This window comes from Cupressus sempervirens, chromosome 7, assembly GCF_028749045.1.
Source record: "Cupressus sempervirens isolate cs-2001-9-10 chromosome 7, ASM2874904v1, whole genome shotgun sequence".
NCBI classification, from domain to species: domain Eukaryota; kingdom Viridiplantae; phylum Streptophyta; class Pinopsida; order Cupressales; family Cupressaceae; genus Cupressus; species Cupressus sempervirens.
Genome location: NC_143124.1, coordinates 869,913,354 through 870,057,532, shown reverse-complemented (window position 1 = coordinate 870,057,532; position 144,179 = coordinate 869,913,354). Strand labels below are relative to the sequence as shown.

At 34.9% G+C, this 144,179-nt stretch overlaps 2 pseudogenes; both read left to right on the top strand.

The window, feature by feature from the left end:
- The first annotated feature begins 32,542 nt into the window (after positions 1–32,542).
- Positions 32,543–93,177, top strand: LOC149550225 (glucan endo-1,3-beta-glucosidase 2-like; annotated as a pseudogene).
- Positions 93,178–120,116: 26,939 nt separating this feature from the next.
- Positions 120,117–122,440, top strand: LOC149550224 (uncharacterized; annotated as a pseudogene).
- Positions 122,441–144,179: the final 21,739 nt, after the last annotated feature.

The window sequence follows — 144,179 nt, the reverse complement described above, 5'->3', positions numbered from 1 at the left end:
GTCTCCCCCTATGATAATGTTGAACTACATTAATCAACAATGCTACAAGCATCAAGAAGCTATACTCCTAAAATCTTCAATTGCTCCATAACTAGACCTCTCTTCACACATGCCCTTGCTCCATCATGTTCCCTTTTCCCATGGTTGGACTCAAAAAAATTCTAAATATGAGGCACCCCCCTATCTATGTGCAGCCTACACAACCAATAAAACATGCGATCATTCTTAAATTGACCTATGCAATTATCTAACCAAATGATATGTCTATCCATAGCAATGGCATGCTCCTATAAGAAATCAAAATAATTCTCAAAACAATGTTGCACAAACTTGTGAAAGTGAGATCTATCATCATTTATATAAAAATTATACTGTCTAATAATCTTTTGATTATCTTCCACACAATCAAGGGCATGCCTATATGTTATGTGGACAAAAATATCAATATGAATGGAGTTGTAATACTAAGATTGTGTCTCATTTTGAGGTTGCAATGTGTAGTTCTCAGCAAAGTCAGCAACTAATATAATATTGCCAATGGGAAAAGTCTCCTTATACATTCTATATCGTTGATCCAACCACTGAGACCTGTGACTATGTCTTGCATACTTGTAAAAAAGATTTGTCTTGATATCTGAAATAAAACTAGCCACACTAATTCTTTTTGCAACCAATTCACATCTAGAGCCCTCACCCCCACTCTTCAATGTGTATTTCACCAATTTCATATACCATGTTTTTAACTATTTTCCTCCCAAGATCTTGTTTGCCCCCCTCATGGAAACATGTGTCAAAATTCAATAAGCCACCACATTCTAAACACTTCTCATTTAAGCAAGCATTTTTATTAAAGAAACAACCATCAACTCTACAACATAAAAATTGATCTAGCAAGTCTCTTGATGATTTTGGAAGCCCACTAGCACCAAAATTCTCCAACATTTCTTTACTATGCAAATTAGAATAGATGGAGCATAATAGTTCATGGTGCATAGAAAACTTGACATGATATTTGAAACAACATGAATTTCAAATTTTAAGTGGCACATGATAAAATGGCTTCAAAGATTCAAAAGCCCTTTGTAATATATGTAATCGTGGATGACTCTCTCTAAATTCTTTGAACAACATGGTTTGACTTACCTCTAAATAATGTTTAGGATGTGGTGTGCCGTCTTTGATGCCCATTCTCAACTTTAACACATCTTTAGCATTGGGTGACACTCTTGAGCTAGAGTGCCAAAACTATGTAATTTCTTCCTTGACATCATTGGATAGCTTCTTATCAAAATGTGGAAGCCTCCGACCAAAAGCTCATGTTTCATTTTGAAGAGGATAATCAATTCTCTCTTATCTACTAAGTGCTCTTCTCAAAGTAGTAAGATTTAGGTTCAAGTCAATACAAGATTGTCTTGTATATCTACCCTTTCTCAAATGATGACTTACCAAAGAGGTTGTAATAACCCTTTCAAATAGCTCTCTTATCCTTCTCCCTACTATTTTTCTCATTGCTATTGAGATCACTGAAATGATTCTTCACAATAATGGCATTTCTTTCCAATTTTTTATTAACATGAATCTTCAATTAGGAAAGCATAGGTCTCATATTTTGCATCTTTAATAAGTGCATAAAAAGTTGACATTTCTCCACCAATGTCTTGTTGTCAAAAAAAATCTTATATAGTCTTGAAGCCCATAACCAAATGGTTCCTTTTGATTTTTTCCCTCCGAAATTGGTAATAATCATTTCATCAATTTCAATTATCCATTTTGGTGTTCTAGAACCTTCATGTTGATTATAATTAAGATATTTGTAACATTCCTATGCATTGTCATGTTTGACATGGTCAATCATGCAATTTTCATTATGAACTGGTGAAATTTCATTTTCAAAATTTTCATTCACCAAATTTTCATTCTCTAAATTTTCAATCTTGGCATTATCATTATCAATTGGTATATTTTCATTCCCCAACTATACATATTCATTATCTGACTCTATAATTTCACCGTCGATCAATGCATCGCTAACTTGAATTTTATTTTACATACCTTATCTCTTCCTTCATTGATTTACCTTGTCCCTTTCCCTGTATGCTGTTATGTCTTCATTCAATACCTTCCTTTTGTGTTTAGCCTTTCGACAACTACTACTTCCCATTCAAAAAATAATATCAGACACCTAATCATACATTATAGAACCCTTTGCAATCATATGGGCCCCAAGAAATCATTTCTTATCCAAATCCATGAAAATCACCTCAAAAAAGCATTATTGTTGGGTCTATAGTGATAGAGAATATTTTGGAAAAAGCATGCCAAAATTTTAGGTACCTGATCCCATATCCAGTACCCGAAATGGATGCACAAATTTTGGAGGGAAATCAAAATTTGTAAAGTTTGGGCAATGTGAAAAAATTTGTAAAAACATTATTATCATTGTTATGATTATTATTATTATTATTATTTTTTACTATTATCATTTATATTATTATTGATATTATTATTATTATTCAATATAATATAGTTATATATTACTATTATTATAAACTATAAATATAATATATTAATATATATGATTATTATTATTATATTTAAAAGGATATTATATATGATTATTATATTATATTTTTTGGAATTTACAAGTGGGAATAATACTTGTGGGAGTGGGGGTGAATCAGAAGTACCAAACTTTATCCTCTAAAACTTATTTAACTGAAATCAATCACATGCATCTAACACATCTAATTTAGATGAAAGTAAAGATACACATGAAAATAGATAACACAAGATTTGATCACCTAGAAACCCTCCAAAATGAGAAGGTAAAACTAGGGTGGGGATGACACCCACAACTTATCAATACACCAATATGTAACTAGTTAAGGTTACAAAGTTTGACCATCATGAATGGTCTACCCTACGAAAGGCCTACCCTGTTAAAGGCTCTACACCCTATTAAAAGTGACATGTCTAAAGTATTTACAAACACTTACTTTGAATGTCACCCTGTTAAAGGTTCTATGAAATGGCTATTAAACCAACCTATCATCATATGATTTTCATTCTACTAATAAAATGGTTAGAAATTATTATAGAATGTGTTGACTTGATTACTTACAATATTCAATTACTAATTCTAGATCCTTGTTTGGTCCAATCTGATCTAATCCTTCTTGATCTGATATAACTTTGTTTGTAGTGTTGATACTTTGTTCTTGACCAATTGATTTTGTAATGTTGCTCTTCCACTAGGTCATCATACCCCTTTCCTTTCCTTCAAAACTTTTCTAACATTCACTCATGCATTCCTTACCATCCACATGACATTGAATTATGGGGTTTTCATCCTCCTTAAAAAAGGTTTTGAGACTTAGGGTTAGGTATGAATATATGATTGAGATTCATCCATCTTTCCTACTCAGTTCTTTCATTTTTCTAATTGGTTGCATGTTCTCTCCATTTTCTTGATTGGTTGAATGCTGATTACATAGGGAATGTAATTGATTCAATCTAATCTTTTAGATCCTTTGAGATTCACCTTGAGTTAGCTCAAAAATAGTTTACATCTGAGTTTGTGAAGGCACAAACACTTATGTTGATTCTATGTTACTCGACACTTACTAATTGTTGATGCTCAACACATATAGGGATTTTGTCTTGCTCGGCCCCTATAGTAACTCTGTCTTGCTCGACATCTATACTTTACTTGGCACATATATTGACTTGGCACCTATTATCAATCAGCATATGAAACTTGCGTGACACCTGAATAACTTGGCACCTATTGAATTTTCGGCTCAACACATACTATAGCTCAACATCTATATTATACTTGGCATCAACTTAGAAATTTCTTAAGTATATTGACACTTGATTGTCAAAACCATTCTGAGACCAACAATCTCCCTGTTTGGCATGACTATCAAAAACACTTAACTAAGCATTCTGAATTTAATCTCTATAAGTACAATATACATCTTGTTCAGCATATGTACAAAACTTCAAAAACATGTTCAAAAAATTTTGTAGAAGACTATATACCTCAAAAATCATAACACCCCCTGAGTTGATGTGCCATTTTTGTATTCAAAACTCCTTATACTAGATTTGACTCATGTTGTTTCCATTCTTTGCCTTATCATTCTACTCTTCTCTATTTCTGCTCCCCCTTTCACACATCTTCCCTTGCAATTTTTGTATCCTTTTGGTTTTATCTCCTTACATCCTTAAAACTCAAAATTTTATTATCTCCCCCAATTTATCATATCACCCCCTTTGGGTATCTCCCCCTTTTTGGGTCTCCTTATTTATTATCTCCCCCTTTTTGATACTTATGTCGAAGGGTTCTATGAATTAATTGAATACTTAGCTAAAAAGGATTTGTTTACATCCATTGTGATCTTCAAAGCAGCATCCCAATTGTCTAATGCAATTTCCAATTCTTTAAGCTAGATGGTTGTCTCTACTGCAAGGTGTACTAGGCATTCCAATGTAGAAAGATTGAGATCTTTCTGCAAGAAATTCTCTACATAGGCTAGTTCTTTGTTCAAAACTTCCATGTGAGGGCTTAGAGCAGATTGAATTTGTATTAGCTTGGCCTTGGTGTTTCTCTCATCTATTATGAGTATAGCTGATTCCTCTTGTGTCTGAAGCATTGTAGAAAAATGCTTCTCACTTTGAGTTGGATCCTTTAGTAGCTGCATGCTAGATACTTTAAGGTTCCTCTCCAAGCTCATAATCCTTTGGTTGGCCTCTTGTGTGAAAATTGATGGATCACACAGTTTGGAGTACAGTGAGAATATATTCTCAAGTACTACTTTTACCTTCTCTATCTTCTTTGCTATCTCTACTTGAGAAAGTGCTATCTCACCAGATATTTTCTCATTTACCTTCATCTAGAATTTCTTTTTAGACCATTCAAGAAATTTAGCATTTGTTTCTAGGTCTACATTCTATACCTAGTCCACTATGTTGGATAATTGCTCCATTATGAGCTTTGTCACATTAGGTACTTGCAAGCTAAATGCATCTAGAAAGATGTCCTTAATTTCTATCAATGCTTGCCTTTTCTTATACTCATTTTTGAGTATCTCTTATTTCTTCTTCTTTTCTACTGCCTCTTGCACTTTATTAATCTGATCAATACTCATAGTTTTATAGTCATATCTTGGAATGACTATCTCCTCATCAAGTGTAGGGTCTCCATAATGAAGTACCCTTGTAACCTTAGTAGAGCTTGAGCATGGTGCTGATATTTGCAGTGGTACTGCATTAGTGCTCAAATTTTGTGATGTTCCAGTGGGAGTCCCTGTAGTAGGAAAATTTATCAATGTTTGAATTGCCTCTTGTTCCTTTTCCTTAGGGCTCTCTTCCTTGTCCTCTTCAGTTCTGCCTTGATCAATTATAGTGATCTAAGGGAGTGCACCTTGACTTTGTGTTGTAGGAATAGAGATATCCTTCTATCCTATTTTCTCCTTTTCTTGTTCCCTAATAGTTGAAGTCACTGTAATTGTGAAATCAACCCTAGTTGATGCATCTTGTGCTATTTGCTCTTGTGGTTGTCCACTTGTAGCTGCTAGAGTATGTAAAGGTCACTCTTGTGGATTCACCTTCTCCTTTGTAATCTTAGCTACTACCTTTTGAAGTTCCTCCACACTCACCAAGACTAGATTGGTACATAGCTATGATTGTAAATTAGTCTAGTGAAGGATCTTTTTAAGATCCTCTATAGTCAATGGGTTGTTGCTCTAACCAGAGGTGTCAGGAACATCCTTCACAATTGCTATCTTTGCAGGTGTGGGTGTTATATGTGGAGGACTTGGTGCTGGCATTTGTGTGTCTTGCACACCATATTCTTGTTGTTGCTCCTCAACAGTTGCCTTTTCACTTTCTTGTCTATTTTTCTTCATTGTAACATTTTCTTTGTCTTTCTATGTTTCCTCCTCCTTATCATTTTCCTCTTCTTCATCATCATTTTTCCTTCCCTCAAAGGGATCTTCCTATCCTTCCTTTATAGTTGCATGCCCATAAATTACTTTCCACATTATAGTGGACTTCTTCACAACATCTTCAATTTTATTTTGCAATATGTTGAAGGCTTTATATTTGGGTGTAAATTTTCTCCCATGCTTCTTATTAGCCTTTCTTATTTGGCCTTTTGTGAGGTCAGGCATCACATGAACCAATGTTGACTCTCTTATTTCCTTTTCTATGTTTAGGCAATAATGCCATTTATTTTCTACAATAGATTATAACACCTTAGGCATAGTATTATCTAGTTCAAGTGGAGTATTCTTGAACTTTTCCATCATAGTTTATACTGATTCTTCCACTATGTTTTTTTCTTCTCTCCTTAATTTCTTAAAGTCAATACTTTTCAATCTAGACAAGTCTATATTATCTCTTATATTGTCACATATATTCTCTAGATCAAACTTCATGGTGTGACTTACCACTCTGAATTGTCCATTATCACTGACTCTTTCCTCTCCTCATTTGACTTTAGAGGTGCCACATACTTTCTTCTTTGCTTCTTCTCTATTGGTCCTCCCTACTCTGTGGCTTTCTTATTTTGTTGTTCTTTGGCCACCTTTTTTGTAGCCCTTGTATCTATCCTAGTGGTAGATTTTGTTGCACTGGGTTTAGCTTTCTTCTTGCCTTTAGGCTATGTAGTAGGTTGTTTCTAGAATTTCCTCTTCTTGAGCTCTGGCTTAGGTGCTTCCTCTTCTTCTTCAGCACCTTATTGTTCCTTAGCATCTTCACCCATGCCTTGGGTTAGTGCTAGTGGCTCCTGGCCCTATTTCTCTTCATCCTCACCTTCCTCTTCATCATCTTCTTCTTTCTCTACTTCTGTTATGCCTTCTCCAAATTTTTTCTTAAGATTCTTCACTAATTTGTCTTTTTTCTTAAGTGTAGAAGCAATATTCAATTCCATATCAACTTTGATCTTACAACATCATATGTACCAAACTATTGGGCACTTTTGTCTACTTCTTCAGCAAGAAGTGATATTATTGCTACAGATGCCTCATCAATATTTATCTCATAACCAAGTGGCCTAACACATCTTACCCTTAGTATGGCTTCTTAGATGTAGGTGTAATCAATATCAACAAGAAAACAAATATCATTTATATGCTGCTCCACAAGTGAGACTAGAATCCTAAGTCTTTGTTTAATTGATTTCTTGAAATCTTCAAAATAACTAGTCATAATAGTCTAAAAATTTGGCTCCCATTTGTTCAATGTATTCATTTACTTGGGCTACTATAGACCTATTAGTTTTCTAGCTTATCTCTCCATAAGAAGGGAATTCATTATGTACATAAAATAATATAGATATCAAAATTGCTCCAAATTTGCATTAGGCTCCCTTTGTTCTTTTTATAGCTCCTAAATTTTCCATTATCTATTGTAATTGTAGTTTAGCTAGATCATAAGTAATTTCCTTTTTAACAAGTTTGTAACCAACACCCACTACAATATAGGGAAAACTGTTGAGTCTGCTACATTGGTAGAATTTATGGGAAATGAATCTAACAACAAAATCAACAAGAGGATCCTTAATGTTATCAATGGTCATGCCTCTCTTGTTCCACTTAGCTCTACTATTCTTCTCAATTGCTTCTTTGGAGTCACTCCTTAGTGTTTTGGGTCGTTCTAGGGTTGGATACCTTGTTACCATATGAATAATCCTTTTTGATATTTTAACTGGCCCATCTGATGGCTGCATCTGAATGGAATGGAGCTGAGCGATGACACCATGTGAATTCTTCTTAAGAAGTTTTTCCATACGGTGTGAACTGATGATGCTGAGAGACCCTGGTTGTAAGCCTTTCAAAGTGTGTTGGTGCCCCTCGGCTGAAAACTGCATCCAAAGTTCAGCAAAATCCCAGAGAATGGGGCCAAGAGTGCGTAACCATTGGGCACCCAAAACCACATCACAGCCACCTAAGGGTAAGGCAAACATGTCAGAGCGCATGTTATAATCTCCAATAGAGAGACGCACATTGTGACATTTCCCTTTACAAGGTAAAGTGCCCCCATTGGCAATCATGACTTCAAAGCTAGAGCAGGGATGGATAAAGCAATCAACCTGTTTGGCTATTCGTGGATCAATGAAGTTATGAGTGCTACCAGAATCAATGAGTATAGTAAGAGGGATCTTCTTGAAGAAACCCTAGACCCGCATGGTTTGTGGAGTAGTGACTCCTGCCAAAGCATGGACAGATATCTCTGGTGGAGCTTCTGGTGAAGGAGGTTCAGGCTGGTGAGGCTCAACCTCATCATCCACTGTTTCCTGAGCATCTACATATTCTTCCAGTTCTGGTGGAGAATCCACATCCAAGAGATAGAGCTTTTGCTGAACACATCTATGGCCCCGAGACCATTTCTCATCACAATTATAACAAAGCCCTTTGTCTCGCCTGACTTGCATCTCTGTTTCAGACAAGTGCTTGATCGGAGTAGTTCTGGGAGCTGGTATGACTGGAGGGTTGTGAGAACCTGTATTTCTGAATGGAACAAAATTAGATCTGGAGCGTTGTAGAGCACTAATCTTGTCTTCCGCTAACTTAGCCAACCCAAGGGCTTCCATCATTGTAGTAGGTCGAAACATTTTGACTTCTGAGCAAAGTGCATCCTTCAGACCACTGACAAAACAACTACGGAAGAATTCATCAGACAAGCCCTTTGTGTAATTAGCTAATTTTTCAAACTCTATCTGGTATTCTCTTACAGTGCCTGTTTGACGTAGTTTAGTGAGTGCTCCTATGAAATCATCAAAGGAACTAGGGCCAAAGCGCTCCAAAATGAGGGTGCACAATTCTCTCCACGTTGGGCCTACATTAGCCTTGATGTACCAACGGAACCATTGAAGAGCTTCATGTTCCAAATGAAAAGATGCAAGGGGGACTTTGTGGTTATCCAAAGTATTATGCAAGCTGAAATACTGCTCTGCCCTATAGATCCATCCAGTCGGATCAGAACCATCGAAGCGTGGAAAATCAAGCTTTGGTCCACAGAAATTGCCAGAAGAGGACCCAGTATCTCCTGAATGGTTTCGGCTCATGGCTGACTGCTGAAAATTAAGACCCAGAATTTTGTCATCCAGATCTTGATGTTTGGTTTTGAGGGATGCAATTTTCTCTTCCATGATTTTTTCTCCTGTACGCGTAACAACCATAAAGCAAGGTTTTTTTTTTAGTTACGAAAAACTTGGATTTGGGTAAAACTTGGATTTGGGTAAAACTCATATAGGAAATGGGTGTTCGACGGGTGGTGGGAGACTATCTGGGGACAAGGGAAAAAGAAAAATGAGGGTTTCAAGGGTAGGGAGGCGAAATGAGGCGAACAGTCCAAGAGGGATAAGGGAGCAAAATGAGGAATTGAATCTTGTGGCTCAGTTTGGTGGCGATTGGATGAGAGGTGAAAAAGATAGGGCAAACTCTAAAATTAGATAAATGAGGGATTTAGGGCTTTGATATGTAAAATTTGGGGTTGGGTCGCCAAGGAAGGAAGTATGCGAAATGATATTGTAGATAGAACAACTGAAAAGAGTTATTGCAATAACAAGAGATATTAGAAGTGAGAGGAACCTGAAGGCCACGACAGAAAAAAAAAATTTGATGTAATTTCCACCCAGCGAGCCCAAGAGAGTGCTCTGATACCAGATGAGAAGAACCTCCTTATAGCAATATCATGAGAATGCTCGAAATAACAGAATACAAAGTGATAGCAGAACTCAGAATGAATCTACTGATCGCAGGCCACTTCGAGGGGGTAACCTCCTTTGAGCAAGCTCAATACAATAAATTCATCCGTGCCCATCAAGGGCCTCAACCTATTCTTATATACTGAGTACGATCTAGAAAAGTAATACTACCTATGCATGTGGGATAATAAAATATACTCACAGGACGACTTACAAAGCATATGCGTCCAACAACACTACTCTAACAAAATAAACAGAAGGAACACACAGGTTCCTAACAATTGCACTTGTGATAGTGACCCATGTTTTTAGGATTCTCATGCTGATTGGCATTCTTGCTCCTGCATGCATTAGAAGCATGTCCCTTTTTACCAAAAAAATGACAAGTGGGCTTAGTATTCTTACCTTTGTCACTTCTTTCTTATGCAATCTTGGATGACTCATTTTTCAGTGCTGGTGTATCCCAATCCTGAAGTGTCATTACTAGATCTTGGTGATTTCAGTAGCTATTCAAAATACTTGATGGCTTCATTAGGTTTGTTGAAGCTTTCTACAATTTCCTTTTCTCTTCTCAAGTCATTTTGTAGTTGTTCATTTTGCATCTTCAGTGCGGAGATCTCAATGTCCTTGACATTCAGCTCATGATGTGCATTCATCATCTAGCTTAGGGTGTCTACCTACATGTTGGAAATTCTTGCAAGCTCAATTGACTTTTCCTCCAATCTATTGGCAAGGTTTCTCTTGTCATCTTCTATCATAGCCTTATCTTCAATACCTCTTTTCTTTTTTTCAATCACTTTTTTTTTTCTTTTTTTTTGAAAAAAGGAGGGGTAAAAATTTATTCAATCAAAATCAAGATACAGAGCAAAGGCCAAAGGCCCAAAATAGCACTACAAACTCCTATCCTCTAGAAGCATCTGATCAATAATCTCACAATACTTAGAAGGTAACTCATCCCTACCATGAATATCCCATCTACCCAAGTTCTCTAAAGCACACTTAGCTAGAGAATTTTCCACTTTGTTCCATTCACGAGGGATATGATGAAAGGAGACAAAGTCTAAGGACCTACAGAGACTAAGAATGTGTTTGGATAGAGAGCAAGTTGCTAGCTAACATCTTCCAACCTTTGATTGTTCAACATATCCACAACAATTTGTGAGTGAGACTCACAGATGAACTTTTGCCACCCTAATGAGAAGCCAAACTCAATATCAGCCTTAATAGCCAGGGCCTCCATCAGATTATTAAAATGTTGACCCTTATATATAGAGAGGAGAAAAATGACACCACCATCATTGCCTCTACCAATAGCCCCAATACTGACATGTCCAAGATTCCCTCGAGAAGACCCATCCATATTGATCTTCAAAAACCCAATCAATGGAGGGGACCATCTCCCATCTCTACACTCTTGCTACTTACCATGGCTTGGTCTTTTTCTGGGAATGCCTCCCCAATAGTTATCATCCATGTTTAGATTCCTCACAATAACTTGATCCCTAGGGTCAATATTAATAGACATATCACACTTTGCATAAATCATCTCCTGGAACCTATTAAGAATCAACTTCCACAATTAGGAGCTGCCAATTTTGACATCACAAAAAATTTTATGATTTCTTTCTAGCCAAAGGTTCCAAAGAATGAAGACTAGACCAACCAACCAGGCAACCTATAAGAAATAAGTTTTCTTTAGAGGTCTACCCAAGCTCTCCTAGAAATCAATAAGAGAATTAGCATGAATACAACCATGACCCCAAGCCTCCCACCATCTATGCCATATCTCTCTCGAAAAGGGGCAAAGAAAAAAAACGTGGGAGACACACTCCTCATTGTGCAAGCAAAGAACGCAAATTGAGGGGCCTTGAAACCCTCATTTGCATAGATTCTTCCAAGTGAGGCATTTCTTCTGAGCCAACAACCATAAGAAAAGTTTACACTTGGGCCATGAAAAGCTGCTCCAAACCTTCTTCCACCAGTATACTTCAGCCAGACTATGAAGGTTCCTGTCAAGAATAGCATAGCCTTGAGACACTATAAATTTACCTTTTGGACTTGGACTCCAAGCCAAGCTATCCCTCCCACTAAGAGAGTTGCAAATCCTATCCTCCAGAACATGAGAGAGGAGAGCACGATCCTCAAAAGAGCCACCCATCGGCCACTTCAAAGAATCCTTCCAACAAGTCATCTCAACCTACCCTAAGAACTTAATAGTCTTAAAATGTTCCACCTTAAGCCACCTAGAATTAGTAAAGGTTTGGGAGAGGGGGAGAAGTTTGGGAAATCTAGAAAGAATAGGAGGATTTCCATCCCATGAGTCTTGCCAAAATAGAGTATCTGAGCCTCTATTACAAATCCAAAAGAGCATCTCCTTAACAAGTTGAGCTCCCCTCTTAAGAGTATACCAAGTACAGGATCCTTTATCCATTAAAGGAAGGCATGGCACCTTAGAGAAATTTGCACTAGTAAAGTACTTATGGGTGAGAATCTTGGCCCACTCTTGATCATGACTATTACACCATCACCAGTACAATTTGGTAGCCAACGTTGTGACACCAAGAGCCATCGAATGAAGACCAAAGCCATCCACATACTTTGGCCTAGACACATACTCCCACTTGACTAGGCTCCACTTTGAGGAGAGAAGACTACCAGACCAAAGGAATTTTCAAGACAAAGCATCAAAGTCTCTCACAAAATTAGAAGGGGGGATCTGGACACAACACCTATAAATGGGAAGAGACTGCACCACGGTCTTTAGCAAAACCAATCTCCTAGTAGAAGATAACCATCTACATGTCTAGTGACTAACCTTACTCTTGAATTTATCTAAAATCCCTTGCCAGTAACCCTTTTGCTAAGCACCCAAGGACAAAGGTACCCTTAGATACATCAGGGGGAGAGAGCTTATTTGGAACCTAAGAATTCTAGCAATCCTAATTTGAATAAGATGAGGAGTGTTAAAGAAATAAATAGAAGACTTATCATCATTAATTTTCTGACCTAAGGCTTTTAGATAGATATCCAAGGCTTTCTTGATATTTACTACCTCACTAATTCTAGCCATGCCCATCAATCCAGTATCATCCACAAACTAAAGATGAGAATATGAAGGAAGGTTATTACCCCAACTCCAACCTTGGATAATCCCCTGCCGCACCTGAGCTTTTAAAAATCTACCAAGACCATTTGCCATGATAATGAATAAGTAGGGAGATAGAGGGTCACCTTTCCGAAGTCTCTAAGAGGCACCAAAAAACTTAGAAGGTTCTCCATTAATGAGAATAGAGAAAGAGGACAAGGTCACAAAGCTTAGAACCCAATCGACCCAATCCACTGCAAACCCAAAAGTCAAAATAATTTTCTGTAAGAACTCCCAACTCACCCGATCATAAGCCTTGGCCATGTCAAGTTTTATAAACATAGATTTCTCCTTAGAAGTGGCCATAGAATGGACAGCCTCTGTTGCTATCACAACTCCATCCAAAATTTGTCTACCATCGACAAAGCCACCCTGTTCAGTAGAGATCAAAGAATTGAGGAATGGCTTGAGCTTCTCGGCAACTAGTTTGGTGATGATCTTATAGACAACATTACATAAAGCTATGGGTATAAATTGATCCAATATATTATCTCCTTCCTTCTTAGGTATGAGAGCCAAGAAGGTAGAGTTCAGAGACTTCAACATCTATTTATTCTTGAATGATTCCTGGACCACATCTAGGAGATCATACTTCACTATCTCCCAGAATTCTTGGAAAAAATCAATCGGAAACCCATCTAGACTAGGGGCCTTAACTTTCTTCATATTAAACAAAATTTTCTCCAATTCTAGAAGTAGGATAGGATTTAAGAGGGCTTTGTTCATTTTTGTAGAGACAAGGTGAGGGATGCAATCTAAGATGTCTCTCTCCTCAAGCCCAGCTGCATGATCCTCCCTAGAAAAGAGATTAAGGAAGTAATTGACTGCTTCCCTAGAGATATCTTCACAAGAAAAGATCTTAGTTCCATCTATTAAGATAAGAGAGGGGAGAGAGTTCCCATGCCATCATGCCTTAACGGAGTTGTGGAAGAAGGTAGTGTTCCTATCCCCCTCTTGAAGCCAATCAATACGAGATTTTTGCTTCCAAAAAATCTCCTCTTGAAGCTCCCATTCATCCAGCTCCTTAAGAGCTGGAGACTCATCTTTACTCATCTCAAAGCTCAATCCATGGTCATGAATTTAGTTTGTAATGTTATCTAGCTTGGTTTGAGCAGTAGTCTTCTGAACATGTAGATAACTAAAACATTGTTTATTCCATCTCTTAAGCCTATGCTTCACTTGTTAAAGCCTCTTACTAAAAGTATACATGGCGGTACCATGATCTGGCATCCCCTCATACCACCAATCCACCATAAGGTCAGGTAAAGACAAGTCTCTAAGCCACATCAACTAGAATTTGAAAGAGGGATTCTTTGTGACCCTGTAAGAAGTGATGGAAAGCTTGATAGGCCAGTGATCCGATCCCCTCTAGTCAAGAATTTTAGAACTGGTAATCCACCTGTTGTCCATCCAATAGCATGAAACCAAAAATCTATCAAGCCTTTCTGAGATAGCCTCACCACCACATCTCTGATTATTCCATGTAAAGACACCATATTTGACTTCACATCAATGAGAAATAATAAGCCAATCATATCTCTAAGCAGATTAGATGATTGATTCAGCCTAGCTAGCCCACCTCTTTTTCCCTCCAAGCTAATGATAGCATTAAAATCTCCTGCCATAATCCATGGAAGAAAGGGTTCTAGGGAAAAAATGATTCTAATATGGGCCCATAACTGAACTTTACCTACAAGTCTATAGGAGCATAAATGTTGGATAAGAAGCACCTTTCTCCATTCTCCAAGCTAGTGCCAATCAGAGAAATGGATGACCAATTGGTGATCCACCATAATGGAGAGACTGTCCTTGGGTCCCAAAAGCAAGCCACCCCTCCAGAACTATTCAAGGAACCCACCCCCTGCCAATAGCCATGGGGCCAAATATACGTAGCACACTTAGCCAAACTATCCAATGAAAGCTTAGTTTCTTGAATAAAGACCATATCAAGAGACTGAGACTCAATTAATCTATGAACAGCTTTTTTTTCTGGGGATGTTGTTCAACCCCCTTACATTCCATGATAGCACAATCATTTATGGGGGTGAGAGAAATGAGAATCAATGGGTCGCATAGACCCAAACTCTACCATATTTTCACCCATTATCTTCAATTTCTCCTGATCAGTCTTCCTACCACTTTTAATGGTTTATCTAAAGGCCCCTTTTTGAAGGACTTCTGTTGAATGCCTAAAGCAAGAGGAGCCTTATTACACTTAATAGAAGTAGATGTCCCCTTAGGCCTATAGGGGTCATTGGACATCATAGCTGGTCCTTGTGAATCCTTTGCTCTACAAAGATCCTTGATATCCTGAACAGGAGGGGACACATCAATTACCAATTGCTAAGCCTGTAGGTCCCCTGTACTAGGAATTTGATCCTCTCTTTGCATATCCCCTGCATGAATCTCTTTCTAAATATTGGTCTCAAAAGAGAGCTCAACTAGGATACCTTCCTCTTGGACCATGTTTCCAAGAGCATCAAATCTATTAAAGGTGCTATCAGTCTGCCTATCCATCCAGGTTCTCTTCTTACCTTTGCCCTTGTTATGAGATTTAACTTGAGTAAATCCCTCACTATCAACAAGTCCATTAGATGTTGTAGCCTTTCCCTTGTCCTCCCTAGGGGGACCAAGAGCATCCAAGGAGGGATTCTTATATCTGGGACATCAACTCAGAAGGTGTCCATACTCATGGTAGATTCTACATCTAAATGGGAAGGTCTCATAATCCAACTGTTGGATCTAGGAAACAAAGCCCATACAAATCTCTATAGAATCTGGCAATGGATTATTCAAATCAACTTCAACACAAATATGGGCAAAGGAAATTACCTTATGATCTTGGGTCTATGTAGTCGATCTCGTAGGTTTTCCCAGAAGCATTGAAATTGAATGAAGGAATATCCTCCCTCCAGAATTTGAAAGGAAGTCTCGGTGAGAAAACCTAGACCGAAACCCAAGAGGGGATTTCCTCAACAGAGTTAAAGCCCATCTGCTAGGGCTTGATGAATAGCTCTGCCTGGTTAAAGAAATAAGGGCCACCTTCAAAGGCCTTGTTCCTATCTGACATGTAAGAGAATATAACCATAAAATAATTATTAGCTGCTAATAAAATCTCCATATCTCCTTGTAGGTTCCACACCCGACACTCCCTAAAATCCAACACCAGCAATTAAAGGCAAAGGCCCAAAAATTTGCATATAAGAGCATGATTACTCCAATACTTGACATCCTTCAAAACCTATTTAGGTTGAATGACTAGAATAGGCCAAATCTCAAATTTCTATAAACACCCATTAACTATGTTAGCTTGAGATTCTAATTCAATCTTGAGAGTTCTAATCTCTTATGCTTGGGCTCTATTCTTCTCCATTAGGTCTACTATTGCTGCATCAAAATCCTTAGAATCTCTATTGGAAAACACTTTTGAAGTGTCAATCTCCTTGTACTATATATCATTCTCAGCTATGGCAATCTCTCTTCTTCTCTTTAAGGATTTCCTTAATTCTTCCCTAGCTTCTTCCAGAGAATGTAGAATTAGATTTATGTCAATCTCCTAGTTTTCTATGATCTTCCCAAGTTTGTAGACTTCCATTTCTAGATCTTTTTCTCCAAACTATAAGGCTTCTCCTTATGAGGACTCAGCTCTAATACCAATTGTTCAAATCTACAAGTGGGAAGAGAACACTTCTGAGCTAGTGGGGGGGGGGGTGAATTAGAAGTACCAAACTTTATCCTTTAAAACTTATGATCACCTAGAAACCCTCCAAAATGAGAAGGTAAAACTAGGGTGGGGATGACACCCACAACTTATCACTATACCAATATGTAACTGGTTAAGGTTATAAAGTTTGACCATCATCAATGGTCTACCATGTGAAAGGCCTACCCTATTAAATGCTCTACACCCTATTAATAGTGACTTGTCTAAAGGATTTACAAACACTCACTTGGAATGTCACCCTATTAAAGGTTCTAAAAGATGGTTGTTAAACCAACCTATCATCATAGGATTTTCATTCTCCTAATATGATAGTTAGAAAGTATTATAGAAAGTGTTGACCTGATGACTTAGAATCTTCAATTACTGATTCTAGATCTGATCCTTCTTGATCTGATATAAGTTTGTTCATAGTGATGATACTCTATTCTTGACTAACTAATTTTGTAATGCTACTCTTTCACTAAGTCTTCATACCCCTTTCCTTTCCTTCAAAACTTTGCTAGCATTCACTCATGCATTCCATAAAATCCACATGACATTGAACTATGGGGTTTTCATCCTTCTTAAAAAAGGTTTCGAGACTTAGCGTTAGGTATGAATCTATGATCGAGATCCATCCATCTTTCCTACTCAATTATTTAATTTTTCTAATCAGTTGCATGTTCTCTCCATTTTCTTGATTGGTTGAATGCTAATTACATAGGGAATGTAATAGATACGATCTTATCTTTTAGATCCTTCAAGATTCATCTTGAGTTAGCTCAAAAATGGTTTACATCTAAGTTTGTGAAGGCACAAATACTTATGTTGATTATGTGTTACTCAACACTTACTGATTGCTAACACATATAGGATTTTTATCTTGGTCAGCTCCTACAGTAACTTTTTCTTACTCAACACCTATTAAATTTCTAGCTTAGCACATACTATAGCTCAGCATCTATATTATACTCAGCATCAACTTAGAAATTTCTTAAGTGTGTTAACACTCAATTGTCAAAATTATTCTGAGACCAACAATATTATTATGATTTTTACTATTATTAATAAATATAATATAGTAATATATATTATTATTTTTATTATTATTAATAATATTATTATTATTATGACCTATAAATATAACATATTAATATATATATGATTATTATTTTTATATTTGGTAGTTTTGAATGTATCGAAAGGGGTTCTAGGATAACCTACGACCCCTTTTGACACATTGCATGACAACATATGTCCCTAGGGGCCCTAGGATCCCTAGGGACCCATTTTCTTGGTTCGAATGCATCAAAAGGGGTCACAAGTTAACCTATGACCCCTTTCGATGCATTTCATGACAAAATATGTGCCTAGGGGCCCTATGACCCCTAGGGATCCATTTTCTTGGTTCAAATGCGTCGAAAGGGGCCATAGGTTAACCTATGATCCCCTTTGACAAATTTCATGACAACATATGTCCCTAGGGTCCCTAGGACCCCTAGGGACCCATTTGGTTGGTTTGAATGCATCAAAAGGGGTCATAGGTTAACCTATGATCTCATCCAATGAATTCAATGACAACATAGGTCCTTAGGGGCCCTAGGACCCCTAGGGACCCATTTTCTTGGTTCGAATGGGTTGAAAGGGATCATCAGTTAACATATGACCCCTTTCACAGTATTTAATGACAACATATGTCCCTAGGTCTAGGGACCCATTTGGTTGGTTCAAATGCATCAAAAGGGGTCATACATTAACCTATGATCACTTTCGATGCATTTAATGACAACATATATCCCTATAGGCCCTAGGATGCCTAGAGACCCATTTGGTTGGTTTGAATGCATTGTAAGGGGTCATATGTTAACCTATGATCCCTTTTGACCCATTTCATGAGAACATATGTCCCTAGGAGCCCTAGGACCCCTAAGGACCGATTTGGTTGGTTTGAATGCCTCAAAAGGGGCCATACGTTAACCCATGGCCCCTTTCAACACATTTCATGACAACTTATGCACCCAAGGGCCCTAGGACCCTTAGGGACCCATTTGGTTGTTTTGAATGCCTCAAAAGTGGTCATAGGTTAATTTATGACCCCTTTTGATGCATTTCATGACAACATATGTCCCTAGGGACCCTAGGACCCCTAGGGACCTATTTGGTTTGTTTGAATGCATTGAAAGGGGTCATATGCAACCCATGACCCCTTTCGATGCATTTTATAACAACATATCTCCCTAGGGGCCCTAGGACCCCTAGGGACCCATTTGGTTGGTTTGAATGTGTTGAAAGGTGTCATAGGCTAACCTATGACCACATTTGATGCATTTCATGACAACATATGTCCCTAGGGGCCCTAGGACCCCTAGGGACCCATTTGGTTGGTACAAATGTGTCAGAAGGGCTCATAGGTTAACATATTACCCCTTTCGATGCATTTCATGACAACATATGTCCCTAGGGGCCCTAAGACCCCTAGAGGCCCATTTGGTTGGCAACATATGTCCCTAGGCGCCTTAGGACCCCTAGGGACCCATTTGGTTGGATTGAATGCATTGAAAGTGGTCATAGGTTAACCTATGACCCCCTTTCGATGCATTTCATGACAACATATTTTCCTAGGGGCCCTAGGACCACTAGGGACCCATTTGGTTGGTTTGAATGTGTCGAAATGGCTCATAGGTTAACCTATGACCCCTTTTGATGCATTTCATGACAACATATGTCCTTAGGGGCCCTAGGACCCATATAGACCCATTTGGTTGTTTGGAATGCATCGAAAGGAGTCATAGGTTAACCTATGAAACCTTTCAATGCATTTCATGACAATATTATTTTTAATAATAATATAATACTAGATTATATAACAATAATAATCATATATATTACCATATTAAATTTAATTACACTAATAATCATAATAATCATAATCATATATATTAATAATAGTTAATAATAATAATGCCCACAACACTAGAATTTTGATTACCCTCCAAAATTTGGGTGGTTTCCCTTCAAAATTAAAAATTTCAATATTTGGTCAGCACTTTTTGGATACTCGATTTCATATTGTGTATCCAATCTCGAATCGGATACCTGCTATGAAGTTGGGTACTTGATTAGGCTTGGTATTTACCAAACCTATTTGGTCAACTCAAAAAATGTGTTTGGAAAAAGTTTCGCTGACATTCAGATTTCAAGTAGCCAATTGACAATATTATTTTCATGGAAATTCAAAGAAAAAAAAAGGGTTTTTTTTATAACACTCTCAAGATTCTATTGATATAATTGTTGTCAAATTCTGAGTTTGATAAGTATTTATTAGTTAATTTTTAATGAAGATTTATGTAAAGTGTTGATTGACATACTGATTGAAAAATAGCTTAAACATTCAAATGGTATAACATTTTTGAAATCCAAAAGTTGCATCACATTCTATGCTTCACCTAGTATAAGGGGAAAATAATTGGTAAAGTTTTCAATTAGTTAAGATGGTCAAACAAGAGAGCTTTTTTATTTTGGAAAACTTATAGTATAAAATTCATATTTAAATATTTATTTGGAATAAAAATACCAAAAAATATGCATCACATCTGGGCACGAGTCTACTTTTTATATTTATAATTATATTAAAAATTATTATCATTTCATTTTGATTAAGGATGGTTAGACATACACCTACCTTTTATTTTCACCCTAAATTTTTTGTAGTAATGAATTAAAATCCAAAATTTAGACCAATCAAATAATTTTTTTCTCTAGATAAGGCCTAGTAGTTTAGATACTACATTCAATTTCCTATAGATTTTTTTTTACAACTTTTTGATATAAAGTCCAAAACAACTTTTAAAATTATGTGTCAAGTTTGCATAATCTTGATTTGCTGGTTTTTCACCGCCACTTAAGGCCATAGTTTGGTTGACCATGATCTTGCACATACCCAACACTGAAATAAATAATGAACAATAGATCCAAACACATTATAGAGCATACCGGACACATTACCATGGTTGAGTTTAAAAGATCATGATCTAAGCATCATCATAATATCACAAAAATAAAACTCCCAAGCCTCTAGTAAACATCCTAAGACTGGTCAATGCTCTAGTCAACCCAAACCCAAAACATAAGACAACATACAATTAACAGTGTAGTTTCATAGTTTGGTTTGATTTTGAAAACATATAGTCTATGTTAACAATAAGGTTTAAGTTTTCATTTCAATGTAAGCTTTTGAGTAGATGAGATTTACATTTCTACCCTTACCAATTAACCCATTTCTCACGATAGAACAAATTACACAGTTACCCTTAACTTATGAAATTCCAAAGTTCACAATTAAATATCATAAGATGACTTTAAAATAATTATCTCCAATAAAATATAATAATAATAATTGATCATTAATTAAAATTTCTATGACTTTATTGACAATCAAGATTATTAAATAATATATCAAAAAAGTAACTTAAACATTATTAAATTATTATTAATTTAAAGCTTGATTAAACTAAATTAATTTAATTAATTAATGATTATTTAAAATAAATTATATTAAGAATTTGTTAATCCTTAATTAAATTAATAAATAATAAAAACTATTAATAAAAATGATTAATAAATAATAATTAAATTTAATAAAATTTATAATTAATAAAATAATTTTAAAAAATTCTATATGAAAAATGCATTTTAGGTCTGTCGGTCGACCTTCAAAGGTTGTTTCCATAGGGAGCTCAATTGTTATAGCAATCTTGTTGTTGTTGACTATAGTACTTCATATTGTTGCTACATACAACAACACTATCTGTTGTCAGCAATATGAAAGGATGGTGGGTGGGAGGTTGGTGACCCTGCCCACCAAAAACATATATTCTAAACTAAATAGGCAATGGCAGGCCATGTAGATCTTGACTAGTAGGTGACTATGACTCCCTTCCTTAGCCACATAGAGAAAACATACATGTAGACCATACACATGTAGTACGGGGTTAGTATTCATAGAAAACACTTATAAATAATCCATCTAGCTAATCATCATCAAATAATTGGAATCACTGTAAATAATTATCATTAAGGTATAATCATGCATATATGAATTAACTAGCACCAAAGTAGTCTCATCATATAATCAATAGAGTATAAAAATAATATCCAATAATCTAGAAGATAAACTAGCCTAAAAGAATTTGACAATAATAACTAAATGTAAACTAGGGGCAGGCACTACATACTTAGGCTTACTCCTGGAAGCCTATAAACAAGTAGGGGTACAATTAATATAAACCATATGAATCCTTCTATGTAGCTAATGACTCATTAGTAGGGTCCCATTGGACCCTTATCTGCTCTATGGTTTGACCCCTGAGGGTCAACTCCCACTGCTATAGAATAAAAACTAGTTCCAAAGCTAGTTTCTTGTGCTATACCTATAATACATTCCAATGAATAACATGTATCACATTAGGAATATAACATTAGGAATATAATGTCTAAGTATAGAAACATGGAAAACATCATGAGCACAAGCTAGGCTAGGCAGTAATGCAAGACGGTAGGCAACTGGACCTATCCTCTCAAGAATCTCAAATAATCCCACAAAGTAAGGTGCTAACTTTGAACCCTTTCCATAATAGATTGTACTCTTCTGAAAATGCACTCTCAAGATAACTTTCTCCCCCATTGCAAACTGCTTATTCATCCTATGAGCATCAACATATTTCTTTTGTCTATCCTATGTTGTAGACATGTGCTCACATATGTGAACTACAATTTACTCCATATCATGAAGCATCTTAGGACCCAATAGGATGTGATCCTCAAGACTATCCCAACTCAAAGGTGTATAGAAAGGATGACCATACAACATCTGGAAAGGTGTCATCCCAATAGAACTATGATACCCGTTGTTATAAGAAAACTCCACTAGGTAAAGATAATCCTCCAAAAGAGTCTATCTATCCATCACATACATCCTCAACATATCCTCCAGAACCTAATTCACACTCTCAATCTAACCATCTGTCTATAGATGATGAAATGAAGTTCAACTATGCTCAAAGATCATGTTGTAGTGATGTCCAAATTGTAGAATTGAATACAAGATCCCTATCTGAAATTATCTTTTGGGGAATACCATGTAATCTCATGATATCATGCATGAAGACATTAGCTATAGAAGTTGCAATGTAGGATGACCTCATTGGTGAAAAATGTGCCACCTTAGTCAACTAATCAATGGTAACCATGATAGCATCATGTTGATGAGTAGTCATAGGAAATCCTATAATGAAATCCCTTAGAGATGATATCTCTCTTCCATGAAGTAATGAGGTTAGGTTGTAAAAGCCCTGTTAGATGTTGGTGATCTTGCCTAACTCTTTGGCACTCAAGACACCTAGCCACAAAATTAGTGATATCACGCTTCATCTCTATTCAATAGTATAGATGTCGCAAATCTGCATGCATCTTCTTGAGACCTTGATGAGTCAAGTAAATTACATGATGAGCCTTTGATAGGATCAATGTATGAAGCTCATCTAGTAGTGGTACATAGATCCTTCCTAAATTTCACAAAAGGTCATCTGACTCCAAAACATAACCCAAGAACCTACCCTTCAATGGTCTTCCTGAATCTATCTCGCTGCTCATCTCTTGATACCAAATATTTGTAGGAAGTGCTTGAAGTATATAAATCCTCAAATCCACACTAAGAGTCAAAGATAGCATGTCACATGTCTCCTACAACTCAAAGCATCAGCTACCACATTCTCCTTTCCCTAAATATACTCACCCTCAAATTCATACTCACAAAGGAACTCCATCCAACATGTTTTCTTATCATTTAGATTAGTCTATGTGAATATGTATTATAGATTGTGATGATCACAATGAAGTTCAAATTTGTGTCCTAGCAAGAAATGTCTCCATCTCACTAGGGCATGAACTACCGCAGCTAACTGAAGATCATGCATAGGGTAATTTAGCTCATGATCCTTGAGTTTGTGTGATTCATATGCAATCACCCATCCATCCTACATCAATATTGCTCTGATCCCCTCAATGGAAGCATCTATACACACTATGAAGTCACTTTCTGAATTAGGTACTAAGAAGATAGGTGCACTGGTCAAAAGCTCCTTGAGCTTCTGAAATGCTTCCTTGCATTTTTCTATCCATAAAAACTTCTTTCCTTTCATCTAAAGGGAAGTGATAGGATGTGTTATTTTGGAGAATTTTTGGATGAACCTACAATAATAACCAACTAGACCCATCAAGATACAAATTTTTAACATGGTATTGGGTGTGGACCAATCTAACATTTTCCTAAATTTTTGCAAGGTCTACAGAGATACCCTCACCTAATATTATATGCCCTAAATACCTTATCTCTTATTGAAAGAAATCACACTTCCCTAAATTGGCATAAAATTGATTATCTCTCAAGCACTACAAAACCAAATATAGATGTACCTCATGCTCATTCTAGGATCTTGAATATATTAATATATCATCAAAGAATGCAAGTACAAATTGATCAAGATAGGAATGGAACACTCCATTCATTAGACAGCTAAAAATTGATGGTGCATTCATTAGACCAAATGAGACTACTATGAACTTGTAGTATCCATAGCAAGTTCATAAGGTAATCTTATGAATGTCAACATCTCGAATGTGAAGCTGATGGTATTTGACTTAAGATTGATTTTGGAGAACACTATAACTCCCTTAATTTGATAAAATAAATCATCAATCCTTGGTAAAGGATACCTATTCTTTATTGTCACCTTGTTTAGCTATATATGATTAATACTTACATGCAATGAACCATCCTTCTTCTTTATAAAGAGCACTAGAGTTTCCTATGAAGATACACTCGATCATATACTACCCTTGGCTAGAAGGTCCTCAAGCTATAGGTGCAACTCACTTAATTCTTGATTGGTCATATGATAAGGAGCTATAGAAATAGGCTCCACTCTGGGAATGAGACTGATGCTGAAATCAATATCTCTCTTTGGGGGCATGCCTGAAATCTCACTAGGAAATAAATCTGCATATTCTTGTAGAATAGGGTTATCTATAGTCTTTCTTCTAGGGTATTCTTCTTCTAGCTCACTTATCATAATAGAAAATACCTGACATCCCTTATGAAAGCTATGCTTTAATTACATAATAGATATCATTCATAGAGATATAGGTCTTTGGATACCCTCAATCTTTGCATCCTTCCCCTGATCATCCTAACACACAATGGTCTTTTCCTATAGTTTATACTATCTCTATGAGAGCCAAGCCAATCCATACCTAAGACCACATCATAAGATCCAAGAGGAATGACCCAAAGGACAACTAATGTCACAAAACCTCTTAAGCTTAGTTTACACTTATGTACTACAAAATCTATGGAAACCCTAGCACCCAAGGCTAGTTCCACTCGCCAACCCAAATCTTGCTTAACCGCTTCTAGCTTACATTTAGCAACTAAGGATGGTGAAATAAAAGAGTTTTTTGCACCTAAATCAAACAAGATGGAGAGAGGTGTTGTGTTGCATAAAAATGTAACTAAGGATATAACACTAAGAAACTAATGCACATTCCTACATTATCATGCAAAACCTCAAAATATGAAAGAAGACATGTAAATGAACAACATGAAATACAAAAGAGTATAAACTATAAAAATACCACTATGCAAACCTCATGAAACCATCAAGTGTAGATGATTTCACATTGTTGTGGAATGTGGTTGCTCACAAGTCTAGCAGCATAACAATAAGGTAGATAGTAGATTCATTAAAAATGAGGAGAGGGCTCTCCTTTTATAGGAAAATGGATGCAATGGATGGCTAAGATTGAATGCAAGATGGAGGGCTAGGATCTCTCAAGATCAATGAGGTGTCCATGAGGTGGAGGCCAAGTAGACTCCATGTGGATTAGGGTTTTGACCATTCAAAGGGGGCAATATGCTCACACATGTGTGAGAAACCTTTGATGGTGACATAATAAATGAGGTGTGAAAAGCATGGCTTCTCACATGTGTGTGAGACAACTTGATTCTCATGCAAGAGGACAAGTGTGCAAGAGGTGTGAGAAGGCATGGCTTCTCACACATGTGTGAGACACCTTGACTCTCACGCTAGAGGACAAGTGTGCAAGAGACATGCAAGACATGAGGGATGAGGGAAGTGTGAACATCTCTCACACATGTGTGAGGATTCCTCACACATGTGTGAGAACACACTTAGGATTAAGAGGTGATTAGCTAGGATGATTAGGAAAATAAAGCATGATTAGGAAGTGGGTAGGTTTAGCATGATGGGTTAGGTAGGCTAGTGAGGTTAGGTGAGGGTTAAATGTAGGAGCCATGTGCTCAAATAGGATTAAAAGCAATATTTAATTCTTAGTGGGATTAGGAGGGAATTAATTAAGTAAATGACATACTTAATTAAAGTGAAAGGGGTTAGATGCAAGTGGGAATAGGTTACGATTTAAATAAACTTTAGTTTTTTTAAATTAAGAAAAGGTGAACATAATTAAATAAATGTAAATTTATTTAATTAAAGGCAAGGGAATTAAATAAATAATAAATATTTATTTAATTGGTCAAGAAACATGATTTGGACAAATTTAAGTGTCTACATTTTGCCCCTCTTTGATATAGCATTAGTAATGTTATATCAAAGAAGAATAAAATATAGTGGCTAGGAGAATACAACTAGTAGCGTGATGCCCCAGTCATGGAAGGATGAGGAAGGATGATGAGGGGAAAAGGGTATGCCCCCTTGAGAGGACATGTGGGTTAGGAGAACACAGATGTTCTCTCGAAATGCAAGGAAGATGGAAGGAAGTTATGCTGCAATGGTATGAACAACCTAAGTTTGATATTGTACTCAACACTATGCACCAAGGTATGAGGAACCAAGATGACCATGTATCAAGTACGTGATAAAAAGGGGTCTAATACAACCATAAGCCTTATGAAACCATGATATGGAAGATCATGATTCCTGGGACAATAGGATGCAAAGACCATGATACATACAAAAAATGCTAATGCATACAAGTAATCAAGCAACCATGCACAAAAGAAAAAAAGAAAACCACCATTTTGCCCCTAGTCAAGCTGAAAACCCAGTAATGGATCGATTGTTGATGATTGATTAAGGATGGAAAAGCTAATGCTAAGCGTAATGCACATCCAAGGATTGGGAAGGATTCATCCCATGATAATGATGTTTGAATATAATAAATGGATTATCAGCTGATAGGGTCAAATTGATGAATTGATTAAAGATTGATGTACAAGATTACAAGATTAGATTGATTGGATTAGTTTTGATTGCATAGTTGATATGTTTTTTGATTTTTGATTTTATGGTAGATAGAAGAATGAACATTGATGAGATTGGAAGAATGATGTTGATAGGATGAAGAATGATGATAGTAGAATTGAAAGTGATTTGAAAGAATTAGAAGAATTGAAAATTGATTAAAGTAGAGGATGAATGAATGTGATTGAAGTGAGCTGGAAGAATTAGATTGAATGGGATATGTATGAATGCATATAATGGATAGAAATGAATTGATTAGATGAATGTGTGAGAGAATGGATAAAATGAATGGATTGAATGAATGTGAGATAGAATGAATAAAATGGAACTAGGAGAGTCAAGGTATGGGAAATGGAGGAAAAGCAATGTGATGTTTGTGGATGACAGGAATAGTGAAAGGATATGAGGGGCCAAATGATATGGTAGCAGAAAATGTGGAGCCAAGGGCCATGTTTCGAAGGAGCCCAAATGCCCCATACCAAGGATAGGAATATGGTGGAAAATGTGGTGGGAAAGGAGGCATGAAAATGGGAAAATGGCACAAGGGCTGAGCATATGGAGGAAGAGAAGGCATATCCTATGCCAAAGCATGTATGAAACTTTTGGTATTGTGCCTCTAGTATGGATCATGAGCATGGGGATGAAAGCAACTGAATAAGGGATATGGGAGGGAGGGTATGAAAAAGGGAATGATGATATGTAGGATATGGATGAAGTGTGCAATATGAAGTGGATAAAATGAAGGGGATAACCAAGATCAAGGACATAGGAAAGAAGGATGGAAATATGTAGCAGGATGGATGGAAAATGGATGAAATGAACATGATAGGAACTATGGGATGCTAGATATGGAAAGTATGTCAAGATCAAATATATGGAAGAATTATGGAAGTATGTAGGAAAATGTGTGGATAATGCAGAAGGGATATGGAAAGTGCATAGATGGATGGAAGGAATAGGAGAGTCAAGATCAAAGATGGAAGCAGAATATGAATGGTAGATGGAAGGATGGAAGATATGTAAGGTAGAGCGGTATGGATGGAGCTTGCCCCTAGTGTAGAGTGCAAGTGGAAGAGGAAAAGTGGATAGATGGAAGGATAAGTGGAAGTGGAAGGCAATGGATATAGGATAGGAGAATGAAGGAAGGACTTGAGCATCTATATACATGGATGGTATCCCTTGATATATTTCTTTTTTAATTTTCAAGGAATTTTTAATATTTTCTCATAAATGTTGGTAGGATGGTAGTGAATGGAGGAAAATGGCTTATGAAAAAGGTTGGATTAAGGGGGTGGAGTGAGTGGGAGGAAGACATGGTTGATCGATGCTAGGTGGGAAGACTTGTGGATGGAAGCGGAAAGATCTTCATTGGCACACACCTTGAAGGGTGATGGAAAGGAGGAAATTGCGGAGGATAGGTAGGAGAAAGTTTGAATTTTGGGATATAGGGACCCAAAATGGATGAAGGAGATGACGGATTTGGAAAGGTGGTTTTGGTTACATAAGGACCCAAAATGAAGATGGAAGATGGAAGTGTGGATGGATTATGAATGCGAGAAGCCTTTGGATTAGAAGAATTGGATGCCTTTGTGAATCTTTCTTTGAGATTCATTGCTACATTAAGTAACTTTGGTATCCACAAAAATTTTGTATTTTTTATTTTGAGCCTTTGTGGCTTTCTGATTTTGCTTTGGATCAAATTTTTCTTTTCTTGAACATGTCGTTTAGAAGGGACATGTTGATCCTTGGGCTTTTGTGGATTTTTTGCTTTATGCTCTTTTTCTTTAGCATCCAATGTGTTTCCATTGGCTATGGTAGGGGTGCATGAAGGAGAGTGTATGGATGGTGAACATTGGAAGGAATTCAAGGAAGTGTGCCTTTGTTGATCTATAATAGGGGATGAAGGGGAAAACATGGATATGGTGGATGGCTGTATGTAAGGACCCAAAATGGATTGAAGGGATGAAGGGTTTGAATGTGGAACATAAGGACCTAGAATGGATGGAAGATAAGGACCTAGAATGGATTTGGAAGATGAATGATGGGAGTGTTTAGGTTTGGAAGGAGGAATTGTGGAAGGTGTACCAACATCTTGAGATGTTATTTCTTCAATGGGATACTTAGCATTTTTAATACAAGATGTGAGTCTAGGTGTATGGCGTTCATGATTGGAAGGATCATGTGGGGGATTAGGATCATGAAGGGAATTATGAAGGCTAATAGGATCATCAGATGGAGTGGGGTCATGAAAGGAAATTGAAGGGGTACTTTGATCTTGACTTAGAAGAGGATCATGGAGCAGAATGAGTGGATCATGAGATGGAATAGGATCACATAATGGAGGGGAGGGAATGAAACCATGAGATGGATTGAGTTGATCTTGACATGGAGGAATATGAGTGGATGGAGTAGAAGGAGAATCTTCATGAAGTGGAGGATTGATGGATGCTAAGTCTAGAGATGGAATGGAATCGGTGGTACATGGAATGTCTTGATCTTGATTAGGAAGGGGATCATGAGATGGACTAGGATTGATAAATGGATCTTGAGGGATAGGGGAAGGATGGGATGGAGAAATGCTCAGATCTAGAGCAGAAGAGGCATCTATAATGTCATGCTTTGGAGGAAGGGCTTGAGATGGCACTAGGGATATGACTTTGGGTGATTGGCTCTCTTCATTTTGTATTTTACACTTAGCCAAGAATGATGAGAAATACCCCTTACGAGGTGGGGATGATGTTTTTTGAGGATTAGGATTGTGTGAAGGTGGAACTATGGGGAGGGGATTACATGGAGGGTTGGGGATGGATGGGACATAAGGACTATGATCTTCAAAACATGGGAGAAGAGGACACATGGCATGGAAGGTGGCCTCTTGTTGTTGGCTTGCCAATATATAATTCTTTAATTGTTCAATTTCCATGACAAGGGTATTTGTGTTGGAGGAATTGTGTGAGCTAGGAATGGAATCGTATGTAGTGGAAGGGTAATGAGGTGGATTTCCCTTGTCAAAGGTAGAAGAATAATGAGCATGAGATGGATTAGAGTTGGATATGAAGTGTGAAGGATGGATTTGATATGTAGGTTGAACAGGAGGTATAACTCCATATTGTCTTTGAAGATTGTCAACCATTTGATTAAGCAAATTCAAATCCATAGATGTTAGAGGAAGAGTGATGAAAGATTTGATGATGAAGGAAATATGAACTCAGGACTAAGAGCAAATGTTGGACTTTGCATTGATTTGATTTGAATTAGATTTGATATTGATGTGATTGAATTTGATTTGATTTGATAAGGGTTTGATTTGATGTGATAAAAAATCCTAAACAAGTGAATATGAAATTTGAATGAAAGTCCAATGTTAATGATAATGCTCCTATGACCAAAGTAGAAGATTGGTGAAAAGTTGAATTAGAGAAAGACGAATGAAATTAGGAAGATTGATTGTGGAGGAATATGTAAATGGATTAAATTAGAAATTGATTAGAAATGAATGAATTTGAAAAGGGATTGGATTAGAAGAATGATGATGTGGAGGAAGGATTTAAGAATGGATTATGAGATTGGTGGAGGAAATTGGATCTAGATGATGATGAAACATGACTAGGATGAAGATTATGGAATTAGATTGAATGACAAGGAAATGATGTGGACAAATGGAGATGATTAAGACGTCAAGGAAATGGTTTGAATGATGAAGACAAGAGATGGATGAGGGTGATGAATTTGATGGAGAGAAGATGTGACGTGGAAGTGATGTGGACAACTTGACTAAGAGGACCTAGACCAAGATGTGCTTTTTTTATTTTTGAATTTTTTTGAATTTTTATGTTTTATGATTTTTTTGGATTGTTATGTTTTATGATGTTTTTTTGGATTTTATGTTTTATGATGTTTTTTTGGATTTTATGTTTTATGATGCAAAATATATACAATGAAATATGTACAAGGCAAGTGTGTTTCAAACACTCAAGAACGTCAAACACACTAACAATCCTATAAGGTTTCAACTAGGATGTACAAGGATCAACTAGAGGGCGTCCTTGATATACACAAGGTACGTGAGGCCCAAATCTGTAGATGGAAGAAAATACTACCACATAGTCTGGGGGAGACGGTAACCCAAATCTCCTCCTTCACTTCCCAAAGGTATAAAGTTCTTTGGGGCTTAGCCAAGAGTGACAATATTTTGCTTCCAAGAGAGGTGTCTTTCGATTCACCTCCCGATTTTTATACTCTGCCAAAACACGAGAGTTGAGGTCATCCCAAGGGGTGATGAAATCTCCAAGCAGGCCTCCTAAAAAAGAAAAAAAAGACCACTTATTTCTTGTGCACCCAAGATCACCCAAAGGCGCGAGGGGAGAGAATATGCCTTGGGGTTAAAAAAGACACGCGTTCATTCCCAATGAAACTTTAGGTTATGTAATCTACTTGAAGACACACGTGTTTAAAGAATGCAAGTTTCTTTCCAATCTTAAAATAGCGCCAACGTGAATGAAAAGTGCAGATTTTTCAACAAGAAAGTAAAGCAAGCGTGTGCATAAGCAAAATTGTTGAAAATGAAATTGATTTCCCTTAAGGCATTCAAGATTGTGTGAGTTCATTTTAAGCACCAATTCAAAATGTTTGCTAACCTAAGCATACATGTCCATTCCCTTAAGGCATTCAAGATTGCATTTGATTGTTTGATCATTTAACCATGCATTCAAAGATGAGTTTTTAGGCATACAAGTTCATTCCCAAAATAAAATTAAGGCAAAATTTGCAAGAAATATGATTAGTAATAAGATATCTCTGCAAAAACATAAGTTAGTTTATAAAAAATGTAGAGCAAACATGAAACAACCCTGCAATGAGAAGGCTAGCAAAAAGTTTGGACTTTGATAGAAAAAATAGAGATCTAAGCTGCATCAAAATTTCATAAAACCAGCACCATGACGATGGGCTCAGAATCAGCTTTTCGGTAATATTTCAATTTTCAAAAATGGAGCTCGTATGCTCAAGTTATGAGTAAAAATGTGAAGGCTGCTCCTTATGACTTAGAAAGGCATGTAGACTGCTGATGTAGTGCTGACATCAGCGACCTGCAAGCAAAAATTTGATGGTTAAGAGAAAGTCAAGCAATTTTTTTTTTGTTTTTTGAACATTTTTGCCTAAAAAATAAAATCCTATTTTATTGAAATATGAAAATTTAAAAACAAATAACAAATAACAAAAAATAAAAATTTAAAAACAAAAAAAAAATGAGCAGAGGGAGAGGGTTTGGTTGCAGAGTCACTGCGGGCGAAGCGGCGGTGGAGGAAGCAGAGGGTCAGTGGCGGCAGAAGTGCAGTGGGGGAGGCCGCGAGTTTCGTTGGCAAGAGCTGCTCGGCCGGCGGGGGCGATGAGCGGCGGTGCGGGGGCAGAGAAGCCACGGGATGGGCGGCACTGGGGGAGCGGGGGCCACAGCAGTGGTTGCGATCCACGCGGTGACAAGGGCAGAGGTGGCAAGGGTAGGGGAAGGCAAAAGAGGAGAGGGCCATTGGAGGATGAGAGTTGCAGGGAGGCAGCAGTCACGGGGAGCTGAGCGAGGAGATAGGCCGCGGTTCAGCTAGGGGTAGGCCATGGCGGCAGTTGCAGTTTATAGGTTATGATTGCGGATGCAGTGGGGGAGCGGCCGTAGGCAGCAGCGCCGCGGGCAGCGGTGGCCGTGGGAGTTGGTGGGTGGACGAGAGAAGGCAAAGGGGAGCCGCCGGGAAAGAGTGGTGGCATGGGGGTGGTGCTCGCGGGCGCCACCGGTGGAGGCGCCTGCGGGTGCCAAACCTGCAAAACAAAAAAAATGGGTTTAAATTTTTTTTTTATAAAAATAATAATAAAAGAAACCAAAATTTGTTTTTTTAATTTTTTTAATTTTTATGTTTTGAATTCTTTTCCCACTTAGACTAGTATGCCCCTCCTCCACCCTTTTTTTTTTCAAATGATTTATATATATATATGTTATATAAACATATATGATAATATATATGTTTATATTGTTAACCTATATATATAAATGATTTTTTTAAAACAAAAAGGAATAAAGAAGATAAAATAAGAGAAAATGAACCCTCCATTTTTTTTTCTTTTTAAAATTTTCCTAGTAATGAATATTTAATGCCTATGTGCCCTAGAACTTGGAAATAAAGCCATAAGAAATGAAACATAGAGTGTTGTATGTCAAAAAACTTCCCTTAGGTCCTCCAAATGCAATGATGGGCTCGTTGACTTGATTAGAGGCTCCCCATGAAATTTGATTTCCAAATGCAAGCTTTCAACCTACAAACTTGAAAACTCACAAAACACTCAAAAACACATTAGATGGTTAGTTTGAACCCGTGAAGTGGGTCCCATCGGGTGTGCCAAAATGTGTTGCATAAAAATGTAACTAAGGAAATAACACTAAGAAACTAATGCACATTCCTACATTATCATGCAAAACCTCAAAATATGAAAGAAGACATGTAAATGAACAACATGAAATACAAAAGAGTATAAACTATCAAAATACCACTATGCAAACCTCGTGAAACCATCAAATGTAGATGATTTCACATTGTTGTGGAATGTGGTTGCTCACAAGTCTAGCAGCATAACAATAAGGTAGATAGTAGATTTATTAAAAATGAGGAGAGGGTTCTCCTTTTATAGGAAAATGGATGCAATGGAGGGCTAAGATTGAATGCAAGATGGAGGGCTAGGATCTCTCAGGATAAATGAGGTGTCCATGAGGTGGAGGCCAAGTAGACTCCATGTGGATTAGGGTTTTGACCATTCAAAGGGGGAAATATGCTCACACATGTGTGAGCAACCTTTGATGGTGACATGATCAATGAGGTGTGAAAAGCATGGCTTCTCACATGTGTGTGAGACAACTTGATTCTCATGCAAGAGGACAAGTGTGCAAGAGGTGTGAGAAGGCATGGCTTCTCACACATGTGTGAGACACCTTGACTCTCATGCAAGAGGACAAGTGTGCAAGAGACATGCAAGACATGAGGGATGAGGGAGTGTGAACATCTCTCACACATGTGTGAGGATTCTTCACACATGTGTGAGAACACACTTAGGATTAAGAGGTGATTAGCTAGGATGATTAGGAAAAGAAAGCATGATTAGGAAGTGGGTAGGTTTAGCATGATGGGTTAGGTAGGCTAGTGAGGTTAGGTGAGGGTTAAATGTAGGAGCCATGTGCTCAAATAGGATTAAAAACAATATTTAATTCCTAGTGGAATTAGGAGGGAATTAATTAAGTAAATGACATACTTAATTAAAGTGAAAGGGGTTAGATGCAAGTGGGAATAGGTTAGGATTTAAATAAACTTTAGTTTGTTTAAATCAAGAAAAGGTGAACATAATTAAATAAATGTAAATTTATTTAATTAAAGGCAAGGGAATTAAATAAATAATAAATATTTATTTAATTGGTCAAGACATGTGATTTGGACAAATTTAAGTATCTACAGGTGTACCTTAGATAGCTCCTATAGTCTCAACCATAATCCCTCGATGGTTTTCTTGGTGGTGATCCAACACCACAAATACCTTGTGAGCTCTACTTGCATCCCCAACTATAGGCTCAGATGCTGCTAGCCTAAAAGCTAAAAAGTAAGATGTACATTGTGGGTAGTCTGCTATAATGTGGCCAAATTGTCCATGAGAATAACATCCTATGCCTCTGCTAGATCCCCTCCCTATTGGAGGTGTTCTCGACTGTTGGTGGCTATCCCTACTAGAAAAATATTGGTTTCTCTGTGTAGGTTGAGTGTTTTCATTTTGCCTATTACGTTGTGCATTGTGATAGTTCTTAGAGTTAGAACCACTACCACCACTCTGTGGTTGGGCTTATGATTCCTTTTGTTGATGTTATTGTTTCTAAGTTTTCTATTGGTTTTGATTCCCCTTAGGAAAGGAGGTTTCCTATTCCCACTTGAGTTGTGGTTGTCATTAGATCCTAATACTATAGGTGCTCCCAAAAAAACCCCATGTCCTAGGTTAACACTCAGCTCTACAAGTATGGCTTGATGTACCACATCTTTGAGCATTTTAGGTTCAAATACCTTAATATCCCCAAATACATGGTTGTTTAAGCCCCTAATAAAATGTTGTTCCAACTATGCTAGGTTATCACTAATTTCCACATAGGGCATGAGCTCATAGAATTTGCACTCATACTTTCCTATAGTCATTGTGAACTATCTAAGGTTGTGGAATTCATCTACTCTCTACTAGTTCCATTTCTCTAGTAGGAATTGCTCATGGAAGTTTTCTAGGAATAACTCCCATATGACATTGTTCATGTTTATACCCAGTTTCTTCTGATTGCTAGTCCACCATGTGGCTCCAAAGAGTTCCAAGTTGGTAATAAAAAACCTTACTTTGACTTTAGTGTCAAATTCATGTATAGAAAAAACCCTATCAAGAGCAATAAGACATTGCTCGGCTACATAACCTAAACCCATCCCATTAAAGGCTTTGACCTTGGACCTCTGAAGGTCCTTCATCTAAGTAGCTACAACTAATCTCTAGGAATCCCTCTAAGGGCTCCTAGACCTAGGTCTATTCTCATTCCTTGTCTATTGTGGTCCATCCTGACCAACACCCTAAAGAGGAAGTGGGCGATCCATGATGGTCTTCTTCATTTGCCTTATGTCAGCCTCCTTAGAGTCGGCCTATTGCTCTCTATGGTTCTCTTCCTGATGCTCACTGACATGCTCGTCCTTACCCTCTTCCTAATTAAGGCCTTCATAGATAGACTCATGTACACTAATGTCTCTACCTCGTCCATGGCTTCTACCATGGCCTAGGTTATGGCCTCAAAGTAAAGATCTCATCCAAGATACCATCCTACAATAATATCCAAGATACACGATGCTATAATAACCATAAAACATACTTCTATAAGGCACACCCTAGCCCCAATCTCATCCCATCCCAATGAGCGCTCAAACATTCTTGGGCATGCCAAACTGAATTGACCCTAAGAGTCACTAAATGCCATAGGGAAACAATCTTTGATAGGGTATATCTCAAATCTTGTATAAGGTATGGATGCAATTCTAGGTGCTATAGGACCATGTTGTTGAAACCTACAATAACCTCCCTCTCTATTTGGAGATTGGATTTCATTTTGATTTTATGGCCCTATCTTGAATGATGCTAAAACTTGTAGTGTTGGCCAGTACAAAGTCACCAACTAGTGAATCTCTCTAACCATTCATCATGGGATCAAACTATCTATTCTTCTAGCTTCACATTTTTAGGTAAACCCTAGTCCCAAGCTCATCCTATCCAATTGAGCACTTGCACATTTTTGGACATGACAAACTGAATTGATCCTAAGAGTCACTAAATGCCATAGGGCAACGATCATTGGTGGGGCATATTTCAAAGCTCATGCAAGGTATGGATGTAATTCTAATAGCTACTAGACCATGTTGCCAATACCTACAATAACCTCTCTCTCCTTTTGTAGATCAGATTTTGTTTTGATTTTGCGGCCCCATCTCGGGTGATGCTGAAACTTATAGTGTTGGCCAGTACAAAGTCACCAACTATTGAATCTCTCTAACCATCTATCATGGGATCCAAATTTCTATTCTTCTAGCTCTACATGGTTAGATAAACCCTAGTCCCAATAATGTCCCATCCCATTGAGCACTCACATATTCTTGGGCATGCCAAACTGAATTAACCCTAAGACTCATTAAATGGCATAGGGAAGTGATCTTTTATGGGGCATATCTTAGAGCTCATGTGAGGTATGGATGCAATTCAAAGTGCTACAAGACTATTTTATTGACACCTACAATAACCTCTCACACTTTTAGAGATCAAATTCCATTTTGATTTTGTAGCCCCATCTCAGGTGATGTTAAAACTTGTAGTGTTATCCAGTACAAAGTCAACAACTACTAAATCTCTCTAACCATTTGTTGTATAGTTGAGCTATCTATTTAGATATCTCTAAGTGGTTAGGTGAACCCTAGTACCAAGATCATCCCATCTCATTAAGCAATCAAATATTCTTGGGCATGCCAAACTAAATTAACCCTAAGAGTCACTAAATGCCATAGTGCAGTGATCTTTGATGGGGCATATCTCAAAGCTTGTACAATGTATGGATTCAATTCTAGGTGCTACAAGACCATGTTTTTGACATCTATAATAGCCTCTCTCTCTTTTTGGAGATTATATTTCATTCTAATTTTGTGGTCGCAGCTAGGGTGATCTTGAAACTTGTAGTGTTGGCTAGTACAAAGTCACCAACTATTAAATTTGTATAATCATTCATCATGGGATCAAACTATCTATTTTGTTAACTTTGAGTGGTTAGGTAAAGCCTATTCCCAATCTCATCCCATCTTGTTGAGCCCTTGAACATTCTCAGGCATGCCAAAGCAAATTGACCCTAAGAGTGACTAAATATCATAGGACAACAATCTTTGATGGGGCATATCTCAAAGCTCGTGCGAGGTATGGATTCAATTATAAGTGCTATAGAACTATGTTACTGACACCTACAATAGTCTCTCTCTCTTCTTGGAAATTAGATTCCATTTTGATTTAGTAGCCCCATCTCGAGTGATGCTAAAACTTGTAGTGTTGGCTAGTATAATGTTGCCAATTGCTAAATCTCTCTAATTATTCATCATGGGATTAAACTGTCTATTATGTTAGCTCTAAGTGGCTAGGTAAACCCTAGTCCCAAGCTTTTCTTGTCTTATTAAGTGATCAAATATTCTTGCACATGCCAAACCAAATTGACCCTAAGAGTCACTAAATGCCATAGGGTAGCAATCATTGATAGGGCATATCTCAGAGCTCATGCAAGGTATGGATGCAATTCTAGGTACTACAGGACTATGTTTCCAACACCTATAGTCACTCTCTCTCTTTCTAGAGATTAGATTTAATTTTGATTATGTGGCCCCATCTTGGGTGATGCTTAAACTTGTAGTGTTGGCTAGTACAAAGTTGCCAACTATTGAATCTATCTAACTATTTGTCATGCAATCAAACTATCTATTATGTTAACTCCAAGTGGCTAGGTAGACCTTATTCCCAAGCTCATCCCATCCCCTTTGAGAACTCAAATGTTCTTGAGCATGCCAAACAAAATTGACCCTAAAATTCAATAAATTTCATAGGGAAACAATATTTTATAAGGCATATCTTAGAGCTCGTGTGAGGAATGAATGAAATTCTAGGTGCTATAGGACTATGTTGCTAACACCTATAATAACCTCTTTTTTTTTAGAGATCAGATTTTATTTTGATTTTTTGGCCCCATCTTGGGTGATGCTAAAACTTGTAGTGTTTTCCAATACAAAGTCACCAATTGTTGAATCTCTCTAACCATTCATCATGGGATCAAACTATATGTTCCATTAGCTTCAAATGGCTAGCTAAACCCTAGTCCCAAGCTCATCTTGTCCTATTGAGCACTCAAATATTCTCGAGCATGCCAAACCAAATTAACCCTAAGAGTCATTAAATGCCATAGGAAAGCAATCTTTGATGGGGCATATCTTAGATCTTGTGTAAGGTATGGATGAAATTGTGGGTGCTATAGGACCATTTTGTCAACACCTACAATAATCTCTCTTTTTTTTGGAGATCAGATTTCATTTTGATTTTGTAGCCCCATCTTGGGTGATGCTGAAACTTGTAGTTTTGGCCAGTACAAAGTGACCAACTATTGAATCTCTCTAGCTATTTATCATGGGATTAGATTGTCTATTTTTTTAGCTCTAATTGGCCAATTAAACCCTAATTCCAAGATTTTCCTATCCTGTTAACCACTTGAATGTTCTCAAACACGCCAAACCAAATTGACCCTAAGAGCCATTAAATGCCATAAGGAAATGATCTTTGATAGGGAATATCTCAAAACTCATACAAGGTATAGATGAAATTATAAGTGCTAGAATATCATGTTTCCAACACCTACAATAACCTCTCTCTCATTTTGGAGATTGGATTCTATTTTGATTTTGTGACCCCATCTCAACTGATGCTTAAACTTGTGGTGCAGGGCACCTAGGTGGCAATTGGATATGTCATCTCATCTAATGATGGAGACTCATGATAGGAGGTAAAGGGGTGATCATACACCTCATTTTTATCATGTTATTTTTTATGATAATAAGGCAATCCTTGTTTGTAAGGTCTAGGAACTTGAGGTCACCTATAAAGTGAAGTTGCTTTAGTCCTAAGGAATTTTTCTTTTTGTTGTTTTTGTTAATAAGTTGACTAAAGAAGTTTTTTGAGAGTCATTACATATTATATAGATCCCATGTGCTACCAAAAACCACTCAATTAAGTTCTAGGAAGAGATAGTGCAAAAATTACATTTTGCAATAAAAGTTGCTAACAACTTTTTGGCAATTTTAGCAATTTTTTGGAAAACATTGAAATTAACCTTGTAACCAATCAAAACAACTAGTAATTGTTTGGAATGGATGTAAAATTATGAAAATACCCTCGATGAAGTTAGATTATGCATAAGGTGTTGGTGATTATTAAGTTCTATTTATATGGCAAGGAATCACTGCTAATATTAAACTTGTATATAAGATCATTGAGTTATTGTCAACTATCATTACTCCCTATTTTAGAATAGAAAACCCATACTCTTTTGGAATGAAAAACCACTTTAGATGCATGTTATCACTGAATGGAGTTAGTGGAATATGGTAAGGATCTTCTTGGTTCTCTTAATAGCCATTTCATTGGTTTGAAACATAATCACTTCCCTTTGTGAAGAGTTGGTCAAAAATTAAAAAAATTACATGTTGTTACAAAGACAATACAGTCATAGGATGTTGGAAGATTTTTTTCACTCATAGGATGTTTAAGAATCTCTTGGAAAGATGGAATAGATGAAAGACTAAATTTTGTGAGATAGTTATCAGGTGTTCCTGTAAGTGTATAAGGTTTTCATTTGAAGCAAGACATTGATTATGATCCATTTCTCAAATTTTCTCATTTTTCCCTTATTGCTTCCCAAGTCTTGAATAGGAATGTGATCAAGTAGTTTTTTGAAGTTTGGTATTTGTTTAGTTCTATAGCCAAGTTGGAAAGATTCTTTGAAGACACTTAGGAAGGTGGGAAAGGTAGTTTTCATTAAAAGTGTTCTTGGTGGGAATCCACTAGCTTTTGGTGTGAGCACTCTATATCATTTTTGATGCAAATTACATTAAAATGAAATTCATAAAATGTACTTAAAATGTAAACAAGAAAAACAAGATATATATTATGATAACCAATAATTACATAAGTCTAATAATGTCATGCATCAAATATGTCATACATCAAATATAAAATGTCATATATACATCAAATGTATGTTGAATATGTTCACTAACATAAATTCCAAGATATATGTCCACTTATTCCTATGCATGTGTGTCTATCCCTATATCTTATCCTTACTACAAGGGGAGAGAAAAAATCCCTTAAGGTCTTCAATCATTTTGTAGAGGGAGATGATGAGGATGATGGGGTCTTCCTCACATGCTCACTCGTCCTCTTGTTGAGGTTCCTCTCTAACTGGAGCTGATACAAACAAAGTAGATATGAATCAATAATTATTATACATTGAAATCAAATATATGTACACACAATTATTTTTTTTCTTACCACCATCATCTGGTCACTCTATACATCCACCTCAAAGGCTTGTGGATGATCAGGAGTAACAAGGCCCTAAAACAATTCAATCAATATAATCATCCTACCATACTTATAAATACCATTGAAATTTCAATAGTAACTATTATAAATAATAACTAAAACTATTAAAACTCTTTCATACCTAAGTCAATAGCTTTGAACTAGCCATCACAAGAACAACTCCACAATCAATGGACTAGCCAAGATGAGAAGGAGTATTAGACATCAACAACTAAAAATCATATAATATAATTTACATGTAACATGAAACATGAGACAAATATAATAAAATTAATTAAATTAACATGAAACAAATGTACCTCTATGAATCTCATGTCATGACTAGGCTCAAAGTTCTTTGTGAATGTCAATGGTCTAGTAGAGAACTTATGAACATGGATTAAAAAAAATGTCAATCCTTCATATGATTACTTAATAAATATATTTATTAATTTAAATGAGTAAATTGATACATACCTCTCAACTCGTTGATGAGACATAAAGTGGGGTCAGAGAATCTGTACTAGGGTCATCAACACTCTTACCCTAAATTTTGAACAATGTCAAGACATGCTAACTAATTAGTCATTCACTATAAATATGAAATGTGATCAAATTAGTTTATTATAATTGTAATTTACTTGTTTATCAATTCCAAATGTGTCACTTAGGAACTCATTAGTGACTAGCCCATCATCCATAGCGTCTCCAACATGACTTCCAAATATACATAAGGATCCACATGATGTGCACATGTGACCATGATAAAAGAAGGCTCCTCATCAACTAATGGACTAGCACAATGAATGAGGGTCAGTGTCAAAGAATTGATAGTCCATAAAGTTCTATTCTCTACATGTTCCTTCACTACTGAAGGAATAATCACATGCTCCCCCTATGGCTTAACAATAGGCACCCTATTTGTGATAGGGTCATGACATGCTCCTAGCCTCTCAAATGATGATGCCCCACCTCTACCCTGAGAATCTAACATATAAAATAATTGGAGATCTCCCCAAGGAAAAATTCACAATCCAATTTCTTTATGAAATACATTGAAACCTCGTGATTATTGTAGGGAGGGGCATCAAGGACCATCAACCATATATCTATAAAGTTATTTTTAATAACATCATGTCTGCACCAATGGATGATGAGCCTTTTAGTTGTATATTTAATGGTGTCTTGTTCTCTAGGTTTTTTTAAAAATGCACATATGCTACCTTTTTCTATTTCCTTTTGTCTTACATCATTATAGGATAATTTTTTTGCATAATATCTTCTTTGTTCTTCTCTCTTAACATGCCAAATATCAAATTGACCACTCATAGAAGCTACATGGATCATAATGGATTCACAAGAGGATGTCAATTGTGCTCTAATAGGATTAGTATTCCTACAAGATTTCAACCTACCAATGATTGCTTCTAATTCATTTTTTCCTCTTTCTATTTCATTCATTATATTGTCTCGGGTGCCAGGGGGGTGTCTTTGAATTCATGGAGGCTACAAAAGATTTAGATTAAGGTAAACAAAAGTTTTAAAGGGACCTAAAACCCTTTAAAGAAAACTATAGATAAACATTAAGCACCACCAGGTTTTACAAGGACCTAAAACCTGAAGGTTTAAATAAAGAAACTAGGTTTTACAAGGACCTAAAACCAAAATTTTAAACCATAAAAAAGTAACCAAGTTTTATAAGGACCTAAAATCTAGAGTTTTAAACAAGATGGAAAACAAAAAAGAGAAACTAGTAAAACCACGCAGATCGGCAACCAGTACACCAACACTTATAGAATATCTTTGATGATGTTCACCACCTCTTTACCTACTTTTGTAGTACTCTAGATAATTTTAGCTAAAGCTAAAATATGAGCCTCAAGAGCCTCTATGACCATTTTCATCATGTTCTACCTATTTCTCTTACTAGGTCCTCCTAGACTCCCCATGCCAACATTACTTGGAGACATTATCTCCTCATTTCTTTTCCTTCTCAGACTCACCGCCACTGCACATAGACTAGAAGTGACCTGTTCCATTATTTGACCACTTTCCTTAATTAAGTAATGGAGCTCCTACATATATTCCTTAAGCTTTTCAAGGATGTTACTAATTTTTATTTCCATATGCTCTCATGGTACGTTCATAGTCCATCTCTTTTTGCATAACCCGTCTTCTTAAGTACCATGATTTCATTGTAAAGCCAATAATTTCCTTGAAGGGAAGCCTCTACTTTAAGCTTAGCAGTGTGAAGAAATGATAATTTTTCTTTGTGGCATTCTTCCCTACCATCTACAATAGCCCTAATCTCAAAATCAATAGCAATAGTAACTCTATTGATCTAGATATCAGAATTGATATCTTACTTCTCTATCCTCTCCTCTTTTACCTCTTTACTCATGTTGTTTTCATTAGCAACAAGGTCTTTACCCTCAATTTCGTTACTAGTATCTTGCATTTTCTCATTGCTAATATTCCTTTTTAGATGGGAAGGGGGAACACTCCATTTCTCTTTTTCATCCCCAAGGATTCAAACCCAACATTTGAGTTAGTAATTCTGTCCTTGAAACCCTCCATGTTATATTTACCAATCGACGCCCCTTTTCTCCTAGAATATGCATCTAGGTTGGAACTAAGTTCCCCCATTTTTGTCTTGTCATTATTGTCATAATTCTCAAATTTAGTGATTTTCCCCACATTTTTCTTATTCCTTTCCCATTTGAAAATGTTTTTATACTCTTTCTATCACTAGTGCCCTTCTCACTTTTAACCTTAATTCTCTTAGAATAAGGATCATTTCCAGAGACTTTTCTCTTTCCCAAAACTGGAGAGGGCTTAATGGCCTTGATTTTACAAAAAAAATCAATAAGTAATAATAAACCTTCATGAAGCACACAACATAAATATTTCTTCCTATGAGCATCAAGGCTTTGATGCAAACAATACTTTAGTTAAAATAGAAAGGAGATCTTATCTTTATGCCTAAAATGATTTAGGAAAACCAAGTTAAATTTATGGACTCTCTTTTCCCTACCATCAACAATAAAATACTCATGGATACATGACAACATGTCTCTCCAGATGATCTTTATTTGTTTTAGGTATAGAAGTCACCATTTTTCTCCAAATTTTTCTCTTCAACTTCCATCTTTGGGAATTTTTTAAAAGTCATGTTCAAGATACTAGTCTCCCTATTAAATTTTTTCCCGTCCATGGGAAGCCCCATAAGCTCAAAAATGAATTCTTCAGTCAAGTTCACTATGACCCCATAAAAAGTGACCCTTTCTTCAAACCAAATTTTGAGAATCTTTGTAATGTGAGGTTTGTACCCTTCTACAGATCCTCCCACATAGAACCATTTTCCTTCCATTCCCTATAATTTCTCAATTCTTTCTTTCTAGGTTCCCCTCCCATCATGAAATCTTGTTTTCCCCTATGATTCACATGAAAAATAGAAACCTGTTGGTAAACAGATTTGTTTTTTTACCTTTCCTAAAGTTATGACTCTTAATGCCTAGATTATGAACAATATCTATTCACAATAGTTGAAAAGCCATTTTATGGTTATCGGCTTTTCTCTAAATTGGTAGGTACAGCTCCCTATATGAATAATCTTCAATGAATTATGTTTGTTTCTACTTATCTAAATTAGGGTATGCTCTTAACCCGAGAGCAGGAGACGCAAATTAAATTAAGCCTAACTAGAACTTAATTTAGGCAAGAAAATTTCTCAATACCAAAACAAATTTATGTATCCACACTTTTTATGAATTCATAAATCCATCTATGCAAGAGTAAAATAAGTTGAAATCTAAATCTAAAATACAACTAATGAATTAGGAAACTAACAGAATCCTTTCATCAAATGAAACATAACAATACTTATTACATCCATTTGAATTGCAGAAAATAGGGGAAATGAAACTCTATTCTTTCTTAGTTCTCTGTAATGCAGAAAGGAAATACTAACAAATTACAGTACCTCCTGGAACAAAAATTGATTGAAACGAAGTGCCATTCAATTGTCTCTACAATAGATAGTACTTCACACCAAAATTTTTTGACCTTTGATTAATCATTACATTTCATACATATAGGTTTTGAGAGATGACCATTACAATGGGAATTTCAATCGGTTCATCTTCTGAAAATGACAAATGGATAGATGCCAGTTTGTCAGATTTTAGAATTTACAAAAATTTGAAACATTTACATCAGATAATAGAAAAGGAATATTAAATAAGTCATTTAGACTTCTTTTCCTTTTCAATTTTTTCCCTATATGTTTTGGCAGCCACTATAATTTGGATCATCTCCTCGTGACTAGGCATATGTACATTGGTGAATCTTAAGAGCCACTTTGAATGCTCTCAAGCCAATTTCCTTTACTGCACCCAACTAACTTGTCAACTCTCTAGCTACCACATGTACACATCCACCAAGTGTTTGCAACTCTACCACACTTTTTTGACTGCTTGAAGTTATCCCAGATAGATTATTCAAGTATGTGGAGAAGCTATTCTTCATTACCTCTATCCCAATGAGAGCCTTTCCTTGCCCACTATTTTTTGGATCTATGTGTAACCCTTGCATGAGCTCAAATGCTTTATCTTGGATCTTCTTCACCTTTTCCTTTGTTTCTTTGAGTCCTTCCTTTGCATCTTGAATCATTTCCTTCTTGAATTGCATGTTCTAAAGCCATTCGAATAGAGGCTTAGTCCCCTTCTTCAAAATGTTCACTTCAATTGCCTCTTTTTCCTTCATTTGAATGACCATATTTAGAAGGGAAACACATTCATCACACCTTGCCTTTTCTGTAGCCAAAATGTTGTGATTAGAAGTAATATTATCCTTCTCAATTTCTAACCAAAGGATAACATTTCCAATTTGATCACTCAGAACAACTCCATCTATACTAAGCTTCTCAATCCATTCTTTTTTGATCTGGCCAAAATGTCTATCCTTTTGGAGTTGTGATATGAAGGCTTACACTTCTTTTGTAGTAGAGTTATCAATAATAGGCACACCATTAATGGTTGCCAATGGAACAACTAGTTGCTTGATGAATCTTTTCAATTCCTCAATCTCTGCTTTCATTCTAATTTTTGACAGTTTGAGGTCCTCTAATTGTTCCTCTATCACCTTGTTACTTGATCTCCATAGGCCCACTTTTGTATCATGCCTAGCTTCCCTGAAATCAATTGAATGCAGAGTGAAGTCTTCTGGTGTCATATCTTCAATTTGCCTTGCCTTGTTTGGCTTCACTACCTCCAGAGTTAAGTGTCCTGTTTCTAGATCTTATCCCAAAATTGACAAGGTCTTCTGCTTTTTAGCCTTCACCATGGTAGATCCTGAGTGAACCACTTGGGATACAAAATATTTCAAAGGAACACCTTCATCTTTCCTTTTTCTCTTCTTTTCCAAAGTATCCTCGAGCCAAGATTCTGTACTAATCGCTTTGGAGGCTGTTCCAAGTGATTCAATGCTAAAGATCTTCTTCTTCACTGGAGTCATTATTGTTGTAGTTGCATAAAAGGGAGATTTTGGATTTTGAGCAAGAAGCCAAGATGAAACTGGAGCCTTCTCTTCTTTTTGGGCTTTCTTTGCAACTTCATTAGAATCAATGGATTCACTACTACTACTTTTATCATCTCTGATCTCTACTATTTGAATAGGAGAACCAGTGGGCTTTAGAAGAGGAGGACTTACAGATGGTGTAGGGCTATGATGAGGGGATAAGCCAGGGGCAACATGAGGAGATGGAGTTGGAGAAGCTTGAGGAGATGGGGGTAAAGTGGCCTGTGGAGGTGAGACTGGAGCAGGGGATCCATCTTTCTGCTCTTTCATTCCCTTCTCAACTCCAACTTGAGCTCCAATAACTGGTAGTGATCCACCTTCTTAGGTTGGGGCTATTGGAACATGCTTCTCTGGGGGCTAGTAAGCTCCTCCCATAGATTGGGTTGGTCTTTGAGCTGCTATGGTAGTAGCACTGGGAGTGGCACTTTGAGATGAAGTAGGAGTAGTTGCAATTGGAGAAGCCTAAGTAGCTTTGCTCTTCCTTTGACCTTTCTTAGCTATCCATTCAATCCACTTCCCAGTTCTTTTGATAATTCTTTCCATCATGACATCAAAATTTTCTTCTATGTCAACATATGGTTCAAAGCTAATAGGAGTATTCTTCAATTTTGTCAAATATGTATTACTGTACATATTTTGACCGTCATCCTCTGGCCCTTCCACATCTAAATTTATTCCATAAGTCTTTATCTGATTAGCTGTAAATCTGGCAAAGGAATGATCTCAACTCTCCAGCTCATCCTTACAATCTTCCCAATAATCCTCCATGGTTGTTACATGTTTGATCATGCTTCCAATCTAGAGCACATCCCTGGCATATCCATTAGGATCAAACAGGGGCAACTGTATGCTCCAACTTTTATAGGGAATTCATACCCTTTCTTCCTCAAGCTGGCACTCAACACGTTCACTTATATTGCTTTCCTCACAATCTCCACGAGCATGATCATATCATCTAGATACCTGGGCAGCTTCAGTGGGAATTTTTTGAACACTGCAAGATGTAAATAAGAAAAGGATGAGAACTGGATGAAGTAACTACCAAATTGGGTAATGATCACCATCGGTTCTAGACTAAATCTCTACTCTAGGTGCCCTTGTATTTCCCTACAAATCCTCATGGTGAATGCATCATTTACCCAGATGTATTCTGCATAACTATTCTGTAATTGCAAGCATGGATAAAACTCATAACTTTTTACATTATCAAGGAAATCCTCAATTCTAGGGAGTCCCAGCCACAATTGAAGAGAAGCCAACATGTATATCAAGAATGAGGACATATAAAAAGAATTATAAAATTTAGCTGCACTGAGAGCCCTAGAAAGTTGTTCACTGACCTCATGCGCCCAGTCAATATACTGTATGTTTGACCAAATAACATGCACCAAAAAGAAGTACTACTCTAAAAAATTGAAATATTCTACCTTACCTTTGAGTCGATTCAACAAAACCAAAATATCAACAATTTCTTGTTTGAGGTCCATGCTGAAGAGAGTTTTAGGGACTTTACTCTTAGCTCCCCTTGGCTTCTGAAACCAAGACTGCATGATCTCTTTCATCCAAACCATCTTTTTCAACAAGTACTCAGACATGGCTCCACTCATTGTCAAATCAGAGAACTCCTCCCATTCTAGAATCTACAAACAATTCACCACTGATTATCGATCGATTGAAATCAACACTATCTGATCAGGCAATAGAATTTGCCTTATATCTGGGTTGTAATGATTGATGCATTCCAAAATCAACTTTGGAACTTGTACTGCTATAGGGAACCCAACTGCTTCTACTGATCTACTTCCCCAAAGTTTCTCTATTATGGGGTGGATTGGCTCTACTCTTAATCTCCTTTGAAAATCATGCATATCATAGAAACGAAGTGAAGTATCTGTGAAAGTTGACCACTCCGACCTAATTCCACCCAATCCATCAAAACCTGCAAATCTTGTTGCCATTTTATTTGATGTATTATAGAAAAAACTCAAATAGTTATAGCTAACACAAGATGCAAATTCTGTATTTGAAAAATACTTGAAAACACTATCCAATGCAATAGTATAATAGTAAGACAGTAGTTTGAAAGTCTGTTACTTCACTCTTTATAGAATAACCCAGATTTGCCCATTGAATTTCATAAATTGTGCCACACGAGTGCAATTAAGGTTAAATCTATTGGATTGGTGAATATAAAGGTTATAACAGATTTATCTTTGTCTTTTCACTATTTTTTTTGGCTTCAACGGTAACTTTCATTAATTACTGGTTTACTTTCCGTTTCACCTATCTTTTGAAAAAACAAGAATGGAGTACTTCCTAGGGCAAAATCCACTTATCTGAATTTTTCTTACAAACACCCCATCAATTCACTAATATGCTTCTATTTCTTTGCCCAAAACAATCTACAATCAATTCACATGCTTACCATGCTTTTAGGAATGATTTTTCCTCAAATGTGGAAAATGGTCCTCGAGGGTAGAATACCTGCAGTGGAGAAGCAGATTTATGATTTTCCCCTTTAACTTTAGCTTTCATCTTTCAACCCAAAGCATTTTAATAAAACTTTTGTGAAATATAAAAGAGGCTTCATGGGAAAAAAATGGGGTCCACTTAGTAACTCTATTTTTCCATTTGAGCCGTTGTCGAAATTTTAACTCTTGCTTCAAAATTTGCTAAAGGAGAAGCCACTTCTAAATTTTTTGCCAATGCTTATCTCACTCATCTTAATGAGCTCTGAGCATTTTCCACTATGCAAACTCGATGATATTTGAATGATCTAACTATTATGCAACTTATGTACCCTTGTTTCAGCCTACCAATAGCAGCTATGGGTCTCTGCGAAGTTTTACCTTCTAGGTGCAAAAACCCGCAATAGAGAAGAAGAAACCTATTTTTCTACCAATACTCATTGTTTCACTTCCTCCGCCTTATTTTCTTTATTTTAAGCCTCCGAAAAACACAAAACTGACTTCGAAAGTGAGGGGTGGGGCCCATTGGCTTTCTCACTCCTTTACATAGACCTTTTCAAAAATTGATTACTAACTTCGAAGTCCGTCACGGAGAAGCTCTTTTCTAGTTTTTCGTTGATGCTTATCCCGATCATTTTCCAAGATTTAAAAAGGTTCTCATTGTGAGATTATAATATCACTCAAACGATCTTTTCTTAACATGATTCACTTTTCTTCAAGGAAGCTTATAAATAGCATTTGCTAGTCTTTGCAAAAATTTGCCTTTGGGGTGCGAAAACCCACCAAGGAGAAGCTGGAACTTGATTTTTTGCCAATCCAATTTTCTTTAACTCTAGATCAAATGAGCTATATGGAAATCAAAATATGTAGAACAAATCAAGAATCTCCATCAAGGATGGCTCTAAAATATCCCTAAGACTCATGATAACCAAGAAATACCCACCCAGGCTAAAAGATGATACGGGAGAAGGGAAAAGATAAAAACTCGATGGAGAAACTCAGCACCTAAAGAAGAAAGACCTAGTGACCCAACTTGATAGAACGTAACATTAGTTTACTCTCCACTTTGTAAAATTTGTATATGGTGAAAAGTGGGGCAACAACTTTCTCTGACTGGGGACTTGGGTAGAGTATGCCCAAGCAAAGGAACTTATAATCTCTGGTTGGTGAAGAAGAAAAATAAAGGGTGGAAACGCAGCAAAAACAAAACAAAACAAGAAAGGAAAGGAAAAGAAAAATTGGAAAGGGAAGGCTAACTAAGACACAAACGACACTAAGTCTAAGTATGGTACATTACAGGGGTTACCTGTTTTCAATTTGAAACTTGGTAGACCTTGAGATCCTAACCATTATAGGTCAGGGGTAGTTCTTCACATTCTTCATATGCTAATTTGAAAGAAATATTTTCAAGTGCCTTTTGAATTATGAAAGGGCCTTCCATAGAGTATCAAACTTCTTATGCATTCCTTTTGGAGCCTTGCTTTTGTCCCAGAGTAACACCATATCTCCTGCCATAAATTTTTGAGGTCTTGTTTTCTTGTCAAAAAGTTCTTTTACTCACATTTGGTGCTGTGTGATATGATCAACAATTTCCATCCTTTCCTCTTCTCGTTTATTTAGACACAAGATTCTCTTTTCTAGACCATCCTTATAGACATCATCTTCAATTACTGTTCTGAGCTTGCTTGTAGCCAATTCCAATGGTAGATGTAGATTAGCTTCAATTCCATAAACCAATTCAAAAGGGGATATACCAATTGCTCTCTTGGGTGTCACTCTTTCTGCGTAGAGTGCCTCATGAATCTTTTTGTACCAATTCTTTTGGTTATCTGACACCAGTTTCTTTACAATATTGATCAAGTTCTTATTGCTAGATTCTGCCTGGCCATTCCCTTGAGGGAAATAATCAGATGAATGGCTGACAGTGATCCCATACTCAAAACAAAAATTATTAATTTCAATTGAAGAAAAATAGGTTGCATTATCCATCACTAACTTAATGGAAATGCCAAATTTGACCAAAATGTTTTCTTTAATGAATTCACATACCATCTCAGAAGTAGTCTTCTTTGTAGCCTTAGCTTCTACCCACTTGGTGAAGTAGTCAGTTGCAGTTATGATATATTGATGACAACAGTGGATGTAGGAGTAATTGGACCAATGAAATCAAGACCCCATTTTTGAAAAGGTCCTTCAATGATAACAAGTCTCAGTGGCAGTGCGGCTAATTGAGGGTGTCCAGAAAACATTTTACACTTTTCACAATTTGCTACCCATGCATATGCATCTTTGAACATCCTAGGCTAGTAATAGCATTTCCTTAGTATTTTGAAAGCTATAACTAAAGAAGATAAGTGTCCTCCATAGGCCTCATCATGGAATGCTTTCAACATCTTTTCTTGTTGCGGTTTATCTACACATCTTAGGAATGTACCATCAATAGCCCTTTTGAAAAGCTTGCCATCCCAAATCACATACTTGGATACTTTTAATCTAAGATATCTTCTTTTTTTTGTATTCAAACCTTCTAGAAATTCACCATATGTTAAAAGGTAAGAAATGTTCTCAAACCATGAATCATAGAGACCTATTGCCAGCACCAGTTGTTTCTCATTCGATTCTCCTAATTCATTAGTGGTTTTGTTTTCTGCAATTTCTCTACATAGAGAATTTCCTCTTATCAGCTTGGTAGGTTTAATCTCAATATCATATTCCTATATCTTTGCCACCCATGCTCCTTTGACATTGCAACCTAATTCTTGTTGTGTTAGTACACTTTTTACTACTATGTCTAGAACGAAGAAAACAAAGTGTAAATGTAGAAAATAGAAACAAAAATTCTTAAGTGCTCTGACTAATGCATAAGCATGCTTTTCAATTTGTGAATATTTTAGTTCATGATTTTTCAAAGGTACGCTCATAAAAGAAATGGGATCTTGTATTCCTTCACCATTCTCCTGCACAAGAATAGTTGATAATGTATGTTCTGAAGCATAGCAATAAATAATAAAATCTTGCTTGTAATTTGGATGACATAGCACTGGGGCATTAGCAACAATAGTTTTTATATCTTGGAAAGCTCTCTTTCCTTCCTCACTCCATTTGAAACTTGAATTTCCCTTCATCATATCGATTATATGCTTAGTAGTTTCTACAAAATTGGGAACAAACCTTTTAAGGAAATTCACCTGGCCAAAGAAAGATTTAACCCCTGTTATGTTTATAGGCAAACTTAGTCTCTAGATGGCCTCTACTCTATCAAGATCAATTTTAATGCCTTCCTGTGACACTATATGTCCAAGTAATTTTCCTTCGGTTACACAGAACACTGACTTTTTTGGATTGAGAGAAATCCCATGCTCCTTGCATCTTTGTAACACTCTTCTTAGATCTTCCATATGGTCTTTTCTTTTCTTTGAGAACACCATAAGATCATCTAAGCATATGACTATTATTCGATCTTTCATATCAACGAAGGTCTCACTCATACATCTTTGGAACGTAGCCCCAGTGTTGATTAGTCTAAAAGGCATCCTGTGATATGCAAATGTGCCCCAAGGAGTTGTGAATGTTGTTTTATGTTGATCTTTCTTTTCTACTTCGACCTAGTTATATCACAAAAGGCCATCAAGCATAGACATCATCTCAAATCTTGCAACTATTTGTAACAAATGGTCCATGTTTGGGAGAGAAAAATTATCTTTGAGAGATGCCTGATTCAAATTATAGAAATCTACACAAATCCTTATCTCTCTATTCTTCTTCCTGATAGGCACTATGTTGGCTATCCAGGTAGAGTGATGGATAGGATAAATGATTCTTGCTTTTAACATTTTATCAACTTCTTAGAAAATGGCATCTATAACCTTTGGATTATAATTTCTTTGCTTTTGCCGAAAAGGTACTGCATCTGGTTTGAGAGGAATCTGACATTTCACCTCTCCTCCTCTATAGCTCTTCAGGTCTTCATAACTCCAAGCAAAGACATCTCTATATTCTTCAAATGATTTCTTTGTAGTTTCTTTCTCTTCGGGAGTACAACATTTTCCAATATTAATCATTTTGGGACTATGGACATCTCCAATGTTCAATCCTTCATATTCACCCATGGTAGGTCCCTTTTCTGTTCTTTTCTACTTAGCATAAGCATCATGTCTATTAAACAACTTTTCCAGAGCTACAAAATAAGGGGGAATAATATTACTTTTCAGTTGGACCTCACCACTTTTGTTATGTTCATCATCCTCATGAGACTCAAGCTCAAAGCTTGCTTTATCATTTTCCAAAAATAGTTACAAACTCTTATCATCCTTAAAGACTTGCCAGGACTCTATATTATCTGGGACAACAAATCTATATATAATTTCAATCTTATATTTTTTATCCTTAAAATTTGGATGTGGGAGTAACAAGGAAGCAACGATTGCCAGTGAGTCAGCCTTTGTGTTCATTTCTCTTGGCACGGCTCTAATGGAGAAGGTGTCTAAACCTTCTATCTCATCCCACACCCTATTCTTGTAATTCTTTAGTTTATGATTCTTCACTGAGTACTGTCCTTTGATTTGTCTCACAATAAGCTGCATCACCTTGGACCTTTAAGAATTTTATCCCTCTTTCTTTTGTAGTAACTATCCCCAATATTAAAGCTTCATATTTTGCTGTATTGTTTGTGTTACCAAACTCTAATTTGAAAGCTAATGGCCCAGCTTCTCCTTCTAGGGATATCAACACTATGCCAACTCCAGAACCTGAGGAAGCACAACTCCCATCAAATTTGAGTGTCCATATGTCAGAAACCTCTTTTTTTTCATCAGGAACCTTCTCGACCTGATTCTCATTCATTTTTTTACCTAAATCATCTTCAGTAAATAACATATAATTACCAAATTCCAATTCCTGATATAAAATTTGAGCTTTGGGATCATCTAATTTCAATACTGTGAATTTTTTTTTTTCTTCAGGTTCCAACTTGACCTTCTTATTACCAATAGGTATCATAGCTTGGGACCAATCTAGCTTAATTTATCCTCCTAAGTCTTTGTAGAAACTTCTACTTAAAAGGAGTCCATAACTTGTAGGAATATTAGCTACCAAGATGATTAACAAGAATTTCTTTTCTAGATATGAGGCCAGAGCTACTTGTGCATCTTTAATTTGTCCAAGCAAAGGGACTTGCTTGGCATCCATAGAATAACATCTCCCATATACTTTAGTAAGATTCAAACCCAAGGCTTTAGCTATGGAATATGGCATAACATTATCTAATGCAACTAAATCTATTATGCAATTACTGAGTTTACATCCATTAATATAAAATGGTTCAGGCTTCTGTCCAAGAAAAGTCGCTAAAATAGTAGAATCTTCTTGAGTAAACAAGCCAGATGTTAAGGTTTCATCTTCGATTTCAATAGTCACATTATGATTCAAGTCTGAGGTACCTTCTTTACATTTATCCACTAATCTCTTTAGTTCAGAAGGATGTGACTTTAAATAATCAATAGTGGAAATTTGAACCTTTGACTCTTCACAAAATTGAATGAAATCAAAAGATGTATTGTCCTTACCTATATGTGAAGTGGATGTTCCTTGATCAATATGTATCTTACTCGTAGAAGGACCAGACTCATCTCTATGAGTATGACTAGAGGTTTGATTCTTCATTCTTTGTCCACAAGTAAGTACTTTGTATGAGGTTCCATAAATAGTAGCATAACATTCACCCTTTAATTCAAAATCTAATTCATATTCTAAAAATAAATTTCTAGAGTCGCCATTTGAACAAGAATCAGGTTCTGAACATGGATCTACAATATTTAATTCATTAGTAGATAGCAATTGCATCATACGAACAATCTCTGAACAATTTTTACTGTCGTGATCTGTGGTTAAATGAAAGATGCACATATTCCCCTTTTTCGGTGCTGCTTCAGTTTGTAGCCTAGGTTGTGAACCTATGAGCTATGGAAATCTACTTTCATTGCTTCTACCTAGTGAGTTTTGGTAATTTCATTTATAAGAGTTATTGAATCTAGGTAACTTCTTTTTCATTGCTGCTAACTCATTAGACAACTTCTGAATCATCTCTTCTGATGATGTATTATTATTGGAACTCCCTTTAATTTGAAGTTCTCATTTCCATTTTCCCATGAAGATTAGGTCATCTTCACATTCAATAGCTTTCTTCTGTGCATCAGCTAGATCAGTAGGGCATGCTCTTCTCAGATCATAATTGATGTCTAGAGGCATTGCACTAATAAAGAAATTTTTTAAATTGTCAGGTGTGGGTCTATCAGCAATTTGAATTTTGCTATTAATTTTATTGAAGTTGGCAATGAAATCTCTCATGCTCATAGTTGGTTTCTTCTTAATTGAAGTCAACTGTGTTAGCAAAGCATGTTCAGCTTCTGCAGTCTTCAATCTGGCTTCAAATTTAGTGCTCATCATGTCCCAATCTGTTATTGAACCATCAGCTAAATGATAAAACTAGGCTGCTGCATTATCTATAAGGGTCTATACAAATAATCTTTCAGTGATATCTTCATGTCCCACCCCTAATATATGAGTAGCCACAAAGAAGGATTTAATGTGCTTATCTATAGTAACCTTCCCATCCCCTAAGAATTTAGGGAAATTCTTCCTTGAACCAGCTAGGAGTGGATGATAGGCATTTACTACTAATGGTCATGTTGTTGCAGCCCATGGAGCAGTCATGATTGTCCTAGCAGTATATGGCAGAAAATTAACAATAGGAGGGGTTGTAACTCTATGAAGTGCTAACACCTGACAAGTGGAATACAAAGTGCTGGCATCTTGGCTTCTAATAGGAGAAGGGGGTCTACTCTGACTTTTACCTTCACCTTTTTGCTTTGGAACTTCTAAGATAGGAAAATCAAGCTCTATTAATTTGTCAAAAGTGGAATCTTGCCCACCCTATTTCTTGGTACTTTTGAGGAACCTAAATTTTTCCAAGATGCTAGGTCTGATTTAACTCTAAGCTTATTGTCTTAATTGTCTTTTTTCTCTCTGAATATCTCTTCTTTGAATAGCTCTTTCAAAAGATTCAACTCTTGTTTCTTCTTCCTCTAATATCTGGTTAGCATTTCGGTAATGTTCAGTGTTCCTTCTGTGCCTCCAAAAAAATGTGTTAAGGGATGAAATTATATCCTCTTGGTCATCTTGAAAACCAAGGTTAGGTTGGAGCACTGGGATTATGTTTTCATGAGGCAGTACCATTTTTCCTCATGACATAGGCTTTTTGATCAAGCAACTGTTCGTTTCCCCAGAAGAGTCACCAAAAAAATCTGTCAGTAAAAAGATTTGTTCTTTTACCTTTCATGAAGTTATGACTCTTAATGCCCAGATTATGAACAATATCTATTCACAACAGTTGAAAAGCCATTTTATGGTTACTGACTTTTCTTTGAATTGGTAGGTACAACTCCCTATATGAATAATCTTCAATGAATTATGTTTGTTTCTACTTATCTAAATCGAGGTATGCTCTTAACCCGAGAGCAGGAGAGGAAAACTAAATTAAGCCTAACTAGAACTTAATTTAGGCAAGAAAATTTCTCAATACTAAAATAGATTTATGTATCCACACTTCTTATGAATTCATAAATCCATCTGCGCAAGACTAAATAAGTTGAAATCTAAATCTGAACTACAACTGATGAATCAAGAAACTAACAAAATCCTTTCATCAAATAAAACATAACAATACTTATTATATCCATTTGAATTGCAAAAAATAGGGGAAATGAAACTCTATTCTTTCTTAGTTCTCTATAACGCAGAAAGGAAATACTAACAAATTACAGTACCTACTGGAACGAAAAATGATTGAAATGAAGTGCCATTCAATTGTCTCTAAAACAGATAGTACTTCACACCAAAATTTTCTGACCTTTGATTAATCATTAAATTTCATACATATAGGTTTTGAGAGATGACCATTACAATGGGAATTTGAATCGGTTCATCTTCTGAAAATGCCAAATGGTTAGATGCTAGTTTGTCAGATTTCAAAATTTACAAAAATTTGTAACATTTACATCAGAAAATAGAAAAGGAGTATTGAATAAGTCATTTAGACTTCTTTTCCTTTTCAATTTTTTCCCTATATGTTCTAGCAGCCACTATAATTGGGATCATCTCCTCGTGACTAGGCACATGTACATTGGTGAATCTTAAGAGCCACTTTGAATTCTCTCGAGGTGATTCCTTTACTACACCCAAATAACTTGTCAACTCTCTAGCTGCCACATGTATGCATCCACTGAGTGTTTGCAACTCTACTACTCTATTTTGACTACTTGAAGTTATCCCAGATAGATTATTCAAGTATGTGGAGAAGTTATTCTTCATTACCTCTATCTCAATGAGAGCCTTTCCTTGCCCTCTATTTTGTGGATATATGTGTAACCCTTGCATGAGCTCAAATTCTCTGTCATGGATCTTCTTCACCTTTTCCTTTGTTTCTTTGAGTCCTTCCTCTACCTCTTGAATCATTTCCTGCTTGAATTGCATGTTTTGAAGCCATTTGAATAGAGGCCCAGTCCCCTTCTTCAAAATTATCACTTCAATTGCCTCTTTTGCCTTCATTTGAATGACCATATTTAGGAGGGAAACACATTCATCACACCTTGCCTTTTTTGCAGCCAAAGTGTATTGATTAGAAGTAATATTATCCTTCTCAATTTCTAACCAAAGGATAACCTTTCCAATTTGATCAATCAGAATAGCTCCATCTATACTGAGCTTCTCAATCCATTCTTTTTCGATCTGGCCAAAATGTCTATCCTTTTGGAGTTGTGATATGAAGGCTTGCACTTCTTCTGTAGTAGGGTTCTCAGTAGCAGGCACACCAATAATGGGTTCTAATGGAACAACTAGTTGCCTGATGAATCTTTTCAATTCCTCAATCTCTGCTTTCATTCTAATTTTTGACAATTTGAGGTCCTCTAATTGTTCCTCTATCACCTCGTTACTTGATCTCTATAGGCCCACTTTTGTATCATGCCTAGCTTCTGTGAGATCAATTGAATGCAAAGTGAAGTCTTCTAGTGTCATATCTTCAATTTGCCCTACCTTGTTTGGTTTCGCTACCTCTAGAGTTAAGTGTCTTATTTATGGATCTTGTCCCAAAATTGACAAGGTCTTCTGCTTTTTAGTTTTCACCATGGCAGATCTTGAGCGAACCCCTTGGGATACAACATCTTTCAAAGGAACACCTTCATCTTTCCTTTTTCTCTTCTTTTCCAAAGTATCCTTGAGCCAAGATTATGTACTAATCACTTTGGATGTTGTTCCAAGTGATTCAATGCTGAACATCTTCTTCTTCACTAGAGTCATTGTTGCTATAGTTGTAGAAAAGGGAGTCTTTGTATTTTGAGAAAGAAGCCAAGATGAACCTAGAGCCTTCTCTTCTTTTTTGCTTTCTTTGCAACTTCATCAAAATTAGTGGATTCGCTACTACTACTTTTATCATCTCCGATCTCTACTATTTGAATAGGAGAACCAGTGGGCTTTAGAAGAGGAGCAGTTACAAATGGTGTAGGTCTATGATGAGGGGATAAGATAGGGGCGACATGAGGAGATGGAGTTGAAGAAGCCTAAGGAGATGGGAGTAAAGTGGCATGTGGTGGTGAGACTGGAGCAAGGGATCCATCTTTCTGCTCTTCCATTCCCTTCTCAGCTCCAACTTGAGCTCCAATAACTATTAGCAATCCACCTTGATAGGTTGGGGCTATTGGAACATGCTTCTTCAGGGACTAGTCACCTCCTCTCATAGATTGGGTTGGTCTTTGAGCCACTATGGCAGTAGCACTGGGAGTGGCACTTTGAGATGAAGTAGGAGTAGCTATAGCTGGAGAAGCCTGAGTAGCTTTGCTCTTGCTTCGGCCTTTCTTAGATGTTCATTCAACCCACTTCCTAGTTCTTTTGATAATTCATGCCATCATGACATCAAAATTTTCTTCTATGTCAACATATGGTTTAGAGCTAACAGGAGTATTCTTCAATTTTGTCAAATATGTATTATTGTACATATTTTGACTATCATCCTCCAACCCTTCCACATCTAAATTTATTCCAAAAGTCTTTATCTGATCAATTGTAAATCTGGCAAAGGCACGATCTCAGCTCTCTAGCTCATCCTTACAATCTACCCAATAATCCTCCATGGTTGTTACATGTTTGATCATGCTTCCAATCTGGAGCACATCCTTGGCATATCCATTCGGATCAAACAGGGGCCTTACTACTTCATACTCTTCCAATTTGTATTTACTCTCAAATGCTTTGAGTATATTCTTTGCATCTGATCTAGTATTGCAACTGTATGCTCCAACTTTTATAGGGAATTCATACCCTTTCTTCCTCAAGTTGGCACTCAACACGTTCACTTATATTGCTTTCCTCACAATCTCCATGAGCACGATCATATCATCTGGATACCTGGGCAGCTTCAGTGGGAATCTGTTGAACACTGCAAGATGCAAATAAGAAAAAGATGAGAACTAGATGAAGTAACTACCAAATTTGTTGATGATCAACATCACTTTTGGACTAAATCTCTACTCTAGGCACCCCTGTAGTTCCCTGCAAATCCTCATGGTGAATGCATCATTTACCTGGATGTATTCTACATAACTATTCTGTAATTGCAAGCATGGATAAAACTCATAACTTTTTACATTATTAGGGAAATCCTCAATTGTAGGGAGTCCCAGCCACAATTGAAGAGAAGCCAACATGTATATCAAGAATGAGGACATATAAAAAGAATTATAAAACTTAGTTGCACTGAGAGCCCTAGAAAGCTGTTCACTAACCTCATGCACCCAGTCAATATACTGTGTGTCTAAACAAATAACTTGCACCAAAGAGAAGTACTACTCTACAAAATTAAAATCTTCTACCTCACCTTTGAGTTGATGCAACAAAACCAAAATATCAACAATTTCTAGTTTGAGGTCCGTGCCGAAGAGATTTTTTGGGACTTTACTTTTAGCTCCCCTTGGCTTTGGAAACCAAGATGTCATGATCTCTTTCTTGCAAACCATCTTTTTCAATGAGTACTCGGACATGGCTCCACTCATCGTCAAATTAGAGAACTCCTCCCATTTTGGAATCCACAAGAAATTTAACACTGATTGTCAATCGATTGAAATCAACACTATCTGATCAGGCAATAGAATTTGCTTTGTATCTGGGTTGTAATGATTGATGCATTCCAAAATAAACTCTGGGGCTTGTATTGCTACATGGAACCCAACTGCTTGTACTAATTTGCTTCCCCGAAGTTTATCTATTATGGGTTGGATTGGTTCTACTCTCAATCTCCTTTGAAAATCATGCATATCATAGAAACGAAATGAAGTATCCGTGAAAGTCAACCACTCCGACCTAATTCTAGCCAATCCATCAAAACCTGTGAATCTTGTTGCCATTTTATTTGATGTATTATAGCAAAAACTCAAATAGTTATAGCTGACACAAGATGCAAATTTTGTATTTTAAAAATACTTGAAAACACTATCCAATGCATCAATATAATAGTAAGATGGTAGTTTGAAAGTTGTTACTTCACTCTTTATAGAATAACCCAGATTTGCTCATTGAATTTCATAAATCGCGCCACATGATTTGAATTAAGGGTAAATTTGTTGGATTGGTGAATATAAAGGTTATAACAGATTAATCTTTGTCTTTTCACTATTTCCATTGGCTTCAACGGTAACTTTAATTAATTACTAGTTTACTTCCTATTTCACCTATCTTTCAAAAAAACAAGAACAGAGTACTTCTTAGGGTGAAATCTGCTTACCTCAATTCTGGCTGCAAACACTCCATCAATTCATTGATCTGCTTCTATTTCTTTGCCCAAAACAATCTGCAATCAATTCATGTGCTTACCAATCTCGCAGGAATGATTTTTCCTCAAATGCAAAAAATAGTCCTTGAGGGTAGAAAACTCGTAGTGGAGAAGCAGATTTTTGATTTTCCCCTTTGACTTTAGCTTTCACCTTTCAATCTTAAGAATTTTAATAAAACTTTTGGGAAATATAAAAGAGGCTTTGCGGGGAAAAAATGGGGTCCACTTAGTAACTCTATTTTTCCATTTGGGCCTTTGCGTAAATTTTAACTCTTGCTTCGAACTCTGCCAGAGGAGAAGCCACTTTTGAATTTTTCGCTAATGCTTATCTCGCTCATCTTAATGAGCTTTGAGCATTTTTTTCTATGAAAACTCGATGATATTTGAATGATCCAACCATTATGTAGCTTATGTACCCTTGTTTCAGCCTACCAATAGTAGCTATGGGTCTCTGCGGAGTTTTACCTTCTAGGTGTGAAAACCAGCAATGGAGAAGAAGAAACCTATTTTTCTGCCAATACTCATTGTTTCACTTCCTCCACCTTATTCACTTTATTTTAAGCCTCCAAAAAACACAAAATTGACTTTGAAAGTGAGGGGTGTTGCCCATTGCCTTTCTCACTCCTTTACATAGACCTTTTCAGAAAATTGATTACTGACTTCGAAGTCCGTCATGAAGAAGCTTTTTTCTAGTTTTCTGTTGATGCTTATCTCGATCATTTTCCAAGCTTCAAAAAGGTTCTCACTGTGAGATTATGATATCACTTAAATGATCTTTTCTTAACATGATTCACTTTTCTTCAAGGAAGCTTATAAATAGCATTTGCCAGGCTTTGAGTAAATTTGCCTTCGGGGTGCGAAAACCCATCGAGGAGAAGCCAGAACTTGATTTTTTGTCGATCCAATTTTCTTTAACTCCAGATCAAATGAGCTATATGGAAATCAAAAGATGTAGCACAAATCAAGAATCTCCATCGAGGATGGCTCTAAACTACCCCTAAGACTCATGGCAACCAAGAAATACCCACCCGGGCTAAAAGATGATACGGGAGAAGTGAAAAGATAAAAACCCAATGGAGAAACTCAGCACCTAAAGAAGAAAGACCTAGTGACCCGACTTGACAGAACATCACATTAGTTTACTCTCCACTTTGCAAAATTTGTATATGGTGAAAAGTGGGGCAACAAAACCATAAAAAAGTGTAAAGTTTTTATGATTATCGAGGAGCTAATAACCTTACATACGTACTGAATGCAAGTCATAATAGCACCAAAGTACTTCTTAGGGAAACTTATATTGTCCTCCATAAATCGATCACTCCCCTTGATAAATTTTCCAATCTTAGGAAATATTTCCTTCTCTAGCATGTGTCTTGTCATAATTATCTATCATCGTCAGCTCCACTTCCTTGCATAGGTTAGCTTGCCACCTCAACTTACTTTCCCTATAGATATCTTGGTTGGAAATCCAATCAACAAAAAAATTACCATCCCAAAAAATATGAGAAAAATAAAACATTATCAAATTTATTAATAAAGTTTTTAATTTCCATTATACTTTCCTTTATAGTCCAGGTAATTGAGATCTTGTGATTAAACATATTAATAATGTTGAGTGAATCTCCTTCCAACCAAATATTTTGATAACTAGGATCCACTACCAACCTCATAGTATACAAAGTAGTTGTAACCTCTTCTTTATGGCTAGTAGATATCCCTATAGGAATGGAAATAACATCAAAAAATTCTACTAGTAAGGTCCCTTAAAACACCCCCACAACTAGCTTTACCATGATTACCTTTAATAGCACCATAAAAATTACTTTTAATCCAACCCATAGGTTGAGAATCTCATTTAACATTTTGTCTTTAATCATCAATTTTGGTTCTACAACCTTTAGTCTTCATAGGATAATTAATTAGGATATCATCACTTAATTTTTTGTGAGATTTGAAGTTTTCATTGATAGCTCTAATAATATTTTGATCGAGAACACACTTGGCAATTTTTGTCTCTAAAAATTATATTATTTCTTTCTTTCCAAATTCCCCACCATAGATGGGGTAGAGAAATTTTCCACATAAAACCGATATCATCATCCTTTGAAAAGGATAGCTCCAACTCTAGTAACATTGATCAATATTATTATTCTATAACCAATCTAAGTTCCAATAGAGAAGGATATAACTCCAAAATTTTTGACTAAACCTACAATTTAAGAAAAGGTGATTCCTATCTTCAAATTCCATTTTGCGTAGACAACATCTGTTACCACATATACCCTTCTTTTGAGCAAATTCTCCAAAGTTAAGATTTTATTTTGAAGCAAGATCCAATTTTTTATTTTAATTTTAGGATTAAGACCTTTAATCCAAGCTTTATCCCATAAAGTTCTAATTTCCTTTTCCTTATATCTAAAAATAGAAGAAACTAAAAAACAACCTATTGATTCAATCCCCCAAACCATTTTATCTTCAATATGAAGATAAAGGCTAAAAGCATTCAAAATTAACTAGATACTAGTAAAAAACATATTCCTTTTAGCAAGATTAACCCATTCACTATTAATCTAATAATTCTCCACTAAAATACAAAATCTATATTTACATCTATCAACAAATGTTCTTTCCTCAAAATCCTGAATCAAAGGATGATCCAAAAGCCACACATCATCCCAAACCCTGATCTTATGCCCAACCTTGATCTTGTGCCCATTTCTCACTTTCAAAATACATTCCTTGATTAAAAAATTTTTGGCCCCCTAAATAGTACCCTAAATAAAAAAAGAAGATTGGACATTTGCATAATATAGAAAATTATGGAAAGAAGGAGCAACAAAGAGTTATTTATGTTTCCAAATAGAACTCCACTCATTGTAATGATAAACTCTACAACTTTTCTTAGGAAGTAAAGCTTTATTCAAACTCCTAGTAGACCTGATGCCCAATCCACCATCTAATTTAGGCTTACAAATTTTCTCCCAAGAAATTAAATCCATTCTCTTCTTCTTCTCAAATCTAGACCAAAGGAAATTCCTTTGGATTTTATCAATAGTATTAGTATATTTAGCTGGAATCTCAAAGAGACTCAAAGCATAATTAGGGATACTTTGGAGACAAGCCTTAAGAAGAGTGACTTTACCAGCCTGATTCATCAAATTACTTTTCCATCCTACTAATTTATTGTTGAATTTCTTAACAAGATCCTCCAAAAAAGAATCAGAAGGATTAGGTCCCAAAGGGAGGCCTAGGTAACTACAAGAAAAATAACCTATAGAACAACCAAGGATATTAGCAATCTTACCCCATCTAGAAAGAAGAGTATTAATAATATACAAAGAGTTCTTATTCCAATTAATCAATTGACCAGAAGTAGAAGAATAGAGATTAAGGGCCTTTTTGAGATTACTCTCCTCCCTAACCTCAACTATACCTATAAAAATAGTGTCATCCACAAATTGTTCATGAGAACAAATAAGAGGATGAGAAGAAGGTCTCAAACCTTTAATTTACCCTAAAGAGACCAATTTCCCAATATGTCTACCCAAACAATTAGCCATAATAGTGAAGATGATTGGTGATAAAGGTTCTCCATGTCTCAACCCTCTAGCTAGTTTAAAGAAGGTAGAAGAATGCCCATTAATCAGAACAACAACCATAGTAGTAGAGATCATTTGCATAATTAACCACATTGACACTAAAACTAAAAGATAATAAGATATTATATAGAAAGGACCATTCAAATCTATCATAGGCTTTAGCAATATCAACTTTCATAATAAACCCTTGATTATTAGAGAGAGATAAAGAATGGATATTCTCATGCAAAGAGATAATAGAGTTAAGGATTTGTCAACCATGAATAAAACCATTTTTTGGCTCAGATATAAGGGAAGAAAGTATTTGCAACAATCTCAAAGTTAGGACTTTAGAAATAATTTTATAAATTGAATTTCAAAGACTGATAGGCCTAAACTAATCTGGGGAATTAGCACCAATCTTCTTTGGAATCATACATAGGAAAGTAGAATTAATTTCCATCAACATCCTTTTATCTAAAAAGATTTTTTTAACAAAATCTCTCTCTCTCTCTCTCTCTCTCTCTCTCGCTCTCACAAACACACACACACACACACACACACACACACACACACACACACACACACACACATTTACCAACTAATTTCCATTATTTTAGAAAAAAAGCATAGGAAAATCATTTGGCCCTGGTAACTTGTCCTCTCCTAACAAACAAACAACTTCAAAAATTTCCTCTTCCTTAGGAATAGCACACAACAATCTATTTTGATCTTTAGAAACTAATGGAGGAATAACATCCAAAAAATTAGCCTGATTAGTCAAATCAATTCTAGGATTTGAGAACATCAAAGAAGAAAAAAGGAAACCATTTCCTCTAAAATTTCCTTTTCATTAGTAAACTTAGTTCTTCCTTGTTGATCTTAGATTATTTTTGACAAGCGAGTGTCAACAAACTTAAGACATTTTCTTAGTTCATGCCAAACTAGTAATACATGTCGAGTACAACATGTAAATATTAGACCTTACTAAGTTGCAATGAGTGTTGAGACACTAATGTGTTGAGTTACTCAAGTGCAAAGCAAATAGACCATGCTGAGTGATTCAAGTGTCAAGTAAATAGTAGATGCCAAGCAATTCAGGTCCTAAGTCAAAATAATGTATGTCAAACATCATAGACTACATATGCCCAATAACATAGCTTGGATATATTTTTTTGTTATGGCACAACCAACTATGTAAACCATTTTTCTACCAACCTAATGATAGATTTTGATCTTTTAGAGAAGGACGAAACTATAGGCAAATTCCCTATGCAATTACATGTATCTAATCAAAAAATGGGAAGGTTTAAATGAAAAAATGGATGAATCTTAGTCATAGATTCATACCTAACACTAAGCCACCTCAATCTTCTTAAGGAGGACAAAGCCCTAATTTTTTAACAAATGTTGAGAGCATTGCAAAGGGGTGAATGATTAAATTGGAGGAGCAAACAAGACAGTTTGTAGAGCATTGAAGGTGACTTAGCAGTAAGAGTGAATTGCAAAATTAGTTAAGTGAAGAACAGAGGATAGAGGATACAACACTAATACATCAGATTGTGAAGGATTAATTAGAGATTGGATAGAGGTGATCTATTATTAGGCAAGCAAGTTCCAACTGTAGGATCTATGCTAAGACATTTTGGTACGTGATTTCAGTTAAATCTTTTAATAGAGTAGTCTTAATAGGCTATATGAAATCCTTTAATAGGGTTCTTAATTATAAGTTGAATTCCTCTAACAAGGTGTGACTTAATAGTCTTTGTAAGCCTTTCATAGGGCAGATCATGATTCATGTTCAAACCATTGTAACCTTAATTGGATACACTTTATTGTTGTAGTAGTGAAGATTTGTGGGTGTCATCCCCACCCTAGTCATGCCTTCACATTTGGTGGATTTCTGGGTAATCATATATGATGTTAAGTGTGTGTGTTTGATTACATGATTGATGCATATGCTTTATATGTTATTTTAGTTTAATATATATAAGGTGAAAGTTTATGGGTCTAACTTTGAACTCTTGATTCACACCCCCCCCCCCCCCCCCCCCCAACAAAAGTTTACTCCTTTCCCACTTGTAATTCCAACAATTGGTATCAGAGCTTAATTATTTGAAAGAGAAGCTTTACAACTTAGAGGAAAGATATTGAAATGGAAGTCTACAAATTAAGAAAGAATATTGAGAACCATGATATTGAAATACATCTTATACTACATCAATTGAATGAAGCCAGAGATTCTTTAAAGATTACCTTGAAGAGAAGGAAAGAAATTTCCATTGCAAAGATAGACACCACCAAGTTATTTGTAGATGGTAAATCCAATGAATTTGATTTAGTAGTTGTAGATCTAATAGAGAAGAACAAAATACAAGCTGAAAAAATCAAAAATCTTAAGCTGGAGCAAAAATCACAAGCTATACAACTATTTGAGTTGACTGAACAAAAGAAGAAAGCCATGGAAGAAAAAGTCATGGTTGAAGAAGACAAAAGAATTCTGGCAAACAGATTAGAAGAAAAGTCAATAGAGCTAACCAAGATCTCCAACATGAAATTGGACACTCTAAGTCAAATGATGAATGCCAACTATGAACTCAATGTCAAAGACATTGAGATAACCACATTGAAGTTGTAGAATGAACAACTACAAAATGACCTGAAAAGAGAAAAGGAATTTGTTGAAAGTTTCAACAAGCCAAATGAAGCCATCAAATACTTTGAGAAATTATTGAGATCCACTAGACCTAACAAAAATACATCAAGATTGAGCTACACAAGCACTGAAGAAGGAGAATCATCCAAAGTTGTTAAAGAAAGGAACAACAGAGGTAAGAATTCCAAACCTACTTGTTATAATTGTGGAAAGAAAGGACATACTACTAATGTGTGCAGGAGCAACAACACAAATTAGAATCTTAAGCCTAAGAATATGGTTCATTATCATAAGTGCAACAAACAAGGTCATCAGGCACATGAATGCAAAACCAAAACATGCATGCACCAAGATTTGAAGGATATTTCCAAAACTATCAAAAGTATGGATATAAAGCCTTTGAATGCAGATCCAAGTCCACATGGTCATGAAAAAAGCCAACAAAGGTAAGAATCTATGAAAACTCTTATAATTGAGATTATAATACAATACATAACTTCCACTATTGTCAAGAGTATGAACATGTTCCTAAGAATTGTATTAGGACACACTTTAATGGTAACTACAAAAGATGGTTGAGTCAAACCACATGTTTTAGTTGTTTGAAGAGTAGTCATATTAGTAAGAATTGTCCAACTAGGTCAAAGGCACCAAGTTGTGAATTTGATAAATGCAAAGGCAAGGAATATGTTGAACACATTAGGAATGAGATGAAAAAAACATGGAAAAAGAAAGATTCTTGTAGCACATCAAATACATAAGGGATCACTTCACCCAATGGGTCAGGTGATCACACCTCATCAAACTAGGAAAATAAGAGGTATGTGGGACTAATATTTAAAGTATTATATCATACATTAGTTCTAAAAGAAGTTAGTGCTAAAAGAACTACATTAGGATGAATGAAGATGCAGGATGTTGTTAAAAGTTCAAGATTAAATTTTTAAGTTTTCATGTTGCTGCTAAGCATGAAAAGTTTTCAATGGATGACAAGTGAAATGCTAGTTGATGTTGAGTCTATAGTATCTTTTGAGTGATGGTAATATTATTGGGTGCCGAATGATTCTGAAATCAAGTTAATGCTGAGTTTATAGTTGTACAAGCATTAAGCATTAAATGCAAGCATTTTTGAAGGGTATATGGTCATTTTTCACTCATTTTTTGTCATTTCAATTTTGAGTAAGAGAAAATAAAGTAGAAGGTGACTCAAAAAATTGTTCAAGGCATTCGTAAAGATCTTAGTGATGATTTCACACCAGTTCTACAAGATTTTTAAGGTATTTATCGCAAGTTGAGCTACATAGTTTTTTATTGTACACAAACCCTAGTTTGACAAATGGTGTCTAGTTCAAGGAATGTAGAAGGGAAGGAGGTTTTGAATATCCAACTAGTTAGTGATGAATTAAAATAGCCAATATTCAATGCCATCCCTGACATAGCATATAAAAAGATCCCTCTGGCACACTTTCAATGATCTCACCAAAAGTTATTATGGTACATGATGTTAGAAAGTGTTACAACTGTAAGTTTGGTAGCATTGTAGACCTAGAAATTAGAGAAGTGTATGATAGACTATGTGGAAATGGTGCTCTAAAAGAAGAATTCAAAATTGCTAAAAGGAAGGGTTTGACCCATGCCCTAGATTTTCCTATCATTTTGAAGACTGAATGGATCATAACTATCTTAAGCCATATACATGATGGATCTCTATGGCTAGAAGGAGAAACAATTAAGATATGAAAGAGGATAATTCATAGGGTGACTGGCTACCCAACCCTAGATTGGCCCAAGACTCTAAGGAGCGACTCCAAAGAAGTGATAGAGAGGAACACAGAGGCAAAGTGGAACAAGAGAGGAATGACAATTGACACTATCACTAATCGACTACTAGACTTTGCTATTGGGGTAATCTCATACAAATTCTATCAATCTAGAAAATTGAATAGTTTACCCTATATTGCAATGGATGTTGGCTACAAAATTGTAAAGAAAGATCATACTTATGATTTGGCTAAGCTACAGTTGCAACAATTGATGGAGAACTTAGGAGCTATAAGGAAAACCAAAAGTGTACAATGCAAGTTTGTTTTGATACTTATCTACATATTATTCTATGTATAAATTACATTCCTCTCTTTTGGTATAGTTGGATGGAAGACCAATAGGTCAATTGTAGTGCAGATCAATGAGTATATTGCACAAATGGGAGAAAATTTTGAGACATTAATGACTAGCTAATTTGAAGACTTTAAGAAGTCAATGAAGCAAAGGATGATGATATTTGTTTCATTAGATGAGAAACACTACAATGATATATGCTTTCTTGTTGATTTTGATGATACCTTTATAAAGGCTACTACACCAAGGGTCAGATGGTTAAGACCACTTGGATATGAGAACAATGTTGATGAAGCATCAACAACAATAACTACACTTCTAGTAGAGGAAGTGGACAAGAGTGTAAAAATATTTGGAAATTCTGATGTAATGAAATCAAAGATTTAAACTAAGTTAAAAGGTACCTCCACACTTAAAAAGAAAGATAAACTAGTAAAGAAGCTAAAAGCCAAATTTGGTGAAGGTGCAGGTGAGGAAGAAGAGGAAGAAGATGAATAAGAGGAAGAAGAAGATCAAGAAGAAACACAAGGACCTCTTGCATTAACCCAAGGCATGGGAGAGGACAAGGAAGAAGAAGAAATAGAAGGTCTCAAGGGAGAATAAGTTGAGGAAGCACCAACACATGCTGAGCCAAAGAAGAGATAGTTTAAGGCACAACCTATGACTAAGGAAAAGAAAATTACAAAGCCAAGCCCAACCAAGCCAAAAACACCTACAACCAGAGCCAACACACATGCCACAACACAGAAGGCAAAGAAGAAGTCTAAATAAGCTAAACAAGGTAGCCAAGTGTAGAAGAAATAGAGAAGAAAGTATGTTGCACAGCTTGACTCAGATGAAGAAAAGACTAAATTACATGATTTGAGTAAATTCAAAGTGGAAAATCATAGACCACTTTCTGATATTAAAAATGTGTGTGAAAATGTTAGAAATAAAGCAAACTTATGTGGTTTAAAGAATATTGATTTTGAAAAACTTGGAAGACAGGAGAAGAATATAGTAGAAGAGGTAGTGTATGTAATGATATCTAAATTTAATAACACTCCGCTTGAATTTGATAACACTATACCAAAGGGTCTATATGACATTGTTGAACAAAAGTGGCATTATTGTTTAAATTTGGAAAAACAAATAAGGGGAACTACATTGGACCAAGTAATGCCAAAATTAACAAAAGAGTAGATTGCCAAGGCAAATAAGAAATATGGAGGAAAGTTTTTACCAGAGTATAGAGCCTTCAACATAATTCAAAATAACATTGAAGATGTTGTAAAGAAATCCACATAAATGTGGAAATTGATCTATGGATTAACTATTGTAAAACAAGGAGAAGAGGACCCCTTTGAGGGTAAGAATAATGATAAAGAAGAGGATGAAAAAGAAGATAGTAAGGAAGAAGGAAATACAATTGAGGGGGATATTGAAAAGATAGATACTGACACAGCCATAGTTGAACAAAAGCAAGAAGAATAGAGTGTGCAGGACACACAAGTGTCGAGTGTTAGTCCCCCACATGACACAGTCAATTGAATAGAAAATATTATTGTCAAGAATGTTCCTAATGCATCATCTTACAAAATAAATCCATTGACTGCAGATGACTTGAAGAAAATATTGGACCAATCTACACTAAATGTTAAGTTATGTGATAATCCAATCTTGGTGAGTGTAGATGAGCTCCGAAAGGTAGTAATTCACATTGCAAGGAATAAGGTGAATCCACAAGAACCACCTTCTACCATCCCTTTAGTTAATCAAGTGCAGCCTTTGATTCAAACTATAGTAGATACACCCTCTAAGGTTAATACACTTGTGAAAGTTGATACTCTTGAAAAGAAGTAGGAAGAAGAAAAAGATACAAATGGATAGTAGGAAGTAGGAAAAATAGATTCATCTGCACCTGAAGCACAACGAAAAAGTGCTATTCATTTCATTATTGTAGCCAATTTGAAGAAGGTGATCAAACACCTAAGGTAAAGGAGAAGGAATCCATCTAGACACTAGTAACTCTACCAACATCTAGCACTTCTCCCACAAAAGCTCTTCAGAAGCCGAGCATAGAAGTTATACCATTGCAGATATCAGTGCCATGCTCAAGCTCTTTAATAGTTGATAAGGTAATTCACTATGGTGATATCACTTTAGATGAAGAGATAATAATTCCTAAATTTGACTATGACATAGTGAAAATAGATCAAATAAGCATTTTACAAAAAGCTTTAGAGAAGAAAAAACATCAAGAAATTCTTAGGAAAGAATATAGGCAAAAGCAAGCACTCCAAGAAATTAAAGACATCTTTTTAGATGCATTTAGCTTGCCTACTCTTGAAGAGACCAAGCCACTATTAGAACAATTTTCAGACATAGTGGAAAAGGTCAACAATGAAGACATTGATACAAGTGCCAGATTTTTATCTCATGACTATTGAAAATGATTTAAATCATATGGTTTTATTTTTTATTTTTAACTCTTTCATAATTAAACTTTAAAATATATATATATATATATATATATATATACTATATTACATACTATAATAACTACTAAGTAAGGATTCCTCGCGAAGTTAAGGATTAGTTATTCTTTATATCAATTGAATATGATTGGTGAACTGGAAAATCCATTTGCAACTCCTTTTGAAGTATTACTCGAATGGTATTTTTTCCCTATATTTTAAATACTTCATAGAGTACCTAATAAATTATTAGGTGTCCTTTTAATGGCTTCAGTACTTGCATGACTATTGATAATTCCTTTCTTGGAGGATGTGAATCAATTCCAAAATCCATTTCATCATCTAGTAGCTACAATAGTATTCCTAATCGGTACCATAGGAGCTCTTTGGCTAGGTATTGGAGCAACGTTACCTATCGATGAATCTTTAACTCTATGTCTTTTCCAATTTGATAAAAATTAGAATATCTTAATATAGGGGAGGAGGGAAATATTTTGTTTATATATCTAGGGATGGTCAAAAAATAAATTCTAGAGTAAGGTCAATGAGAACATATCTCATGACATAGCACTGATTCAAGTTGCACTGGCAACAAAGGTTAAGGATGTGAAGAAGGTACTTGAGAATGTATTCTCATTGTACATCAAATTCTGTGATCCTATACTCTTCACCCAAGAGACTACACATCATATTTTGAGCCTAGAGAGAAATCTCAATATATCAGGTACAAGGTTACTTTAGAAGCCAGCTCAGAGTGAGAGAATTTTAATACATTACTTCAAACATAAAGTCAATTAGTTATATTAATAGTAGAAGAGACTAACATAAGAGCCAAATTAACAAGCATGTCTCACCCCTCATATGGAGATACTACACAAGGAACTAGGCTATGCAGAAACTTTGCTGAAGAGAGACCCCAATCTGTCTACTCTAGATGGCCTAGTACACCTTGCTGCCAAGCTTGCCTTCCAACTCTAGTCATTGGATGTTGCATGTGACAACTTGGATGCAACTCTGTAAATCATAATGCAGGTCCACATATCATTTTTGTACAAACACACTATCGACATATAGCCCATTTGACATAAGTTTCAAAAAGGGGGAGATAGATTATAAGGGGGAGAATATCCTATGGGGAGATAGATAAAAAGGGGGAGACAACAAAAAGGATGAGAATATCCTATGAGGAAGAATAAATAAAGAGGGAGTTATACATTTTGAGAAATAAAATGCAAAGATAAAAATATAGTAGAACAGAGCATGAAAGAGTATAAGTGCATTGAAGTCAAAGAGTATCAGTCAACATAGACAAATCTACTTAGAATGGAGAATATATTTTGGATACTAAATAGACATATTAACTCGAAGGGAGTTATAAATTTTGAGGTATATAGGTTATTGCAAAATTTTGAAAATTTTGAAATTTTGTATATAAGCAAAGTCATGGTTATGTTATACTTGAGAAGATTAGATTGATTATGTATATTCAAGTGTTTTTGACACTTATGTCAAAGGGGGAGATTGGTGATCTTAGATTGGTTTTGACAAGTGAGTTTCAACACACTTAAGATTTTCTTAGTTCATGCCAAACTAGTAATGCATGTTGAGTACAACATGTAAATATTAGACCATTCAAGTTGCAATGAGTGTGAGTCAGTCATGTGCCAAGTAGATAGACCATGCTGAGTGATTCAAGTGTTGAGTCAAAATAGTCTACATCAAGAATTAGAGACTACACATGTTGAGTAACATAGATATGACATATTTGTTTGTTATGGCACAAACAACTATGTAAACCATTTTTTGGCTGACCTAAGGATAGATTTTGATCTTTTAGAGATAAGGATGAATCTATATGTAGATTCCCTATGCAATTACATGCATCCAATAAAAAAATGGGAAGGTTTAAGTAGCAAAATGGATGAATCTAAATCATATATTCATACCTAAACCTAAGCCACCTCAGTCTTCTTAAGGAGGCCAAAGCCCTAAATTTTTAATGAATGTTGTGAGCATTACAAAGGGGTGAATGATCAAACTGGAGGAGCGAACAAGATAGTTTGAAAAGCATTCATGGTGACTTAGCAATAAGAGTGAATTGCATAATCAATTAAGTGAAGAATATAGGATAGAGGATACAACATTGATACATCAAATCATGAAGGATTAATCATAGATTGGATAGAGCTGATCTCTTATCAGGCAAGCAAGTGCCAACCATTGGATCTATGTTGAGACATTTTGACAGGTGGTTTTAGTTAAATCTCTTAACAGAGTAGTCTTAATAGGATGTATGAAATCCTTTAATAGGGTGCTTAATTATAAGTTGAAGTCCTCTAACAAGGAACACTTCTAACAAGGTGTTGAAATCCTCTAACAAGGTGGGACATAATAGTCTTTGTATGCCTTTAGCGAGGCATGCCTTCCACATGGTAGATCATGATTAATGGTCAAACCATTATAACCTTAATAGGATACACTTTATTGCTATACTAGTGAATATTTGTGGGTGTCATCCCCACCCTATTTTTGCCTTCTCATTTGGATGGTTTTTGGGTAATTATATTTGGTGTTAAGTGTGTGTATTTGATTACATGTTCACATGATTGATGCATATGTTTTATATGTTATTTAAGTTTATTATGCATGTGATGTATGAAAGGTGAAATTTTATGGGTCCAAGTTTTAAACTCCTAATTGAGTACGCTTCCAACTATATTCTATCTTCGATAGCTTGCAAATCCTCTTTAATTTTAGATTTGCTATAAAAAATGTTCCCAAAAAATCTTTTGCTCCAAACTTTAACTCTCTTTTTAACATTTTTGAGTTTAGAAGCCACTCAAAATAGAGTTTTTCCTTAGATATGTATATTCCATCATTCAGGTAACTAATCCTCAAACTATGGATGCTACATCCACATATTCTCAAATCTAAACAAAAAGTTCTTTCTTTCTTGAATAGCCTCTACTCTAAATATCAAAGGAAAATTATTTGAACCTATCTTTTTGATAGCCTTTAGATTACACACAAAATATTTTGTCCAATTTGGTGATATTAGAACTCTATCCAGATGAGCTTGGATAGAGTCATTACCAAACCCTTTGTTACTCCAAGTGAAATCAATCCCAAGAAGATCTAAATCCATTAATCCTTCCTTGTTAATAAAATCTATAAAATCCAATCTTCCATCTAGCTAACTACTATTTCCCCCTTTTTTTCATGCTCATAAAGTGGAACATTAAAATCCCCCAAAAAGATCCATCTACCATAAGAGTCATTAATCTTAATGTTAGATAAAGTAGCCCACAACCTTTTTCTAGCATTCTTGATGTTAGATGCATACACATTGACAATATCCCATTCATTGTTTAGGGAAATACTCTTTATATTAACCACCATAAAGTGTTTATTATTATTAAACAATATACCTAAAAACAAAGGCTACTTCCACAATATCATCATTCATCCTAAGGCTCCTTCTGAGATACTAGCCATAATACAGTAATTATTAAAAGATTTAAGCTTTTCAACTTTCTCTTTATTCATTTTGATTTCCTAAAGCACTAAAATATCTGGTTTTTTCTTTCTAACAAAAATTTGAACAATATCTAACTTATGAGTACTATTCATCCCTCTAATATTCCAAGTAATAATATTCATCATAACTTTTTAAGGGTAAAATCCAAAATTGTTTCCTATCTCCCATTAGTAATATTCTATAAAATTTTACCTTCTCTGGTTTTTTTAGATGTTTTCCTTCTAGGTTTCTCTAGAGTTCTAGCATTCAATTTCAATTTTGGAAAGCCAATATCCAATTTACTACTTTGAGTTTCAACTCATTTAGATAAAGTGTTACCTTTCCTCTCTATTTTCTTTCTTTGACTCTATTTTTATGTTGATTCTTTCTTATCTAAAATTAGATCCATACCTTTGGATTCAAGGAAATTCTCAATGGATATAATCTCTTGACAAAGGGGAGGCAATTGAATTTGAGATTCAACATCCTAAATATTCTCTAATGGAAGAATACTAATTCTTTCCTCAAGAATTTCTCCTTCCTCTATCTCTTCTAATTCTTCTATATCTTCCCATTCTAGCTCTTTTTTTTTGATAAATAACCATCTGACTCATTGGATCTACATCCTTCTTTTTTTACTACAAACTTGAAGTCTCCTGTACTACCATCTATATTCATGTTTCTTGATTATCTAGGATATGTTTACCTTCAATCACCTTTTTAGGCATTGTTTTACGTTTCCATACCCATTTCAAGATATTATTTTCTTTTCATTTTTCCACGTTCACAACCTTAGGTTGATTTTTTGTTTTCAAAGGACAACTTTTCACCTAGTGGCCCTTTTTTTAACAGACAAAAAAGAATTTGGAATATCTTCAAAGATTATCTCTTACATCCTTTTACCAAGTTTTGAATTCAATTTCACCTTCTCAGGAAGATTATTCAATTGAGCAACTGTCACATAGATTCTATCATAGTGAAGTTTTGATCTTGAAGCCATAACATTGTCAACAGCTACAAGTTCTCCAAATGATCTAGCTATTCCCTTGAAGATTTATTCATGCCAATTTTCAAGGGGTAAACCAAATAGTCTAACCCAAACTGGAGTAGTTAGGAAGAAGGCATTAGACAAATCCATATTGGGTTCCCATTTTCTAATTGTTAGAGTACTATTACCAAATGACAAAGGTTTGCCACATACCACCATGTTTAAATTTTCCTTACAAGTAAAAAATAAAGGGAAAAGAGACCATCCATCATAAGTGCAATGTCCCCTTGACCATAGAGTACCCATTTCCTTTTGATCATATTCTTAATACATCATATCAAGCCTAGCCCCAAGAAATTTTCCAACTAGGGTAAAATCCATTGTTAACATAGAAAAATCAATAATCAAATTTGGTATAAAGATTTCAATTTCACCTTTTTCCTAGAAGGATTTTGATGTAACCAAAGGAAAATAAGATTTTCCTCCAGGTCTTCTCCCAAACAAAGAAGACCACTTGCGTTGATCTACTTCTAACTTCTCCTTCTTTTGGTTCTCTGTACTACAAATATTTGCATTATTATCCACACCCTTTGATAAATTCCTTTCCTATAGTAGGTCCCTTTTGTGAACATGATAGTTGGATAGAGGAATGGAAAGAACATCTCTGACCCCATATTTTGTGGAACAGGAACCCAATTGTTTGTCTTCTTCTTTTAGGGATCCATCACAAACTATATCCAACCCTATAATTCCTGGCAAGATCCCTGCTATCTGACTCCCTACCCCTCTAGGGTTAGTCCTTACCACTAAGTTTTCACCTTCTAGATTCTAGCCTACCAGATCTCTGACCATTTTAAATCTATACATTTTGATCTTCTTGAGGGTTTTGATTTTGATCTTGTGGAGGGTTTTCATTTTGATTTTGTTAATCAAGTTGGAGATGTGGTGGTTAATTATTAATATTTACTAATAAGAAACTAATTTCACTTTAAATAAATAAATAAATTTTAAGAAAAACTAAAATACATACAAAACAATGCAAAAACAAGAGTATAAAATAGACTACATAATTCTGATCTTGATCTCCAGCAATGAGGAGGCATTTTAACAAGAATAGTGAGAAAATCCTTCAACTTCTACAAACTATGTGTGTGCTATTGAGGAGAAAGAAGGCAACAAAAAAAAGAAATAAAATCAAATGGAATGGGCCATGGGTTTGTAGCCCATATATAAAAAGTTTTAGGTTTTAAAAGTGCGCTAGTGTTTTGGCTTAGGCTTCAGAAGCCTAAGCCCATGCACATGTACACTTTTAGAATTTTAAAAATTGGAGTTTTTTGTCATCTTTTTGGCACCATGACTTGTTGCTTTTACTCTCTTAGATTATTCTTTACACAAACCATTCCCATCCAAATCCTATCATAGATCATAATTGCCCATCATCCTCATCATCCTTAAGCATTTAGTGTCCATTTTTTAGAGTTGTCTATTCTACATCCTAAATCCATCATACTATTGTGATTATACCTTTCACTAAAGAATTTTCTATGGTAGCCTATCTTTTTCACTTATGTCCCTCATCACCTTGAGTTAAAAGGTTGGACTCCACATTTGATCATCACTTGTCTTCCAAAATGTCATAAGTCCATCCTAGAGTTGACATTATCATCATATCTCAAGCCTACACATAGGGCGACATCTCTTTTATTTCAAAATTACATTAGTAATCCTTTAGGTCCTGTAGATATCATATCATTATAAATAATATTATACATCATTCTCCTTTTCATCTATCATGCATCTCTACCTCCTTGGAAATCCTTGCATCATATACGTCACATCCTTAGGAAACTTAGAAAACACACCCTTATGTATTTTCACCCATTGTCATACCATCTTGCATCTCACCCTTATGATAATTATAATTTCATGTCACCTACCACATGTTTAGGAAAGAACAAAAGGAAGAAGAGGGACATGGTCCCTAGTTTTAGTGGTGACTCTGCTAGTACACAGCCAGACCCAATGGTATCTATAATTACACATAAGCCACCACCACAAAATAAAAAAAGTTTGGGTCCTTCATTACTAGACATAGATGCCTTTATGAATCAAAATAGGAATGAAACCCTTATCAATGCTCTCATGGAAAAAAATAGAGAAATTGTCATTACACATTTTCAAATAGATAATGTTGGTGCCTTTGGCTTTGGGAGGCCACCACCTTTGGACATATCAAATCTTGCATAGTCATTGTTTGAAAAGCCCCCACCACCCATTGGTCCCTCTGATCCTAATGACCCCTTTTAATACCTGAAAAAGGACATCAAATAGTGATACTAGAAATCATGGACCTAAATATACCCTCCACCAAACCTTGTGCTGCCATCCCACAAAGTAACCAACCCACCGTTACACAATCATTTGTCCATGCAACACCTCAACAACATACTATCACACCACCCACATCATTGTTGTTTCTACCACTTCACACCTTACATCCATTCCATTCAATATTATAGGACCTTTCACCTCCCAAATTGTTACCTCTACCTCATACATACCCACTAGTAGTGCACCCAACGCATCCCAACATATCACCCAATCATGAACATTGCAACTCACTACAAGGATCCTACCAACAAGGCCTAACAATAAACTTCTAATCACCCCTAGTCCATTTGTATCTATGTCAAAGACCACCACTTCATCTTTACTTGGTCCTTGTAATTTTGGACAATCACAGGGGAAGACCATAAGCCTCTCAACTAGTATTTTTTTTATCCCAACCTTCCAAGTACATCAACCACCACCAACCAAATCAACTACCACCCATTACCAATTAATTTTATATGCCACCCTTAGGGAGTATCCAAGTGATACAAAAAAAAAAAAAAAAAAAAAAAACCAACAATGGGGATAGTTACCTACATAATCTATTTGACACCCCTCAACACAAAGTTTCCCTCTCAAGTAGGAGCACAAAAAACATACATTCTATAGAATGTGTAATCTCAAAGCATAGCACCAGAATATCCACCACTACCCCTCCAGAAGAAACCACCACAACAACATTTGATGCAAGCACCCATGCATAATCATCCATCTAACTATCCCCCACAACAACCATAGTATCAATAATTCACCCAGCAAGTACAATAGTACATCCAACCACCATCTCAACAACCAACAAATCTCATCCAAGAAATAGTTCAATCCGCATTTCATCCAGAACAGTTCACCCATCAAAACCATCCATACTCACCTACTTTATCTAATACATACCTTGCATTTGAGGTACTAGTAATTTGGGCACCAACAATAACACCTATTAACCCCAAGTGGGAAGAAATGAAGAATGCTCTAAAGGAACTCAAAGATGGAATTGAATCCAAGACCTTCAAATTTTAAGATGTTTTTCCATACCCATTCAATAGAGCTATCTAAATGATGCCCTTCCCCAAGCACTTTGAGATCTCTAAATTTGATAAATTCAGGTGGGGGGGGGGGGGGGGGGGGGAAGGGGGAGATCCAATCATGCATGTCAAAGAATTTTATATGCATTTCCAAGAAGTGGCCTACAATGATGTATTATTCATGTGCCTCTTTCCTAAAAATCTAGGAGGTTCTACTCTTGAATGGTTCTTTTGAATACCCCAAGGCATAGTAAACGTGTTCACTAATCTTTTAGAAGCCTTTTTGACACAATATGCCCATCTTGTTGAAACTGAGTCATCTTTGGTCAATTTAGTCCACACCAAACAAAAAGAGTGTGAAAGCCTTGATAATTACTTGCAAAGGTGGAAAAATCTCACAGCAAAAATCTCTTTCAAAATGCCAAAGCACCACCTTGTCAAAATGTTCATTGACAATGCACATCCTAGACTTGCTCACCACATTATCATGAACTACCTACAAACATACAAACATATTTAAGAGAAATGCATGGGCCTCAAGTGAGGGATTATTAATGATGGAATCATAAAGCTCCATAAATTAATAACCAAGATAGAGGGCACTCTAATGGTAAACCATGGTATTGGAATAAGAATAAAACACAGTAACAAATGGTGCCACTAATACCCAATATGTCCATATAGTTGGTTTGTGCCCAACACACCAAACACCCCTCATCAAAAAATGTTTCAAAAAAAACCATCATATGAACCAAACATGTTCTATTAACAAACATATCAACAACCTCCACAAAACCAATATCAACACAACAAACTAGCACCCACTTATCAAGGACCACCAAATCAAACCAATGTTATCACTATCATAGCTAGAAAAAAATTGAGGGTCCAAAACCCACCTCATATATATGCTCCCTTGGGAGAACCTCTTGATGTCATTTTTGACATACAAGCCCATGACAATCTCATCCACTACCCACAAACACAACCAATGGACATAAGCCAACCTAAAGCATCATGGTACAGAGAGAATGAATTTTGAAAATTTCATCCTATAAAAGGGCATATCACCCTCGAATGCATGCAACTCAAAGATTATGTGAAAGATCTAATTGATCATAAGGAAATCATGGTGGAAGAAAAAGCCTCTCCAAATGAAGGACTATTAATCTATGAAAATGCATTCCCACCACACAACAACAAAAATGTAAGTAAGGCACCTATAGAAAATGACAATACTAGCAAAAACAATAGAGAAAACAATACCCAACCCAAGAAAGGTGATAATCATGAAGAATCACAAGACTACACTTCAACATACCTTGACTATGGTAATTTGATTAGATGTATATTCCTAGATGAACCTTCTATTATTGTGCTAAATATCAAGGGCCCAGATAATCAATGTGTAATCCCAATGCGATGAACCTAGCTCAATATTGTAGGGCCACCTGTGCCTACACTCACTCCTCAACAATACAACATAATATTCTAGACTATCTTGGAAATATGTCAGCCCAAATATCCATCTTATATTTACTCTATACCACCCCACTTTATAGAGAAATCCTTAACAATTCCCTCCACAAATCTTGTGTCCCCATTGATATCAATGTCGTAGAGTTTAGAAACCTAGTGGGACACCTCTCTGCCTCATGTGTACTATCTTTCAAACCCTCTAATATCTTCTCCATTATCCTCATAAGGTTCTAAGCTAATAGGAGTATTCCTTAGCTTTTTTAGATAGGTATTACTGTACATATTCTATCCATCATCTTCCACTCCGTCAACATTGATATCAACTTTATAAGTCTTCACTTGATCTATTGTGAGTATGGTGAAAGCATGATCATGACTCTCAAATTCATTTTTGTAGTTAGTATAGTAGTCTTCAATGGTGGTAATATGTTTGATAACACTTCCAATCTACAACACCTCCCTTGCATATCCATTCGAATCAAATATAGGTCTTAAGACCTATATATCTCTAATTTATATTTTGATTCAAACACTTTTCGCATGTTCTTTGCATCTGAATGGGATTCACAACTATAATCTCCCACATTCATAGGGAAATCATACCCTTTCTTCTTCAAACTCCCACTCAGTATGTTCACCTAGATTTCCTATCGCACAATCTTGATGAACACAATAATATCACTAGGATATCTTGGCAACTTCATGGGAAAGCCATCAAATGCTACAAGATGCAAATATGAAAAGGATGAGAACTGGATGAAATAACTCCCAAATTGGCTAATGGCCACCATAGTTTTGAGACTGAATCTCCTCTCTAGACATCCCTATGGTTCCCTAAAAATTCTCATGGTCATTGCATCATTAACTTTAATATATTCTACATAACTATTTTCCAATTATAAACAAGGGTAGAATTCATAAGACTTCACATCATCAGGGAAGTTTTCCACTCTTGGGAGGCCTAGCCATAATTGTAAAGAAGCTAACATGTAAATGAGGAAGGAGGACATGTAGAATGTGTTGTAGAATTTTGATGCATTAAGAGCATTGGGCAAAATCTCGCTTACCTCGTAGGCCCAATCAATATATTGGGTATCAAAATAGATGACTTGCACCAAAAAGAAATATTGCTCAACAAAGTTTAAAGCTTCAACCTCACCTTTCAATCTATGTAAGATGAGCATGATGTCGATAATCTCAAGTTTGAGATTAGTCCCAAATAGGGTTTTAGGAACCTTACTCTTGGCACCCTATGGTTTTTGGAACCATGATTGCATGATCTCCTTTCTCAAAATCATCTTTTTTGTGGAGAACTCAGAAATGGTTCCTTCAATTTTCAAGTCTAAAAATTCTTCCTGCTCCAAGACTCAGAAGCAATTCAAAAAAAATTTTCTATCAATGGAGATCAACATTGTGTCATCTAGCAATACAATCTATCTAGTGTCTAGGTTGTAATGGTTTATTCATTTATAGATTAATTCTAGAGCCTAGACTAAAATAGGAAAATTGGCTACCTCTACAAGCCCACATCCTTAGAGCTTCTTAGTAATGGGATGTATTGGCTCCAATCTCAATCTCTTTTGAAAATCTTGCATATCATATAAATGGAGAGAAGTATACATGAAATTTTGTAGTGAAGACTTAATTCCATTCAACTCATCAAAGCCCTTGAATATAGTTTCCATTTCTATTTGAGAGTGAGTTTTGAATCCAAAGAAATGAAAATAATAGAAAATGCACATATATTAGCTTTTTGAAATTTTTTTGTAATTTTAATAGAATTATAGTTCAAGAAAGACCGGTGGTTTTTGTAACTATTCATGCTTCCATCTATATAGGAAACTAGATTCATCCATTAATCTTTACAATTCATGCCACATGAATGAATTGAAGGAGAGATCCATTGAGGCAATAAATAAATGGTTTTAATGGATATCTCAGTGTCTTTTCACTATTTCATTGGCCCAACAGTAACTTCCTATTTTCTCATACTTACTTTCCCATTCCCTTTAAGTTTCAGGAAGTTACAAATAGAGTACTCCATGAGAAAATATCCACTGAGTCAAATTCTGCATAATAACTCTTTCCCACAATAGTTAGAATTTTCCTATCCTCATCTTGAGAAATTTTGTGTACAAATTGTAGGTCCAATACATTCATAACTTGATTTTCTTTAAAATCCAAAAAATTGTCTTCATGGGTTGAAAACCCTCTGAGGAGAAGATGATTTCTATTTCTCTTCCTAGGCTTCCCTTTTACTTTATCTCTTGACTATTGTTTCCTTTTGGTTTAGGGATGTTCAAAAGGAGTGCAAAAAATCATTGGGGACCTACCTTTTGTTTCATCTCCTTTGAAATATCATTCTGTGTAAAACTGACTTCATGGGTTGAAAACCTGCTGAGGAAAAGTCAATTTTTAGTTTTCCACCTGGAATGATTATAAGAGTTGTGACAAATCCTAAAATTCCTTGAGGTGGATAATCATAAGAGGAACATTAATTTTCCATGAGGCATCCTATTATCTTCTCGTTTAGATCCGACTGCATCATTTGGTGCTCTTCATGGGAAATCATCTTCATGGGTTAAAAACCTACTGAGGAGAAGAAAAAGTTTGGATTTTTGCAGGCTTCTGTTTTCATGAGAAAATGACAGGCTACAAGTAGATGAATATTTATAGATGATCCTTGCACAAGCACTACAAATCTTGATCAGATTAGGAACTAAGCTACCCATACAATCCGTCCACAAAAAGGAAAAAGAAAAGCCACCAGGCTATGAAATGTAGAGAAGGGGAAAATGAAAAATTTGATGAAGACTCCTTCCACCTAAAGGGGGTTAGACCTAAACTTGAACATGCCTAGGAAACTACTAAGACATAAGAAATCACTTTTCTACTCGGGTGCAGGATGAAAAGTGGGCCAACATTAAGTGGATGGAATGTCTTTCATGACATGAATCCATGGTTGATTGAGGATGATGTTAAAAGGTAGGTTAATATTAACTATGTGGAACATTATTTCTTGAGTAGTAGGACCATATTTGATGAGAAACACAATTTTTCCCTATGTATTTATTTCTAGGTTGTCATAGGCCTTGATAATGATGACCTCATTGATAATGTATGCCTTAGTGTATCCTTCTTGTTTGATGAACTTGTTGAAGTTAGAGACAAAAAAAAATGAAGCATCAAAGTTGAGAGGGAATTTTCATCATATTATTTCATTTGAGTTCACCAAATTTCCCTCCAATTTTTAAGTAGGTCAAAAAAACCTTTACAATCATAGACAAAATTTGGATCTTGAATGAGAGGGCTACAGGGAGAGGGTGAATACTTTGATATTGGCATGTGAGACTCTCTAGATTTGGAGGTTTCTTTTCTATAGGTTTGTGAACACTCTCTTCTTCCATATAAATTTAATTTTATGCTTAAGAATTCACCTTAGGCTTAGCCACACAACCCATGTTTGTTTCATGCATGTCCAAACTCAAAATTCAAAGTTAGAGATGAAGCGTGAAACATAAATATGAATTTTGATCTATTTACAACCATCATCCACTAAAATTTAATGGCTAAAAGAGAATTTTCATACAGTCATGATATGTTAAAAAGTGCATCATTTTTTCAAAGATTTTAAGAGTATCATTGTAAAATCTATTGGATGTATTCTATAATTGTTTTGTTTAATTCGTTAAGATGATGTCTCTTTGAGTTGTTTTGTCAAACAACTCCACTATGTTTCCCATGATTCTACATTTTGTATTGCATTTCAAATAGCATCATTATACCTATACTATCTAACAAAATCCTACTTTCTATATGCTTTGATGGATGTTCATAGCCTATGCAAATCTTTTTTTTTGGTATGACATTAAGGATGTTGGTTTCTATTCCTGTGAATCATATTTATTTGAAACATTTCAAAATATGTGAATAGATTTGGATGAATGCCTATTTCCTTTATTCTCACAAACCACTCAAGGGTACCAGATGCATTTTTATCCTTAAAAAGGGTTCTCATAACACTATTTTACCTAAAAACAGTGGAAGTGCATCAAAGACTTTCCATCTTACCAAAGATCTTCAAAAAACTATCAAGTTGCCCTGCATTTCCCAAAATTTCAATTAGCTTATCATACAAAATTAGATTAAGAGTACAACGATCCTTTTGCATATCTTGAAACATTTTGAGAGCCTCTTGAACCCTGCTAGCCTTTCCAAGGCTATTGATAACCTTAGTATGTGTTAAAAAATTCAGAGGAAAATATTTCTCCCTCATCTATTTAAATAATTTCAAGGCCTCCCCATATTGACTTGACTTAAACAAAGTCTTCATCAAATTAGTATATATTTTTGCACTTGGGTGCAAGCCATTCTCCCTTATTTCTTTGAAAATATTAATTGCAGAGTCCACATGACTAAGTCTCCCAAAGTAGGCAATACACATCATATTATTCACTATAATAGGAAGACATTTCCCTTCATTGCACATCTCTTTGTAAAGTTCTTGTACTTCATCATGACAATTATCTGTATAAACATGTTGGGAAGGAAATTATAAGCATAAATGATGGGTTTGCACCTAGGTTCCTTTATGTGATAAGATAAGACACATGCCTTCTCCACCATCTTAACCTTTCCTAGAATTCCAACAAGTTAAGTCAAAACATTGGAAATTAATCATACAATCACTTTTCCCCATCTATGGTATTGTTTGTCACATTCACCCACCAATCTTGCTTCTACCTAGTGATAATAAGGGTTATATAAGTGCAATAGTCGTGCACCAAATTCTTTTTCTTGGCAGCCCACTTGAAAAACTAAAATTTGACACCAATCTCTACATCATAGTTCAAGACCTCCCAAACCAAGCTATGATCTAGTTATCCCCTTTGACTGATAGCATGCCTAGGGTCTCACCTATGGTTGAGAGTAGCATAAGAATGTACTTATCATGCAAATCAATAGGTTCACTAAGTAAATTGCATAAAGATATATTTAATGTAAATTTTCTAGTCTCAATCTCTAATGGATATTTCTCTAAATAAGGATACTGGGCATTATATACCAAATAATTTTATTACACCAGTCAACAATAGAAGTATGAGTTAGGATAGACCAATTGTGCAACTAACCAAGTATAGGTTTGATAGAATATAGCTAAATCAATCAAGAAGCTCACCTTGGAGTAGTGCATCATAGACATCTTCATTTGTAACATTCAAGGCCCATAAAAGTATCACAATGCTCTTTGATTTCTTAGGACAAAGAAGGGGTTGATCCTTTGTAGGTGGATGAACAACTGAGAACTTATTTGCCTCATTTTTCACAGTATTTTTGGTATTACAGATAAATAAAGAATCAATCATTTATTCATCCAACCTATTTATTACATTTTTAGATTTTTGTGCAAATGAAAACCATTCATAAGTATATTTTTTAGGTATTCCCATTTTTTTGTTCTCATGTTTGTATTTGTGGGCTTTAGTTGATATTTTGGAGTCATTTGGTAAAATATTATAGTTTTTAGCTACTATTCATCATTGTTTGGATAGTTGGATAATGATTGTACACAAACAAAATGGTACATAAATATTGTCCACTAGGTGGAAGAGTGTTGGATAAAATGGATTTTCAATATAAATCTCAAAGAAAGGAATTAAAGAGCAAAGAACAAAATCTCAATTGGCAAAGAAAATTTGTTATAGTCACAATTTGGGTGGTTTTATAGTAACATTGACTTGGAATAGTGTGGAGAATTCATGAAATGTTTTGGAATTCTTATAAGAACATCTAAAACCTCTAATTAATTAAGAGATCCAACATTAACTTCAAAAGATATTGGAAATAAGATAAATTTCTAACTGTAACTATTCCCAAATCTAGATAGTTTTGTAGAGACTATACAATTAGACATTAAGTGTAGTTTGAGATGTTTATCCAAGGACAAAGATAAAGTTCTTAATCATATTACAACCTTATTCACTCATGTTTGCTATTGGAATACATGATAGACATTTGTAACTAAAAAACATTACAATTGACTGTCAATAATAGTGAATGCCAAGATGAGCCAACCAGGGCATAAGATTCTGTTTAATGACTTGATCATTGAAAATCTAAAATAATTTATAATGAAAAAGTCCTTGAAAATAATATTAGACTCTAGAGATTTATAATTTTTCAACAATCTCTTTATGAGTTATGGCCCAATCTTTACTCATAACCATGAAAATAAGGGTTTGACAACTATTTTCAAAGGGTTTGTTCATACAATCCACATTTATTCATTTCTAGTCTTCAAATAAATTCCAAGAGGAATCCAATATACTCTTCCTAAAATCCCAATAGCCTTCAAGTATTTCCAAATAAATGTGCCCATTCTATTGGATTGGGATCAATAATAAAAGTATGAAAATTGGTATTAAATATCAAGTTTTTATTGAAAATCTTTCTTTCAAGCTTCTCCAATGCCCATCCCTCAATCCAAATAGGAATTTAATAAATAATTGAATAAGCACATAATAGGAATTTAATATATATTTGAATAGACACAAAATAGGAATGTACACAAGAATTTACAAGTATTATAAAATAAAGGTACCAACCTATGTTTTGTGTCTCCAAACATTTCTAGTGAGATCTAATGTAGTTCAAATTTGAGCCTTGGGAAACATATAATGCCTCCTTTTAATCCATGAAAATGAATAATTTTTTTGTGATATTTTTGTCAATATTTAATCGAATAATTTTTGAGTCAAATAAGTTGATCCATGTTTCATGAGCAGTAGTTCACAAGAACCCATCTTTCATGAGAATGCATGGTACACAACACTCGTTCCATCTAGGTGATACTCATAGAGAAGAAGTAATACCCATTATGGTACCTAAAATTCAAACACATTTAACAATGATGTTTCCATCCATTTATTCTCATGAGAAATAGGTTCTTGTGAGCCTCTACTCATGTAACATAGGTTAAATAGATTTAATCAATAACTACACTATTGAATCCTAATAGCACTATCATAATTTGAATTTTTGTAGAGAATATCTCCTATTTATTAATATATTTCATCTATCCTCTCAAGATTTAGTCATTGTGAATTTAATCTGAAATGTCTTAGGTATCAAAGACTATTATTGTCTACACTTGACAGATGCAAGTATATAAATGCACAATTAGTTCTTACAAGCTTTTATTGGTCATATTTCTCTCTATTTATCACTGGCTAAACTACACTTGTGTTTTGTGTATGATTTAGAAGGAACCCCTATTGGAGTGTCATATGATCCAAGAGAAAACCACTTGTTATCTCCTAAGAATTTGGTAGAAATCCTCCAGGAATATGACATATATCAAGTTAGTCTTATGGAAGCCAATCCCATTATTTTGGATAGTTTATCCAAGATAGGTATTTTAGGTGACTGTGGATTTGAGCCACAAAAAAATATAGGATATATCAAGTTATTATTATAACTACTATTGAATTTGGTCATGAATAAATGACAAAAGAGGGAATAGTATCACTGGTGTTCACCATGAAAGCCATTTATTCTACTCTTTCTGATGTAAGTCTAGATGAACACATCAAGATTACAACAACCCTCTCATCTTCTTTGCTTCAAGATTTATTTTTAGGGCATGCATCTACTTTGACCAAGTATTTGAAGAAGGTTCTAATTTATTCACTTTTGGATTTTATCTTTGAAACTTGATCCTTTCTAGTAGCAAACAAAATCATCAATCAAAATTCTTTCCATAGTGGAGACCTTAGTAACTTGATATTTTTTGTTGCTACCAATTTGAGAACTTTTCTCCAATATAAAGATATTCATATACTCATAATTTTATTAATTTGACCTCTTCTAGATAAGACATAATGGTTCAAGTTCCTATTCAAGGTTTAAATATCACAAACATGCTTGCAGTGCTTGTAAAAATGAGGCCTTTGAACTTTTCTGCATAGGAAAAGTTAGGTAGACTAGAATAGTCTCCCTTCACATCAAGATAACCTTTGGACATAAAATCCAAAACTATAAGGAATGATGTACAACTAAATTCTTCTCTTATTGGGGAGACTACTCCAACTACACCTATCATACTCCCATCACTATGCTCAAAACTCCCATATTCACACCCATGACACTTCTCTTATTACTATGCCAATCAGAATCATAAGACTCTTACAACTCATGTGGCAACACTAGTCATGACTCCCACCACTCCAAAAATACAACAACTATCTTAACTTCCTATAGAGCAAAGCCTAGTGTGGCATACAAGCCTAGTGTGGTATACAAGCATGTAAGTTACCCTAGATTATGCTTGTGGAGAGGTACAAACTATTCAATAATACAACAAGGAGGTGCTTTCCATAATCCAGATGATGTTGTAGCTTAGGCCTCCTATTCTTTTGATAACTACTACCAGAAGAATGACATGTCTCCTACTAGTTGTGAGTTTGATGACAATTCAAAGTTGACTACTCAAGATCCAAGTAAGTTTCTCATATTCTACATATGTTATGTTAACTTTTCTAACAAGCTCAAGGTCATTGTAGAATTAGATAAAGATTTATTATCTATGAGCATAGAAACAATCCATAAACTAATGATATTCTCACTCTATGTCTAAAAGGGCACCAATTAACCAAAAAAAAAAGAAAAAAACTAAAAATTGGAATAAAAATAATAATAATAGACCAGAAATAGACTCTAGTTCACTAATTCAACTGTGAGGTTTACTATCAACATTGAACAGTTACAACACCTTCAATCAAACCATCAAATTTTGATTCTTTTCCTTCAATGTGCATTTCAAGGATATAATACATTATATTAATCTTATTATGTCTTTACATGCTTAATGTAGTTCACTCAAACATTCAAAAGAATCCAAATATTAGTATGCTCTACCAAGTCTTATGAAATTCACTGTTAAGACCCTCTAGAGCATAAATTTACACGCAAGTGGCACAAAATTTTCGTGTAACACTAACTCGCTTGAGATACCTATCAACATCCTACAAAATACCAAAATATCTTAAATTTTGGATGGTTTATGTACAAGATATTTGCAAACCAACCCAACTACCTCTGCTACTGAGGGTTTTAAAGAAATTTCTTTAAAAATTCATTTAATAACCTATTATAATCCATGGCTAATGTTTACATTTATTTTACAACAAAGTGGACTCATCCCAAAACATCCTCAAATCAATTATACGGTTCATTCAATTCATCTTCATGTAAAAAATTGATTGGAAATGGAGGAAAAGGTGATAGTTATAGGGAAAAAATTGCAATCTTAATATGACAATCAATTTTATTGCCTTTTCTTGCAATAGTAATTAAATACATTGGTTTGAAACATTTTTTGGCACCTTTTTTGACATCTAACAGGTACAAGAGTTGGCAACAACTAAAAATATTCTCTAAAATGGCAATGTATGGTTCATCTATTAGTAAATTGAATGGTTCTAATAAGCCCACCAAGGACCAAACTATTTACGTTATAAGTGATACATATGAAATAGATAAAAGCACTTTGTGGTTATGAAATCATCAACAATAAAACATTTTCCTCCTAAACAATATGATTCATAACCTCATTTCTTCTAAATTTGTCACCAAAATACACACATTAAGAGCATCAATAAATTTTCCTTGTTTAAATAATGTGCTTGCACAACCTAGTTTTTTTTAGAAACAAAAACATAAATTAATTTTTAATATTTTTAGAATAAAAGATAAATAAAAATATTTATAATATTGTTTTTCATAAAGGTGTCAATGAGAAGATCTAAAAACTGATCACATTACATCTCTAACCATCCCTTTCTTGATATTTGGCTTAATGACTCTCAAATGCTTTTCAAGGTGTTATAATACACTTTTCTGCACATGTATGTTGTACAAAACATAGACTATTATAATATCCTTTGTTTCACTATGTATGTTCTATACATGTACCTTTCCTTTGCATGAGACTACCCTCTATTACCTTGGTTGTACCATTTCTCCACATTGATGATTTTTTGGATAGTCATAGCATCTAATTTTATACCCCTTAATGTGGTTCCTAGGGACAAACTATGGTGGGTAGAATGGAAGAACTCAGTATTGCTATGCATCTTTGAGTGACTATTGATAGACTATATGAAGATGTTAAAGTTAAAATGAGAACTTCTACATGCAATTTACAAAGCTTTAGGAGTGATATTGGGGTGAAAATATGGTTCTCTTTCAATATACTAACAAACTTGAAGAATGGTTGAATAGATGAGTTGGAAATTGTGTTTGTTTGGGTGAGTTTGTGAAAATGCCTTTTTTAGATGTTGATGATATTATTTAATTTATTAAAGTAGCTCATGGGTTGAAATAGCAATATATTCCCTTGAGCATTTTTATAGAGACATAGGTAGAAAGTCAATATTAGCTAGACCAAAATCATGATTTTCTCCTATAGTAGAAAGAAAACTGGGATACTTTCTACTTTGAAGGCATCAATGTTGAGATAGTAACTAAATACAACTACCAAGGGATTGACTTCACCAATGAGCTTAGTTGGTAAGGCTACAAAAAGAAGAGAACTTTGGGAGGCTAGAAAAATTTATTTGATCTCCAAAATAGGTTTAGAGGCACAATTATGGGATTGGAAACCATTCAAATTATTTTTGAGATTTTACTACTTCTGGTGTTTCTCTTATGTGAATTGTGGGCTAGTAGTAGCTTAGAAGTAAAGTGGAGACAATTAGAGAAATTTAAAAAATTCTTGATCACAAGAAGTTCAAATAAAAGCTTCAATTTCATCTATGAGATTATGCTATGTAAAATAGGGGATGATTCTATTGAGGCAATTGATATGGTGTGTCTAATAAGATATCTAAAAGGCATTGAACAAATGGAAGTTAGTCATTGACACTTTAAGACTTTGGTGACATTTTTTAGGCTAAGAAGTATGCAATCAGTTTGAAACTTTGATAGAGTATTGATTAACAAAACTCTTTATCACTATTCAAGTCAGAAGTTTATCATTTGCAATGTCTCATTGTTAAATGATTTATGATCTTCTTGTTCATGTTTAAAGTCTGCCTTCTCTATTATGCATCTAAACATTCAACACAATATTATCATTACAAACATATTGCAAATCTAAAATCAAAAACAATACTTTACATTTACAACTTTAATGTTGTTCTTGTTTTGAAAAACCAATTTCAGGATTCATAATTTCAGATTTTCTATAAATATCAAATTATATATTTTTTTAAATGCTTTACATCCCCAAGTACCCTCATTCCTCATTTTGAAAAATAGTCTTACTTGTACCCTAAGTACCCAAGTATCCCCCTCCCCATGCAAGCTTGCTATCAAGTCATTTAAATATATAGGTCATGAAATGGATAGTCTGAACTATATGTGAAAGATCATAGAATGGACTATTTGATCTCTATGTGTATCAGATATCTTATACCATGAGTTAAGAAATAAATAAAAATTCACTTTGTGGGTTAATTGATGGTAGTTTTGTGGGATTTGTTGGTAGGTTATTCTATAGACCAAGCTCTAGGACATCAATACCACAACAGAATATAGTTGTCCCAAGTCTAGGAATTAATGCCTCTGGAATGGATGACCAAACATATTTATCACAAAATGACTTTTTTGTTCATTCTACAACACAATGGTTTATATGTTTTTGTGTTACTGTGGGGTTCTCATCTTTAAAGATTGCTAAATAAACAGGGTTTCTAAATCAATATTTATTTAGTTATATTGATTGTTGTAAAATTTTGCTAATTTTTTTTTTTTGTTCCATATGGGTTTTCAAAATTGGGGTTACAATAAAAATGGGTAGCTTGGCCTTGGAAGCACCAAAGACTCAGTTATGCCTCAAACAATTCAAGCTTTTAAGGTACTTTATAGAATAGAATGCAAATGCAACAAATACTATTATGAAGCATACCATAATTTGATGAATCAATTAATAGATTTTATAATTTTGTTTATTAAATTATTTGGATCACTTTCCAATGTTAGGCAATGGTACATTTTTAGGAATTCATGATTGTTGAAGGAAAATATAGCTCGATACATCAATTAACTTATTCCTTTCAATATTAACTGAAGTAAGATGCCCCTTGTATGGATTCTGATATTTTTCTAAGTTTTCTCTTTATAGACACAGGAACTGGTTGAAGCCTCAATACCAAACATTCTAGGGTGGATAGCCATTTCTTTGGCAGAGGAAAGTTATACTTTTATATCAATAAAATTACATGTCATATAGGCATGATCCAAAAAAAATATATCCTAGAATTATGACTCCATGTATTAAAATTAAAGTTTAGTCTTAGAAATTATGCAACTTGTATAGGAAAATAATATACTTCTATATTAATTTGATTATTGCTATCTGGGTGCAGGATTCCTCAATTTTGTATCTAGGTAGGATATTGATAGGCTTGGGAGTAGGAATCATATCATCCACTGCAAGTTCATTGATTTACCATTCATTTATAGTGAATACAATTTCAAGTTTTCTGTCATTACTTATTAAGTATTTTTCTCCTCCATAGTGAGATCTATAATCTCTTCTTTCCAATTTTAATTCTTATTAATTATTTTAGACAAAAAATGGAAAATTTTTGCACCCTCATTTTTCTTGTGAATAATATAAAATATAATGGAAAATCATTGTTAGCCATAGCAATATTTAGATCTACACCTGAAGTAAATTAGATTTCTAGCATAGAAAACATACTAAGAGATGGCTTTTACTTTTTCTACACGCATTGAAAACTAAATTCCATGTCAACATTCTGGTATGAAAACATAGCTACCTTGTCAAAAACTCAAATAAATATAAATTCATTGATGGTAGATATTTATTTGTATTGGTCAAATATCTTATTCTCCCATTTTTCATTGATTCTCACATTTGGAAACTAGTCAATCAGAGTCTACCATACCTAATAAAGGGGGTTATCTTTTAGAGTTATTAGGGAGGAGAATGTACTATATATTCATGTAATTGTCTACATTGTATTTTATTATCCTTTCAGGTGCCTATGTATATTGTTGAGATAGCTCCTAAGCACTTGTGTGGAGGTCTTGGCACAATTAACATGGTAAGATCTTTGCACACTATCAGTATTCGCTGATAAGTGAACCTGTATAATGCCCTTAATGGTGACATATGGTAAATTATTTGCATTTGCAAATTATGAGTTGTAACAAGTTAATAGACTAGTTGTGAAACAACTTTCCATAACAATTGGTATATTTGTGGTATATCTATTAGGAATGTTCATTTCTTGGAGGCATCTTGAAATTGTAGGTATATTGGTAGAAATTATATGAAAGAGAGGAGAAGGTATGATTGAAACTATTCTAATAAAATTTCATGAAATGTTTGCTAAAGAACACTCATATTACCAATACTTTGTGTCTATATAGGTGTAGTTCCATGTAGTTTATTGGTTCTTGGGCTTTTTTTAATCACACAAGCTCCAAGATGGCTCATAAGATTCAATGAATTTTGACTCTATCTTATGTAGTGTTAAGATTCAACTATGAAGAGATTGAAAATTTTCCTCATTTAAAATCATCCTTGCTAATCTATATTCATGGGCATATAGGCTAAGATTGGTAAAGATTTAGATTTTGAAGCTTCTTTACAAGTCCTTTGTAGGTTTGAATCCCATATTTCAATTGAGGAAACTCAAATTAGGTTAATTCTTTGACCTAAACTCTTATCTCCCATTTACTTCCTTTATGCCATGTTCTTACTATATTATGAAAAAATAAATAGAACAAAACAATTCCTACCTCTTTTGTGGCATTTCATTTGGTGGTCCAAATAAAAAGAAATATATTGTATTGGTTTTCCTTTACTAGACCATCATTTTAAATATCTTATAGTCTTTAATCTCCTCAAGTGACTTATTTATTTACTTGAGAAAAAACTACTATTGGGAATCAACAATTGTTTTCATAAAGGAACCTTTGCTACAATTAACTTGAAATTTTATAATGCATTAGAGTGCATTGGAGCTCAATAGGAAAGAACCCAATGTTAAATTTTTAGAGTTATGCCAGAGGTGAAATGCATTCCCTCTTACTATAAGTATTCTTACGTTCCAATTTGAATGCAATAAAGCACAATGTCCCCTTTATGTTTTGCTCATTTCTAATCACACAGGAAATTGTATACGAAATCTCTCTATGCTCTCAGTTAAGAGTTGGAATTAGAATGGCCGCATTGGAGATGTTTATAGTGTCATGATGTTTGAGGTCGATACTTTATCAGATTTCAAAAAAATGTAAGTTAGAGGAACTATACCTTCAGTTATCTCTATGCATTTTTTCTAAACCTTACTTTGAAACTAGCTTTGAACGTGTATTATTCACAAGAAGTTTATTGCAGTTCATTATTATAATTTGATCTTCCATCTAGTACCTTGCAAGCCATTGAACTTTAAGAGTTATATATTTCTTAGATTATAGCACCAACAAGTCAGTATAATTACTAGGCAACATAGTTTAGCAAACCACCTAAGCTTTTAAATCTTAAATTTGGTCATCCCCATCTTCTTTGTGTAGATCTTCAATGGGGACATAGTCCATTGAGTTTATAACTCCCCATTTCCTTTTTGTTTTCTTTTAAGCCTTAAATAAATTATTAGGATGGACCATATAAGCACAAATCCTTTGAACAATCGAAGAAAATTCTATTCCCACCCCACCCCTTATTGGTACCTTTCACGAAGTTTAGTTACAAGTCACCTTGATTGATATTGGCTTATGACCTGTTGCTTTGTGTCTACTTAGAGTCATGTTTTTTTACTAGTTTTAATGATGATTTCTAGTCTATATCTCAGTTCTTGTGAGTCTTGCTTTTTTCATCATTTTGGTGGTTTTTCTTTTTGTGGATCCTTCATTGATATTTGTAAGAATTTTCGTAAGGGAAAAATTGACCTAGGAACTAAGAACTCAAACAGAAGCACAACTATAGACCAAAAATTGGATATGATCAATTAATTAGAGTATGTCTAAATACATTGCTCTGTTTAGAATGCGATATGATGTTCAACATACTAGGAGTGTCTGTATATAAAGGCCTCTTAGGAAGCACCTAGAATATCTCTAGAAACAATCAAAAGATACGACAACTAAGCACCTTATCCAACATTCTAGATGAATGAATAAGAATGACAAAGTGTCACATGTGTGTAGAAGATTCCTATGTTGTAGACAACATGTGCTTAAAAGAGGTGCAGACCCCTATGATGCCATCATGACAACTCACAAGAGTGCACAAACTCCTAAGTGTCTCACAAATAAAATAATTCAAAATAATTAAATGATGCATTAACCTAAGTAAACTTAAGTAAGTGTAATAAGTAAATACTTATTTACACCAACACCCCCCCTTAAGTGCAACTTAGGGGAATGCCCTTAAGCTTACAAAACTATATGAATATGCAAAATGGGTCCCAGTTACTAGGCCATGTTAGGTACCCATGTACACAATGAAGATGCTAATCTCCCATAAAGTGGGGAAAGAGGGAAAACCTCATGGTAAAAACCCTCCCCCAAAAAGAGAGATGAATAAGGATGCATCGATGGATGGAGTAATCAAGACCCCCCCATTACGACATACATCCATGTATATACAAGAAAGAATGAAGAAGGATAAAACCTCCTATGAGGAAAAAGTCCCCCACAAAAAGGAGAAGGAGACAAGATAGTCCCCCCCCCCCCTTAAAAGTAGTGTGCCGATCAGTGAGAAATTCTTTGATGTAGAAGCTGATCCATGATCGTAGGATGATGTTCCTCCCCTTTGGAAGAAACAAGAGCAAGGGTACTTGTGAGATGCGTCCCCTATATGGAGAAGGAATCTCTATGATGATCAGTGTCTCTAAAGCCTGTCCTAAAGTCCTTGTGTCAATACTGATGATGGCTTCCTCCAAAACTGCTGAAGAGAAGAGTAGATCGAACAAGGAAGGAGGTAGAACCTGTCTAAGGAAACCAATAGTCTTCTCAAATGTGAAAGATCTCCTACAGATGTTGTACATAAGAATCCAAAATCACGCCAACCTGGAATGATTGATCATGTAGAGAATGTGAAATAAATGTAGAAAAATTTTCCTCAGCAAAGAGAAGCAATAAATCATCATGAAAGTCTCCCATATCTCTTGTGTGTGACTCCAAGAACAAAGCTGAAATGTCTGGCAAGAAATCATCACCTAGAAGACCATGAGTACCTTGCAATGCTGAAGTACATGAATCTATCACTACGGCAAAGGATGAAGTATCTACCTCAAAAAAAAGATGAATGTCATCAATAATGTCTCCCACATCTTCAATGTGAGACTCCATGAACAACTGTGCAATGTCTGAGAGGAAGTCTTCACATGAAGGTAGAGTAGGAAGACATAAAGTATCCTATTGCATTGATTCAGAAGCATCTATGGCTAAAATAAGATTAGTAGGAGAAATAGGAGCTAGAGGTGTGATCTCATATAAAGAGGAGTTAGCTGCAACTAGGGGAAGAAGATCTTCTGGGAATGGAGGAATAGCTGGATCTCCATAATGCTCCCAAAGATACATCCAAAAAAATAAGGATCGGATGACTTAATTTTGATCAAATTTTTTAGAACTTTAAATTCCATATGTAAATAGAGAGTATACGAAATGATGTCACACTGATCAAAAGTAAACTCAAGATCTGGTGCATAGGGCAGTACATTGTGCTGACATAGATATCTGATAGCAAGTTCACTCCATTCATGATAGTTGTGTAGCGTCAATTCAATCAAATCTTCCTCTTCCATGATGGATCAATCAAAGAAACCTCAAAAAAAAAATCAAGAAACCCCCCTGAAAAAGATGTTGTTGGCACTTGAAAGCCACTTGCCAATTTAGGGCCTATTTCTGAAAGTAGTATTTCTATCTACAAAACCTCTAATGTGATTGTAGATATGTAAAATAGACAAAAAAATATGCACTTTCAAAAAGAATGGAACCTAATTTGGAGTCTAGATGAGCCTGTACCAAGCATTTTAAGTGGCAAAAATTGAGATTTTGGAGTTGCAGAAACATTTAGAAATAGAGATCTCAAACCAGCTAAACCAATGTGTAGATCACACAATCCTACCCCAAAACAAAAAAAATTGCTCGCAAAAAGGAGTCCATATGAGGAAGATATCACTGTTTGAAAATTGCTACTGCTGTTATTTTTTTTGAATCACCACCGTGCCTCCAAAAAAGAAAATGCTCTAGATTTTGCCTCAAATGTCCAATTTGGATGAAAAAAAATCTGATCTGAGGGTTTTTGGACCCTCTGAATGTGATGCAAATATCAGATTTGCATCAACAAGCTTTAATCTTCACCTGCAAAAAATCTCTCCTATGGCCCTATGGCCATTTTTTTTTTCAAAAAATGATGTAAATCTGAAAAAAATAATAGAGATGCAAATGAAAAAATGTAGATCTGAAAATTAATGTACAAATGTGAAATGAGCATACCAATTTTGCAAATCGGTCCTTCGAGTGCTGGTTTGCAAAAAGAAAATTTGCCTCACAATCGACTTTGGCCTAAGGTAGGCAACTTTGTAGCTGATTTTTACTGAATCAACATTTTGGATGCAATGGTGAGGTCAGATCTGGCTGTAGATGCTCAATTTTTGCAACACTCTGGATTCAGGCTATAGTGATGAAGCAAGATGATGGTCTCGAAATGCCTATGTGATGAGAAAATCTCCAAGTTGCTCTAATACCATGTAAGAATTTGCCTAAGGACAAAATTCACCCAGGAACTAAGAACTCAAACACAAGCACAACTGTAGACCAAAAAATGGATATGATCAATTAATCAGAGTATGTCTAAATACATTACTCTATTTAGAATATGATATGATGTTCAACAGACTAGGAGTTCCTATATATAAAAGCCTCTTAGGAAGCACCTAGAATATCTCTAGAAACAACCAGAAGATAAGACAACTAAGCACCTTGTCCAACATTCTAGATGAATGGATAAGAATGAAAAAGTGTCACATGTGTGTAGAAGATTTCTATGTTGTAGACAACATGTGCTTAAAAGAGGTGCAGACCCCTATGATGCCATCATGACAACTCACAAGATTGCACAAACTCCTAAGTGTCTCACAAATAAAATAATGCATTAACCTAAGTAAACTTAAGTAAGTGTAATAAGTAAATACTTATTTACACCAACAATATTTTCTCATTGCTCAAGAATTTGATCTACAAGAACAAAATGTAGGGAATTTTAAATAAAACTTTAGAACAGTGTGAGGTGTTACCCCCTCAAGCCTCTATTGTTTTTGCTAATTACATTGGTTTACACCTTCTAAAAGTCATCATGGTCATCTTATATATGACTTTTTAAATCCTTGATACAATCAACAAGTAGCTACAAAACACTCACTAGAACTACCCTATATATCTTAGTTGGCTCATTATTACATACTATATGATTTGTATCTTCTCTTACTTGATCCAACACCTAGAGGATCCTGCATGCTCTGATCATTTTAAGAGACAACTTGGATAACATCCTCTTCTTAATCTCATACTCATTTATAGAATTTTCCCTAAAATCTTCAAGATGCATCTTGTGTTGGTACTTTCTGCCACATGCCACTCTAATTCTATTTTAAGGATTATAATCCATTCTTCTATATGAAATGTCAAATGGTAGAACTTCAATTTATCGGTTGACCTTTATGCTACCTACATGCATGGACACATTTTATCAAAATTTCCCATGGAAATTGCGAATTCAAGTCCTTATTTCTTCTTCTTTTTATGAATTTTGTCATATGCAGTCAACTGCTAATGACTTGTAGGGACATGATATTGTTAGTTGCATACCTTAGAAGTCTATATGCTCAAAAGAGAATATTTGAGTATAATGCAGAAGAAACTTAGGAATTGGATGAACCATGATCTATATTTTCCAAAATTTTCATTATTTAAGAAGATAACCTAGTATAACAATAGCCTTGAAAAGCTTTGACAATTTGCACAAAAATCTCATCATTGAGTAACAAAGTTGACCTGAGTGTAGAGGTGCAATTGGGGATAACATTCATAAACTTTTAATTGATTTGGACCACTTTCTATTGGTCCCTTGCATCTCAATCATTTGTATCTATTCACTTGGGTGAACATATATAAAATATGAGCTCATATAAAATGCCCTTGATTGCTCCTAATTTTTGTTGTCTCTCCTGACTCATCCATAGATTTGACTCCATCTATCACTTCTTAATGCAGAGCATCCTACACAACTAACAAAACCCTTAAAGATTTTTTTGATCCAAAATCAATTCAAACTCCATTGGCTTCTGAATGAAGCATATAACAAGATTAAATCCCAAGATCCACAATTTTTTCATTAGATCAACTCATTAAAATGGAAACACTCTATAGGGAAAAAAGAAATTTCACAACTACATCTTTCCATGGCATAGCTAACCTTCACCAAATCCATACATTAGGAAAGAAATATCTATCATCATCAAATCATCAAATCAGTTACCATAGTCAATCTCAAGGTTCAAATTCATGCTACATAATCAACTTCAAGGCCTATTGGCCCTTGATGTCACAACCACTATTCCATACCTAATCCTTAGTTGGAAATGTACAACAATAATTCATCAATAGTAAGACTTCTACATTACCTTTCAAAAGAGTACTTTACTAAGCCACTTTACCATATCATACAAAATGTCTTTATCTATTGTCCACAGTCAAAGCATTAACTATCTACATTAGAATATTAAGCCTTAACAATCTTAATCCATTAAAAAGAATCAAGGCTAGTCAATTTTCCAAGGCTAGTCAATTAACTATCTCAATCACAATCCATTAAAAAGCATCAAGGCTAGTCAATTTTCCATCCTCTTTTCCATTCATGCATAGAGATTTAGGTCATCAACATTGTGAAGACCACGCCCTTTAGTTGCAAGTCTATTGGACCAAAGAGGATCCATTATAAACTTCATTAGGTATTAGATCCCATTAGAAATAAATAGAATTCTTCTGTGTTTATGACTATCATTGCATGGCAATCTCAATTGTATGTGCAAAAAATTAGTGCCAATCTTCCATGGATGCGTTGCCATACATGTTGTAGGAGATTATTAGTGTTGTCTCAACCTTATTTGATCCTTTTTATGCCTTCCAAAGAACCTTTAAACATCAAAAATTGGAGATCAATTGAGTTGATTGTTAAATGTTAAAACCATGAAAACTTACCACATAAGCCTGCTAGGGTATCAAATATGTCAACAACCATGTGGTGTTTTGAAATCAAATATACTACATTAAAAGAAGACTTAGTATAGTGTTAGATCACACAATTGGAGGATATTTCCATGGTGCATATAGGAGTTATCAACTCATGATTGATCAAACACTAGTAAATGAAGTTTTTAGAACTATTTTTAGAAAACCCATTTATTCTTACTCTACAATTCATTGTTAGGGCCCAAATTACATCCATAATAGAGCTAATTCATTGCACTGCAAATCTAAATATGTTTTAGAACCCATTCAATCCATTTACCAATAGGAAAAATTCTTGGAAATAGTAAAAATTATGTTGTGACAGAGGACAGTCAAGAATATTGGTCAAAGCATCAATATTACACATTTATTCTTCAATAAAAGTATATTTCAATGACCCTTCTAACCATCACCTTCATAGAGTGTGTATTGTCCTATATAGAAATTTTGAAGGGGCTTTTCTAAAAGGAAAATTTAAATTAAGGTATTTTGAGGGATTATAATCAAGTCTATAGCTCTTGGGTTTTTAGATAATTGTTGTTATTTTAGGAACTCATGAAGGACTGATGCAATAGATTATTGTTGGAATATTCAAATATGGAAAGAATAATTATGAGAGGGGGGGGTGGGTGGGGGTGAATCAGAAGTATCACACTTTAACCAATAAAACTTTTAACTGAAAGTAAATTGCATGCATGTAAATACATCAAGTAAACATGAAACTAAGACATGCATCAACAACTCATAACACTGGAATTTGGTAACCCAGAAACCCTCCAGGAATAAGAAGGTAAAACTAGGGTGGGGATGATACCCACAAAAATTACTACAGCAATATTGTTCTACCACTTCTGATGGTTTGCCCTGTTAAAGGCCTGCCCTATTAAAGGCTTTACACTATATTAATAGTGACCTGGTTAGAGGCTTTAAAAACACTTTACATGAAGTGTCACCCTGTTAAAGGATTTAATCACCTAATTAAAGGATCTTCAAAATAGCTATTAAGCTAACCTATCACCATAGGATTTTCATTCTAATACAATTGCTAGAAAATATTAGGTATAATGAACTTGATAGATTACAATCCTTGATTGCTGAATGTAGGCACCTGTTCTGCTTTCTCTAATCTTGATCCTTTTGTGATCTGATAACCCTCACATCTGAAAAAAAATAGATTTCCTTGTGCACCCTTGTATGTCCACTCATATATTTTACAATGAAATTTTGTCTTCCTTATAAAGACATTTGAGGATTTAGGGTTAGGTATGGATCTACGATCCATATTCAATCTCCATTTTCTGCTTATTATTTGCATTTCTTCTATTGGTTGCATGTAGATTTCATAGGAAAGATAAAAGATCCAATCTCATCATTAAATCCTTCGAGATTTACCTTATGTCGACTGCAAAAATTGTTTGCATCATAGTTTGTGCAATTACAAACTTTTATGCTGATATTCTGAGTTACTCGGCTCCTGAAGTATTGCTGATACTCGGCACATGTTGTTTCCTGGATAGCTCGGCACCTAAACAAAACTGTATCACTCAGCACTTGTTAACACTCGGTACCTTGTGTTGCTCAGCACTTGTTAACACTCGGCACCTTATATTGCTCGACACTTGTTAACACTCGGTATCTGATCTTCACTCGGTATCTGATCTTCATTCGATATCTAATCTTCACTCGATATCTGATCTTCACTCGGCATCTAATCTTCACTCAGTATCTGATCTTCACTTAGCATCTGAAAACTACTCGGCACATGAAGATCACTCAGCATTTGTTGTGGCTCGGCATGCATGGTGTACTTGGCTCCAATATAGAGTAGGTAAGTGTTATTGGCACTCAAGTGTCAAAAACCATTATGAGGTTAATAATCTCCCCCTTTGACATGAGTGACAAAAACACTTAACTAACCTTATGAGTACATTTACTATTCTATCAAAATTTGTAACTTACAATATATACCTCAAAAATTTTGTAACTCCCCCTGAGTTTATTGTGCCTTATCTGTATATCAAGCATCAAGCTCCTCCTTTGTATCTTTTCTCCCCCATTAATTCAACTCATAATATCTTTATCTCCCCCTATTATGTCTCTTTTCTTCCCCTTTTCTGACACTTATGTCAAAGAATTTTTAAGGGTTAAGACCATATTTAGCCAAAAATGTGATGTTTACCTCCATAATCATCCTGAGAGCTACATCCCAATTGTTCAAAGCAATTTCCAGTGACTTGTGTTGGATGACAGTCTCGACAGCAAGATGAATAAGTCCTTCTGAAGTAAAAAGATTTGGGTCTTTCTTGAGAATAGTTCTTTCTTGAGAATAGTTTCATCATATACTTGCTCTTTATAGAGTATTTCTAAATGTGGGGTAATGGAGGACTAGAGCTGTATTAGTTTGGCCTTGATATTAGCCTCATCTACTGTTAATATGGCTATTTCTTTGTGAGTGTGAAGCGATTGAGAAAAATGCTTCTCACTTTGAGCTGGATCATTTGGTAGTTGCATGCTTGAAATGTTTAAATTTCTTTCCAGGCTTAATATCTTTTGGCTTGTCTCTTGTGTGAAGTATGAAAAATCACACAACTTTTTGTACAATGAGAATATATTTACAAGTACCTTTTTCACTTTGTCAATGAGCTTTGCTAATTCAACCTGTGAAAGTGCAATTTGACTTGATATTTTTTCATTTACTTTTCCTTGGAATTTTCTCTCTGACCATTCCATAAGTTTTGCATTTTTTTCTAGGTCTTCATTTTTCACCTGGTCAATAATATCTGATAATTGCTCTGTGATATGCTTTGACTCATCTGGTGATTGCAAATTGAAGGCATCCATAAAGATGTCCTTAATTTCATATAGTGTTTGCTTTTGTTTATACTCCTTCTTGAGTATCTCCTATCTTTTCCTCCTATTCAGTGCTTCCTGCACCTCATTGATTTGATCAATGGTTATTGTTTTTGAGTCATAACCTAGTATGACTATCTCTTCATCTAATTCAGGGTCTCCATAGTGAAGTAACCTTGCAACTCTAGTAGAGGTAGATCCTAGAGCTGTTATTTTCAATGGTTGATGTGAAGGATTTTCTGAGGTAGGAAAATCTATTAATGTTTGTATTGCCTCCTATTCTTTAGGGGTTTTCACTGTTTCCTTCTCCTTCTGTCTACCATGATCAATTATTGTAATTTGTGGAAGTGTGCCTTGTGTTTGTACTGTAGGATTAGATGTAATAGTCTGTCCTGTTTGTTCTGTTCCTTTTTCTACAGCTGCATTTGGCTTCTATCTTGTAGCATCAACTATGCTTGTTGGCATTTGAAATTGACTACTAGTAGTTGTAGAGATGATAGAAGGTGGTTCTTGTGGATTCACCTTATCTTTGACCATACTTTCTACTAGTTTTTGCAATTCATTCATATTGACCAATATTGGATCTGCACATAATATTGCTTGTTGGGTAGATTGGTCAAGAATTCTTTTAAGATCTTTTGCAGTTAGTGGATTGATATTCTGACTAGAAGTATCAGGAACATCAGGAATAGTTACAATGTCTGTAGGTGAAATGGATGCTGGAGGAGGGCTAGGGGGTAGCAATTGTGTGTCTTGCACACTCTAATCTAGTTGCTGCTCTTGCTCAGCTATTCCCATTATATCCTATTTTTGTGTCTCTTCCTCCTCTCTATCTTTCTTTTCTTCATCCTTCTTCTCTTCTTCTCTTTTCTTTTGTTCTTCTTCTTTCCTTTCTTCTTCTCTTTTCTTTTCTTCATCTTCTTTCCTTTTTCTCCTCTCCTCTATTGGTACAATAGCTTCTTCCTTGTATTCTTCTTCAAGAAAATCTTCAATCTTTTTGTACAAGTTCTTCCATGATTTCATTGTTCTTTGAACAATCTCTTCCACCCTATTTTGGAGTATGAAGAATGCCCTGTATTTAGGTGTAAACCTATTATTGTGCCTTTTGATTGCATTCTTTACTTGTTCCTTAATCAAATCTGGTAATACACTTGCTAGAATTGATTCCCTCATCTCCTCCATTTTCAAATAGAAATGTCATCTATCTTCTACAATTTTTGATAGTTCTTTTGGCAATTGTCCATCTAGTTCAAGTGGAGTGTACTTGAACTGTGCCATCATTCCATAAATTTTTTCTTCTATCTTATTTTGTTCTTCTTTAGTAAATTTATTGAAATCAACTTTATTTAAATTACTTAAGTCATGATTTCCAATCTTTTTACATAAGGTATCAACTAAAGAATGGCTTACCTTTTTAGATTGGTCTTCTTCATCAGTATCAGGTTGAGCCACATATCTTCTTCTTTTCCTCAGCTCTTCCTATGTTTCCTTGATTTGTTCCTTCTTTGTAACTTCCTCTTTGGCCTTCTGAGTGGAGGCCCTTGTTGCTGCTCGTGTTGTTGGCTTTTGAGGTGATGGTGTGGAAACTTTCTTTGATTTGGGCTTAGCTGGAGGCTATTCTATTGCCTTTCTCTTCTTTGGCTCAGCTTCAGTTGGTGCTTCCTTGGCTTCTTCTTCCTCTGCACCTTCCTCCTTGTCTTCTCCAAGACCTTGAGTTAATTCTATTGGCCCTTATTCTTGTTCATCTTCATCATCACTATCATATTCTTCTCCTTCTACTTTAGCCTCAATTTCTTTACCAAATTTCTTCTTAATCTTGTTTAATAATTTGTCTTTCTTCTTCAATGTGGAAGCAATTTTTAATTCCATGTTTATCTTTGATCTTACCACATCATAAGTGCCAAAATGTGGAGCACTTTTGTCTATTTCTTCTTCCAATAATGCAGTTATTGCTGCAGATGCCTCATCAACATTAATTTCATATCCAAATGGCCTTAGCCATCTTACCCTTGGTATTATTGCTTGAATATAGGTAAAATCAATGTCAACTAAGAAACATATATCATTAGTATGTTTTTTCACTAAGGAAACTAGTATCCTTGATCTTTGCTTCATAGATTTCTTGAAATCCTCAAAATAGCTTGTCATCAAGGTATCAAAATTTTCTCCCATTTGTTCTATGTACTCATTGATTTGGGCAATGATGGTTCTGTCATTCCTCCATGCCACTTTGCCAAAAGAAGGAAACTCATTCTAAACATAAAAGAATATGCAAACTAGGATTTCTCCAAATTTGCATTGAGTGCCCTTTGTTCTTCTTATGGTAGCTAGGTTTTCATTGATCTATTGTAGTTGTAGTTCTGCAAGATCATAAGTATGATCCTTTTTCACCAATTTGTAGCCTACATCTACTACAATACATGGTACACTGTTGAGTCTACTAGATTGGTAGAATTTATGGGCGATGACTCTAATAGCAAACTCAACTAGAGGATCCTATATGGTGTGAATGGTCATTCCTCATTTGTTCCACTGGGTACCAGTGTTCTTTTCAATAACCTCCTTTGATTCACTTCTCAAAGTTTTGAACCGATCTAGGGTTGGGTACCCTGTTACTCTATGTATGATTTCTTTTGTAAATTTGATGGGAGTATCTTCTAACCACAAATTTCCACCATGAATTCTTCTCAGCACAAGTCTAACTCATTCTATTTTGAATATGGTGGGAAAGCTCAAAACTCAGGTTAAACCATTTCTTTCAACGATTTTGAATTCATCTTTCAAGACTCCATCTATGCACAATTTTTCATAAGCTTGTCTTATTTCCATGTCTCTTAGGGCACCTATCTTATAGTTGTAACATTTTCTCACATCTTGGACCATTACAACTTTTGGGGGAATTTGGGAGAGAGCTCCGGCTAGGTCATTTTTGTAGGCAACTTCAGGAATGGGTCAAAAATTAGGTTGCTTGACCTCATTTGAAACTAACTTAAGATCGATAAAAAATGTGTTGAATGAGGTTGTAAACTACTTGAAACACTAGATTCTTGCTATGAAGTCACTCAGCTCTCTTTCTTCTTCTTTGCTCTTTGGTCGCGATGAGTAAAACTGATTGAAATCGTGATAATATACCCTATTTCCATTGCATTAAATGTTCAACTGCCAACTCGACTTCTGAAGAAATCTTGATCTAACTTATCTTGCACTATATTTTCACTTTGCTCAACTTCCATTCGAGTTAACCAACTCAGCATCAGTTATCATCTCGGTCACTGTTAGGAGCTCGACATGTGTTGGAGTTTAACTCGACATCCAAAGATATTTCGGTAACAACATTTAGATTTCATCTTGACATCTTGTTTCATGAAGATTTATACTTAGCATGGCTTCTTTGTCTTGGGACTGATGTGTGATATAGCTTTGTATATCAGTCCAGTATACTTCTTATGCTTAGTTTGATGAGGTGTGATCACTTGACCCATTGGGTGAAGTGATCCCTTTGCTTGATGTGTTGCACTCATCTTTCTTTTTCCAAGTCTTATTCATTTTCCCCCTTATCTTTTCAACATCAATCTTTTCTTTTCCCTTGTTTTCTTCAATCTTGGGTACCTTTGATCTTGTAGGACAGTTTCTGCTGATATGACCAATTTTCAAACAACTGAACATGTAGTTTGATTCAACCATCTTTTGTAGTTCCCTCTGAAATGTGTTCTTATGCAATTCTGTGGTATATGTCCATATTCTTTACAATAATGACAACTATACCTAGTATTGTAATCCCAATGATAATGACTTTCATTCCCTTCTATTTTTGTTGGTTGATTTGATGTCCACATAGGTTTTGACCTGCACTCAAATGCCCTATGTCCATACTTTTTGCAATTATAACAATGTCCATAAAATATCCGAGTCCTTGTGACATTGGATCTACAATTTTGTGTCATATGTCCTTGCATGTTGCACTTGTGATAGAAACTCTTATTTTTGGGTGTGTTTGATTGATTGAATCTTCTACTCTTGCACACATTAGGTGTATGCCCCTTCTTATTATAGTAATGACAAGTGGGTTTTGAATTCTTACCCTCGTCACTTCTTTGTTCAACACTCTTTGATGATTCCCCAACTTCAGTGCTATTGTATCCTAGTCCTGATTTATCATGGGCAGATTTTGGGGATTTCAGCAACTGTTCAAAATACTTGATGGCTTCACTTGACTTGTTGAGATTCTCTACTACCTCTTTTTCTCTGTTCAATTCATTCTTTATTTGTTCATTCTACATCTTTAAAGTAGAGATCTCAATATCTTTTACATTGAGTTCATGATGAAGGTTCATCATTTGGGCAAGTATATCCATCTGTATATTTGAGATCCTTGTCAATTTAGTACATTTTTCTTCAAGTCTGTTTACAAGATTTCTTTTGTCATTTTCCATCATAACTTTATCTTCAACTGCTCTTTTCTTGTGTTCAATGATTTCACATATCATTATGGCCTGTGATTCATGTTCCATCTTGAGAGATCTTATCTCATCTGCTTGAACTTTATTTTTCTCCATCAGTTTTGCTATTGCTGCATCAAACTCTTTAGTATCTTCGTTGGAAAATATGTTGGTGGTATCAATCTCCTTGTAGTGTATATCATTTTCAGCTATGGCTAGATCCTTCATTTTTTTTAATGATTTTCTCAACTTGTTTCTAAACTCCTCCAAGCTATGCAGAGCAAGTTGCACATCTATCACTTGATTTTCAATGATCTTTCCAAGTTTGAAAGCTTCCATCTTTAGATCTTTTCTTCCAAGCTGTTAGGCTTTTCCTTGTGAGAATCTGGATACTCTGATACCAATTGTTGGAATATTCAAATATGGAAAGGATACTTATGAGAGGCGGGGGTGAATCAGAAGTATCACACTTTAACCAATAAAACTTTTAACTGAAAGTAAATTGCATGCATGTAAATACATCAAGTAAACATGAAACTAAGACATGCATCAACAACTCATAACACTGAAATTTGGTAACCCAAAAACCCTCCAAGAATAAGAAGGTAAAAGTGGGGTGGGGATGGTACCCACAAAAATTACTGCAGCAATATTGTTAACCACTTTTGATGGTCTGCCCTGTTAAAGGCCTGCCTTGTTAAAGGCTTTACACTGTATTAATAGTAACCTGGTTAGAGGCTTTACAAACACTTTACATGAAGTGTCACCCTGTTAAAGGATTTAATCACCTAATTAAAGGATCTTCAAAATAGCTATTAAGCTAACCTATCACCATAGGATTTTCATTCTAATACAATTTCTAGAAAGTATTAGGTATAATGAACCTGATAGATTACAATCCTTGATTGTTGAATAAGCACCTGTTCCACTTTCTCTAATCTTGATCCTTTTGTGATCTAATAACCCTTGCTTCTTAAAAAAAATAGATTTCCTTTTGCACCCTTGTATTTCCACTCATATATTTTACAATGAAATTTCATCTTCCTTATAAAGACATTTGAGGATTTAGGGTTAGGTATGGATCTACGATCCATATTCAATCTCCATTTTCTGCTTATTATTTGCATTTCTTCTATTGGTTGCATGTAGATTGCATAAGAAAGATAAAAGATTCAATTGCATCATTAAATCCTTCAAGATTTACCTTATGTTGGCTGCAAAAACTATTTGCATCATAGTTTGTGCAATTACAAACTTTTATGCTGATATTCTGAGTTACTCGGCTCCTGAAGTATTGCTGACACTCAGCACATGCTATTTCTTGGATAGCTTGGCACCTAAACAAAACTGTATCACTTGGCACTTGTTAACACTCAGCACCTTGTATTGCTCGGCACTTTTTAACACTTGACACCTTATGTTGCTCAGCACTTGTTAACACCCGGTATCTAATCTTCACTCGGTATCTGATCTTCACTCAGTATTTGATCTTTACTCAGTATCTGATCTTCACTTGTCATCTGATCTTTACTCAGCATCTGATCTTCACTTAGCATCTAAAAACTACTCAGCACATGAAGATCACTCGACATTTTTTGTGGCTTGGCATGCATGGTGTACTCGGCTCCAATATAGAGTAGGTAAGTGTTATTGGCACTCAAGTGTCAAAAACCATTATGAAGTTAACAATTATATGTGTGGTTTGGAGTATATTAGTATAGGCATTAGTATTCAGTCTCTTCAGGAATGTTAATAACTATTCAATGGTATAGATCACCTTTGGATCTAAGTTGAGGATTCTATATATAACTACCATAGTAAAAAAAATTTTTGACCCTCTCTACTCATTTATACCACAGAATAGGACCATTCCCCAAGGAATTCAACTGATGCATTGCCTAGGTTAATAAGTTACATGATAAATAGAGAATTGCATTACCTCATATGAATATTTCACTTATTTAATTTGTTATCTCTCTCTTCCTATTAGATACATGAGCATATACATGGAACTTATACTTAGCCTAGGAATTTGAAAGAGATTCCTTGCTTTTTGAAACAAGACATTGTTTGATGTCTATTAAAGGTGACTAGCTTGATTAATAATAAGGAAGTAGATTGGTTGCTATAATTACTCTTCTAAGCTTTTCTTCTAGGACCATATTTAATAAGTAGTTTAAACCATAATAATGTAGTTGATACAAAATTATCTTCTAGAAGGACATAGAAGAAAAGTTGATTTTGCTAATGTTTTACATTTTCTTTTAAGGATATTTAAATCCTTAACTCCTAACTGTTGCATCTCTAGATAGACTGACTCTACAAACCTATGATACTTTTATTTTCTCCATCACCACTCCCAATTTATGATGACATGCTTGGATAAGGCCTAAATTTCTTTAGGATTGTCTGATGAGAAAATTGTAGAACTATGTATAGATTGACCTTTTGTATTAAATGATGATTGAAAGTTAGGACAACCTATTTGAATTTCATATCAACTTGATTGGCCACACCTGCTTATGTCAAAAAACCTAAAATCTTTCCAAGTCATGTTTGAGATTCTTTATAGAAATGTGTTGCTACACCACAAAGATGATTGATACTCCTCATTTCATCTTTTATCAAAGCCATTATGCATATACTATATGGAATGTGTGAATGGTAATAATATCTTATAGCAACACACATGTTTAGGATAGACAACATTTTAGATATTGATGCATTCACTTTCTATTTGTAAAGGCATCTTGGACCTTGTAATTTGTACATTATTACTTGAAGTATGTGTGATTGCCTATAAATTAGTGCAATGATACAAATATAGATGTTATGAATAATAAGAATTCTCTGCTAACACACATTATAAATAAAATCATTCATTTCCCTTGTGAGAAAATTATTAAGAATATGCTATATAAAATTTCCTATTTAAAGACCTTTTGTGTTGATATCTTTTATTGATGTAATTTTATTCTAGGCTTTATCTTATCATATATTATGCATGAGTTTTGAAATTTAGCTTGTTGTTAAAGCATGTAAATGTTGGTCTCATATTTGTTTTGACATTTGAATGTCAACACACTTAACCAATTTCTAATAGGATGCCAAGTATAATAGAGATGTCAAGATATAGTATGTGCCAAGCTAGAAAATCAACAGGTGCCGATTAAACTTTAGGTGTCGAGCAAGTATCAAGTGTTGAGTGATAAGTGATGCCAAGTCACTATAGGTGTCGAGTAAATTATAGATGTTGAATGAGATATAGTTACTCTAGGAGTTGAGGGAGACAAAATTCCTATATGTGTCAAGCATTAGCAATCAGTAAATGTCAAGTAACATAGAATTAGCATATGAGTTTGTGCCTTGACAAAATCAGATGTAAACCATTTTTGAGCTGACTCTGGATGAATCTTGAAGGATCTTGAAAATAAGATCGAATCTTTTGCATTCCCCATGTAATCAACATGCAGCAAATAAGAAAATGTGAGAAAGCATGCAACCAATAGGAAAAGTGAAAGAATTGAATGGGAGAAGAAGAATAAATATTAATCATAGATTCATACCTAACCCTAACTCTTTGAAGCCTTTAAAAGGAGGTTGATATCCCATAATTCATGTGTGAGAGTGAAAGAGTTAATGGGAGAATGGTAGAAAAGTTTAAAAGGGTGTAAGGACTTAGAGAAGGAAGAGAAACATTGTAGAATTTAGTTGGTAAAAATAGAGCATCAACATTTCAAGCAGAGACATATAAGATCAAACTGAGCAGAACAAGGATCTAGAATCAACAATTAAGTATTGTAAGTCATTAGGTCAATAAATTCTAATACTCTCTATCCATTATATTAGGAATGAAAATCCTATGATGATAGGTTGGTGTAATAGCCACATTGTGAGCCTTTCAACAAGGTGCTAAATCCTTTAATAGGGTAACACTCCAAGTGAGTGTTTGTAAAACCTTTAATCATGTCACTTTTAATAGGGTAGGCCTTTCACAAGGTAGACCATTGGAAGTGGTCAAACTTTGTAACCTTAAATAGTTACATATTGTTGTAGTGATAATTTGTGGGTGTCATCCCCACCCCAATTTTACCTTCTGATTTTAGAGGGTTTTTGGGTGACCAAATCTTGTGTTATCTATTTTCATGTATGTCTTTACTTTTATGTTAATTAGATATGGTAGATGCATATAAATGATCTCAGCTAAAAGTTTTAAAAGGTTAAAGTTAGTTACTTATGATTCACCCCTCCCCTCTTAGAAGTAAATCTCCCCATTTGTAAATTCCAACAATTGGTATCAGAGCTCAGTTCTCACAAGGAGAAACCTTACAACCTGGAGAAAAGATCTAGAAATGGAAGTCTACAAACTTGGGAAGTTTATAGAAAACTAGGTAATTGATATACAACTTGATCTACATACTTTGGAAGAAGCAAGAGTACTAAGAAAATTTTTAAAGAGAAGAAGAGAGATTTCCATAGCTGATAATGATACACAATACAAGGAGATTAACACCTCAAAATTGTTTGCAAATGGAGATTCCAAAGAGTTTGATGCAGCAATAGTAGATCTCATGGAGAAGAATAGAGCTCAACTAGAAGAGATTAGAATACTCAAGATTGAACAAGAATCTCAAGCCACGATGCTTTGTGAAGTGACTGAATAGAAGAAAAGAGTTATTGAAGATAAGGCTATGCTAGAAGATGACAAGAGAAATCTTGCCAATAAATTGGAAGAAAAGTCAATTGAGCTTGCAATAATTTCAAACATGCAACTAGAAACCCTACGTCAGATGATGAATGCACGTCATGAACCAAATGTCAAGGACATTGAGATCTCCTCACTAAATATGCAAAATGAACAACTACAAAATTCCCTAAAATGAGAGAAGGAGATTGCAAAGAGCTTCAACAAACCAAATATGGCCTTCAAGTACTTTGAACAACTATTGAAATCACCAAGAGCCAATAATGATACTTCAGGACTAGGTTACACTAGTACTAAAGAAGGAGAGTCATCCAAGACTGTAGAAGAAAGAAGTGATAAAGGTAAGAACACTAAACCTACTTTTTATTTTTGTGGTAAAGAGGGACATACCTCTAATGTGTGTAGGAGAAAGAATGCCCATTAGCATGAAAAACCTTAGAATATGGGTCACTATCACAAGTGCAACAAGCAAGGACATCAAGCACATGACTACAAGACTAGGACTATCCAAACACCAAGATTTGAAGGTCAGTATTGCAAGAAGTATGGACATAGAGCTTTTGAGTGTAGATAAAAGCTTATGTGGACACCTAATCAGCTAGCAAGGGGAAATAATCATGGACATCACTACAATTGGGACTACAACACCAGGTATAGCTACCATTATTATGAGGAATATGGACATATCTCTAAAAATTACATAAGAACACATCCTAGTGGGAATGATAGTAGATGGCTCAGCCAAACTACATACTTGATTTGTTTGAAGACTAGACACATCATCAGGAATTGCCCAACAAGGTCAAAGGCACCCAACTCAGAGATCAACAAAGGAAAAGGAAAGGTAGATGTTGAACACATCAGAGGAGAAATGAATAAGACATGGAAGAAGAAATATGGAAGTAGCACCTCCAATGAAGGGATCACTTCACCTAAAAGGTCAAGTGGTCACACTTCATCCAACTAAGGAAAAGAAGGTATGTGGGACTGATATACAAAGCCTTATCATACATCAAATCCAAGACTAGTAAGTATTAAAAAGGAGAGATCAACATGAATAGATATGCAAAGTCAAATTTTCAAGATTTCATAAGTTTTTTTGAGTTTCCTTTAGATGCTAAGTAAAATTCCAATACATGCCAAGTTGATTGCCTAAATCAAAAGAAGTTGAATGATTAGTTGCAACTAAGTTGGTAGTAGAAACTAAGTGAAGAGAAATTTTAGTTAAAGTTGAGTGAGGGATACTTTGGTGGATGTTGAGTGGTAAAAAGAAAATGGAAGTTGAGTAATGTATAAATGGTTAAGAAGCTAAGTGGATAGTTGTAAACACACTAAGCATTAAATGCTGATAAATAAGGGTATATGATCACATTTTTTAACAATTTTTCTTCATCGTGAACAAAGAGCTAAGATGAAGAAGAGTGTAGAACAATTTCAAAGCAAAGAATCTAATATTTGAGCCAATTTAAATAGAGATTCAACTTAGTTTCATTGATTTCAAGGTATTTACACTAGTGTCAAGTTATGCAGTTTCACATTTTCTTTGTGTTTAAACTCTAGATAACACAAATGGCCTCTAGTTCTAGGAAACCTTAGGAGAAAGAACTGTTTGAGGTCCAACTTGTGTCAAACAAAGTTAAACAACCTAATTTTTGGCCAATCCTTGAAGTGGCATACAAAAACCAACCCAACTGAAGCCCTATTTGTTATACCTCCTAAGGTAGTTATGGTCCAGGATGTTAGGCGGTGTTACAACTATAAGATTGGTGCTATAGGAGACATGGATATGAGAGAAGCTTATGATAGGTTGTGTGAAAATGGAGTTTTGAAGGAAGAGTACCAAATCATTGAAAGAAAAGGTTTGACTCATGCCCTAGAATTCCCCACTGTCTTTAAGATTGAATGGATTGGGATTGTGCTAAGTAGGATTCATGATGAAATTTTATGGTTGGAAGATGCCCAATCAAGATATCAAAGGGAGTTTTTCATAGAGTAATAGGGTATCCAACCCTAGATTGGCCAAAAACTCTCAAAAGTGACTCTAAGGAAGTAATTGAGAAAAATATTGGAGTAAAATGGAACAAGAGAGGAATGACTATAGATACCATTCAAGATCCTCTTGTTGACTTTTTTGTTAGGGTTATTTCTCACAAGTTTTATCAATCTAGAAAACTTAACAGTGTACCTTACATTTTAGTAGATGTTGGCTACAAACTGGTTAATAAGGATCATACTTATGATCTTGTAGAGCTGCAACTACAACAAATCAATGAAAATCTAGCAACAATAAGAAGAACCAAGGGACCACAATGCAAATTAGGCGTAATTTTGATTTGTATATTTTTCTATGTATAGAATGAATTTCCATCTTTTGGTAAAGTTGGTTGGAAGACCAATAGGTCCATTTTTGCTCAAGTAAATGAGTATATTGAACAAATGGGAGAAGATTTTGAAACACTTATGGCAAGTTATTTTGAGGATTTCAAGAAGTCCGTGAAACAAAGATTGAGGATACCTATTTCATTGGTTGAGCAACATGTAAATGATGTATTTTTTCTTGTGGATATTGATTATGCCTATATTCAAGTAGCCACACCAAGGATTAGATGGTTAAGACCTCTTGGATATCAGATAAATATAGATGAGGCATCTATAGCTATAACAACACTATTAGTAGAAGAAGTGGACAAGAAACCACCACATTTTGGGACTTATGATGTGGTAAGATCAAAGTTGGACATGGAATTTAAAACTGCCTCCACATTGAAGAAAAAGGACAAGCTTGTAAAGAAGTTAAAGGCAAATTTTGGTGAGGGTACTGTTGAAGAAGAAGAAGATGAAGAAGCTAATGATGATAAAGAAGAACAAGGAAAAGATCTATTAGCACTGACCCAAGACATGGGTGAGGATGAAGAGGAAGAAGAAGGTTCCAAGAAGGAAGCACCCAAGGCTAAACCTAAGAAGAGGAAGGCACAAAAATAGCCTGTTGCACAATCCAAAGGGAAGAAGAAAGTAGCTAAGCCAAGCCCAGCCAAACCTACCATCAAGGTAGACACAAGGGCTACAACAAAGGTAGCCAAAGAACAAGATAAGAAGAAAGCTACAGAGCAAGGAGGGCTAGTAGAAAAGAAAGGAAGAAAATATGTTGCACCCCTAGAGTCAGATGAAGAGAGAACTGAATCTGACAATGAGAAATTCAGAGTAGTAAGTCATACCACCAAATCTAATCTTGAAAATGTTTATGATAACATTAGGGATAATGTAGATTTAACTGGGTTAAAGACCATTGATTTTAATAAATTTTCAAGGGAAGAGAAGAACATAGTGGAAGAATCTATCTATACTATGATGGCCAAGTTCAAGACTACTCCACTTGAACTTGACAATTCTATCCCTAAGGAGCTAAGCTCCATTGTTGAAAATAAATGGCATTACTACCTAAATATGGAGAAGGAAATAAGGGAGTCAACATTGGCTCATGTAATGCTAGACCTTACAAAAGGTCAAATAAGTAAGGCTAGTAAGAAACATGGGAGAAAATTTGAACCCAAATACAAAGCCTTCAACATTCTACAGAATAAAATTGAGGATGATGTAAAGAAGTCCACACAAATGTGGAAATTAATTTATGGGCTAACTAATATCAAAGAAGGACAAGAAGATCCCTTTGAGGGAATAAATGATGATGAGGAAGGAGAGAAAAATGAGGAGGAAGAAGAGGGAGAGAAAGAGAAAGAGAAAGTAATAGTGGAGAAGCAGACACAGCAAGGTGATGAACCAAGTACAGAGTGTCCAAGACACACAATTGCAAACACCAAGTCCTCCACATGCACTACCTACATTTGCAGCAACTATAATTGTGAAAGATGTTCTTGACACCTCAATTTAGAACATCAATCCACTAACTATGAAGGATCTTAGAAAGATCCTTCACCAAACAACTTTGCAATCATAGTTGTGTACAACTCCTATTTTGGTGAGTGTAGAAGAGTTATAGAAGGTTGTAGCTGAAATAACCAAGGAGAATGTGAATACATAAGAACCACCTTCACAAACTCGTATAGCTACAAGTGATCAACCACAAGACCAAGTAGCACAAGACTCATTTGGTAAGGTTGATTCCATGATTACAATAACTTCAACTTCTATGGAGCAAGATAAGGAGCAAATAGGATAGAAAGATACCACCGATCCTACAACACAAAGCCAAGGTGCACCTCCTCAAATCACTATAATTGATCAAGGTAGAAGTGAAGAAGATAAGGAAGAGGAGAAAACCCCCAAGGAAAGAGAGCAAGAGGCAACACAAACTCTAGTAAATTTTCCTACCTCAGGGACTCCTACTAAGAAGTTGAATACTAATGCAATACCATTGTAAATTTCCACACTAAGCTTGAGCTCCATGAAGCTAGCAAGGGTACTTCACTATGGAGAGCTTACAATTGATCAAGAGATATTCATACCAAGTTATGGCTACAAGACCATGAACTTAGCATAGATCAATGAAGTGCAAGAGGCACTAGAAAGGAAGAAAAAGTAGGAGATACTCAAAAATGAGTATAGACAAAGGAAAGCATTAGTAGAAATCAAAGGCATCTTCCTTGATGCATTCAGCTTGCCAGTACCTAATGAAACAAAGCCCATTATGGAGCAACTATCCAACATAGTGGACCAGGTACAAAATGAAGACCTTGATACTAATGTTAAATTACTAGAATGGTCTAAAAAGAAATTTCAAATGAAGGTTAATGAGAAGATATCTAGTGAGATAGCACTATCATAGGTTGAACTAGCTAATAAAGTTGAGAAAGTGAAAGTAGTACTTGAGAACATATTCTCATTGTACTCTAAACTATGTGACTCTTCATATTTCACAAAGGAAACTAGCTAGAGAATATTGAGCTTGGAGAGGAATCTTAAGATATCAAGCACACAACTACCTAAGGATCCATCTCAAAGTGAGAAGCATTTTGACATAATGCTTCACACTCAAAAGGAGTTAGTTGTATTAACAATAGAAGAGGCAAATATAAAGGCCAAATTGATATAGATATAGTCTATAATCACCCCACACTTGGAAGTATTGCATAAAGAAGTGGCCTATGCAGAAAATGTTTTCAAGAAAGACCCTAATCCTTCTACATTAGAAGGCCTAATAAATCTTGTAGTAGAGACAACCATCCAAGTCAAAGCATTAGAAATAGCATTGGACAACTGGGATGCTGCTCTCAAGATAATAATGGAGGTAAATAAAATATTTTTGGCTAAGTATTCCATTCATTCTTAGGACCCTTTGACATAAGTTTCAAAAGGGGGGAGAAATAAAAAAGGGGGATAAATAAAGAGCAGAAGATATAATAAATTGAAGGAGAAATTTTGATTTTTGAAGAAAGATAAGGAGATATAGCCAAAAGGATATAATGATTGCAAGGAGATATGTGAAAAGGGGGAGCAAAAACAAAGGGGAAGTACAAACAAAGCAGACAAGGCAAAGAGTATCAGACACATCAACATGAGACAAATTCAGTTTAAGGAATTTTGGATACAGAAATGGCAAATCAATTCATGGGGAGTTACAAGTTTTTGAGGTATATAATCTTATACAAAATTTTGAAATTTTTTTTGAAGTTTTTTACATATGCCAAACATAATGTGTATTATACTCATAAAGACCAGATTCATAATGTTAAGTGTTTTTGCCACTCATGTCAAAGGGGGAGATTGTTGGTCTCAGATTGGTTTTGACAATTGAGTGTCAACACACTTAACCAATTTCTAATAGGATGTTGAGTATAATATAGATGCTGAGCTATAATATGTATTGAGCCAAAAACTCAATAGGTGTCGAGTAAACTTTAGGTGTTGAGCAAGTATCAAGTGTTGAGTGATAAGTGATGCTGAGTCACTATAGGTGCCGAGTAAAGTATAGATGCCAAATGAGACAGAGTTACTATCGGAGCCAAGCAAGATAGAATTCCTATATGTGTCAAGCATCAAAAATCAATAAATGTTGAGTAACACAGAATCAACATATGAGTTTGTGCCTTCACAAACTCAGATGTAAACCATTTTTTAGCCGACTTAGGATGAATCTTGAAGGATCTTGAAGATAAGATCAAATCTTTTGCATTCCCTATGTAATCTGCATGTAATCAATAAGAAAAATGGAGAAAGCATGAAACCAATAGGAAATGTGAAAGAATTGAGTGGGAAAAGAAGAATGAATATTAATCATAGATTCATATATACCTAACCCTAAGTCTTTGAAGCCTTTAAAAGGAGGTCGATATCCCATAATTTATGTGTGAGGGTGAAAGAGTTGATGGGAGAATGCTAGAAAAGTTTAGAAGGGTGTAAGGACTTAGAGAAGGAAGAGAAACATTTTAGAATTTAGTTGGTGAGAATAGAGCATCAACATTTGAAGCAGAGACATATCAGATCAAGGAAGGATCAGATCAGAGTGAGTAGAACAAGGATCTAGAATCAACAACTAAGGATTGTAAGTCATTAGGTCAATACATTCTAATACTCTCTAACCATTGTAATAGGAATGAAAATCCTATGATTATAGGTTGGTCTAATAGCCATATTGTGAGCCTTTCAACAAGGTGCTAAATCCTTTAATAGGGTAAGACTCCAAGTGAGTCTTTGTAAATCCTTTAATCAGGTCACTTTTAATAGAGTGTAAAGCTTTTAACAAGAAAGGCCCTTCATAAGGTAGACCATTGGAAGTGGTCAAAATTTGTAACCTTAAACAATTACATATTACTACAGTGATAATTTGTGGGTGTCATCCCCACCCCAGTTTTACCTTCTCATTTTGGAGGGTGTTTGGGTGACCAAATCTTGTGTTATCTATTTTCGTGCATGTCTTTACTTTTATGTTAATTAGATATGGTAGATGCATATGAATGATCTCACCTAAAAGTTAGTTACTTCTAATTCACACCCCCCACCCTCCCCCCCCACCAGAAGTAAATCTTCACATTTGTAAATTCCAACAATAAAGTTTCTTGACATATTCTTTAATGCTAACCCATCAATAGAAATTTGCATCTCCAAAAAGCAACAATGAGATTGGATGCTTATTTTGCCTTTGGATATGCAAAGGAAGAAGTTGGTGTCCATAGATTAGTGTGGGTCTTTCCATTTGATAGCGCAAAGTAGTGACATACTTCATTTGCTACTATAGTTGTGATTCCTATCCTAAATGATGCTTCTTATGGGTTCTAGATCAACAAATTTGACCTTCTCATTGAAACATTCTAATTTGCATGCCCAAATGGTCAACATGCTAACACAATAGATAGTTTTGTTAGCATTGTTCATATTCCAAAAACATTTTTTGATGTATAAAAATCTTATTTGGGAATAAATGCTTCAGCATTTTTAAAGCAAGAGAATAATATGAACCTAATATTTTCTATAAATCTCAAAACCAAGATGCATAGGAGGATTAAGTTGTTGAAAATTCATCAATTCTTAGCATTTCTTTTTTTTGCACTCAAATGCATCTCCCAATCAATAGTAGCAAGAAGAAATCTTAAAAATTGATAATAGATTTGTCAGTAGTAGGAATGTAATCAACCTTTGATTGTATAGTTTGTAGAGCCTAAAAGACCCAAAGCTGGAGATGCAAGGTTCAAACTTCTATTTATCTTGTCACCTAAAACATTATACATCAATATGTATCTTGAAATACTAGTGTATTACCAACTTATTTTAGGTGTTAATTTTTATTATATATTATCTAGAAATGACCCTATGTTTAGAGGACTAGGCTTTGGTGTTGAACAAAAAAAGCCATTTAGATCTAAGTAAGCCATCATTAATTTAATGTGTTTGATTTAGAGGCTTCAAATAATGTATTTAGTATAATCATTTGTGTTGCTCATGTAGACCTACTATGAGTGGTGGAGGCCACACAGGAGGACAGGGTGCACTTGGAAACTAGCAGCCCATGGGTGTAGCAAATATGAGAATACCATCCCCACAAGTTGGATAACATCAATATGGCAGGCCATCAATTCCTAGTGGAAGATCATGACTTGTAGGATGACATTCACCATTGGTAAGGCCATTCAAGTATTACTTTGTTGATTATATTATTTATATATATAATATATTATAAACATTTGGGAGTTTCTAGTAATCTTTTTAAGGAAAGTTATATAATTATTTAATATAGACATCAAGTGTGATGTACATGTTGGATCTATCACTGGCCCCTAGATTTCAGTAAATGGCCCTATTGAAGGGCCTCTTCATGTGTCTAATCTAGTAGGAGGCTTTGAAAGGGTGACTACCCCTTCTCCACAATAGGTATTTTTTAGATTTTTTTTCTTTTTTTGTATCAACCAATCAGTATGATACATTTTAATTTAATAAGTTTTGACAAGGATTTACATTTTTTGGTTGCCTATAGAAATGGTTTGGATAGTATTTTGTTTATGACATTTAGTGATGTTTTGGTTGTTGTCCTTAATAGGGCTATAATTCATCTTATTTGTAGCATTAGACTCAAGTTCAGGGTTGGTTACCAGTAGTACAACAAACACACCAAATACAGCAACAATTGCAGCCACCATTCCAAAATCAACATCAATCCATGCAATCTGATTCATAGTTGCAAAAATTGTAGTGATTATTGAATTTGCAACAATATGGTCAACATGTGCAATCCTCTCAACTGCATAAGCAACAACCAACATAATCTCAATTATGAATACAAGCCCAACCATCTTTACAAAAATATTGTTAAAAGGAGTAACAACACTCACAACCACATGCCCAACAACCCATACAATTTCCTTCACAATTGTAGGCCCAACAGTCTTTGTAATAGTATGGTCAATAGTTGTAATTTTCACAACAACATGCTCAAAAAACCCCATTTGGCCATGCACCCTATTCATAACAACCATCTAAATATGGGTAGTTTCATGTTTCTTAGTCTCTAATCTAACCACATGTTGCTTCCTCTCTTTAGCAGATTCCTTCCCAAGCTTAGTAACTATCACAACAACAACGGGTGCAACAACTATCACAATAGCAACCCTCTAGTCATCTATTACAATAATAGGTGCCTACTTTGTACAGCAATGTTAAACCCCAACAAAACCTTTCATTTTAACAGTAAATCTAGTTTCCTCTGGTACTAACACCTTTAGTGTAGGCTTCAACTCAACCCTAGCAACAACCACTCTTGATGCACCCTCAAAAAAAGAAGGTGCAGGATAAACATTGTTAATAAATGTAATGACTCAAATTATTTTAGTGAATGTAAAATATCTTAATAATACTTATTCATGATTTTAATTTTTTAGGGTTATTATCAAGTGGCTCCAACACAATAATCTAGACTGCAACAAGTCAGTAATGCATTTATCACTTAGTTGTTGATTTATTTAGGGTTTTTAATGTGGTATAATATGATGCAGGAGCATCTTGGGTCACCTTGTTATCCTACTCATTTTTGTTCATTCTACAAGTTGGTGTTGAATTACTATAGCATTCAGTTGGTGCCGAGTTATTGTAGCACTTAGTTGGTGTTGAATTACTATAGCAATTCCTTCATGTGCTGAGTTATTGTAGCAATTCCTTCATGTGCCAAGTTACTATAGCAATTCTTTCATGTGTCAAGTTACTGTAGCATTTCTTCATGTACCAAGTTACCCAGTGTATGCCAAATGAATCTTCATGTGCCAAGTTACCTAGTGTATATCGAGTGACTCTTCATGTGCCAAGTTTTCCTGCTTATGTTGAGTGTCAGCATTTGGATGTGATTTCTATGAGTTGACTTGTGGGATTTATTTCAATTACAACATTTATGTTAAGATATTTTCTTGGGACATGTCCAGACCATTGTTGGGTCAGCCTTCCTCTTGGGTAATGTTCTAGCATAATTTGCAAGCCATTTTGGGAAGTATATATAGAGTGTTTAGGCTTAGAGTTAGACAAGTTTGGAAGAGGATTGTAGAGCGAAATTGGAAAGTACAAATTTGTTGCTAGATCTTTGAATGTGAATGTATTTTTATTTGGTTGGGACCTAGAAGTCCTTACAACTCGACATATATGAAGATATTTCAATGAATCAATAAAAGTATTTGACTCTTCTTCCTCCTTTGGTTGTTGTTCTTTATGTTTGTTTTTGTTGTTTTAACTCTTGTAGGGTGGTTTGGATAGCTAGGTGAGACCTTGGCATTAGTTATTCTTCCCTTCCTTGCATTAGGTCATATCAAAGCTTGAGCTTCATCTTTGTGGAGATTGGATTGTGTAGAACCCTGATTTGGATTTGGTTGTAGGGTGGAAGATCTATGGATTTGACTTATAACTTGTAGAGGGTTACAATCTTGTAAGAACCTGATTTGTAAAGATGGTTCATGGTAGAGAAAATGTTGATAATGCCATATTAGATTATTTGAGACAAATCACAGCCAGATTAGATGTTGTGGAGACAACCTAGAGGAGAGGAGCACATCTTAATGATGTAAGTGATGATGAAGCAATAGTACTAAATCATAATCAAGAACTTGAAGAAGATCAAGATAAGGAAAGATTTTTGTAAGGGTTGTCTAGGGAAAATTGAAAGCTTGCTATAGAAGTTGTTCCTTATGATGGAAAATTGGATACCAATGTTGTGTTGGACTGGATCTCAGATATGGAGAAGGTCTTTTAGTATGAAAACACTCCTGATAATAGAAAGGTGAAGATTGCAGTCACTAGATTGAAAGGTCATGCATCACTATATTGGGAGCACTTGTAAATTAATAGACAAAGGAGAGGAAAGGAGAAGATTAGAACTTGGCCAAAGATGGTGAACAAGGTAAAGAAAAAATTCCTTCATGCTAATTACCAAGTTAGCATGTTGAGAAATATACAAAATTTGAAACAAAAGGACATGACTGTGAAAGAGTATACTGAGGAATTCTATAGATTGGACATCAGATCTAGACATGTGGATGATGATGTTGAGAAAATTGCAAGGTACATTAATGGATTAAGATCTAGAATTCAAGATGAAATAAGTTTTATGAAGTTGGAAAGTGTGGAAGAAACATACCAATATGCCTTGAAAGCTGAGGAGATCTTAGCAAAGAAGTATGAACAAAGACAAAGAGGTAGATGTGGTAGATTCTAGAGAGGTAGAGGTTGATCTTATGGTGAAGGTGGCAGATCTGAGAGTTTTGTGTAGGATAAAGGTGAATCTGAATGGAAGAATGATGACAAAGGCAAGACCAAATGGAAAAGTGGTAATTCTTACCGAGGAAGAGGTAATTCTTATTCTAGATGTGGATTTCATGGTAATTATTTCAGATGTGGTAAAGAGGGACATAGATCTTTTGAATGTAGATCCTCTAAAAGTGGGCAAGGTAATAGAAATTTTGTGATTCAAGGAGATGATAGGGGTTCACCAAGTGGATTTGAGGCTACAAAAAATTTGATGGTGATAAGAACCTTATGTAATAAGGGAAGTGATGAGGAACCTATTTTAAGGAGAAGACTTTTCAAGACAATATGTAAGATGGCTAGAAAATGTTGCAAAGTGATCATTGATAGTGGAAGTTCTACAAATTTGGCATTAGAAGAGCTAGTTACAAAGTTGCAATTGTAGAGGTTGAAGCATCACAAACCTTATCATGTTTCATGGATCAAAGATGAGCATAAAATATTGGTAAGTGAGCAATGCCTTATGAAGTTCAAGATTGGACATTACTTTGATGAAATTTTGTGTGATATTATGCCTGTGGATTGTTGTCATATTCTAAATTGCGTAGACCTTGGCAATATGATAGATATGTTGTACATGATGGAAGATTGAATCAATATAATCTTTGGATAAATGGGAAGAAACAAATATTGCTACCTTTGATTGTAAGTCCAGATGAGGTCAGTTGTACTGCAATAAAAGTATGCATGGTTAATGGGAAGCAATTCGAAATTGAAGTAAAAAAGAATCAAGTTTTTTTTTCTATAGTTCCTAGAGGACTGAGTGTTGGTAGTAATGACCCAGTAGTGAAAGCTGGTAATGACAGAGTGACAATAGATAGTGATAGCTAAGTACTAGTAGAAATTATAGAATTGTTAAATAAGTATAAGGATATTGTTGCTGAGGATATTCCTAATAGTTTACCTCCAATGAGAAGCATAATTCATTGTATGGATCTAATTCCTAGAGCTAGTTTTCTAAACAAAGCACCATATACATTGACACCTATAGAGAATGAGAACTTAATAGACAAGTGCATGAGTTGTAAAAAGATTTGATCAGAGAAAGCTTGAGTCCATGTGTTGTACCTGTTGTTTTAGCACCTAAAAAGAATGGAGAATGGAGAATGTGTACTAATTCTAGAGCTATTAACAAGATAACAGTGAAATACAAGTTTCCTATGCCGAGGATGGATCACATAATGGATTATTTGAGTGGAGCAAAGTATTTTACCAAGATTGATTTGAAGAGTGGCTATCATCAGATCAAAATAAAAGAAGGTGATAAATGAAAGACTACTTTCAAAACAAAATATGGTTTGTATGAATGGTTGGTTATGCCTTTTGGTTTGACTAATGCACCTAGTACTTTCATGAGGTTGATGAATGAAATTCTGAAAAGATTTTTGGGTAAGTTTTTGATTTTTTATTTGGATGATATTATGATATTTAGTAAGACTAAGGAAGAACATCTTGAGCATATTAGACAAGTATTGAGGACGTTGAAAGAGGAAAATTTGTTGGATAACCTGAAAAAGTGTTCTTTTATGGAAGAGGACATTGTGTATTTGGGATTTGTGATTTCAGTTGATGGTTTGAAGATGGGTTTTGAGAAGGTTAAAGCTATTTTGGAATGTCCTACACTTGAGAATGTGGGTGAGGTAAGATCATTTCATGGTTTGGCTAGTTTTTACAAGAATTTTATAAGGAACTTCAATTCTATTTATAATGTTATGACTTAAACAATGAGGGAGATAAAAAGGAATTAAAGTGGACACATGGAGTTGATAAGAGTTTTGAGACTTTGAAACAAAAGGTTGTTGAATTACCTATATTGGCTTTGCTTGATGTTAACAAAGAATTTCAAGTTGAATGTGATGCAAGTGGTAATGCAATAGGAGCCATATTAAGTCAAGAAGATAAACCTATTGCTTTCTTTAGTGAAAAGTTGAATGATGCTAAAAGAAAGTATTCTGTGTATGATCAAGAGTTTTATGCTATTATTCAAGAATTGAAGAAGTGGACACATTATTTGATTCCTAAAGAATTTTTGTTGTATACTGATCATAAAGATTTACAATCTTGGGAAGTCAACATAAATTGAATCAGAGACATATGAAGTGGGTTGAGTACTTGCAGAGTTTCACATGTTTATTTAAGCATGAGAGTGGAGTTACTAATAGAGTTGCTAATGCATTGAGTAGAAGACATTCTTTGTTGACTAAAATGAAGGTTGAAGTTCTTGGTTTTGATGAAATGAAATAGTTCTATGCTACTGATCCTAATTTTTCTAAGCTGTGTAGAGAGTGTAGAGTACCAAATTTGATAGATCACATAAGTATGATGAGTATTTCATTCAAGAAGGTATGTTGTTCAAAGGCATTCAGTTGTGTATTCCTAGAAATTCTATGAGGTTGAATGTGATTAAGGAAAAGCATAATGGTGGATTAGCTAAACATTTTGGAATTGATAACACATTGAGTTTGCTGAAAGAGAAGTATTATTGGCCAAAAATGTATAAGGATGTTTAGAAATTTGTAAAGAGTTGTGGAGTTTGTCAAATTGTAAGAGTAAATCAAAATACTAGTTTATATACACCTATTACTATTCCTAAGAAACTTTGGAGTGACATCAGTATGGATTTTGTTCTTGAAATACCTAAAATAGTGAAGGGGTATGATTCCATATTTTTTGTAGTGGACATATTTTCTAAGATGGCTCATTTCATACCATGTAAGAAGACATCAGATGTTGAGCATGTTGCTGAACTTTTGTTTAAAGAGATTGTGAGATTACATGGATTACCTAGAAGCATTATTTCTAATAGAGATAGTAAGTTTGTTGGTTATTTTTGGAAGACTTTATGGAAGAAGATGGGTATTGAATTAAAGTTTAGTTCTACATTCCATCCACAAATAGATGGACAAACAGAGGTTGTGAATAGAAGCTTGGGTAATTTGCTAAGATGTTTAGTTGGTAATAAGCCAAGTAATTTTGAGATTGATACTAGAATGCATCCTAGAGGAATATCAGATTTGAGAGATGTTGCTGGTAAAGAAAAGAGAAGCACTATAGGAGAAGAATTTTTTGATTTTATGGAGTCTTTGCATAAGGAAGTGAAGTTGAGGTTAGAAGAAAGTAATTAGAAATATAAAGAGAATTCTGATAAGTATAGAAGAAATCATGATTTTGAAGTTGGTGATGAGGTGATGGTTCATTTGAAGAAAGAAAGATTTCCTATTGGAACATATAGTAAGCTAAAGATTAAGAAATTTTGACCTTGTAAGATCTTGAAGAAGTTTGACAGTGATAATGCTTTAGAAGTTGAGTTACCTAATGACATGGATATATCTCCTATATTCAATGTTGCTAATTTATATAAGTATCATGAGTTAAATGATGAAGTTATTGTTTTAGATGATTATCCTAAGAAGCAGATTGGAGAAGTTGAATAGATATTGGATTAGAGAGTTGGAAAGAGCACAAGAGGAAAAGATTACTATGAATATTTGGTGAAGTGAAAGAACAAGTGTATTGAAGATGCTACATAGATTTCTCAATTTGAATTGGATTTAGCTCAGGTTGTGACATCTCAATGATTTAGGTGAATCATTTCTTTCAACTCCAGTTGTCTGATGTAGGAGCATCCTAGGTTGCCTTGTTATCCTACTCATTTTTGTTCATTCTACAAGTTGGTGCTGAGTTATTATAGCACTTACTTGGTGTTGAGTTACTTTAGCACTTAGTTAGTGCCAAGTTACTATAGTGATTCCTTCATGTGCTGAGCTACTATAGCATTTTCTTCATGTGCCAAGTTATTGTAGCAATTCCTTCATGTGCCAAGTTACTATAGCAATTCCTTCATGTGTTGAGTTACTGTAGCAATTCCTTCATGTGCCAAGTTACTATAGAAATTCCTTCATATGTTGAGTTATTGTAGCAATTCCTTCATTTGACAAATTTTCCTATTATGCCAAATTTCTTCATGTGCCAAGTTACCCAGTGTATACTAAGTAACTCTTCATGTGCCAAGTTACCCAGTGTATGTTGAGTGACCTTTCATGTGCCAAATTTTGCTACTTATGCTGCGTGTCAGCATTTGGATGTGATTTCTATGAGCTAACTTGCAAGATTTATTTCGATTGCAACATTTATGGTAAGATCTTTTCTTTGGATGTGTCTAGACCATTTTTGGGTTGAACTTCCTCTTATGTATTGTTCTAGAATAATCTATAAGCCATTTTGGAAAGTATATATAGCGTGTTTAGGCTTAGAGTTAGACAAGTTTGGAAGAGGATTGTAGAGCTTAGAGTTGGACAAGTTTGGAAGAGGATTGTAGAGCAGAACTGAAAAATCCAAATTTGCTGTTGAATCTTTAAATGTGAATGTATTTGTATTTGGTTGTAACCTAGAAGGCCTTATAGCTGGGCATGTATGAAGATATTTTGATGAATCAATAAAAGTATTTCACTCTTTCTTCCTCCTTTGGTTGTTGTTCTTTGTGTTTGCTTCCATTGTGTTAACTCTTGTAGGGTGGTTTGGATAGCTAGGTGAGCCCTTGGCATTAGTTATTCTTCCCTTCCTTGTTTCATAATATTAACATTGTTTAATGTTTTTGATAAAACTATGGACATTCTCAACATAGTTGCAAGGAATTGTGACAACTAGCTCCACCAATACTTTTTATGTTTACTGAAACCAAGACTATTGTAGCTGTCACACCAGTTAGAGCCCCTAGTTTTGCACTGTTGACTTGTGTCGGGATAGGGCATACTTATCTAGAGGGATACAAGTATTATTATAATAGTGTGACATATGAAAGCAAGGTTTTAAGAAACAATTTTTTATTCAATCTTGTTACCTTCACTTGAAACTTTGTGATTAATGTTAGACATTTAGATTATGCAACTTGCTTAGTAGAGGCCATCTTTTAAGTTAAAATGCTATCATTTGAAAAAAAATATGTTACAGTTTCTTATGGTTTCCAATTTATGTTATCTTGCAAATAGTAGTCATGCTGAAAAATTTTGAGCAACAAAAGCAACTACAACATCCTCGGCTAGAACTACAACAACCTCATCAATAAAAAAAGCCTCAAATTTTGTAACCTCAACAACAACAATAGCCTCAAATGCAATAGTCCAATGCACAACAACAACCACAACTTCAACAGACCTAGCAACAACATCAACCTCAACTACAACCTTAGTAACTTGTTCAACCTTAATTATCGACTACGAGTTTCATTTTATATGATGTTCCATGTGGACCATAGTAGTAAAATATAATAGCAATTTGGTACTTAAATTTTTGATATGATTTTTTACATGGACCTTTGTGTTAACCAACAAAATAGAGCAATGAAGTTTTCAATAATGTATAGAATCCCTTTAGCCTCTCTAACATGGAATCTTACAAGTTGTCACCTCCAAAGAATGTGGGTGGAATTAGGTGTCTAATTTTTAAAGATAATTTATTTTAACAATAGAAATATAGTTCATGGCTATGGAATGCTTTGCATGGTTATTTGTGCTCGTTGATGTGGCTTCAAGGAAAATTTTGAATTTTTCTATATAAGTAGTTATTATTTTAATGTTCTTGATACATTCTCACTTACTTCCTTTTGGCTACTATTACTCCTAAAAATAAACTTTTTTGTGCCTTATGTATGTGCAATGTCATGTGGGCTTAGTAGTCATCATTTTATTTTGAAATGAAAAATATTTTATAATCAATTTTTTTGTCTATTCTTTCCTTAAAAAATAAGCATTTATTTTGTGTAACTACATGGTCAAAGGGTGGATGTAGAATCTGTAGCTACAACTGCATGTTTGATGCATGACCTTGGTGATGTTACATCAAAATTTAAGGCAATACTTAAAATCATAAGTGGAAGAGCAATGCTTGTACTTGAATGTAAGCACTTGACTACACATATATTGAAAGCTAAACCATCTAAGAAAGGCACATATTCTAATGTACTACTTGCAATACTTGATATAATGAAAGATAGGATTGAAAAAAACTTCAAGTCATCTAGCTTTGGAACTCCTAATGCTATACATAACCTATTATAGCTAAATATACTACTAAATATGCTATGAAATATACTCATACAATGCTATACACATTGTATCATTATTCTTCAAATGGTACTAGCTTAATGGAAGAGCACTTGCTTTTAAAGTAGGAGGATGGTGGTTCGATTCCATCATGCCCTATTATAACTAAATATACTACTAAATATGCTACTAAATATACTAATTCTGTGACCAAATAGATCACTAAATATATGACTAAATCAACTTTCAAATTCATCACTAAATATGTGATTAAATATACTATTAATTATATGACTAAATGTGTGACTAAATCAATGATAAATAATAGTGACTTAAATCAGTTAAGTGAATAATAGTAGTTAATATCCAGTCATTTATAACACTACTAAATATACTACTATGTGATTTTAGTCACTAATTTTGATTCGTGACTAAAATATACTACTAAAAGTTAGTCAAGTGTCTAATAGTAGTTAATATCTAGTCATTTATAATGCTACTAAATATACTACTAAATGATTTTAGTCACCAATTTTGATCTATGACTAAAATATACTGCTAATATACTACTAATTTAATAGTATACTTAGTAGCATATTTAGTAGTATATTTTAGTCACAAATCAAAATCGGTGACTTAAGTTGCTTAGTAGTATATTTAGTAGTGTTATAAGTGACTAGATATTAACTACTATTAGTCACTTGACTGATTTTAGTCACATATATACAATTTTTAGTGGTTTTTTTAGTCACATATTGTTGTTTTTGTACTAGTGGGTGGTGACAAGCACAAGAGTAGGAGAGATGAAGACAACAAGGACCACAATGACAAAGGCAAAAAGTCATGCTACATTGCTAAAGAGAAAACATCTAATGAACATGATGATAAAGTGGTATATGTTGCAATAAAGGATGAATCTAGTGAAGATGAGGCAACTGCACTTGTGACCTATGTAAACAAGAATGATAGTTGGATCATTGATAATGGGTGTTCACATAACATGACTAGAGACAAAAGTAAGTTCATTTCATTAATTGTTATGATGGAAATAGTGTAAGATTTGGTAATGATGCACCATGTTTGATAAAAGGAAAGGGTATTATCAAGCTCATAGATAAGATTTTATGTGACAATTCTTAGTATGTTGAAAGACTTAACTATAATATCTTGAGTGTGTCACAATTGAATAATTTGGGATGTAAGGTTAAATTTGAAAACAAGGTTGCTAAGATATATGACAAGAATGGAAGACCGATTAGAAAAGGTTATTAGACTACAAGTAATCTATTCTATCTTGATATAGACAATGCTACTTGTCTAGTTGTAAAATATGATGATGTATGGCTATGGCACAAAAGATTATGTCATGTCAATTTTGATAACTTGGTTAGTATCAGTAACATGAGAAAGGTTAGAGGATTGCCTAAGTTGAAGAAGCCTGATAATGTAATGTGCAAACAATGTCAATTGGGCAAGATGACAAAGTCAAGTTTTAAGAGTACAACTTATACTTCTAAAGGAAAACTACTGATTGTTCATACTAACTTGTGTGGACCAATTGAATCACAAAGCTACAAAGGAAATAAGTATATTGTGTTATTTGTTGATGATTATTCTAGAATGATGATAGCTATGTTTCTAAAAAAGAAATCTAATGCCTTCCAAATTTTTAAGTGATACCTAACAAGAGTTGAGAAGGAAATAGGTAAAAATTTGAAGTGTTTAAGATCTGATGGAGGAGGAGAATTCACATCAAATGAATTTGAGATGTTCTGTAATGATAGAGGAATCAAAAGATAGACATCTTCCCCTAGAAACCGTCTACAAAATAGAATTATTGAAAGGAGGAATAGATCTGTAATAGAATGTGTTAGAACACTCATGATGGAGAAGAATGTTTCTTTGAAATACTAGAGAGAAGCTATAAATATAGTTGTTTATACCTTGAACCATGTACAAGTGAAGAAAGGTACTCATCCAACACCTTTTGAACTATGGTATGGATACTCACCCAATGTAAAATACTTAAAGGTATTTGGAAGTAAATGTTACATTCTTAAAGATTTCAAGAATGGTAAATTTGATGCAAAAAGTGAAGAAGGTATATTCTTAGGTTATTCCATAAGAAGTAAACTTTATAATTGTTTGATGTAACACTACCAAAAGAAAAAACAAAAAAAAATATGAAACCCAAAACAAACACAAAGGACACCATATTTTTTTTAATCAAATAATTTAATACAAGAAAAAATACACAGATTGAAACACTCTCAATCTAAAAACCTCAAATAACAAGTAAATATCATCCAAATATGATTCCATAAAGATTCTAATACATAAAGAGTTCAGTACAATAATGAAGTACAATCTCATCCTTAAATGCCCATGTCCAAAATATGGACCCTATAAGCAAATAAATAATGATTCCAGAAGAAATTCAATAAGAATCTTTAGCTACTTGTAAACTCAAAGCTCCTGGAAAACATATAATAATGCAACACAACACAGCAAGGGGGCTTAGTACACACTGATATAAAAAAAACATAATCTGTCTGCATGCATGTTAGTATAAACACATTCATAAATAAAATGCAAATATCTGATTACTTCAACATAGAGTAGTTTCATAAATAATATGCAAGAAGTAAACATTTACTCATCATTGCAAAATTAAACTCGCACTAAGAATAACCCATAAATGAATCATATATATACTGAGGTGTCATCGTTATGGCACTAAGATTCTGCATCCATGTATGGTATAACCATAGTCAACACATAAAAAAATTCTCTATTATACTTGTCAATGACAAAATAGAGATAAGCCTAGTTCTCTGTACTTAACCATATAGGTTTAAGTTATAGGTAAGGCCAATTATCTTTTATATATAATTAACCCACCCAATTTATTTTAAAATTATCACTAAATAAATTAACTGAATAGGATAAACCAAATTGAGCCACCTCGATATACATTCATCACTACTATTCTTAAAATACACCTCAAACAGATATACAAATATTGCACATGCATCAGATATAAAATCAATATACAAAATGATACTACATTCTCTAACCTATTCATAACACGTCATATTCTACCAAGTTCAAAGTTAAATATAGATAGTTTATTCATTAGAAATATAACCCATAATATCAAGATCATGGAAATACATTTGAACTAGACTCAGCTCAACAATACTCACATAATCTTCATACTATACATGAATTTCCAGCTAACCAAACCATCTACATTTATCCTCAAATTGATCAAGATACAGATTAAAATGTCTATGATACTCTTGTTTTAAAAGTCATTTCATCAACACAAATCATAATCTGTCTCATGCTTGAAACATCTTCATTACACTAATGAACTGAAACTCCTCTTTATAATAAAAAGATCACTAATTCATAGAATTTAATTTTCTAAACATCATATAAATGTTCATCAGAATGCTTCAAAACATATTCAAACTAATTTAATCATGCCTGGCAGACTTCTTCAAGTAATGTGATATATATATATATATATATATATATATATATATATATATATATATATATATATATATATAAATAAAACAAAACATCAATAACGATACCATGTATTCCACATAAACTCCAATATCCAAATGCTAATTCTATTTATGGTCAATTCATAAGCTAACTCCAATTTTTGAATTGCACCAACTAATTAACAATATGTCACTGCCCATAACCAGAATCTTAATAACATATGAAACTGTGATTCTAAATCAAATTAAATGCACAATTCAATAAGCAGTAGTTACTTTAACTCGATATCTTTCTACATTCTTTCTTTACTGAGCAATTATGATATCGCAATGATATATATATATATATATATATATATATCGGCCTGTTTTACAATTTTCTTTTTTTTTTCTATTTCAACAAGATATCCTGATTGGTATTGATAACAACAATCTTACCAAGTTCCTAATTATCATAAGGCACCTATTGCCAATGATAAGTAAGTCAACACAACAATTCTCCACAGCATCGACTACCAACAGCACACAAAAATAATATGCTAACAAATGTTACTACAACACTTTTATAAATTTTGAGTAAACCATAAGACCAAATGCCCTTCCACAATTAATGAAAATGCTCAAAGGTTTTCCTATGTTTTAGTTTTTCTTTTATTTTTACAACTCACATATCAGAAAAGACTTTAAAATATTGACATTCAATTACAATCGATGTGGGTCGGATTGAGTTTATTACTCGTATGTATTTATGTAATTCATAGGATAGGCTTGGATTTAAAATCCCAATCAAATCATGTAAACAAAGAAACATTCACTCTTATTCTCATAATGCTGACAAAGAATAGCGAAAAAAAAAAAGAAAAAAAAGAACATTCCAAATTAAACATATTCCTTAACCTCTTGCGAACTGTATGACAAAATTCCTCTGCTATTACCATAATAACACTGACCCATTTCTAGATCTCATAAAAACAAGATAACTAAAACCAGACATCACAAAAATTTCCAGTTTGAAATCAAAATATAATGCCTATTAACACAAAGTATTAGCTGCTCGATAGCCTTTATGATATTTAATATTATATCCGAAATTTGCTAATATAGCATGCAAAGTTTTCTTAGCTATCATGCTATACCCACATCCATTTTTGGATGTACATAGAGTTCCATAACTTCAAACCCTGCATACACCCAACCATGGGTGTCGATATATATACAAAAACGTAACCATTCATTTTAAATGACATTTTTTTTGCATCTTCAAAAGAAATAAATAACACACAGCATAACAAAGTATAGGGTTACAAGAAAAGCCCCCTACCTCCAAAATCTAAGAAGGTGAACAAACACTCAACCCACAGTTTTGAGATTTAGCTCGCCTCCAAAGCCCTAAAAATTGAATCGATAGCCTTAAGAGAAACCTCAAAAGAAATAACTGTAGCTAAGAGCAATACAACAAATTGAGTCTCATAAAATAGAGCTCCATTCCAACCATGTTGCCTATTCAACAGCAACACCACGCAGGTGGTTTATTCACCAAGAAAGCGGCCCAAATCTTGGCCAAAACCTTGCAAAATTTAACACCAAGATGGAATGGCCAACTCATTCCTAAGTGCCATTACTTCCCACCTTCATGCATTAATTCAACTGCAGGACTGGGTATGATGACAAACCCTATTCACCGCCACATAATTGGCTTTCAGAAAACAAAATCATATGACCCTTTCAAAATATTAGAAACCCCCTTAGGGTTTTATAAAAATAAAATCCCTATATCCAATATAACAAAAGGGGTGAAACAGTAACTTCTATACTATAGCTGCGGTGATCAAACTTAGTAGCTTTTATATAATGACTTCACACTTTTAAATTTGTGTGAATTTTAAAAAAAAATCTAAACTTATTATATCTAAGCATTTACATGAACTAACATTTACTCTAGAATTTATAGATTTCACCAGTAAAATACATATATACATATGGGTGAGAAAACATCAGTACGCATAAGAGTTTTTTTTTTTTTTCCAAATCTTAGTAACACTAGAATGAATTTTCCATATTCATAAAAATGTGTTTAATTTTCTAAAATTATGGAAAACATCCATGTTTATCTTAAAAGAATATAGTTAATTCTTAACATAAATCAATTTAGAAATAAAATGCGTAACATATTACTTCAACGCTTAAGTCATGCATTCTATTATTTAATTAAATTTAGTACCATCCAACTCAAAATTAATATCTGTTCTGAGTTCAAACATGCATTTAGAATCAACGTTATCAGTCAGTCGAAATAGCTAAATTCTTATCACAACTAAACTGACATAACCAGGTGACGATCACTATAACTGTATCAACACGGACCAAATTTAACTAATTAAATTTAACAAATTAAAAAATTGAGTTTGATAATATCAAAGCAATGAACTTGAATCATAGCAACATCTGAGGCAAACGGAGAGAAACAGGAAAGAGTAAGGTCAGGCATGACATCCTCCCCCACTAGTTTTTACTTTCTCCTGGAAGTCAACAAATAAGTACGGATGAGCTGGTCTGATCATTACAATGTCTTCCTAGGTAGCAGATGTTTCATCATTGTTGTCCCATAGGACCTTTACTTGCTTTATTTCTCTTCCTCTTAAACTCAAGGTTCTGCTTTGCATGATCTGTACTGGTTCCAGCATGATTTGACCATCCAAAATCTGCAAAGTTTTCCAGTCAAGCACGTGAGCAATATCAAGAATATACTTACGCAAAACTGAAACATGAAATACATTATGAATGTGTGAAAGATTTGGTGGCAAGGCAAGTTTGTAGGAAACTAGTCCAATCCACTCCAGAATTTCAAATGGACCTACAAATTGTGGTGCTAACTTGGATCCCTTTCCATACCAAATTGGACTCTTATGTGGCCTTACCCAGAGAAACACTTTATCACCAACCAAGAATTGACAGTTGATTCTATGCTTATCAGCATATTTCTTTTGTCTATCTTGAGCAGTAATAAGATGCTCTCTGATCCTCTTAACCTGCTACTCCAAATCTTGCAACATATCAGATCCTAAAAGAGTCTTTTTTTCTAAATTATCCCAGCTGAGAGGTGTCCTAAAAGGTCTACCATACAACACTTAAAATGGTGCCATACCTATGGAACTATGATATCCATTATTGTACGCAAACTCTACCAAATGAAAGTACTCCTCCCATTTATTCTGTCTATCCATTACGTACATCCTAAGCATGTCTTCCAGAATCTGGTTGACACGTTCAGTTTGTCCATCTATTTTTGGATGATAAGCTAAACTAAAATTAAGCTAAGTACCTAACTCTCACTACAAGGATTTCCAAAGAGATGAAGTAAACACTAGATCCCTATCAGAAATAATCTTTTTAGGAATCTTGTTTAACTTAACTATCTGTTCCAAATAAACTTTGGCAACTGTTGTTGCATTATAGGATGATCTCACCGGAATAAAATGAGCAACCTTCAAAAATTGGTCTACTACCACCATAATAGCATCATGCCTATGAGCTGTAATAGGCAATCCAGTTATGAAATCTATAGAAATGGTGTCCCATTTCCATTCTGGAATACTATGTGACTGTAATAATCCTGCAGGGTGTTGATGTTCAGCTTTAACTCACTGACACTCCAAACATCAAGCCACAAAATCTGCTATGTCTCTCTTCATTCCAAGCCAATAATAATGATGCTTAAGGTCATCAAGCATTTTCTTGACACCCGAATGATCTGAATATGGTGCTTTGTGAGCCTCAAACAAAACTAGATTTCTCAAATCACCCCACTTAGGAACATACACACTCCCTCTATATAGCAACAAACCTTCAAAATTCATTGAATACCCCTCAAAATGCCCTTCTAAGATGTTGTCGCTATCAATAACAGCCTTAACATCTTGAAACCAATGATCTGCAGAAAGATTTTGAAGTATCTTATCCCTAAGATCCACCATTAGGATCAAAGAAGATAATTCATGCCGCCTTCTACTTAGCACATCAGCCACCACGTTCTCCTTCCCATGCACATACTTAATCTCAAAGTCATATTCACATAGGAACTCCATCCATCTTTGCTACCTAGCGTTGAGATCTAGTTGTGTGAAAAGATATTGAAGGCTATGATGATCAGAATGTAACTCAAATCGTTGACCCAAAAGAAAATGCTGCCACTTAGTCAAAGCATGCATTATCATAGCAAGTTCAAGATCATGAGTTGGGTAATTCACCTCATGACTCTTTAGCTTTCCAGACTCATAAGCTATAAACATCCCTCTTGCATCAAAATTACCCCAATGCCATCCAAGGAGGCATCAGTGCAAACCACAAATTCCTTAGCTGAATTAGGGATTGCCAAAACTGGTGCATTGGTTAAACATTCCTTAAGTTTCTAAAATGCTACCTTGCACTCCCCTATCCATACAAATTTCTTCCCTTTTCTCTGAAGAGATGTGATAGGATGCACTATTTTGGAGAAGTTTGACACAAATCTACAGCAATAGCTTGCTAAACCCATGAAACTTTGAACCTCAAACACATTCGTAGGTGCTGGCCAATCAACAATAGCCCGAATCTTGGATGGATCTACAAAAATTCCATCACCTAAAATGATATGTCCTAAGTAGCAAATCTCCGATCTGAAGAGTTCACACTTCTCAAGATTGCCATACAGTCTATTCCTAAGAAGGCATTGCAAAACTTTCCCTAAATGCTACTCATGCTCCTCAACAGAATTAGAATATACTAATATGTCATCCAGAAATACCACTATGAACTTGTCAAGGTAAGTTCTAAACACACCATTCATTAGGCTCATGAAGACAAAAGGTGCATTTGTCAACACAAAAGGTACTACTGTGAATTCATAGTGTCCATACCTAGTGCAAAAAGCTATTTTATGAATATCAGCTTCTTGGATTCTAAGTTGATGATATCCGGATTTTAGATCAATCTTTGAAAAAACTCGGGCACCCTTGACCTAGTCAAACAAGTCATCAATTCTAGGCAAAGGATACCTGTTCTTAATAGTGACCTTGTTCAACTGTCTATAGTCTATACAAAGTCTTATAGAACTATCTTTCTTCTTGACAAAGATTACCAGAGCACCCCATGGCGAAACACTAGGATGAATCAAACCTTTCTCCAAAAGCTCTTCCAACTAAAATTTAAGTTCAACCAGCTCTTGAGCTATCATTCTGTAAGGAGTCTTTGAAATTGGTTTCATTCCTGGCGCTAAATTGATCCAAAAATCAATTTCTCTTCTCGGAGGTATTCCTGAAATCTCTTCGACAAATACATCCAAAAAACTCTACAAGACTGGATGATTACGAAAAGAACCTTTATCCATGGAATCATTTAAGTTGTTTACCGATATGGCAAACAAACTGCAGCCTTTTCGAACACACCTTGCCAGTTGCTTGGTAGAAATTGTCCGCAAAGAGATGGGTCTCTTGATTTCCACAATAACTCTTGCTAATCCAAGATCATCTACACAACTGATTAACTTATCCTTGCAATCCAAAATGGCTAGATGTTGTTCTAACCAATCCATACCCAAAACTATGTCATACGATCCTAAAGGTATTACCCTAAGGTTCGTTGAAGTAGTGAAATTTTTCATATGAATCTTACAGTCACGAGCAATAATATCAACATTCACCTTGGATCCTAACGCTAACTCCACTTGCCATCTGTCCCTTGTCCTAACCATAGGAATTCCTCTATTTGCAACTAAAGAAGAAGAAATAAATGAATCTGTAGCTCCAGAGTCAAATAAAATAGATACTTTCATACCTTGAGTATTACCCTGAGCTTCAATAACCATGTTTTGGTGTTTCACTTGCTTCTGATCCAGGGTTGCAAAGATACGGTGTTTCTTAGTAGAATCACCAAGTGTCACTTCAAACCTAGTTGGCTTAGGTCCAACCCTCAGCTTGTCCCAGTTAGGACATTGATACTGGTAATGACCCAATTGACCACAATGAAAACACTCAATAGATTTCCCGAATCCCATAGTTTGACCAGAAGAATTAGGAAATGGCTTATTACTCTGCACACTTTGAGGTGTTTGAGATGGTTTAGGCTATTCTGAACCCTTGGAATTCTTACCAAACTTTCTCTTCTTGAATTTCCCACTAGAAAATCCTATTTTTGAACTGCCTTGTGGAGGCTTTTGATTCCTACTGACATCCAGAGTAGGTGGATTCATGCTAGTTTTGTATGAAGCCCCATGATGACTAGACTTCATTTCAATCAACTTTGCTCGCTTTGAAGCTTCCTACATAGTCAAAGGTCGAAAAGTTCTCACTTCCTCCCCAATCTTGGGCAAAAGTCCTCTGATGAATTGCTATATCATGGCCTTATCATTTTCAGCCCACCTAGAAAACTTCTTAAGCTTGTAGAACCTACATTCATAAGCTTCCACTGTAGAGCCAGACTGCACAATCTGAAAGAACTCCTCTGCATAGGCCTGATGCCAATATTTTGACATGAACCTCTCCTTGAATCGCTCTACAAAGAGCTCCCAAGTAACTAGAGAGATATCAATGCCCAGCTTCTCCAACTCCTGCTCCCACCACAAGGAACCAAATCCTCTCAAATGCATAACTTTCCATCTTACCTTCACGTTACTCAAGTAACGGTGTAAGAAAAATCATCGCTCAATGTTCAGCAGCCAAGCTTTTGCCGATGTACCCTATTCTATACCGTAGAATAACGGTCCTTTCATCTTGGAAAGATCCTTGAGCTGAGTTCTTGTCACTGGATCTTCCTCGACAGGAAGGTTAATACCTTGCACAAGAGGTCTTCTATCATTCACTTCCCCACCAGGAACCTAGTTATTAGCCTCAATATTATTGAGACATTCTAGTATCCTTTGAAGTACCATAGCTTGATCTGTCTAATTATCTTGGTTGTTTCCAACCCCAACATTCTGATCAAACTGATCATTCCTAGAAAAATTATGGTGCCTAGGACCTCTACCACGGCCCCTACCCTTGCCTCGGCCAGCAAGGTTATCCTCAAGAATGTCACATCCATGAATTCCTCTAGTGACGAGAGGCATGATAGCAACCTAAAAACAAAAATCTATTAATACGCATTGATAACGGGTTAAATCCTATAACCCAAAATCCTGGTTATTCTAAACTAGGCTCTGATACCAAATGTACCACTACCACAAGCAAAAACAAAAAAAAATATGAAACCCAAAACAAGCACAAAGGACACCATATTTTTTTTAATCAAATCATTTAATACAAGAAGAAATACACAGATTGAAACACTCCCAATCTGAAAACCTCAAATAACAAGTAAATATCATCCAAATATGATTCCATAAAGATTCTAATACATAAAGAATTTAGTACAATAATGAAGTACAATCTCATCCTTAAATGCCCATGTCCAAAATATGGACCCTATAAGCAAATAAATAATGATTCCAGAAGAACTTCAATAAGCATCTTTAGCTACTTTTAAACTCGAAGCTCCTAGAAAACATACAATAACGCAACACAACACAGCAAGGGGGCTTAGTACACACTGATATAAAAAAACATAATCTGTCTACATGCATGTTAGTATAAACACATACATAAATAAAATGCAAATATCTGATTACTTCAGCACAGCATAATTTCATAAATAATATGCAAGAAGTAAACATTTACTCATCATTGCAAAATTAAACTCGCACTAAGAATAACCTGTAAATGAATCATATATATACTGAGGTGTCATCATTATGGCACTAAGATTCTGCATCCATGTATGGTATACCCATAGTCAACACATAACAAAATTCTCTATTATACTTGTCAATGACAAAATAGAGATAAGCCTTGTTCTCTGTACTTAACCATATAGGTTTAAGTTATTGGTAAGGCCAATTATCTTTTATATGTAATCAACCCACCCAATTTATTTTAAAATTATCACTGAATTAATTAACTAAATAGGATAAACCAAATTCAGCCACCTCGGTATACATTCATCACTACTATTCTTAAAATACACCTCAAACAGATATACAGAGATTGCACATGCATCAAATATAAAATCAATATACAACATGATACTACATTCTTTAACTTGTTTGTAACACATCATATTCTGCCAAATTCAAGGTTAAGTATAGATAGTTTATTCACTAGAAATATAACCCATACTATCAAGATCATGGAAATACAATTGAACTAGCCTCAGCTCAACAATACTCATAGAATCTTCATACTATACATGAATTTCCAGCTAACCAAACCATCTACATTTATCCTCAAATTGATCAAGATACAGATTAAAATGTATATGATACTCTTGTTTTAAAAGTCATTTCATCAACACAAATCATAATCTGTCTCATGTTTGAAACATCTTCATTACACTAATGAACTAAAACTCCTCTTTATAATAAAAAGATTACTAATTCATAGAATTTAATTTCCTAAACATCATATAAATGTTCATCAGAATGCTTCAAAACATATTCAAACTAATTTAATCATGCCTGGCAGACTTCTTCAAGTAATGTGATATATATATATATATATATATATATATATATATATATATATATATATATATATATATATATATATAAAACAAAACATCAATAACGATACCTTGTATTCCACATAAATTCCAATATCCAAATGCTAATTCTATTTATGGTCAATTCATAAGCTAACTCCAATTTTTGAATTGCACCAACTAATTAACAATATGTCACTGCCCATAACCAGAATCTTAATAACATACGAAACTGTGATTCTGAATCAAATTAAATGCACAATTCAATAAGCAGCAGTTACTTTAACTTGATATCTTTCTGCATTCTTTCTTATATCAGTCTATTTTCCAATTTTCTTTTTTTTTCTATTTCAACAAGATATCCTTACTCGTATTGATAACAACAATCTTACCAAGTTCCTAATTATCATAAGGTAGCTATTGCCAATGATAAGTAAGTCAACACAATAATTCTCCACGACATCGACTACCAACAACACAAAAAAATAATATGCTAACAAATGTTACTACAGGACTTTTATAAATTTTGAGTTAATCATAAGACCAAATGCCCTTCCACAGTTAATGAAAATGCTCGAAGGTTTTTCTATGTTTTAGTTTTTCTTTTTTTTTTACAACTTGCATATCAAAAAAGACTTTAAAATACTGACGTTCAATTACAATCGTTGTGGGTCGGATTGAGTTTATTACCCGTATGTATTTATGTAATTCATAGGACACGCTTGGATTTAAAATCCAAATCAACCCATGTAAACAGAGAAACGTTCACTCTTATTCTCATAATGCTGACAAAGAATAGTGAAAACAAAAAAAAAAAGAACATTCCAAATTAAACATATGCCTTAACTTCTTGCGAACTGTATGACGAAATGCCTCTGCTATTACCATAATAACACCGACCCATTTCCAGATGTCATAAAAACAAGATAACTAAAACCAGACAGCACAAAAATTTCCAGTTTGAAATCAAAATATAATGCCTATTAACACAAAGTATTGGTTGCTCGATAGCCTTTATGATATTTAATATTATATCTGAAATTTGCTAATACAGCATGCAAAGTTTTCTTAGCAGTCACGCTATACCTACATCCATTTTTGGATGTACATAGAGTTCCATATCTTCAAACCCTACATACACCCAACCATGGGTGTCAATATATATATATGAAAAATGTAACCATTCATTTTAAATGACATTTTTTTTGCATCTTCAAAAGAAATAAATAACAAACAACATAATAGAGTATAGGGTTACAAGAAAAGCCCCCTACCTCCAAAATCTAAGAAGGTGAACAAACACTCAACCCATGGCCCTGAGATTCAGCTCACCTCTAAAGCCCTAAAAATTGAATCGATAGCCTTAAGAGCAACCTCAAAAGAAATAACTGTAGCTGAGAGCAATACAACAAACTGAGTCTCATAAAATAGAGCTCCATTCCAACCATGTTACCTATTCAACAGCAACACCACACAAGTGGTTTACTTCACCAAGCAAGCAGCCCAAATCCCGGCCAAAACCCTACAAACTTCAACATCAAGATGGAATGGCCAACTCATTCCTAAGTGCCATTACTTCCCACCTTCATGCATTAATTCAACTGCAGGACTGGGTATGATGATAACCCCTATTCACTGCCACATAATTGGCTTTCGAAAAACAAAATCATATGACCCTTTCAAAATATTAGAAACCCCCTTAGGGTTTTATAACAATAAAATCCCTATATCCAATATTAAAAAAGGGGTGAAACAATAACTTCTATGTTATAGCTGCGGTGATCAAACTTAGCAGATTT